Genomic DNA, 144,179 nt, shown 5'->3' with positions numbered 1-144,179 from the left:
TCTCTATAGTTAAGAGTCTGTTTCTTGGTTTGTGTCTCTCTCTCTCTCTTTTTCCCTTTGTTCATTTGTTTTGTTTCTTAAACTCCTCATATGAGTAAAATCATATGATATTTGTCTTTCTGTGACTGACTTATTTTGCTTGGTGTATTACTCTCTAGCTCTACCCATGCCATTGCAAATGGCAAGATTTTGTTCTTTTTGATGGCTGAGTAATATTCCATTATATATAAAAAATATATATATTTCTTTATCCATTCATCAGTCAGTCAGTCAGTGGACATTTGGGCCTGTCTCCATAGTTTGGCTATTATAGACAATATTGCTATAAACATTGGGGTGCATGTATCCCATTGAATTAGTATTTTTTGTGTTCTTTAAGTAAATACCTACTAGTGCAATCACATACCTAGTAGTTCTGTTTTTAACTTTTTGAGAAACCTCCATACTATTTTACAGAGTGGCTGCACCAGTTTGCATTCCCACCAACGACACAAGAGGGTTCCCCTTTCTCCACATCCTTGCCAACACCCATTGTTTCTTGTGTTGTTGATTTTTGCCATTCTTACAGGTGTGAGGTGATGTCTCATTGTAGTTTTGATTTGTATTACCCTTATTATCAGTGACATTGACCATCTTTTCGTGTGTCTGTTAGCCATATAGATGTTTTCTTTGAAAAAAAAAATGTCCATCAACAAAACTAAAAGGCAACCTATGGAATGGGAAAAGATATTTGCAAATGATATATCTAATAAAGGGTTAGTATCCAAAACATAGAAAGAGCTTATAAAACTCAACACCCAAAAACAAATAATCCAATTAAAAAATGGTTAGAAGTCATTCAATGTCTTTTGAAAGGAGACCTCAGTTCCAGTTATAGACAGAAGACTAGCTCCTTGTCCTTGGCCCTCTCCCTAGTGATAACTTGAGTATCCTCACTACACAACAGTTGGCTTCTCCCAGAGCAAATAATCTAAGAGTGAAACAACTATTGCAATGTTTTCTATGACCTGAGCTGGAAGTCACATTTTATCTTTTCTGCAATATCATGTTGGTTACACAGGTAATCTCTAGCTGTGGGAGAGAGAACTACACAGGGGTGATGTGGACTATCCTGAAGGGTATAATACTGAAAAACTTTAATGTTATGTAAGGTTGTGTTAATCACGTGATGATATCTTAGACCCCCATAAATTATTCTAACTGTGGAAGAGAGTTTCCCTGAACATTTTTGCCTTCAAGGAGATTCCAATTTAAAATAAAGGGGAATAATTTTAAACATTATTAAGACTTTTATGTGATATATGCCTATATATGTTTTACATGTTTCACCTTTACAACTGTATTTTAACTTGTGAGTAGTCAGATATTTAAAGAAAAAAACCTATCATAAAGAAAAAAGTAGTAAGAGGATGACATTTTCTTTCAAGTAGCTGTGTGGCCTTGGATCATCTCTGTAGATGATCTTCATTGTTTTTGTATCTCATGAGACTATTGTGAGTATGAAGAAGATTACTGATGATAAGCAGCAATGAAAAGTTAAATGACGATGAAAAGGTAAGATGTTTCCATTAAGTGATTTGCAAACATGCCTCATAACAGTGTTTGAACATTTCTAATTACCTAGCATGCCTTACATACAAATATTAACTAATATTGTACAACGCCAATTACAGGTGACTTACCAAGGCATCTTCTTTTGCTACAGATCAGCTCATCAAGGAGTTAGCTAGATTCACAGTGCCACACGTAGAGACAATATTGATCTTCAGGTATCATTTATCTTTATGCAAGCTCAGTGCAGAAATGCAAGTGACATGGGAATAAAATTGGAAATTTATATAAAAATGCTCATCTGTGTGTCTGTAAGTCACAGTATTTTTTAAAGCCTTAATATTTCATTGATATGAATCTAATTAAGAATGTAAAATAGCAGACAGAAGAAAGCCATAGCGTAATTCCTGGTTCTCAATACAGCAAGTTTTTTATTTTTTTAAAAGTTCAATTTATGAATGCTCTCCCAAGAAAAAATAAAGTTAGTGATTGATAAGTTTTAGGGCATCCACAACTGGCACATATCTCAGAGAACAGGGAAGTACCTTTCAGAAGGAGCTCAAAATAGTGGCGTTTGTTACATACAAAATCTTAGTTGTGTGGACCTCGATTGAATTTGTTTTTCTCTCTAAAATCATGTACTAATTTAGAAGCAAGTTTTGAGTCTACAAATCACCCCTTCCATAAAGTATTTTAAATTTATTTCACGAAGTATATAGTGACCTATCATTAAACATCATTTTTAATGATTTATCACCAGTAACTTAATTTGTTCCTCCTTTAATTATGTTTAGAGCAAAAAGTAAGAAACCACTTGAGTTATACCCTTAATTTGAGTCATTGTGGTTGTAAGCCTCTGAAATTTTGGAAAATTTTTACTATGGAGTTTGTACACTCTAGTTTGCAAATTTAAAGACAAAGTTAATTGAAGCAATGCCATATGCTCAAATTTCAGTGTTTTATTCAAATACTGAAGGTTTCTATTTAAAAAAAAAAAAAAAGACCTGATGTGACTGATGCAGAAATTGCAACACAGATGAGGAATATTATCAACACAGAAATCCAACACATTGGCTTAGAGGCCCCATGATGGGTGACAAGGAAACTGATATTAAACATGGAAAGAAAGCGATTCAGTTTATGCTATGGTGAAATAATTATTAACAAGTCCCCCTTCATAAATTAGAAGGCAGATTATGTTGATGTAGGGGAGGAGGCTGGAAAATAGAATGTTAGTGGCGTGTGCTATGTGTTACGGGGTGGACTCTATAAGACCTTAAAAGAAAGATAATTTCAAGAAGAATAAAACATTTCCAAGTTAAGAGAAGAAAGTGGAGTTAAAAAAACCCAACAATATCCCCATGCCAAACACTGAGCTATAAAATTGAAAATTTTACAAAATTCTGCTTGGAGACAAGAACCAAAACACCGTTTGCCCTTTTATTCATTTTCTTAAACTCTTTGAATGGCGTATAGCCATTTGGACAAAATGGCTCTGGAGAAAGAGAAAAAGGCTATGCCTCTCCCATGAAAGCTTCACAGACCAAAGCACCTGTAATTATTTTCAGAGCTTGAGAGTAAGAGCTGTGGGGATGGTGAAGGAGAGAATGTAGGGAAATAGAACAAATTTAAGAAGTATATCCATAAAAGAACAGAATGTAGCTGTTGGCACATGAAGCTGACTGGAATCAAATAGATGAGAAGCCAAGTGTTTTAGGGAGTCATTCTGCCAAAAGGAGCACCAGCCTAAACTAAAAGATTGTGACTTTCCTGGAAAAAAGCCAGTGTCAGGTCTTCAATTTTTTTACAGGCAGAAACCAGTTCAGTTCTCAAGGAAGATATAGTCCATAATACTCAACTCTTTTATTTAAGAACTCTTTATTTTGGGGCACCTGGGTGGCTCAGTCGGTTGAGCGTCCGGCTTCAGCTCAGGCCATGATCTCACAGTTCATGAGTTCGAGCCTCGCGTCAGGCTCTGTGCTGACAGCTCAGAGCCTGGAGCCTGCTTCAGATTCTGTGTCTCCCTCTCTTTCTGCCCCTCCCCTGCTCATGCTCTGTCTCTCTGCCTCTCCTTCAAAAATAAATAAAAACATTAAAAAAAAGAACTCTTTATTTAAAGAACATAAGAAAGGAAAACCCTCCTGAAACAATGAACTGAGGGCCACTCTTTCTAGGGAACAGAACTGAGCTTCCTCAAAAAAGCACTTCTATTCCCCAAAGTATGAGGCCCTCACCAATGTCTGCCGAAAAGGATATTGGAATTGACATTACTATTACATGTCTCCCACTCTTTTTTCTGTGTGTGAGTGCTTATTGTGACCACCTTGAACCGTTTATCCATTGTAAATTGTGTCTTGGAGATAGATCACTTGTCTTTTTGTTTATTATTCTCAAGAGAATCCTCACAGGGAACTATCCAGAGATTACCATTCATCATCCTTAACAAAGGGATATTAAGAGATCCTGGACATTAAACTTGATGCTATGGCTAGTTGAAACTTTTGGATTGTCTTTCCTGGACAAAAGTGAGAGGGATTTTTGTTTGGAAGTTAGAGTGAACTGAATATCTGGTCAACAAAAGAGGAAACCCTGGTGGTTATTAATACTGCACACAGACACCCTACCTTCCTCACCTCGCCACACAGCAGGATTGAAATTCCAGGCAGTTAAAACTAATCGTTTACAAAGATGCGATCAATTCCCATCTGTGTATACCTGCTTTCAGATTTTTTTTAAATGCTCATATGTAATAATGCTTTCTGTGATAAAGCCTGTTTCTGTGAGTCACCTTTTTACTTTCCTTCAAATGGTGAAAACTTCAGGGTTCATCTGTGACCCTAAACTCAAGCTACCCGCTCTCTGAGTGATCTTTTTTTATTTTGTGGCCTCAGCTATCAACTGCACTTTGGATGAATATTAAATTCCAGTCTAGATTTCTCTACTGAATTTAAAGCTCAAATATCCAATACCTAATAGGTCATTATTGCTACAAATTGAATTGATGGTCTCTATCACTGAAAATATAGTTGTCTTCTTAAATTTATCTTCTCACAGATAGTCACCGAAAGTCAAAAACTATGGAATACTCCTAGATTTTTTCTCTGTATCTAATTGCTTACCAAATCATGCTATTACAGAATATATACTTTAGTATCTATAGATACTTTAGTATCTACAGATACTTTAGTATCTCCAGTTAATGTGTAAAGTATGATGAGTCCCACCCTATTCCAGTTGTACTGTTTGGGTCAATATCACTTTTTAATTTTCATTCTGACGGAACGCATTAAAGCGTTATCTTAAGGGAAAGCCACACCTGCCTTAAACTGAACTGAAGAGATATGTCTTCTTTGTTTCTGCCATTACTTACTTCACTACCTCATGGCCTTGACATCCACTGAAGTCTCAGACCCAAAGAATTCAGAATATTATTTGAGAGAGAAAAGGAGCATCGGTGATTATGATAAAATATAATAATTCTGTAACAGAGGTTTACACCAAGTAATACTGGAAAAAGATATTTGGAAACCACCCCACTTGGGGAAATCAGGAAACCCTTTTAAGACTATTGTATTATGCTACTTTTCATTCATTTTACAGATATTTATGATGTGACTCCTCAATGACAAGTCATTTTTTTTCTTTTTCAGGCAACTCTGCTGTAGACTGGAATATAACTATGGAAAGGATCATACAGCATCCCTTTTGATTTCACTGAAGCAATAGGTGGGAAATAATGGTGTAGGGTACAATGTTGGAAAAAAAAACCACCACCATCATTCTCTAGAAGAGTAACAAGACTGAATTGCAAGGTACCTATTGGAAACTGTGGAACATAAACCTGGAAGCATAAATGTTAGACTAGCTTGTAAAAGACCTTTTATACTTTGCCATACTTTTGGACCTTTCTCCTTGTAACAACAGAAACCCTAGGAAAGACAACCACCTTCCAGAGAAGGTGTTATCTGAGTTGGTAACTGAATCTCCCCTGTGTTCCAACCCTCAGGAGCAAACAAGTGTCTTTGGTTCAGTTTAGATAGCAGTGGCTTTCCCTTAAGATAATATTCTAATGTGAAAATTAAACAGTGAAATTAACCCAAAAACTCAACTAAAATAAGGCAGGAGTCAGACTTTACACAGATCAAATTGTGCCTTAGTCGGGAGTGCTCAGAACATAGAAATAAGTAGAAAATGGGAAGGAATCAAGAGAGTAGAGCAAGAAAACATAACACTGTTTCAATGTTGGATTTTTTTATAGATAGAATAATCCTTTTATAATTTTTTACATGTCAGTTTTCCCAAATGCACATGTATTAATTTTTAATTAGGAGTAATAAAGATACTAATGAATGTGTTAGTGACCCTCAATGGGCTTTCTGGGAAAACAAGATGAAAAATAAATCATTTCTTTGTATTTTACATATCTTAGGAAACAAATAGTCATATTAGAGAAAAATATATGTGCTTGTGGCCTTTAGCCCTCTCTATTGAATCATGAATTACTCACTGGAGCAATACCAGTGGTTGTTCAAATATTCAAATATGATGGGCTATTTGTCATGTTTCACTATTTTTTGTTAAATTAGGAGACTTCTAACAACCAATGGGCAGAGAAAGTTGAAATGAAGAAACAAGCCAAGAAAATGCTAATATTGAATGCTAATATTGAATCCATATGATCTTTTAAAAATTGAAAATGTAAAAAAACATTTCTCTTCAAATCGCTTTTGTTAGGAAAGAAGAAAGAGAAAGAAAGAAAGAAAGAAAGAAAGAAAGAAAAGAAAGCAAGAAAGAAAAAGAAAAGAAAGAAAGAAAAAGAAAAGAAAGAAAGAAAAAGAAAAGAAAAGAAAAGAAGGAGAGGGAGGGAGAAAGGGAGAGATAAAGAGAAAGAGAGAAGAGCTTATAACTATTCAGTAAATATAGTGAGTCTATGCATACACTTTAAATAAATAATCACTATTTTTTGGCAATCATTTTCCTTGTACAGACAAAAGGAAAATTATAAAAGTTTAAATGTACAGATATTTTAAGTCATTCAAATTGGCTGTTTGCTATAACAAAGCCAAGCTACTTGGCTGATTTTTTGATACTTCAATTTTAACTGTATTCCAAAATACAGTTTTTGCAACACAAAAACCTGCACTTGGCTGGTTATAGCAACTTTAATTATAATTGATATTATAATATAATATAATAATGTGAATAGACAAATGAATTGTGATACACCCAGACATTGGAATATTATTCAGTGCTAAAGGTATACAAGCTATCAAGCCATGACAAGACATAGAGAACACCGAAATGCATATTATTATGTGAAAGAAGCTAACCTGAAAATAGTTACATAGTGTATGATTTCAACTATATGACAAAACTATGGACACAGTGAGAGGATACAGGTTGCCAGTATTTGGGAAGGAGGAGGATGGAGAGGAAGAGCACAGGTGATTTGTAGGGTGAAATACTCCATAGGACAACATAATGATGGTCACGTGTCATTATACATTTGTCAAAACCCATTGAAAGTGCAACACGAAAAGTGAGCTGCAATTTAAACTTATGGACTTTGGTGATGATGATATGTCAGTGTAGGTTCCTCAGTTGAAAAAAAAATGTACCATCTGGTGGTGGATAGTGGTGGTGGAGAGGATCTACACATGTGGGGGCAGGGAGTGTATGGGGTATCTTTTCACCCCCCCTCACTTTTGCTGTGAACCTAAAACCTCTTAAAAATAAGTTTTAATTAAAAACCTGTAACTGCATTCGGGCACCTGGGTGGTTCAGTCGGTTAAGCCTCTAACTCTTGGTTTCGGTTCAGGTCATGCTCTCACGGTTCATGGATTCAGCCCCATATTGGGCTCTGTGCTGACAACCGAGTGCCTGCTTGGGCTTCTCTCTCTTCCTCTCTCTCTCTCTCTCTCTCTGCCCCTCCCATGTGTGCTCTTTCTCTCCCCACCCCTCTCTCTCAAAAATAAACTTTAAATTTTTTTAAATAGAAAAATAAAAACATAAAGAGCTTTATATTGAGCTCAAGTACTTTTTCTGAAGTCTTTTAATGCATTCTCATGTTAATAGTACAAATAAAATACTCAACAACATCGCAAAGTCTTTAAATATATTTTAAAATTTTATTTTTTTTGAGGATGAATAAAATTTGGATCACTTCTTATTGAAGATTATTTTATACCCTAGACCTGGAAAAAAGGACAACAGAAAGCAAAATAAAACTTGGGGTATACTTTAATCATACCTGTGATACCTTAATGAATATGAGACAATAGTAAGCTGTAAGTCATAGACCTCCTTGCAAGTACTGCACAGGTCCTTAGCCTCTAGGAGAGCAAAGCAAAATTTAGCACAGTTACAGATTTCAAGCTCAGCATTATGTTTAAGAATTATCCTTTTTGACACTAGGCTGAAGAAACTAGGTAGAGAAAGTCTCCAAGGAACAGCCCTTATTCAGCCTGTGACAAGCAGGGAGAAAAACGTTATATATGTATCTTTGTATTTGCCCACACTTTGTAGTTCAGATCTAATTTTGCCTGATGCGCCCCAAGATGTAAAAGCAAGCAAACAAAATACACACACACACATGCCTGTGCGTGTGCGCGCACGCACACACACACAGACACAAAAATAAGAGAGAAAAGAGCCAAAGGATAGCATATCATGCAATCCTTCATGTGTTTGTTCTTTACGTTCCTTGTTTTCACTTACACCCTGGTGTCTTTTCAATTTTCCAGATAACAAAATAAGGCTTTTAAATTCTTCTTTTGTAAAGTATAAATGTTCTGTTTCTATTGCTTCCTTTTGCCTCTGTCTCAAGAGACAGCCACAGAGATAGAAATATGAGTTTTTCATCTTTGACTCTTCCTTCCTTCCAAAGAAAATGTTCACCAAGAAAACGTAAGATGAAAAATTCTCCTTATCCATAGTAGCACTGAATAATGATCTCCTGCTAACTTACTGTAGAATAATATGCTAAACTTTATTTTATATATCTTTGTAATACATTTATTCATTTATCTTTTATATGTGATGTGTATTTTTAAAATGTGATTAGCAATAATTACTCATATCTAGGTTAATCACAAAAGCAATTATGAAACCAATATTCCTGTGAGCACACACACACACACACACACACATTTGTTTGTTTGGAGCTTCAACTATGAGCACAGTGGCTATCATTCCTGATGACCATGTCTTCCTTCCTTATCTGATTGAAAAGGGAACAGTAAGGATTTGCCTAATTTGTTGGCATCCGTGGCATCCTAGTTGCTAAAGGTGAAAACATTCAGTAAATTCATTATTTTGTTTCTGATTTTTTTTTTTTACTTTTGTTTTTTGTTTCACTGACCATAGTGATTTAATCAAATGAATCTGAAACTCACTGCTTATATCACTAGCATGTTAATCAATAAAATTGGATAACTGATAAAAAACGCCAACAAGTGTTGCCTGCTGCTTCTCACTGAGATATGTGTTGCCGTGTCACGGTAACCTTCATTTCATTGCCTCTTGTTCCTCACTTACTGCAGGACCTAACCTGCTATCTCCAGCATCTGGGGATTTAGAGTTTTAAATTCACTCCTAAGAAAGTACATTTACTTGTCACCTGTTCACAGAGTGCTCTCTCTCATACGTGTGCATCCTCATGGTTTCAGTTTTGTTCGGTTATTATTCTGAGGAGAGGGGAACACTTTCTTTTTCATCTGGTCTGCCCAGGATTCTGAAAGCTATGCTGCTTTCCTCTACACCATTTCTAAATTCCAGTGACAACTGTTTTCTCAGGTCTTACTGGTGGATTCAACTGTGGGCTCAGAGACAAATCTGAGTGCTAGATAAACTATATTGTATTTAAAATTACTCCCTTTTGGGCACCGATGTGGCTCAGTCGGTGGAGAACGTCCACCTCTTGATTTCGGCTCTGATCATGATCTCATAGTTCATGAGATAGAGCCCGCATTGGGCTTTGTGCTGAGTGTGGAAGTTGCTTAAGGGTCTGTCTCTCTCCCTCTGCCCCTCCCCTGCTGCATATGAACTCTCTCTCTCTCTCTCTCTCTCTCTCTCTCAAATGAAATGAAATAAAATAAAACAATATAATAAAATAATTTTTTAAAAAGTAGAAAAAAATAAAAATAAAATAATTACTCCTCTTTGATGAACCTACTTCTGCTATTCTGCTAGGTTTTCTAACTTACCTCTTTCTCTTAGGAAGACTTTTCTTTCAGGGAGAGAAATACCAAAATACTTCTAGTTAGTTTCTTCCATAAATTCTCAAGATATGAATACATACTTTGAATTTGCTTTGGTGGACACAGATGGGATTCTCTACTACATACAGCTGAGGTGTGAGATTTCTTAAATAAGGATGATGGTCATTTTTTCAAATAAATACATGGTAATTTACCCTCTTCACATATGTACTCTTTCCTTTGGGAAATGTAGCCTCCCTCCTGAGTATAACCAGAATTGACTGGTTTTGCCTTATTATGTTCTACCTGCATTTTGTCTTTATTTACATTATCTCACTTATATTTAACTTATTTTCTCTGATAGCATTGTATATAATTTAAAGCTTTAAATATAATCCTAGCAAATAAACAGAAGAATGACGAAACAAAATCCTTAATTAATTTAGATAAGTCACATAATAAATAGCTCAATTTACAAACAGTGTGTTGTTATTAATAAGTAGAATATAATTAAAATGTGGCAATATTATTGCTTGGGATATAAACTTCAATATATAAACATCTCTCATTATATGATTAAGTTTAGCAGCAATGTGTCAGTAAATGTTTAATAACTGAATTTTAACGGGATAAAAAGCCCTGGTTTATAACATTTGCCTATTTCCATGGTGTAAATACTTCCGCAGTGACTAACTTCAAACTTCCAGTAGGAAGCCACTGAACATGAAGTTGGGACAAAATGTACCAAATCAACTCTCTCACCAGCTGGTACAAGCCGGCGTGAGCCTGATGCAGAACACTGTTGTTTGTTTTTTACATATCCTATAATAAGTGTTTGTACAATTTCTGTTTCTAGGCTAATGTCTTTTTAATTTTGAAGTAAAATGCAGTATATTTATGGACTAGTGTTATATAATAGCCTTAAAATGTCAATCATTAGGAGCCTGCAGCTGCAGATAATAACAATCCTCTATCCTGGACATCAAAGATAAATATTTCTGTAAGAATAATAAGGAAAAATAATGGGAAAAAAACCTCTGTGAGTACCATAATGCATATCATGATGGAAACACATGGGCAGGGAGATTCTTTAGAAATCCAAATATTTTTCTTAACACATTTAAGAATGGCCTAGATAAAAATTACATTCCTTGGAAAGAATTTAATACTGAACTCAGTTCACTTTACAAGAAAAAATATTTACACTATGTTTGCTAAAGTATTATAAACTTCATTGCTCATCAAATTCTGGCTTTGACTTTTGAAAAATATACATATTTCAATTTTATGATTCAAGTGCAATCTTTCAAATATTTCTGTCAGAAAATCTATAATATATGAGATAAAACAATAAACTATAAACTTTTGTTTCATAGCCCACTCACACTCGCTTCCCTCAAAGAGTCTATTGTATAAGATATACTTGTATAGGATGTAAGGAATCAAAGAAAGACACCCCCAAAATAATGCTGATTCTGTGGCTCCATGATAGGATCATAGACCCTCAGGCTTAGAAAAGGTCTCAAATTTAATTTATTACATCTCTTCATTCATATTTAAATAAGTTTAACAAAATATCCCTAGTTTAAAACACCTTTGTTGACTGGCAACTTATTCTATCTTCAAATGTCATAAATGTCTCACATACAATAAACAAAATAAGTTTCCACGCATTGTCTTCTTTTTGTTGTTAAGTTTTCCAATGGAGCAACATAAGACAGTGTTCTTCGTCTACATCCTCCAAATACTGACAATTGCTTAATGGTTAGTCTCACCTCATCCATCCAAACCTCTTTCTTCAGCCATTGGTCACAAAAGATAGATTTGTATTCTTTTGATATCCTGATTACTTTTCTCTGAGTACTTTTCAATTTTTCATGTTATTTTTATTTTTACTTTTTAAAGTTTATTTATTTATTTTTGAGAGAAAGAGAGAGCGAGAGCAAGCAGGAAGGGGCAGAGAGAGACGGAGAGAGACAGAATCCCAAGCAGGCTCCACGTTACTGGTGCAGAGCCCAACAGGGTCTCGGACCCATGAACTGTGAGAGCATGACCAGAGCCAAAATAAAGAGTCGGATGCTTAACCAACAGAGCCACCCTGGCCCCCCTTTGGTATTATTTTTAATAACTTATTCCCAGACAGAAAGTAATTTTCCAGATGTAATCCTGCCACTATAGATTTGAAAAGGACATAGATATAGATATAGATATAGATATAGATATAGATGTAGATATTTATTATGACAAGTTCTAGCGATTCTACTTCAGGAAACTAATAGTGTGCAAAGCATATTTTAAGCCCTCATCATTCAAATACACACACAAACAGACACCACATAGAAATTTATATTTGTGTTTCTTTGTGTCTAGGATAGCATGCACACCACACTCTTTTCTCTTGCAATTGAGACTTTCTAACAATAAAAATGGCCATAGTATCAAACCAAAGAGACAGTGGAAACTAGATACAGGAAAAAAAAAAAAAAAGAACAAGAATAAAGGGTTCTTTCCCTTGGATTACTCTGTCTTTTTTCAATAATACTTTCTCAAATCTGAATCTTCCAAGAGCCTTCCAAAGAAGGCCAAACATTTTAAGTGGTTACTATTATACTCATAATTTCCTTTATGCAAGAAAGGAAACAAATTGATGACTTTGCCTCCTCTATCCTAGTTAGCAGTTCTTCTGCTTGCTGCTTATTTGGATATATGAAACTATTTTTGAGGGGCTGTCTGTAGTTAGAGATCGTAAAACAGACGTACACAAAATTCTGGCCATTGGTGTCACAGCATATAATATATTTCAAAAAAACAGAATAATGTTATCACCCTCTTTCCCTCTTTTTCTTCCCTCTCCATGGCTCTGATCCTGAGAGGTCAGCTAGGTGATGTGTGATCAAAGGGGCAAAGTCCTGCTTCTTTCTCTTTCCTGCATTTCTCCCGTGGGATTCTTTACCATTACACCCTTGCTCTCCATATTTCTGTATTCTGTTTTCTCTTTAGCCAAGAGTATATCACCTCTACATATCCAGCTTCAACACAGTTTAAGTCAGACAAATACTATAATATTTCTCTTACGTGTGGGCGTGAGTGTGCTTAAGAAAATATGGCTGTCCCGTTAATAAGGTTATGTGGGAGATAATTTAAGAACCTTTGAAGGTAACAATTGGGAATAACCTATATACTTTCTTCTACTTGACGATTTCTGCTTAATATATGGACAATATAAGGGTGAGTTTTTCAGTAGGTAAATTAATAATACATGGGAGATACCTAAATTGCAGGATTTGCTAATTATTGCTATAAGATCTCAAATTTCCAACACAAATTCCAGTGGCTTTGATTACATTACAAACCCAGGATTTCTTGATTGAAAAGTGACCCTATGTCATTGACCTATTACTTGTAGCTAAAAGAAAGAAGTCATGGACTATAACTTTTCCTTCCACACATCCTGGAAATGTTTGCTTGTTCTTCCTGCCAATTCTCAGACAAAATTTCACCAAAATATTCCTACACGATTTATACCATGATTTTTAAAATCGTACAAGAGTTGACTGTAGTGTTATTCAATATATTGGTGACACTCTATGTAATGATGGAAATAAAGACGTAAAGGTCAAAGTATATTTTGATCTGTGTTTCTGGCACAATTAATAGTGCCAACTTTTTTTAGTTTAAAAACTTTAAATCTAGAATTTTTCTTCATATTCTATTACTCTGTTGCAGTCCTGGTCAGCCAGTTCTCTGGACTGACCCTGGATAGATATCCTTTGAAAACTGGGAGGTTCAAAGAGAGGGTCAAAGACTAGAATTTCAAAAGGACGTCAGAGAAATGGCATGCTTCTAAGTAGTGTTGAATCTCACGCTTGCATTTCTCCCGACCCTTTATGCCAGTTTTTTATTCCTTGACTATTGATCCAGTCTCCTTTCTTTCTTCTCTATTTCTCTTACCTACTATCCAGCCATATTGATTACAAGTGTAAGTTTCAATCCATTTCTTTTCCACATTTCTGGGGTTGACATTTCTCACTGTGTTCCATGTTAAGCTTCCTACTGCCTGTATTTTCTGCCACAGGACACTTCTCTCATCTATACAAAAGCCAGTCATCTGTTCTTATTTAAGGGGACCCAGAAGGGAATACTTGGGAATGACCGCAGAAAGGAGCAGAAAACGTCCTGTGACTATCCTGCATATTGTTGTGACACAGAGTCATAATATACATCTTGCTCATGTTTTGACTTTGTTCATATTTCAACACCTTTACAAAAATGTTAAGATCAATTAAAAGCAAGAGGGAAGAAGTGAGACCATTAGGATAAATCCTATGTGACAGTAATCTTCAACTTTGAATTATTTTATAGGTAAAAATTCAACAACAATCATTGAAAGAATACCTAGAATGTCAGTTGAGTGTTTCACTGTACGTTGTTGTTTGGGGACTTTATATCATTTAATATATATGAGCCTAAATAGCCTTTGGCTAGAAAAGAAATTAAGAGTGAAAAATGGTATTTGTAAACTGAAAAAAAAAAGAATATCCCTTCTTTATTTTCAGGGAAACACTGGGAAAAAATGTGTACTACGGATTACTCTCTGCTTAATATTTTTTTCTAGCATGATCTTTTAGCCTCAGTTATATAATGTGGTAATTTTTGCTAAAGTGATTCAACTGTTGAAATGTGCAGTCTGGGGGCTTATTTGTTTTTCTTTAAACAGCCTTATGTAGGCAATAGAATTACCTTTACCATCTCCTTACTAGTTTGAAACCTTAAAAAAAAAAAAAAAAAGGAAAGGAAAAGAAATTTTAAGCCATAATGGTAAAATGTGGTAAGGAAACCAAAGCAAAAAGCCAAATGAGGTGTAACATGTGCCGAAAATATAATATTCTTTGAGCCAATGCAACTCAAGCAGACCATAATAACCTGTTGGGGTTAGAAAAGTTCATGCCAAAAACGGATGATTTCCCTAGAGCCAATCAAAATGATGGAAACATTGGTGCAAAATCACAGCTGAGCAGGTTTAGTCCTCTCTTCACTAGCTACAGATGGCATGTAATTTAGGAATGCCCATTTGGTGAAATTTACCAGTTCCTCTAGAGATCACACATATGGGTTTGCATTTAAAAAGCAATTGCACCACGAATAGCTTTTTAAACAACAGATGTAAGTATTGACAGTAAAAGGATGTCCAAAAAGCAAAGTATGTCCACATAAGAAAAAAAGAGAGCTTATGTTATACTTTACAGCACTTTAAACTTTAGTTTGGAAAAACTGAAAGTGGCCTTTTAACATAAAAAAAAAAAGCACAGAAAATAATTATGAAATCAATGCATACAATGTTTGCCAAGCCATGAATTAGATAGGAGATTCTGTCTTGACACTATGTTATTTTATGGTGCTTTACTTTTTTTCCTCCTTCATATATTACAATCCACTCTTAAATCCCCAAAGAATGCACAAGTACTTTAGAGGAATTTGAAATCTGAGTCAATCTGAGCTCTCTGCTCTCCCCACACCATTTTATTGTTGCTATTGTATGTTTGTTTGTTCGTTTGCTTGTTTTACAGGAAGTTTACAAAGAATCTGTGAAAACTCATTGTCATTTAAATGAATTCATTTATAATATAAATATAAATGAATTTAAAATAAATGAATGAAAGAACGTGTGTAAGCATACAAGAAGGAGGATATTTGCATTTGCAGATGTGTGCACCAGTTAGTAAAGGATGTTAGTTATAAGTTGTAAGGTTTCCAATTGCTTGTCCTTTATTGCTTCCTTTAAAGAAAGAAATTAATTGTGTGAAATTGCCTTGCTGGTAAAGTGATACCAGATTGCAATAGCAGCATTGACCTAATCTAGCAGTAAAACAGGCAATCACATCCTCAGTGAACACTCATAGAAATATTTGATTTCCGGAGTGTGCAGGACCAAAGTTTCCCTGGAGAAACACTCACATAATTTCCATTCTTGTATTCAAAGGTGGTTCTGTGGTGGATTTCTCCTGTATCCTGCAAGCTTTCTTTGTTTTTATTGAAGGATAAGCCTTTGTACCTCACAGTACAATCCCATATGGAAGGGAGCTATAATTAAAAGGTTAGGTTTGGACATCAGGCTTTTGACACTGATTGTTTCTTGATTGAATAAAATATGATGTTACTCCTTCTCTCATTCTCTCATGCAATGATGCACTGGAATACTAATAGCTATGCAGATGATGACATTAACAGGAAGATTTCATTTTTCGGGCTGCTTCATGACTCGCTTTAGGTGAAAAATTGCAGAAGATTGGATTGGTTTGTTTGGAGGTGCAAAGATGGGCGATTGGTACTATCCCAGCAAGCAAAGGAAAATGAAATTGATTGTACAAAGGAATGAAGGGTTCAGAGTAGTACTCAATTATTTATGACACCCTCAAATGGGTGTAGTGAGGTTGCCGAATGGGTCCATAAAGTACATATGCAAATAAGAGAACTGTCCTCATCATGCCTTCATATTCAACTTCATCTTCAGTAGTGAACACTTACAAAGAAACTACAACATTACCTAAACTCTATTAAATATGCATATTAAATGAATTCAAGTGTTTTCTTATTTTGCGAAACAGAGTATGTTAGAAGTATAAATGCTTGTATATATTATACACATGACCATCAACTAATTATTATATTCCCACAGTGTACTAACTGCTACTGTGTAATTAGATAACAATTCTGATTTTAGAAATTTACAATCTGGAAAAAACAAAGAAACTAAAGGAGACTTTCACTTTAAATTTTTTTAATGTTTATTTATTTTTGGGAGAGAGAGAGACAGAGCATGAGCGAGGGAGGGGCAGAGAGAGAGAGAGAGACAGGATCAGAAGCAGGCTCCAAGCTCTGAGCTGTCTCAGATGCAGGGCTCGAACTAAGGAGCTGTGAGATCATGACCTGGGCCAAAGTCTGGCGCTAAACAGACTGAGCCACCCAGTCGCCCCAGGAGACTTTCACTTTAAATGCAAAATTATCCATTGCTTTCATTAGATGTGAAATAATTTATGCACAATGTCCTGCACAGATGAATGTACATTAAAATCAGTTTTGAAGGAAGAAAGACAAACTGATAATTCAAGGTATATAAAAAGCTCCAAAGGTAAAACACAGCAACTAATGGCCTGAATAATTGGAGAGAGGAAGAATCGAGGGCATAGGTATAATAGAGTTGTTATATTGTGTTGGAAGGGACATTGTGGAATATTTGAAGATCGGATTTTTCCCGTGCTTCTGATTACTCTGGGTTCTATCCATTGCTTAGAGGCAGGCTGTCAAGGTAGACCATATACATTTTCTGACTTTAGACTTAAAAAATTGCACTTCAGATGTAGAAAAAGAGTAGGAAAGAGGCAGAACAAATATTTGCTACCGATCCTCTACCCCTTCTCCCACACACGTAAGACACATCTAGGCCATTTGAAAATCATTTCACATAAAAGAGAATTGGAAGGGAAAGGAAAATCACATAGGCAGGTGCTGGGGAGTGTCCCTGAGAAGAGATCATGTCACCACCCACGCATGGAGAAGGGACACCCATGGCACAGGAGGATACAGTGGGCGCAGCACAGCCTCATGGGATCTCCCTGCTCCTTGATGGGGAACAAGAAGAGCCCTCCCTTTTGTGGCTGAATGTTTCCTAAAGTAGCAGACTGTCCTTTTGGCTGAGATAAGGAAACCATCAAGTGCCCAGACATCTACTCCTCAGGTCAGATACATATCCCAGAATGGAGACCACTTCCTAGAGACAGGCTCAGAAGGTGTGGGGCTGTTGTTGATCAAATTTATCCTGAAACAACTCGAGAAACTCTCAAGCAGTTGAAATTATCCTGAATGAGTGACATTAATGTTGTCATTACCAGATGTAATGGCTAACTATAAAAATTTACTTGAGTTGGAGGGAAAAAAGATTTTTGCACATCTAAGTGCATGAATGGAGAATTTATACATACTGTATACATTAATCAGTAAATGAGGATTTTAAGAAAGAGCTGCGATTCCTATTTAAGATTTTTTGTGGAGATAAAATGTACATAAGACAATTAGTGAGAACGATCGACGGTGGTAGAGAAGTAGGTACTGAAGTGATACAATACACTAGACTGTGGCCACCTGGAGGAGAGAATATTCGTGACTATTGGAGAGGTCACAAATGACTTCCTGGAAATTCTGAAAATATGGATCTAATCTGAGAGACTATTTGAGGACAGAAGAGACAGAAAAAAAAATAACAGAGAAATTAAATTATAATCACCACGAGGAAAAGAGCCCTGCCTTCTCGTTGTAAACCAGAGTACTGTCAATACTCATCTGAGATGTCGTAGACACTCAATATGGAATTATTGATTGATGATAAATATGATCATTTTAAATTTCTAAATACATGAGATTGACCCAGGGTTTCTCAGTGTGTGTGCTATGGACATTTTGGACCAGATAATTATTTGTTGTGTGCAGATGTCCTGGGTATTGTAGCATATTTAGCATTATCTCTGGCTTCTAGCCACGAGATGCAAGTAACAACCCCTTTCCTCACATCACCACAATCCAAAAATGTTATTACCAAGTGTCCCTTGAGATGCAAAATTGTCCCCCATTGAGAACTGCTACATTGGTCTGACCCTGCCCAGACAAGGAAATGAGGAAATGAGGTATGATAAGTAGGGTAACTGAATGTATTTTCATAGATACAGGTTTACATGTTTTATTTGACTGGGTCACTGCTTTGTGTTCTTCATGTTGCACCATACATTGAGTTCATTGTCTCGTTGAACATCGTATTAAGTACCGTATAGTAATTATTTAAGCTCTGAAATAGATATCACTAACTTTATTTTGTAGACAATGAATTGCCAAAAGTCACACAGTTAAGGCTCGAACCCAAATCTTTCTGACTCAAAAGCCATATTCACATTAGTCTATACTATTTTTCCATGGTACTATATGCCTTTGGTATAGTCAGATTCTTAGGTAATATATTTATACACATAAGTATGGACATCTATAGAGAGATAGGTGATACAGACATTCATATATACATACATAAATATATTTGCTCCCCATGTCTTATGACATAGAAAACACTGATTACTTTGAAGAGGAGATTATCTGGAATGAGATGTGTATTTCAATTATTACCTGAGCCGTATTAATCTTGCTTTATTCAATTTGAGTACAGTGTTGACTAACATTTCAATTAGTTCCAGTTTGCTTGATTTCACACCCCATAAAAGTTAATGCTGGCTGTGTCTACACAGGCAAAGTGGAGATGAAGTGATTATTGCAAAATGGTAAGTGGTAAACACACATTCTGTTATTGAAAAAAGGTAGCCTGATAATCCTGAGCTCTTCAGATTTGCTTTCTACATTCCGGACATAATATTAAAAGACAGAGAAATGTTAATGGACCACTTACAAACTTTATTACGTATTATACTTATTTCAGCGAAAGAAAAGAGGATAAACTGAAGAGTATTTCCGATCGTACCTACTTCCCGAGCATGTCCGACCCTACTTTACTACTAATTTTAAAGGACCACCACAGCTCTGAATCTCAATTTCAAATGCAAAATACAGTGATTGCAAGGAATAAAAATTTTTGGAAGTCTCCCCTGAACTGTGAACTCCTGTTTTCCAAAATCTCCATGAAGCAAGATGGCTACCAACTCCTCTGGTTACTTTAGAGACTGCCACCAAGGTCCTCAGGACTCCAAGGTCTGACAGATTTAATCTTCTGATGAGGAGTGACAACAATCTCCTTTTTTGTGTATATGACACACTGGTCCATCACAGTAGAAAGTAGCAAAATGGCACTGGCCATCGCAACTCTCCAACTTGAGTTCAGAGGGCTCAGTTATGCTGCCTGTGGGTTCTTCGCAATTCTCCACTTTTGTTCCTTCAAGCAGAGAATCTGATCGGAATCTGTTCCAAATCCAAACGTGGCCATTTTATTTATCATTTCTCCTTTTTGTGGCCTGTTAGTCTAACCTGGTTATCATAAGGCTAATCCTTTATTGCCTCTCCTTCCATAAAGGTGCTAAAACAGTGGTTCAGAATGTGACGTCCTCAGTTTCACTGGTTAGATTCAAATTGTGCTTTCACCCTTACTATTTATATATCCTTGAGCAAGTTATAGAAGCTCTAAACTATTTTAAAGCTTATTTTATTTGTATCATTTTATTCATTGATGCAGTTAAGGTAATAATCATACATAACTACATAGGAATATTATAAGGAATAAATAGCTGAAAAATTATAAAGCACTTAAAACCGTGCCCAATACACGGTAAACCTTTACTTAGCATTTACTGTTTTATATCATAATATTAGAGAAATAGAATGTTTAGAAAAGAGATGCAGGACAGCTGGAGGGTTAAGAGGACAAACATTCTTATTACAAGAATATTAGGCTTTAAGCACATGCATCCCATGTCTATTCTTCCTATTCTAACAAATATGTTTGTGCAAAACCATTTTATAAACTTTAAATGCTATACAAGTTTATTCAAAAATACCAATTATTTTCAATTCCCTGGAAAGCGTTAACACCTAATGTTCATTTTTAAGTCACCACTTTAGTGGCATAAATAGACCCCCTTCATAGTGTTCCAAATTCCTTTAAAAGATCTATATTTTTTAGGGAAAGTGAATAATATAGGTATTTTGTTAATCATAAACTGTTTTTATTTACCAGGTTGTTGTCTTACTCAATGCACTGTTTAGCTAAGATCCAGTTTTGAAGGAGAAATTACAGCCCTTTTTGCCTTTGTCTGAAAGTTCCCAAGGTTACTGATTTCTATAAAGAAAAAGGAGAGATGTTGTTTATTCATGAAATAAATACAAGAGGAACCTTCATAATGCATGGGAATTCAGGTACTGTGTTGGTAACTCCAAGTCATGGCTCGCTGATATTGTTTGATGACCCTTGTTTCTCATCTCCAGCCTCAATGTCTTCTCTTTTTCCTCCCACTTCAAATCCTAAAATTTTTGAAATAGAAAAAATTTCAAATAATAGTATATGAAACACCACGTCCTTATATTTACTGATTAACATTTTACATTGTTTCACTGATATCTATCTATCTATCTACTATCTATCATCCCTATCTTGAATCTTTCAAAAATAAATTGTCGACATCTTAACATTTAATTCTAAATATACATGAAATCCAAAACATAATCACATTGAATTTGATTATTATGTCTTTTTGGCCTCTCTTTGACAGAAATCCTCACTAAATTTTTTTTTGCAGGGTATTGAATTTTAAAAAGACCAAGCCAGTTACCTTTAAATATCCCACAAGCTGAATTTATCTATTTTTTTTTTTATGGCTTCATTGAATCTGTTTTTATATCCCTGGCATTTTCTGTAAAGTGAGTGTTAGTCTTGAGATCTTATTTTAAATCCAAATAAAGAATTCGGGTAAGAATATATCATACATAATTCTGGACTCTTTATATTATATTTATCAGGAGGCACATGACATCAGATTGTTTCACTAAGTGATGTTAAGTTTGATCACTTCTTTAAGGTTGTGACAAGAAGATCACTATTGAGAAGATATTTTTCTCCTTTGCAAGTAGCAACTAATCTGAAAGATGGCGTTTTTCATTGTAGAAATATATTTTATTTTTATTGTTTAATTTAAAGTTTATATTTATTTTGAGAGACAAGAGAGTGCAAGCACAGGGAGGGGCAGAGAGAGGGAGAATCCCAAGCAGTCTCTGTGTGGTCAGCACAGAGCTCAGTTCAAGGCTCAAACCCACAAAACAGTGAGATCTTGACCTGAGCCAAAATCAAGAGTCAGATGCTTAACCAACTGAGCTACCCAGGTGCCCCATAGAAGTATCTTTTAATGATTCTTGTTTGGATAAATCATTTCATTGAAAATTGTAGAATTCCTTTAATTTTATCATTTCTTCTCTATCTGTTGGTGTTCTTCTGTAGATACATGTTTCCCTGATACCTTGGGGGTAAACTAGTTACTCATTAAAATTAAAAAAAAAATTAAAAAGATGGGAATGGGTAAATGCTTAATTCTTTTAACATAATTACTGATTTTCAAAGCTAGTGTGATAGTTACACCTCTAATAGTAGCTATTTTTTTCTTTCTCTTTTTTTTTTCTTCATATCACTATGGTCTCATGGACTTCATTTACGCAACATGTTACACTAATTACTGGAATCCATGATTCTTTTCAAAAGTTAAATTGTCCTGAAGTTGGTCAAGAGGAACGACTTCACATGGATCTAAATCCTTCATCAAGAAGCCCTGATTCCTTCAGGTAGGAATGGTTTTTTGAAACTAAGATCTAGGATCCAGCGATCGCAGTGCATCAAGTATAGCATAGCATCCAAACTCTTTCAGTTCTTAGAGTTAAGAAAAAAAAAAATTCCATTTGGACTACAGAATTAATGGCTTACATGTTAAAAAAAATAGTAAAAGCATTGGTATTGCATTAAATTTAGTATTAACTTGGTAGAATGGAAATTTTTATGAAACTGAGTTGCCCCATCAAAGAACATGGTATATTCTTTCCAGTTGGTTCAAGTCTTCTTTTATGTCTTTCAAAAGTATTTCTAGTACTCCAAGCATTTTTATATCTTTTAGAAATATTATAAGTATTCCAAGTATTTTTTCCTCCTAGAGTTTTCCTACATTTCTTAGTTTATTTTGAAGTATTCTATCCTTTTTTTTTACATTTACAAATGAGTTCTCCTGTTATGTCTCCCAATTTTCATTTATTTTATGCATATTTACTCAATGATTTTATTTTGTATATTAATTTTGTTTTTGTTTTTGTTTTAATTTTTTAAAAGTTTATTCATTTTTGAAAGACAGAGAGAGACAGAGCACAAATGGGGGGGTGGGGTTGGGGGGATCTGAAGCAGGCTCCAGGCTCTGAGCTGTCAGCACAGAGCCCGACGTGGGGCTCAAACTCACAAACCAGGAGATCATGACCTGAGCCGAAGTTGGACGCTCAACCGATAGAACCACCCAGGCGCCCCCTGTTTTTGTTTTTTTTAATGTTTTCTTTTATCTTTTAGTATCTCTAGGTTAGGTATTATGCCCTCTGCAAACACAAACAATTTACCTTTTCCCTTGTAATTCTTATATGTCTAGATGATTATTTTTATGATTGCATTTGATCATACATCAAATATAATTTTAAGTAGGAATGGACATACCGGGATTCTGTTTTGTTGACTTTAGTAGGAAAACTCCCATGGCTCAATTTTAGATTATTAAGTATTCTCCATCCATCGTATGAACATTTTAAAATTAGGAATGGATACTAAATTTTGTTGAATATATTTGCAGTTTTTAAGGAGTTGATACTGCTTCTTCTCCTGTATCCATTATGAAAGTAGATTATATTGTGAGGTGCCTGGATGGCTCAGTCGGTTAAGTGTCAGACTCTCGATTTTGGCTCAGGTCATGATCTCATGGTCTTGAGATCGAGCCCCGCGTCTGGCTCCATGCTGAGTGTAGAGCCTGCTTGGGGTTCTCTCTCCTCTGCAACTCTCTTGCTTGCATGTGTGTGCACGTGGTCTTTCTCCTAAAATAAATAAGTAAACATTTTAAACAAAAAAAGATTATATTACAGGATCTCCTAATGTTAAATCATCCTCACAATCCTTGAATAAAAACCACTTTAGTGTTTTTTAGTCATTATATCTTATCTTATTGCTTCTCAAGATTTTCTTTGGAATTTCTTTATATGGATATTTATGAGTAAAACTGTAGCCATTTGGGGGTGGGGATTTAGTGATAGGTTTTAATTAGATACTTTTTCAATGTTTCAGAAAATGTTAAATAGCATTCAGAAGTGTAAAGTTTTGTATAATTTAAATAGCAATGGGAAATTCGATGTTATTTTTCCATCTAAATCTGCTGCTATTTGGGGGAGGGTGGCACTCTGATAACATTCTCTACTTCATTATTGAAAATTGGTCTGTTTAAACTGTCTCTACTGGGCTAAATTTAATAATTCAACATGGAATTCAAAAGTAACATGTTGAAAACTCTTACTACCCATGACCTCATCCTGTCTCTTTATTTTCCCCACTGCAGAAAATACAGCAGTCTACTGGTATTCACTAAAAACCTGAAAATTATCTTTGAATCTTTTTGTCTTCTTTGCTTCATGATTTTCTCTTCCTTTCACCCACCTGCCCATCAGTTATATGTTCATAATAGATCTCAAATCTGTCTATGTCTCTCGGTCTATCCAACATTCCTCTAATCTGGGCTATGATCACTTCTCTCATGGATCTCCAGTAGCCTATAGAGCAATGTCTCTATTTATATTCTCAATGCCAAATAAATTATTCACCTCATAAAAGAATGATCTTTTTATAATTTTAATTAAATTAAATTAAAATCATTTTTAAGAATTTGGTCTGGTTACTGTTTCGAAGATTATGTCTTTTATTAGTTGCCTCCTTGCTCACTAACTTCCATTCATTAATTTAATTTGTTTTTTCTAACTTAGCCAATCTTGTTCTCACCTCAAAAGAAACATTCTTGTCCTGGATTATGTCTTAGTTTTTCTTTCTCTTTCCTTTGATTATAGCTCAAATACTGCCTTCTCTGAGAGGCCTGACTTCATCAGTTGTCTAATATAGTAACCCCATCCCCCAAATTATTCTTCATTACATCACCCATATTATTATCTTCATGGCATATATCACCATCTGAAAGTATCTTCACTGTTTACTTGATTATTTTACCTGGGGCATGTTACAATCTAAACTGCATAAAGAAGGGTTTTGTCTGTGTTGTTCACAGTTTTATCCCAGAGACTTAAAACAGTGTCTGACAATTAGGAGGTTTAATGTAAACAGTGATGGAATAAATGCATGACCTTCTGAATGAAGAAATCTCCACAATTGTACAAAGAGTTGAAAAACTGGAATGAGGAAGGGCCAAAACAGGGGCCTACAAGAAACAAAAGTAGAGCACAATTGTTCCTCAGAATTTTCTGCCTAATTAGTATTTTAATTATAGGCAAGTAAACCCTGAGACTCTTTATGAATTATGTCATATTCTCTCTGTGAGTTTGTTTAGTTTTCAAAAATTAAGGAAAATAATATTATTACATAGTGAATCTCAAATATATTGGTTCTGCTTGTTTGTTTTTAGTCCAAATGATGGGCCTGGTGAAATAAAAACAGAGAGTTATTCATGTTGTTCAATATATACATAAATAATTCAAACTCAATATTTTTAAACTAACTCTGTAAAAGAGAAACAAAATTTTAAACATGTAAGACAAAGAGAGAGCAAGGCAACATCTAAAATTCTGTCTCATAATTGAGATCTAAAGGCACCAAGCCAAAAATGGCAAAGGTTATCATTTTGATAGCACACAAATATTTGGTAGAAACCCTCACGCAATGTAACACAATGCACTAGCTTGGTATAAATATTTTTTTTTCCCTAAAATATTCCCTTAGGGACGGCCAGATCTGTTGTTCAAACACTGCCACCCACATCCATATGTATCATCTTTCCTGCCAATGTTTTTCAGTTAGTTTGCTTTGTTTTGTTGTTTTGCTTTTGGCCACCATGTAGACCCTAAACAACCAATGTATGTACATACATATATATCATGAGATATATATGGCACATGTGATAGAACTTCAGAAAACGTATTTGCAATCAAAGTGTATTATCAAATGCTTGCCATACTCAGAACATTTGAATTCATTGCTGGTTACAAAGTTTTTTAGCGATGTGAAATAAGACCTTCTAGAATCTAGATAATTAATACAAATAACACATTTGGAAACATACCAAATTATCACTTCCTTTTGAAGGAAATCACTGATTTTCCTTGGGAAAAATATCTGTCTTCTTGGAATAACTCTTTTACTCTGGTTTTAGCACATTGTTTTTGCAGTTTATTAAAACTCCAAGTGGGAGTCGTACAGATTAGTCTAAATATCTTTTTTGCTTTAACACTGGATTTCTGTTAAAAAAGAACCGATCATTACATTTATTCTTCATCATTTGATTGTGAGGCTGCTGTAAGCCAAAAATAGTCATCACTTGTATAATATATAGTAATTGAGAGCAACAGTAAATTACATTTTAAGGGCTCATCAAGGTGAGAATGAGACACTTCAATGCCACTTCTTGCTGCCTTGTTAGGAACTTTGCCAAAATGGAGAAATTTAAACATTTGTTAAGCAATGCCTTATCTCATTGACCTTTTTCATTTGGGAGGCTATCTTTTCACCTAAACTCATTGCCATGTGGTGGAAATTCCCTGGATGGCTATGATTAGCTTTTTACAAATGAGTTGTGTATAAGGGCATAAACTCTACTTATATTTATAAAATCAATTACTAGTGTTGGACCATGTGTTTCATTATGTTTCTATGGCACATCCTTTTGCCATTTCAAAATCGAATGCATATATTCTGGAGGAAAAAAAAAATGAGGCCCAAGATAAGGAGAACAAAAAGAATTTGGACTAAAAAGTCTTAGGATAATAAATAAGCACAGTAAAAAAATCTTTCTATAGTAGAAGTTTCTCTTAATCAGGGCCCATATGTTCTCTGCGATATGCAGAGTGTCAGAATATTCTCTACCAGAGCTTTCAAAGTGTACGTTTTCATTTCTTAAATCATAAAAATTTTAGTCATTTAGTTAAGACCTATACCACACTATATTGCAGTAAGCTAAAGAGAAATGAATAGAGACAATTAATATGTAAATAAAGCATTCATTACAAAAGACATCAGGGTATGTGTACTAATGAATGTTTTACAATAGTTCTAGAAGAGGAAAGTGGTAGGAGATTTGTGTCATTATAAGATGCACAGTAGTTTAGCAATGCCTAGCTTGAAACCACCTGCAGTCAGTCCCTAAACAGAGCATTGTGTCATATTCTTATTCACGTTTCAAATGGCAGTTTAGTTTCAACAAAACACAATCATTCACCGTCTTAAATTAATTGTGGTTAACTTGAGTTTTATTTGATTTGCACTCCTGTTTGGATATAATTTCTAGATTTCCTCTTTTTTATTCAGTCAAGAACTTTCAACGTATGAAATTCATACTAGTTTTGCGTTGATTCTTGGACACAACTAACTAACGCAATGATGCAAATAATTTGTTGACAACTGACGACTTTTAGGTATGTTCTACTTTAAGGAAGTAGAGATATTGCAAGGAAATATTGAGAAAACTTCCTCTACAATGTACTTGCCAAAAACTCATTCAATAGGCTGGTACGTTTTGACAGCATTCAATCATTATAGTGTAAAGTTTCCTACTGATATAATTTTGTAACCAAGTCACAATCTTTCAGTCATCCTGGTTTCGTATGTACTCCTTCCTTTTCCGAGAATTCCCTTCTTAACCAATTTCTCTATCCCTCCATTTATTTACTGACTTCTACTTAAATTTTAAAACAACTAGGTAGTTACTTTCTGTGGCAACTCTTTCGATGAAGATGTTTGGGAGAATCAACTTGTACATGCCTTGGACACAAAATTAATTCAGATTACGTTTCCCAGTCTGGTCCTCAACTGTCCCAAACCTAACTACTAGTAAACAAATTGGTCCTAAGCGTTGATAATATTGTGGTACACCACTTGCATTACTTGGCATTCACTAGGGAACAAATGGGACAGAGACAGATGATGGAGAGATGATAGATACATAGCTAGCACATGGAATTTACACATAAAATTGAATATCGCACCCCTTCGTACATCATTCAAAATAAAAATATTATGAACACAAAGCGTATTTGTGAGGAGATCCAATAATTATTTTATTCTCCTCGTGATCAATTTGACCCTTTAAAAAATACCAAACATAAAAATCACTTTGAAACTTTACTTTTAAACCCCTTTTTACTGTGTTCTTAACATAATCTAGTTACTGGGAGATCCAGCATCGAATGGACCATTCACACCTTCAACTGATCTCCCAAATGTGGATTCAGTATATTCTCAGGTATTTAATATTAAATTATGAACTGGATGTCAAATTTAGTTATTATTTCCTGAGATCTCTGAAAGATGAAAGAGTGATGAAAACTGAACAGGGATAGTTTCCCGAGAAAAAGCTTAAGCCAAGAAACTGAAATGGGATAAAGAAGACAACAAAAGTCTAACTTTTAATGAGATTATAGTATATGAGCTTTCTAGTAAATGACCCTGACGTTACCAAAGTATTCAGTAGAGTTTATTGGTGATATTTAAATGTGCAATAACACACAGTCTGTTTTTGTCATCATGTAAGGTGTGGGAGCTCTGATAATTACTTGTGACACAACCCCTTCTTCCCCTCTCCCAGGGTTCAGCAAGGGTTTTCGGTTGGCAGAGATAAGAGCGTTGTAAGAATTAAAGGGGAATCTTTCCAGGGGATTAGTTTTCTCAGGTGGTCATTTTTAAATTTTTTAAACTTGAGATTCGCCTTACAGGCATATATACATTGAGGCATTTATTTTTTTAAGAATAATTTGATCTTAAATTAAAAGAACTATTTTTATTGAGTAGAGGTATTATTAAAATATGTGTATCTCTTAAACCTAAATATTTTACATTTTCAGAAGATTTTTTTACACTTGATATCCTTTACAAAGTACTATTGAAAGTGCATGGTTATAGTCATGTTCCGTTTGGATTAAGGAATCTTCCACCAACTTTTCATTTTTATTTCAAGTGAGTCAGATATAAATTGTTTCAATGTGGTCTATTACCAAGATTTCTTCTTGTGGAGTCCTAAGAGTTCAGGTATATCAAAAATAAGAAATTTCTCATGGAAGTTTTGCTGTTTCTGGATAAGACTGTAAGAATATTTTACTTTTCTTTGAAAAACAATGGGATAAGGCATTAGGTTTCAGGATTTCGGGAAAATCAGAAATTAAATTGCTTTTTCCAGATTAGATACTGATATATTTTTTTTAAATAATGCTGACTTTGCCAGTGGAAATTTAACTTGATCCTATGCCTTTGCTTTATTAGGCATTTATTTTTTTAAAAAAATTAATGTTTATTTATTTTTGAGAGAGAGAGAGACAGAGTGCAAGCTGGGGAGAGGCAGAGAGAGAGGGAGACACAGAATCCAAAGCAGGCTCCTGGCTCTGATCTGTCAGCACAGAGCTCAACGCAGAGCTTGAACCCAGGAACTGCCAGATCACGACACAAGCCCAAGTGGGAGGCTCCACTGGCTGAGCCACCCAGGCACCCCTTATTAGGCATTTAAAACTCTTTTAATGAGCTTTGAGAGAAGAGGAAGCTAAACACTTGCGATTTGTTTCTTTGAGTTTTCTCTCCCTTAGCATTATTTGTACCTATTTAAAAATTATCGTATTGACCTCTGAGAAAAGTTACGAAGCTCTTTCTTTAGAGTTATTAAAAAAAAACTAAAGAATGATTCCTTTTTCTTCTATTAAATCGCCTCTTCCTTAAGTGTTTTTACCCTCCCCCTTTTCAATTCAAAGCAAGCCTTTTCAAGTTCCTCTCACATTTGCCACCTCATTCAGTTGTGATCCCCTTGGAATTCTCAGGTGCTAGGTTTCATGGGTCGCAGTATGCTAAGCAAAGCTGAAATCCCGTAGAATCAAATGCTTCACATCGTACTTTCACTGGAACACACCCATAAAATGATTTGGGGCATAATCTGAGAAAAGGTCAATTCATTATTTTGAATCAGAAATAGCTGCAGTGGTGATACATATTTTTTTCTGAAATTTCAATCAAATATTTTCTGCCTGTCGATTTAACAACGACGACGACAACAACCACCACTGCAGAGTTTTTAACAACCATCTGAGTTACATAACAAGCCTCAATCACACCAGGTGGTATTGACTGATGTATTTAATAATGTAATAAAGATGCCAACCATGACAGAATTGGTTAGTTTGATATTAGGGCAAAATGCCATTTCTTCCACAAAGTTGTCTAATAAAAAATATTGCTTACAATGTGATGAGACCTGTCAAGGAAATTTATGGTATGCAAAATTCATAAGCTCTCAAGTATTTCTTTGGAGTTTGGCAGTGCGGGCAGTCTGTAGTGTGCTCTCTGTTTGTGTAAGAAACAAACAAATTGAACGCAGGGTGAGCTGGCTAGTAAGCTGTCCACGTTACAGTTGATTAATTGGAAATATTTCATGTTCTGTATCCATCTTTTATCTAGAATGTTCTTCGTTGGAGAGTTCTATATTTCACATTCAATTTTTATGTTCACTTGCAAGTTTCTCCCATCCCACAATTCAAAGAGAGTCTGTTGAAGGGGAAATTAGAGGCTGTGATTCAGAATTCAGTGAGTCTAGTCTCTGCAGAAACTTGGCAGAGGATAGAATCAGTTCTTGGGATGCCAAATTTAGTGGCCCTGGGCCAGGTGCTAATTTTGAATGCATGGCACACATCACTTTGTGTCTCGATTAAGCCATGTCTGTGAATCCCATGCAAGCCCAGCAACAGATTTTACGCAACGCATGTATTAACGTTCAGCACATCTTAGATTTAATTCTGGCTTTAAACATGTGGCAGAAATGACTTCTTTTACATTATAAATTCCACCTCTTTGAAAACAATTAATAAAGAATGTTAATTGACTTTTTTGTCCACGATTATTTTAAATTTAATAATATCAGTTTTGGTCATTTCTTATAAGGGCGTGTTCAGGAAGAAAAAGCGAATCACACATAAATACAAAAATATGGTAGCAATAGCATAGGATTATCTTCTCTCTCCACTTACTTGCTTCTTCAGTATATATTAGATCACGAATTTGGATTTGTTCGTTAAGCTAATTCAGAAGTCTTAGAGAAGACTAATAAAAATTATGGCGCAAAGAAAACTAAATGTCAATGTATAAAACTAGATTCAAAGCTTTTATTTTATTATCAATATTTTACTTTATTTGAATCACACTGCTATTTTATCACCTGGCTACCTGACCAGAATGTTTCCCTTTGTTTTCTATACAGGGAAGCTAAAATTTTCAGGGTAGGTGAACCTGCAGAAACACCATCCTTTGCATAAAAGTTCGTCTGGTATTGTTCTCCTCTGAAATCATTGTAAGTGTATGTAAATATATATGAGTGCTGTCTATATAACATATACACATATGTATATATGAACATATATGTTATATGTGCAACATTCATATATATGTTTTTAAAATCAAACATTTTCTTTTTTTTTTAATTTTTTAATCTTTATTTATTTAAAATTTTTTTAACGTTTATTTATTTTTGAGACAGAGAGAGACAGAGCATGAACAGGGGAGGGGCAGAGAGAGAGGGAGACACAGAATCTGAAACAGGCTCCAGGCTCTGAGCAGTCAGCACAGAGCCCGACGCGGGGCTCGAACTCACGGACCGTGAAATCATGACCTGGGCTGAAGTCGGATGCACAACCGACCAAGCCACCCAGGAGCCCCTAATCTTTATTTATTTTAAAGAGACAGGTGGGAAGGGGCTGAGAGAGAGAAGGATAGAGACACTGAAGTGGTCTCCCGTCCACATCCATGCTGTTAGCACAGAGCCTGGTGAGGCGCTGGAACTCACAAACCCGGAGATCATGACCTGAGCCAAGCAGATGCTTAACCGACTGAGCCACCCAGGCATCCCAAACATTTTTTTTTTTTTTTACAGTTACTAACGTAGGTGTTTTTTTCATGGGTGTTGGAGCCACTGAGTGATAGAGGATAGATGTGCTGTCTTAATGTGCTGACCTTGAACTGTGCCAACTTGCTCTGTTTTCAGCCCAGATTAAAAAGACCGGGATGAATCAGATACAGCTGGCTCTGTGACGTAGAATAAAACGTAAAGTTCTTGTAAATCTATTGTGTGAGAGATGTACACAAGATGTACACAAGATGTACACATCTATACTAACATATATATATATTTTATGTCACTCAATATATGAAATCCCTACCTTTTGTTCTGGAGTTGGGCAGGGGGGAGGAATCCATTAGTTAAATGACGGATTGTGTTCTTTTTTTTTTCTCTACTGCGTTTGATTTTGTTTCTGTGCTTCTTTTTAGTGTGTTTTATGCAACTCTGCGTCTTTAGTCACCATTGGATACTTAGAAGAGAAAGGAGAGGAAAAGGCAAGGACTAAATTAGAAACTCCTTTTGAATAGTTGGCTTTTATTCTAGCCATCTTCTTCTGAGTCAGAAAGAATGTTACTTTTTTTTTGGAATTAAGAGGAAAAAAAAAGATCTCAATGTAAATTATATCGTTATTTTACAACACGCTTGCATTAGCCTAAGGGAAACACAAATTGAAACAGAAGAAACTTTTGAAGCACAGTATGAAAAAAACAAATCTTATTTTCATCCCACACTGGTTTGACTGGGAGTGGATCTGGTCTAAATTGTGGGTACCATGGTCATATATAATGGAGATGCGATTGGGGCGTCCTGACATCTCTTAATTTATTTATTCTACCAGTGTAATGCTAGCCACCTCCTGTTTTTATTATACCAATTTAATGCCAGCCATTTCCTGTTTTCATTAGACCATTGTAATGCTAGCCTCCCACTGTTCTCATTAGTGCAGGACTGTGTAATGGCAGCCACCTCATGTTTTCATTATAAGAGAGCTGTATGGTGCCAGCTGCCACTTGTTTAACTTTACTGAGAAGCATTTGACCATGGACTACATACTTCTGAAAGCTCATAGCAAACAAGGTAAAGGAGTCCAGGGTTCTGGTGGAGTAGTGGTGAGTGGTTAAGTGGCTTGTTTGCTATTCATGTGAGAGAAATATGGTCGCCTGTAATGGCGGGGAAACTACAATAAACAGGAAACCCTCGAACTGCTTTGTTATTGTTGTTGTGTTTTGTTTTAGAATAATTCGTCTGACAAAGACCTTCAGGAAGATTTTCAGACTCTATTGTGGTTATGCGTGGGTGGATTTATAGTACCAGGAAGAGTCCATTGCAACAATGGGCGGCATTCGTTGAGAGTTTACTATGTGTCCAAAGTGCTTCTAAACTTTCTATGTAACATCTCATTTATTTCTTTACAATTGTCTCATTGATTCCCATTTTACCAATGGAGAAACTGAAATATATAGTGGTTACATAATTCAGGCACAAGCAAATACCCTCTGTAAAGGGCCAGAGAGTAAAGATTTTCTGTTTCGTGGGACATACAGTGTATTCCTAACCACACAACTCTGCTGTTGTACTGCAAAACAGCCATAGACGATACGGAAATGAGTTAGTGTGCCTGGCTTCCAATAAATCTTTATTTACAAAACTAAGCTGGAGGGATGGATTTGGCTCAAAGGCTATTGTTTGCCCACTCCTGATATAAGGTCACATAGCTAGAGTGATGGAAGAGAGTTATGGCTCTAATTGAGGCAGTTCACCTGCTCAGCCTTTGACTTTAACTACCATCCTCTATTCCTTTCTGTACATTTGTAACTGGAAATAGTTCCATTTTCATTCATCTGGGAACCTTTATTATGCAATGATTAAAGTTTTCAAAGAGAAAAACGACTTTGCTTAATTATGTGCTTTAAAATCTTTTTTTTTCTGTTTTATTCTTCATATGTTCATTGTTTTCTCCCTAACGCTTTTATTTATGAAGCACTTAAGGATTCTTCTGAATAATAACATCAATATGAAATTTATTATGGAAAACAAAAGGAGTCTTTTCCTACAGATTAAAAAAATAAGCTATTGAATATATTTTGGCCTACATTTTTCTCTTTATGTAAAAATGTTATGGAATAATTTCTTTTTTAAACCCAGCACTTTGTCACCCTCAGATTGCTGTATTATTAACGTTACCAAATAGGGTAATTGACAGATGTGTATAGTTTGCTGAAATGATTAAAAGCTGTTGAGAATTGTAACCTGTCAGTGTTCCCTGGGAAACAAAGTCCTATCCATCTGTTAGGGGACTCTCTAAATGACTGTAATGAGTCACCTTTAAAATGGCAGCTGTCACCCTAGGATATGAACCTTGAAGCATGAAAAAAAGAATATATTTATATACATAAAGATGCGTGTGCTTCAATGAGGAAAGGAAAATACATTCCCAAATTTCACGCTCTGGATCACAGAAGGGGGTCAGAAGGCAGTGCTTTGTTATATTAGGCTGTGGTGTAAGTTTGCATCCCCTGTGTGTCTGAGGCCAATATAAGTCAAACAACCAGGAGCATTGTCGAAGTTTGGAAAGACATTCCACGTCTGCATGTAACTCCTCACTTGTCTTTAACATTTCTCAAAATGAATATAGCCTCACAATGAACTCTGTATGGTTCAGTGTCACCTGTGGAAATTACCTTTATTGAACTGCAGCGGCAAAGACACAGAGAGAGAAGATTGAAACAGAAAGCCAGTACACTAGCTGTGAGGTTAGAAAATATCAGGATTTCTCATGTCCTCTTCTGGCTGCTGGGTTCAGTGTTGCCAAGTAAGGATGGATGAGTGAGACGGCTCTTATATTCATTCTCTCCTTTAACTGTTTCTATTTTATCTCTTGGTTTTGGTGTTTTATCTAAAATAGGGCAGGTGGAGTTATAACATTTGCTGTGAAATAAAATGCAAATTCCACTATGCAAATAGACCATTAGGAAGTAAATTAGCTTGAACAGTAGTGGTATTTCAGCAATTATATTGCTTTTTAATATGGAGAGATTCCAGCATAAATAAAACACAGCAAGTTTGTATATGAGCTGAGTCGGTGACTGAGTCTCCACTGGAAGGAAGTCTCCTGGGTGGTGGGGGGCGGGGGTGTGGTTGTGGTTTTCTGTTCTGTCTTTCGAGTGGTTTCCAGCACGTTCCCGGTCCGTTGGTAGCGCCAGCATTCACTACAGTGTATAATAACTGTAGTTTTTTTATTTTTAATGTTTATTTATTTATATTGAGGGAGAGAGAGAGGGAGAGGCAGAGAGAGAGAGAGAGAGAGAGAGAGAGAATCCTAAGTAGGCTTTGGGCTGTTAGAGCAGACCTGGATGCAGGGCTCGATCTCACAAACCTTGAGATCATGACCTGAGCTGAAATCAAGAGTTGGACGCTTAACCGACTGAGACACCCAGACGCCCCAATAACCTTATTTTTCAACACACGTAAGGCACATCTAGGCAAGTTATACCAAATAATATCTCAAATGTGGATTGGCTATGGTAATTACTATTTACATTAATTGGCCTGTCAATGTGCAGACTTTCAACTTTGCCACTAGAGTTCCTGTCACCCTTTCAACACATTATCATTATTATTTTTAAACCAGAGTCATTTCAAGTTCAAATTCATAAAATGTGCATTGGAACCGCCCACCTTGCATTACAGATGGGTAAAACAGAATGTGTCAAGAGAAATAAAACTTTTAAGGAACCATTTGCTCTAACCTTCCCCTCACCTCATTTAGAAAGTCAGTCTGACATTTTTTGGCATTCCGCATATTACTTTGAAAGAATTAAAATCAGTATTTATGGTAGGAAGATGCCTAAGAGATCAATAGAGACATTCATTCTACAGCATCCAAGCATATTTATGGTCACCCAGCTTCTAGAGCCCTGCCATCCCTTGATCTGTCACCCCCTACCATCATCACCTTTTCTAGTACCAGGCTCCCCCAAACTCCCAGTGCCGTGATAGAAGATTCTACATACACATTAAGGACAGGTGACTTGAGGCTAGAGGATAAGTTGATCATGCCAATGGACCTGTAAGGCAACAGTAGACTAGACCCTCAAGATGGTCCTAGAGGCAGACTCTTTCTCTCCCTTCCCAGCTAGGGGATTTTGTTTTGCCTGTCCTTCTTAGGAAATCAGCTTCAGGCTGCTTCAGGAGGAGTAAAGTAAACAACTATCCCAAGAAACACCTTGCCTTTCATTCCATGGAAATTCTCCCAATATATGTGTTATTGGTATTGATTAGAATCTGAGATAATTCTTTCATCTGCAAAAAGACACCACCACTGCCACCCTCCAGAGGAGACTAGACCCACAAAAAGTTGAACGTAAGTCCTTATGCTAAGTAATTCAGAAGACTTTCCAGGATTTTCCTTAAAACTATGGGAGAAGACTTGTCAATCCATTTAGTTTTCAGCACCCATTATCCAAAGCCTAATGTTGTTCACTCCTCTTTTCTTAACTGCATCCTTTCTCTCTAAGGCAGGAGTTCTCAACCGGGGCATTACTGTCATTTTTTATGGGGTAAATCTTTGTTGTGGAAGTCTGTAATGTGCAAAACAGGATATTGGTGGCTGGTAAGCAACCATAGCAACCCTACTCCCTTACCTCCTGACAACCCAAACCGTATCTAGATATTGTCAAATGTCCATGGGAGACAAAACTGCCCCCAGTTGGGAAGCACTAATCTAAGTCATGATTTCCTATTTCAGTGTCTAAATAATCAATAATTATAAACTCCTCTACTGATATGCATAGAACATTATGGAAGCAATAAGATAGGATACTTAGATCAGCCCTGGGGGTTCCTGGGACAACAGACATAGACAAAAATTCTTAGGAATAGAATTATTCTGCCTCACAGCATTCATACTGCAGGTAACCAGGAGATGCCTGGAGAATTTAGACATGTGAAAAAACCACTTTTCCGGGGGATGATATCACCCATGTTCTTAATCTTCGTCTTTCTCTTCTGACTCTTTTTGCCTCCCAAACCTTCAAACATGATTACAGATTTCAAAGGAAGAATTATTTCTGGGAAGTTGGAAATATACACATAAATACTCTGCTGAGGGCTTGAAGCTGAGAATTGCAAGATTCAGCAAAGTTGGCATTGCCGCTAAATAGTTGGATGTGCCCCAAGAACAAGGTGCTATTAGGCAGCATCTTATAAAGAATGGATCACCAGGCAGCAGCAAGCTGTCCCAGTGTTATTTTCCTAAATTCGCTTTCTACTTGGCAGGCCTTTCACAGAACTCTCCCAGCTGGTGAACCTAATTCAGGTGGCTTCGGGCCTCTTCTTCCTTGGACTAGGCATTCACATGGCATCTCCTAAACTCAGCATTCACTACAATTCTCAGTGCGACCTAACCCACCTTCCCAACACTTCTAACTTTCTAATCAGAAAATCCAGACTTTATTTATGTGTGTTTTTGCACACACTGCAACGAATGGATTTTCCTGTACACCTCCACTGCCAAAAGCCGTTCCCACCTTAAATGCTCAATTCAGAGTTTGCATTTAAAAAAAATTTTTTTAATGTTTATTTATTTTTGAGAGAGAGAGAGACAGACAGAGTGGAACAGCAGAGAGAGACAGAGTTACAGAATCTGAAGCAAGCCCCAGGCTTTGAGCTGTCAGCAGAGAGCCCCTCACGGGGCTTGAATTCATGAGATCATGACGTGAGCTGAAGTCAGATGTGCAACCAACTGAGCCACCCAGGTGCCCCTTAAATGCTCAATTCAAATGCTGTTCTCTCCAAGAAGCTTCTCTGATTCCTTCCCCTGACCTCACTCGTTTACCAACTAAAATCTGTATTTGTGTAAATATCTTCATTTCCTAGTATATCTTAAATTCCATAGAGGCAGAGACTATCCTTTGTTAGTATCTGTATGCTCGATTGTATTCGAAAACACAATACATGCTCCGCAAATCAGTGTTGAATTGAATTGGGATGTCACATTCTAAGGCGGAAAATCACCAGAGAAGCCACATTTGACCAATTCATTTATTTCCTTTCCTCCTCTTGGACATTGAACAGAAAGTAAATTCTAGTACTTATCCAAAATGAAAGAAATGATGAAATATGTATAATAGTTAAATATCAGAGGTAAGTGGGGAATAAATGCAGATTGAGAAATCATAGGCATATAATCTCAGAGGTAACGGTCTTTTCTTATCTTCAGTCAAAGCCAAACATTTCACATGAGATGTTAAAATGAGGATTTCATAACGTATAGGAATTAATAATAATAGCATAAGATTATTCACTTTCTATCTCTTTGTCAACCTTTCAATGAAATAGCTTGGCAGTCTTGCATAAAGATTTTTAAGTAAGATTCTGCATCCTGTTCATACTTCTGTTATATTTTAGTATGCATTTTGCATTTTGTCAATTTTAACACTCCATGTAGGTTGCATCTAAAAAATATTATCAGTTTTCTTATAGGTTAATAAAAGCAGCTTGGACACATTCTACTTGAAGTAGTTATTGGGGGAGACATCACTACCTCCATAATTGGTCCATAGCCATGGAGATGTATATACATACATTTAATGGAAAATAGATGAAAAAGACTAAATAATAGATTGAGAGAAAATTACGAAGTTATGATGAAAATAAGCGAACGATCACATGTAAGACAGCAGATTAATATTGAATGTTTGATACTACAAATATAGACAAAAATCTAATTTTAAAAAGGAGAGGATGAAAGCTTAACAATCTTATCTCAAAGCAAATTATTACCTTAAAGATGTAGTCTCTCAACTGCAATGCAAGAAAGAATAGTATGAAAATGTGTTTTAATAACGCTAAAGAGGCAATACCGAGATATTCAGCAGATCAATAAAACCAATGAATATTACATCCCATGTATTTGAATTTAGATTTTCAAAACGTAAAATAGCTGATTAGTGGTAAAGAGATGTTAAAATTTATTTCTCTAGGCATGTGGGTGGCTCAGTCGGTTGAGCATCTGACTTCAGCTCAGGTCATGATCTCATGGCTCCTGAGTTTGAGCCCCACATCGGGCTCTCTGCTCTCAACAGTCTGTTTTGGATCTTCTGTCCCTCTCTTTCTCTGCCCTTCCCCTGCTTTCTCTCTCTCAAATAATAAACATTAAAAAATAAAATAAATAAAATAAAAGTTTATTTCTGGACCTCTTGAGAATAAAGCTGGTTTTCTGTAAATTGTAAAGAGAGATATGAAACATTTTGATAAGATAATCCAGGCAGAATCAGAACAACTTCACTTTCGATTAACCAGCCTGAAAATGACTCCTTTAGCAATTGCAATCTCACTTTTTCATCTGGTCATCGAAGAAACCAATGATACAATATTCTATTGAATGCGGATGTGGCAAGTCATAAATAAAAAAAAATACGTGTTCATCGCTTTGCCATACTGTTACCGCTTAAATTCCTTCTCACCTTTGTTTTGTGATACTGGCTTTTTCCATATTCGTGGGTGTTGTATTAGAAATGTCACGTCAAGATTACTAGTTTATGGAATTATTTATAAGAAACCAATAAGTAATCTTATTGGCTTAGCATATACAAAACTTCATGATACAAAGGAATGCAGTAAAGCCTCTATGATTGTTTCTAGGTGAGACTACCAAGTTCGAGAAAAATTAATATTGCAATTTCTCCAGAATATTTTGGAGAACATACCACCAATGTTATGAAACCTTTTTTCAGACAGTAACAAAAACTTGAGAGCAATATTAAGAGAGGCATGATTTCTATGATATCTTTTTGTTTTCTTGGAGACTATAATCCCTACTCCCTACTTTTCAAATTATTTAATACTATTATGAACTATTAACATAGACCCTATCAAAATTATATGACTGCCAATTTAAAGGAGAAGGCATATTGCCGGCATAATTTAATTTTTTCAGACAATAACCTGAAGATACTAAAGAGGAAAGATGTTAGATAGGGCAGGATTGCAGCATGCACAAAATCTGGAACAGCAGAACTGTACTTTTGGTTTCAGTGTGGGTTTAAGCCTCTGAGCGAATTGCCATTGGATAAGTCCTTTTACCATTCTGAGTTACAGAATCCTTAATTCCTTAATGTCCTATAGATTTGTGAAAGTGCTCTGTGAATCGGAAACAGAATTTATCAGTATTAATTCGGGCTTGTGTAATTATTCTTTTATTTGCCTTGCCCGATCCTGTAAACCCTTAGGAAAGCAAGTGTGATTTTCACATAAGTAGTGCTGAATACCAATATTTTAAACAAAATATAGTGACAATCTGTATAAGGTAAACAATGAGAGTTCCAAACTTGGTTTTGTTTGTTTTTAGCAATCTTTGAAAATATTATGAAATAATTTGACTGAGTAACATAACTTCAGGAAGTGGATTTTAAAATATAAGTCATAATCACAATGTAGTTGATAAAAATGCTATAGGTAATGTAATATGTATAAGAAAAAAAAGGGAGCGAATGTTTGAGGAAGGAAAGTTTGAGGGAAACATTCCTCTCAAAGTGAAATCTTTTACTTGTTAGACAAAAAGGGGAATACATATCTTGACCGAATGAGTGAGAAGTCAACTTCTATGATACAAAATTTGTAAAACATCACTGAAATCTTCCCTTTCTTAATTAGTCCTTGTAAGATACTCATTACCACTTAAAGTAGTTTTAATAAATGATGGGTTTTTTTTCAAATCTTATTTATTTATTTTGAGAGAGAGAGAGAGAGCAGAAGGGGCAGAGAGAGAGTGAGAGAGAATCCCAAGCAGCCTCTGCACTCAGCACAGAGCCCAATGTGGGGCTTGAACCCACAAACTACGAGATCATGACCAGAGCCAAAACCAAGAGTAGGATGCTTAACTGTCTGAGCCACCCAGGTGCCCCTAAAGTTACTTTTTGATAACTCTCTGAAGTATTTGATTATTCTCTCTGAAACAGTAGAAGAAGCTGCACCCTCTTTTGAGAATACTGAGAATATAATCCCTAATGTCCAATGGGATATTCAGTACTATTCGTGTCTAAAATTAACAGAAAAGGATTGGTGAACCATGTGCAAGCATCTCCCAAAGCATGTAATAGAGAGTTTGAGGATGGTCCATTAACTCGCTGATCAATTTCTGTGTGCTATATTGATGCTATAGTGACCTTTAAGAATTCATTCTCTTTATATCCTACAAAGCATTGTTCTCAACAATTGTCAAATAATTGTATTTTGTGGGCACATTTATTTTAAAAAGCATAACAGTTTGAGGACTTGATACTTTAGCGGGATGGAAGAAGCCTATAATATGTGCCCCATTCCTGACTCTCTTCTGATTGCAGCATATAGCCAGACAGGATTCTTCATCTGAATGACTCTGGTCCCTCAACCCTGGTTAGATTGGTGAGTCAACTGACAGGTTGCTCTCCGCTCACACTTGAAAGCAATGAACGGCATGGTAGGCGTAGGGATTCTGTTATTCGTTAAAAGAGAAATGATTGTCATTATGAAAAGGTAATGTCAAGGCAACATAAGGTCAATTCCTATGGTAGTCTATGCCACCTAGGCACAAAGTACAAGTACCCTGAAGGCAACATATTGTAATTGGCTTCGTTCTTTGTAACTTAGGGTCCTTGTATAACACTTCAGTGGTGCTCAATGAAAGAAGCAGAGAATTCAACAAATAAATGAGCAAAAGAAAGAATAGGTAAGCCATTCAGTCTATCCCAATAAGCCTAAAACCATAAAGATCTTCTGAGATGTGGACAAGCTGTGCACCCTTCTTGATATGTATTACACTGTCAGAAGAAAATTAAAAGAAAAATCCAATTGGGCAGATTATTGTGTTTTTCTTTTTAATTTAGGAGATGTCATTCACAGAGAATGAGATGGTAGAAATAAGGGATATGTGGAGAAACTAGGGAAAAATGCAAACTACTACATCCAAGTTATAAAGAGCAAGGTGCATTAGAACTTACCCATTTGTTTTAACTCACAAGACTGTGACCCAGGGGCCACTCCTTCGTTTACTGTCTGCTTCTGGGGCATAGTAGCCCAGGGCAGACACACTGTAGGAACTCAGTCGATGTTTGTTGAATGAGTAGAAAGAGAGGCTTCTTATTTTACAATGCCATGGTAAGAATATATTGACTTTAAAATGCTATTTATAAATATGTGTTTTCACCCATCATGTGAGATTATGAGATGGTTTTTAAAAGGGACTTTTTCTGAAATCCTTTCGGTTCTTGCCCCAAATTAATTTCAAACCAACTGTAAAAATTAGAAGCCACAAGCATCTAGGCTATGACTCTGTGGTAACCATCTGACTAGCCAAAGTATCAAAGTTATCTGAAAGACGGTTAACCCATTCCTGTCGAGAACCCAGTGAGATTACTGTCAAAGACATTTTTCAAAAATCTTATTTTACCGGCAAACAGATACCTGGCAAAAACAGTTGTGATACCACAGTTGCTTTCCAAAATAATCACGATCAGTGTCCCTGTGGTACACAGGGTATAACACATCACCTCTGTGTTAATGAATTCAAGGGAAGGCAACACCGCTATTAGTAATAGCTTTTTATTCGGAGTCCTCATTTTCCAGATAGGTCACATTAAACACAGCCATTAAACAATAGCGTTGAGATAAATCCATACAATGTATGCTGCTTTTGTTGTTGTTGTCCTTGTTCACCAATCGCTTGGTGCAGCTAAGAACCTTATGGAGTGATGGGGCTGATGAATGGGAATAGCCAACCTGCAAAACACTGGGGCCAGGAAAGTCAGACTTTAATCAGGTCTCATTCAATTATGTTTCAAATCAACACATCTTGATAGCCAAAACTCTCATTTGAATTAATGCTGTGATAAATGCTGTCTGTTGTCAAAAGAATATAATTAGACAATAATGAGTGGGCATATATTATGCCAGACCTCAGTCTACTTGTTGGCCTCAGCAACTTCTACTCCATTAGGCAACAAACAGCTTTTAACCTGGTTCTAATAAAGCATACTGCCCTATTACTACATGACTTTTTTTCCGGTGTCATTTTTTAAATTGAGCACTGCCTAAATCCTTTAAAGGGAAGTCATGTTTTACAAAATCTCAGGAAAGTGAAACAGAGTCAATTTCCCAACTAGGAATTCAATTAACTCATGGAGTAGTGAGCCAATCTTTGTATATTGACTGCAATAAGGATAAGTATGTAAGGTTAAGAAGTAATATGAAAGCATTCTTTAAAATTGCATGATATGTCTCTTTAATGTTTACTTTGGTATAGGTATAACTAACACTGATTCTCACTACTTTGAACTTTGATGAAAAGATCTTTTATCATTAACATTTAATGAAAAGGTTGTTTCGTTACTGATTTTTTTTTTAGTTCATCGGTAAACAATTTTTAGAACTTTTTGGCTTTCTTACAAAAATTTCTATAAATTCTTAGTCTGTGCTTCACTCCAGTTATTTAAGGACCTAAAAGACAAAGTATTATCAAATTATTCTTTTTGAATGTGTGGGATTTTTTTGAGGGGTTGGTATTTGGAGGATGTGAATTAAGACAAATTTTCCACATTCTGAATTATGCTGAAACCCCTTGAAACATCACTGTTGGATCATGCATCACCCCTTAAAGCAAGTTGCTCTGTAGCGGGGTGATTTTGGCATCTCATTGACTTCCTCGGAAGCGGAGCACCAGAGGTCTGTGATAAAGGCAGCCGCCAGCCAAATGAATAAAGGTGAGATTCCCTCAACTCAACTATAAGAGCTTAGAGTCCTGACTGCTGAAATTACCACCAACTTGTAAATAAATAATCACTACTAAATACAGATAATGTGTTAAACAGCTAACACTAGTAAATCACTGGTGACAGAGAGCCTAAAGGTAAATCCCTCACACATTGGCACAACCAATTCTTAAAATCTTATAGTGTTTTAATGTCTTCAGACATATAATAAATTGAACAACTGGTTACTCAGCGTTAAGAATGTTTTAAAAATAAACCCTACTCTCTTTGTTGATCTCATTTACACACTGCCTTAGATTGAACTACGCGGCTATCTGTCTAGTAAGAGAGAAGCGACACTTGGTAAGACTAAATGGAAATTAGTTTTCCATCAAATTTCAGCTATCAAGCTAAATCAACCTGTAGTCTCCTGGCAAAAAATAACATCATATAACAGAGACAACACATTTCAGATACATAAATTGTCCAAAATATAGAGAGTCGATTAGGTTTCACATGTACAAGATCCCTTCTTTGCTAATTTAAACATTTATGAATAATAAAAACCAAGAGTAGAGCTTTGGAAAGGCTGTTACTAGGAACCAAATCCAGTTCTCGAGAGAATAAGGCTGATGGGAGTTGTCCGCTCTTCCCTTTCACAGCGGCTTTGCAAACGAGGTACAGTTTAAAATCTTGACGGCATTTGACGGAAATATTTTCAGTTGAATTTTTCGAGGTTTAAAATTACAAAACTTAATTCAGTTCATTGTTTGTTTTTGCTTTTGTTTTTGTTTTTAATATAATGGTTTTATGACATTTATGCTGTTTCTACACTGGCTTGGTGGCCAGAAAAGAAGGCACAGAATTCTCCACCAGTTTGCAAATAATGCATTTTTCTGCTCCAGTGCACAAACAGCCTTTATTTAACTCAGCACCACATTTTGTAAGGTATGGGCTGGAAACTGTTTGTCATGAAGCTGTAAAATGCCAAAAATTTTCGACGCTGAAGGAAAATGTCAATCAAGGCATTTTCCCATCTGCTGCTACTTCTGCAAGTGCTAATTTTGTTTTTCCCAATTCCTGAAATTTGAGGTTTCCTAGCCTCATACGGAAGTAAGTTTGAAACTTGCTAAATGTCACAAGAAAAGGTGTAACCAAAGGAAGGAATAGAAGGTGTATTGTTCTCGAAGGACGCCAATAAAAGGAGGCAGAAAAGTACGGAGAAAAAGGAAAAAAAACATTTTGCTAAGACCCAGACCTCTTGGAAAACACTACACAATGCAAGTAACCTTTGCTGGTACCACACATGCATTAAAGCATTTTTCATGGTTTTGAAATATAATGGGAACACACACCTTGAACCACGTAAGATACTTTTGAGAACCAATCAACGTTATGATATCTACATAGGCAGAAGCTGTATGTTACTGGAAAAACGTGAACAAGTTTCAGGTATTGGTACACATGTAATTCTTGTGACTTAGCGTGACTTTAATAAAAGCTTCTACAAGGACTTGCACGTAACCATGACTGACGGATGTATTTTTTGACCTTTCAGTTAGCTCCATCAGCTCACTCAAACACATTTTGAACAGATTATGTACTGTAGTACTTGGTAGACTATACATTAAACAAGAGACTTTGCTCTGAGGCACTGCTTCCCACATTCCATGGGGAAAAGGAAGCAGGAAAAAACAAAACTCATAGAGTTCGACAGCTACCGAGGCAACACTTGCCATTTACAATATAAGCCCAAATATTTTTGCAACACAACTATATATTAATTTAATAAAATACACAATATAGCTCTTATACACTCAACAATTTGGCTCATATGCACTGAATCTGCAATAAATCAATAAAAATATGTCATTTGATGTAAACACATTGAATCTTCTTACATTTGCACATTTAAATGGTCATGTGATTTGTGATGTCTAAGACATTTTCACTTTCCTGAGCTATTTTAGTGTCCAGAAACGAATGAAATATATTGATCGTGTTCATTCCCTCCGAATATTATCATTCAATAGTAACTATTCTTCAGGTCAAATTTAAAACATATCCATCATTATTTATATGTTTGTTGGACACTAAAATGCTGAAGAGGCATTTTAAGCTTTTAAAAAAATTTCTTCTCCTTTAATGACGTGAATTAGTCTATGTGTGTGCAGGACAAAATGGACTATATCTTTTTACATTTAACTTTTATACGACATGAAGTGTCTTACAAATGACCGAGTTTTTTTTTTTTTTAATTTTTTTTGACTGATGATATGGAATGTCCTTTGTGTTTATATGTGTGGCAGGTAACTTTGTACAGAAATGTTTACCACAAATATGTGTTAATGTTTGGGGTAGCTTGGACTACTGCAAGGTCTTTTCGGGACTTTAAGTAGAAGCCTGTGATGACGGCTAGAAATCCACCACAGATCACAAATTATGACCCTGCTTTGTATGGGGTTTATAGGTAAACAGTTAAGTCAGCATAAATCACGGAGGACAGTCTCAGAGTGATCAGAAATACTTCAACTCTCACGCTGCATACCTTCCTAACAGATTGTCAAAAGGTAACTCGCCTCCTCATCCTCCTTTGTCTTCTTTCCTTTTTCTTCTCTCATTTTCTTTTCTCTTTCGGCATCATTAATTCTGTCCTAATATAAGTTTGGTCAAAACAAAACCATTGTTATCTCTGAAAAAGAAACAGCAGTGAAAAGAACATACTTGTGGGCACTTCAGATGTTCACTAAAAGCCTTAAAGCAGCATTGGTCTTTCTTCGTCCCTGTGAAATGGGTTGTCACCAGGAGGGATCATTTTTAAATTAACAGAAGACACAAGAAAATGCCAATGCTTTTTTTTTTTTTTCCCTCACTTTCTCACAGCCACAGGGTCATTTCCCCGGCAGTCCTGCAAAAGCTTATCAATCTCTCTCACGACTTCCTCTGCATCCACCGATTCTCTGCCCAGATCCCTGTTGGGGTGGTCAAGCTGTTCAAGAACAGCACCCATCTCGCTGGAATCCCGGCTGGCTCTAGAATGCACATCTGCAAAGACCCTTGCCATCTGATCGGGAGCCATGAATGGAGGGTCTCTCGGTTGCTTACTGGGTGACAGATACTGACTGTCAGTGGGCAAGTACTGGCTGCTTGCTTCGGCCAGGCCTCCTGGTTTCGCTTCGCAACCATCCAGAGAGCCTTTTGTTGAGGTGCAAGGCTCGATGCATGCCTTCGTTGGGCTGCTTGATGCTGAGGGGACCTCTTGGAGGAGAGGGCTCAGGGCACGTTTGGCTTTTAAATAAGGTTTAACATTGGCAATGAGAATAGTGTGCTCTCGCTTGTCTTTTCCAAATGTACAAAAAGTCTTTTTCCCGGTGGGATTCACAGTTTCGTAAGTCTCAGTCTCAACATTAGCTTCAACTGTGGGTACAAAGAGATTTGTGCGGTAATCTGCATTTTCAGCCTGATTGGCTGCAGGGAACTGTGGCATCCAACACCTGTCAGAATGACCAAGCACTCGGCATTCATCTGTGCAATTAACGCACTCTTCTGGTTCTGCAAAACAAAAGAGAAAACAGCAAATCCAATCATTAGGGTTGCTTTTAAATTTCTACTGAGGCTGCGATCAGCTCTCAGTGGGCTTGTTTGACCTCTGGTCTCTTAATTAAAAAGGAAAAGAAAACAATAATTAAAACATTTCAGGATGGTTGCATAAACCTGCTGGTTGAGACAATGGTTTTATTTAAGTCTATTCTCTAGATATTAATGAATTCCCATAGCCTGGGAAGAAGTAAAAAGTGGCCATTGGAGAATCATTCTCAGTGGAATAGAACATCACTGTAAACTAACCTCCTGGAGATATCAGTTAGTCTTTGTTCTGTATAACCCATCCTGGAGACAGTGAACTTCAAAAAGGATTACCAGGATTAATTTTTCAAATCAAATAATGGGGCAAAAACTAGATCACATACTTCCATAACAAGCCCTAAGCTGCTTTTTTTTTTCATGTTTTATCCCTATTTTGCTTGTAATTGTTATTTTGGTGACAGTCATGAAATAAAAGGTTTCCTTTAAAAGCCTACCTTTCCTACTGAGAGGAGCAAATGGAATTTTCTATCAGAATATGTTATGAATAAACTTGTCAAAAAGTGCACATTCCTATTTTATTAGATATGGGTATGGATCATGCAATCAGTTTTCTTCACTTCAGCTTTTTTTTTTTTTTTTTTTTTGGTGTAAGTAGGTGAAAATGGGTTTAGTCAACAGAGTTCAGATGAATGACAACTCATGATTTCCTGTTTTCCACGATAATGTCTTCCGTGAAAATGTTTGCTTCTCTCTTTTGCCAATAGGCATACAGAGAATCTAAATAAAGCAGTCTTTAATGACCTCTCTTTCAAAGATGCTGAACAGAAAATATGAAAGAAAATTCCTTCATTATGACGATAGCTGCATAATTCCACTGCCCCAATATTTTGAACTATAACTGAACTACCTCTTCCCAGTTGTCACTTTCATCTACAAATGATTGTTTCCCCTTATATTTAATGGTTCTTTTTAAATCAAGGACCTTTTTTTTTTTTTTCCAGGAGAGGATATTTACACTTCATCTCTGTGGGATGGGACTAGAATTCCCCACACATTTAGCAACCCTTGGGGCAGCCATTTAATTGATGTGAGAGGATCTCTACAAATTCATAGTGTCCTGTGCAAGGGAAAAAAGGCCACATGGAAGATACTTAAAATAGAAAGCACCATATTTAATAGCCCTGATACATTTATACAGTTACTGTTCAAAGTCATATGTAAAATCTGAGTTCATATTTAAAACATATAAATAATTCCTTATCCAAAAAAGAAAACATAAACTACAACTTGATTTATCTCAAAAGGTTTTAGGATAAGAGAATTTCTTACGAGATTTATTTTTTTCTCGAAAGAAGTTAGAATAGTGTCTTGACAGAATAAAAATATTGTGGTTTTTCATAACACGTGTCATTCATATTGGTGAAATGTTAAAAATGTATTCAGGTAGCTTGCCTGTATTTTAATTTTGTCGTGTTTTCAAAAATATATTTCCATATGAATGAATGAAATATATTAATTGTATTATGTAATGCAGGCAAGAATAGTGAACTCAAGTACTCACACCTATAGACTCAAATACTATCTGTTTCTTGGAAGATTGTTAGACGGACACAAACAGCAGCAGAAAAATCTAGCATTATAAATTTTTTAGGAAGCCTTCCTGTATGGATTTAAAGTCAAACAGAAATTTGAAAACAAATAGATATTAGAAAATTTTCATATCAGGTATCTGTTTTCTCTACGTATTCTGCATGGGAATCATAAAAATCACCTTTACATCTGTGTCTATTTGTGTTAGAAAGAAAATACGTATGATTTCATTCAACCAATTTTGTCCTCCACAAATATAGTAGAATACTGTCTACTTCATTAGATAATATTTTTGTAGCTTTTAGAGCCATGACTTCTAAAAAATTCATTTACAACCAATGCACTCTCTTCAAAATATGCTAACATAGTTTTATATTCCAATATTGACTGGCCTTCAATTTAAGCAATTTGGATGGCCTAGCACTGAATAAATTCAATATGAATTTAAAAAGGGAGTAAAAGAGATAGAATAATGCAGATGTATGAAAGTATAAATCGACCTTGAATTTGAAACCATCAACATGAAATGATTGTTTGCACTTCACAGCTGAAAAATCTGCAGCTTTTTACTTCACTCCTTCATGTCCCAACCTAAGGAGCAAATTCTAAGTATTGATCATGATACATTATAAGCTGTTCACCTTCTGATTAGACTGTAATTTTGATCACAGTGGTTCCCAGACAGTGAAGAAAATCTAACGGACACTTTTATACAAGCAGCACAAACCATGAGCAAAAAGTGAACTATAATTGCCAAGGGTCAAATAAGAAAGAATTTATGAGAAAGTGAAATTATTTCTGAAGGAACATAAATAAAGAGATGAATAGGTAGGTACAAACAAAGAGACATAGGTAGTATATAACGGATGACCACATAGACATAGAAAGTGGACAAAATGAAAAACAAAGAAGAAAAAAGGAGAGAAGAAGGAAAGAAAGCTAAGTGGAGGGAGAGAGATGGGAGGGAAGAGGAGCTGTACGGGAGGATTCCTGTCATGTATACCTTCTCCTATGTATTTTTAAGATCCCCTCGGTACACTAAGTATTTTTATTATAAAATAATAGTGTGGGGCATTTTCTCAAGACGTAGAGCTACAAAGGTAAATAATGAAACTTCTGCCTGTACCGTAGGGAAAATGGAACCCAGAATAGATATGTCAAATTATATACAACAGAACTGAAAAAGAAGCAAATTATATAGACAGCCACTATTTGCATAGATTAGATATTTGTATCAGAAACCAAACTCAGAGACCCTGGGTAGAAGTAAAAGTAATTGATCCTAGTCCAAGATTCACTTTTTTTCTTTTGGACTAATATGAGATTACAAAGAAATTATTTACCCTCATTTAATGATTTCCTCAATATAACATGATTACCCTTTCACAAATGCACCCTTGGCCAAGAAAGATATCATAATCCAAATGGTGTGCAGATGAGAAACTGACAGATAAGCATGCTTATATTACAAAGAGAAAACTATTCTGAAGTCCAACAGCTGGAACTCTGGGCAATTCTGCCTGCAGGGAAGGTTTACAGTGTCACATTTTTAAAATGTATGATTCCTTGAAGGATCATGTGACAACCTGATAAATTTAAGTACTTGTTTAGTATTAAGAATTATTTTCTATGCTCTTATAGACACATCTGAGTATTACACAAGCTCTCAAAAAGAGGAATCTAAACATAGTCATCTTAATTATTTTAATTTTCCATCTTAATTTATATATTTTTGCAAAAGATATAAAGTCACACAAATGATTATAGTACTTGCAATGCAGCTGCACAACAAACCACACACACACACACACACACACACACACACACGTAGAGATCTTTATCTGTGTGTGTGTGTGTTAAATTTGACCTTTCTCCAGGATATAGTCCAAACAAAATTTTAAAACTGAAATGTATAGCCAATGTATTCCTGAAAATTTACTAGCAGTTATTGCCAGAAGAGAAATACAGATGAAAAAATGAAATGCACAGAAATGTTCTATATTCATAATTTAGGAGATAACATACATACATATAAAACGCATATATATATGTACACATTTTTATATAAAGCATTACATGTATAATGTACATAGGTAGGTATAAATCAATCTCCAATAACATTTTAATCTTTCCCTTTGCCCTACAACTATCGGTGCAAAATCCGTGATTGGATCAACAACTTGACTACCTCTGATTTTAGAACTTTATATAATTCAAATTGATTTAGACATAAAGATGTCTGAAATCTGCATATTCATATTGGCTGACATGTCTGAAAGCTTTCTTTTTAACCTAGACTAAGCAGTTTAATAACTTAATCTTAGCGATAGTAGGCAAGCAACCGTTTGGTGCGAAAATACACCTTCAAAGGAGCTGTCATTGTGGAAGTTACATCCTGCAAGGAAAAAAAAAATTATTTAGGTAAAACATCAAACTACCTGCCCTTAAATTATTGGGTTTTAGCCATCTTCCATAAAGCTTTCCATAACTTCATGTTTACAATGTGATTTAAACATTGTGATGTCACTTTATCAATAGGAGTGCAGAGACATCTCAAGGATAGGTAAAAGGTACCAAACATTACTATGTATAAGATTATAATTTGAAGCCAAAGCACTATTTAAACCAGTAGGAACTAATAAAGATTAAGGGCGCATTTGCTAAACATGATTATGTTGGGAAGAGTCAGGGGAAACAATCCTTGCGTATCATGACTCGGTGGTGTTCATTACTGAGGGAACGTGTCAAGAAGCCAGCCCCCATAAAATTTCCTACTCCGGAGTACATCTACCCCTTTATTCTAGTCTCTCTCACTCTCAGGCCGGAATTTATCACAAACCAGAATCAAGCTTACCTTCCCTGTCTTCAAAGCACTATAGCACACTACCCAAAGAGAGATGCTTGGCAACTGATTTGTAACTACTTAAGGAAATATTAGAAAACATAAAAGGATTTCCTCCCCTCAGTTTCCATGTGACTGCTGCCTCCAGAGCCCAGATACTTGTATGAAAACATGCATATAGTCTCTAGCATAAGAATTTCAGATATGCTACAGATTTAATTTTTTTTTTTAGATTTATTTTTTTATAATGAAGAAATAAAGGTGTCACAGAAATCCGAAAACCAAACTCCACATATCAGGGAGTCAATGAGGAAGTTCTAAAATGCTGTGGCCATGGGGGAAGGGCATGTGAGAGAGAGTTTTCTCTGCTTTTTGACTGTCAATAAAATGGCTTTATTTCTGCTTTGTAAACAGCTTTAAATAGGAATAGCTTTCTTCCCTTAGAGTGGTGGTTTCTAGCAGCATCTTAAAATTAGAGTTGTTTCCAAGTAGACAACTCTATAAATGGAAGTCCATTTTTTATTTGTTCTCGTTTTTCTTTTTTTATTTCTAATTTACCTTCTTTCACCAATGTAAGCTTTCATAACACCTAATTAGCTGTCTGGAAAAGCAGAGAGCAGGGACCCATCTCTATTTATGGCTGGCACTGGTGTTTGGGAGATTAACTCTACGGAATCTAAACTAGGAAGCCATCACAGATTATCTACCAGGAAACAATGACAAACCAAGACCTTTGACTGGCAGTTTCTGTGTATCAGTTTCCTACTGAAAGGTTTTGCTGGTATGAGAACAGCTTGTTTTCGCTGTCTTTTTCTGTTCTTCGGCACACACACTCAATTTCGCACATGCACACACACTTCCTTATGAGTGCAACAAATTCCGATTTAATCCAAATATATTCTAACGTATCAGATAAAAAGTATCAATGCTAAAATAGAAACCTCATCAGAATACAGTCCAACAAATCTGTGATTAAATTTTCCTTTCAGTGAGTTGACATAATTCACAAGATCCTGTGAACTGACACTTTGCTAACATAAACAATTCTTTCTTTTTTTGGCGGTTGATGATTATTCACTTACTTTCCTTTACCATCCTATAAACCCCTTACACTTGTTATCATGATGGGGTGAATCATTCTGTATAAATGGCACCTTATCTATATTCATTCAAATTATTTCCATTTATGATTTCTATGTCTCATTTACTAGCCGATTAATTAAAAATAAACCTTCTGATTTCAGTCTATCTGATTACAAGAGGGGTAAAATTTCACTCTCGATATTATTTCTAGAGACAGTGTTGGAAACTTGTCTCAAAACTTTTTTTTCTGTGTCAGATAAGAAAGAAAAATAATATATTACAATTTTATCACACGCTTTTTTTTTCTGCCAGTGTTCACATGACTGCCAGGCTTAATTTTAGCACAATTTTTTAATAAGGTTGGTACATCCCTTGTGCAGGGAAGACAAGGAAGGAGTTAGGGAAAATGTGGCATCAGAGAACCAACCACTAAGATCACTGAGTGATCTTTCATCTACCGCATTGTATGATCCCCGCATTGTGCACGGGGATCTAATGTTTTACTGATCAAGGAACTAACACACAAATACACCTGTGGGATGTGCTGTTGCTTCTTTTGTTTTTTTTTTTTGTTTGTTTGTTTTTATTTTTTTAACATCTATGTATTATTTTGAGACAGAGAGAGGCAGCTTCTTTTGTTTTGTTAATGTCAACGGGACCATGAATCACGTTATGTACGCTGATATGCTCATTTCGTGAGGATGTCTGTTTACACGTTGGCAGTGACACCATGAATAAACTGCAGGTTACAAGTCCAGAGACTTGCATTGTGTCCTAACAACTGGCCATCAGGAAGCAGAATCTGGGCACACAGTTCACGTAATAAAAACACTGAGAGAGAAACGCATATATTTTTAGGTTGATCCACTGCCAATCAGGCTTCCAGGTTTTACTTCAGTTGTGAAATGCCATTCTAGCTGCTTTTGATAGGTGGAAAGCACATTTTGAAGTGGAAGTTATTATAATACTATCAAATAGTCAAACCATGGCAGCTTTGAAGCAGCAATCCCCCAGCGTGCACCTGCATTGCACAATGCTTCCGAATGTATTGCCACGGTTGCATTCAGACACCAGAAACCACTGGCCTATATCGTAGTCAACCGAATCCAATTGCAGCTGGGTATGTGGAGCACTGGGAGCATTTGCACATACTATTCAGTGCACCTGCATGCCTTCAGGGATGGTTTTTAGTGTTTGTGACCCTTTGGACAAAACAACATGTCTACCAGAGTGAATTTTCTGGCATATATATTGACCACATATAGTAATGCTCTAAGATGAAGAAAACTTAAATCAAACGGAAACTTAAAGAATGAGAGCCAAAGGATATAAGGAAATCTGATATAGAAGTAGCAAGAATATCTTATAAGTGAGAATCTAAACCATGCATTGGGAACCTATAGCACAAATATAATTGTGTCCCATAGTGCACTGCCCTGAGATTAACGTTCATATTTTAGCTGTCCCCCCCTTCCCCAATCTGTAGGTGCAGCCATCATCACCTGGGGCAGCAGCAGATGCTTAAAGTGAAGGCACAGATAAATGGGGCCATCTCTTTCTTTCTTTGCTCCTTTTCTTAATGTTTATTTATTTTTGAGAGAGAGAGAGAGCGCGAGCACAAGTGGGGGAGGGACAGAGAGAGAGGGAGACAGAGGATCCCAAGCAGCCTCTGCACTGACAGCAAAGAGCCCAACGTGGGGCATGAACTCACGAACTGTGAGGTCATGACCTGAGCTGAAGTCCCAAAAGTTTGCACGCTTAACCCACTGAGACACTCAGACGCCCCAGGCCATCTCTTTCTTAACTGGTATGTTGATAAGAACTGGCTCTGAAACTTGATACCATACTAATGAAACAAAGTTTGCATTTTTTTTTTTTTTTTGTGTGTGAGTGAGGGACTCTGACAGAGTCAAGAAAAACAATAGAAAAACTCAAAGAAAAACAATACAACTCAAATGCACCACGAGAGTAATAACAGCTCAAATTCAGTGACAGCATTAGATATGTACAGTTCGGTGGTTAGTTTGAAGAAGCTATACTCAAGAATTCACAAGGTAAGAACGAATCAAACACAAACTTTGTGCTTAGGCATTGGAGGTTTTCAAGCAAAGTCATCTTGAATAGAATGTTGTAGAACAGTAATGTATCAAGTAAAAGTTTGTCATAAACAAACCTATGTGTATCCACTTCTAAAATTCTCCAGTCTGTAAGAATTTATCTCTTCACTAAGGCATTTCTACTCTGACTGGAAACTAGAAACTAGGTTTAAAATCAGCTAGGGCAAATAACTCCTGATCAATTACATTTTGAACTATGTTACATGAGGGTCAAGCAACAGAAATACAGAGAAAAGTGTTGACTACAATATTGTGAAAGACTTTGTACTAGTCATAGTGCTTGATCTAAAATTCAAAGGACGATGAGTTTCAACAAAAAGAGAGCAGGAAGAGGATGATCCAGGTGAAAGGGTTAGAAAGTGAAACAGTAACCACACAGGACTGTGCATTTCACAAGATAGTAAAAGACCACTTTAGAAGTCAAAGGACATATGTGGCGATACCAAAAAATAAATTATTAATGTACAGAACATTGACTAGGATTTAAAAGAGAATAGAAAGGCTCTGAATAATAATAATAAAAAATAATGAAGCAGACAATGAACCCTCAAATTATAGGTATTTGAATGTCCTATGTCTCAGAAGATTTTTAAAATATGTGCTTGATCAAAAAGGTATTAGACAGCACTTATTAACATACAAAACTGAGATGAGCCACAGGGCAAGCAGCATTCAAATCAGCATTATTTCTGGAAACAGATATATAGAGTTTTGGTCCCCACCAGGATATCTCCAGCAGAGCACAATAGGACATGACATGATTCACTGGCGTAGTCATTCAGACCCCATTGTGACCCCATTCTGCTAACATCTCATCCTACTCCTTATAAACTAGAGAAAGTCTTAATGCATGTTGACTCAACTGGTATTTTATATTAATAGGATAAATCCTGTATTTTATAATTCTGCATTAGAAAAATATTTCCTCTTCTTACATCTACTTTATCTGTCTTCACTCTTTCTCTAATTTGCTATTATTATTACCCAACCATAAGATTGCATATGAGCACATCTGAAAGATTAAAGGATTCTTTGAGAACGCCAGAAGAGGAAAGGTTTGGAAGAAAGAAGATATGTTTGGGGTCTAGGAGAGAGGTAATAAATAATTTTACAAGGTAAGGAGAATGGCCACAAATAAGGTAGATGAGGAATCTCAGAAACTTTTCAAAATTGGTTCCGGATATGAAGAATAAATTTCTACAGGAAATTCCTGAAAATGTCCAAAATAAGCATTCCTGTTTAGGATGAAGATAATGCCACATTTTTCCACTGAATTATATATACCAGCATTGCTTCGCAACTCATTATTTTTTAATCCATTTGCCTCAATGAGATCCTTACACACCTTGAGGATCAAGGTACCGATACTGTGTTCCATTCTTTCATTCTTTCATGCTCTATTCCTTGAGTACACAGAACACGTTCAATATCTACACCTGAAAGCTACCATTGATGTAAAAGAAGAGTAAATTAAAAAGGCATCTAATACTATTGGTAATCTACAATAGAAGAGACTATTCCTTATAATTTACTTATTTCAAATCATTCAAACTAGAATTTAAATAAAAAATTGAAACAAACAAACAAACAAAAAACCTCATTCATTTATGAGGTTGTGAGCTTAGCTTTTAGAATGATCCCAGGACCTAAACAATGTTATGCAAAATGGCTCTCTTTCACTGTGAATTATACAGGATTTAAAGTTCCATGAGATCTGGGGCACCTGGCTGGCTCAGTCAGTGGAGAATGTGACTCTTGATCTCAGGGTCATGACTTCAAGCCTCACTTTGGCCCTAGAGCTTACTTTAAAAAAAAAAATGAAGTAACATCATATCTGTCTGTTAGATACCATGCTTATATAAAAATCTAAAGTTCTCTATTTATTAATGATAACCTATAGAGTTCCATATTATTTATTTATTATAATTTAAAATAAGATAAATAAATCTGCCTGGGATATATATGTAAACACAGAGGTCAGAATATTTCCCCTTAGGGTTTTTTTTTAAATCAGTGACACCTTTATTGAAATTAAAGTCTAGATTTAAATAATCACCTCTTTATACTTTTAAATTAAAGAAAACAGCAAGTATCCTGAAAACCCACACCTCAGCATCTATAGGTTTTTTTCCTTCACTCCTGGGTTTCTCCTTTTGTCCTTTTTTGATTCTACTTCATTGTTGTGTCAAACGTGCCAGTTTCTCTGTTTTAGTTTAAGTTAGCTGCGTCTATATCTTGTACTTTATCTGATAGCTATCATCACATGTGAATTCATTCATAAGTCCCTGTAATTTTAGAGTCTTGAAAGGGTTAATGCAACTTCCAAAAAGAACCTGATTTATATACGGCGATAAACCTAGCTCTGGCATGAAATAGTGAAAGACATTTGGTTTACAAGGACAAATTTAAAATTATAACAACTTAAACACTACTCCGAATTTCAGGCCCAAGACTATTTAAATATGCTACTATTCTTCATCTTTAAAGAGGATGTTTTCTTATGCTTTTATTGCCTCTGTTAGCTAACCCCATCTCAGATAATGACACCATTTTTGATGACATGGATGAATACATCCAAAATTCAAGGCATCCTCCCAGCAAAGTGCTAATCCTGTAAGGAAGGTCAATGAAAACATGCCTGTTAAGCTGAACTCCTTGCAAGAAGCAAGGAAGATAGTCTCATGAGCGTTTTTCTCTCAGGCTTGCTATCTGATTTCTATTGGGATATATATCTGTGTACCAGTTCAAATCCCATTGTTCATCTCATTTCTAGCACTTGTTTTCAATTGCTAGAGACAAGTACACAGAGCTGGGTGTCATTTTTAACATTCTCAGAAAACAGAGTTAATTCAGATGCAACTAATCCTCTCTAGCTTATTATTTAGTGATCAACACCTGCCAACAGGATTTGGGAGTCCCAAAAGATAATTTTTTTAAGAAAGATTTTTGTGTTCTCATATTTTCAATAACATTCTAGACTCTGAAAGCTTTTCATAAAATTCATAGGGCTCTACTCTAGAGATAGATCCAAAGTTTCGATTCACTTACCTTAAATTAGTTGGACACGGTTCCAAAAGAGCAGATCAGTTCAGGACTTTTTAAAAACATAATGTTTTTAAAGAAAGATGCAATACAAAATGTATTTATGGACATATATGAATGGGAAATATATATGAAACTATACTTCTCTATAAATGATTCCTCCAAATATTGCTTATATTACAACTTAAAAGTGAACCAAAGGTAAATGTTCTTGATGTGCATGCATACACACACACAAATGATAATAAATATGTATTTTTCACCAAAAATGCCTTCTGTGAAATGAAGTTTGTCTGAAAGTACTATTCAGATTGATAGTAGCCCAAAGGTAACTTTAGATTAATACACCGAGGGGCGCCTGGGTGGCTCAGTTGGATTAGCATCCGACTCTTGGTTTCAGCTCAGGTCATGATCTTGCGGTTAGTGAGCTCAAGTCCCTCGTGCTCCATGCTGACAGTGCAGAGCCTGCTTGGGATTCTCTCTCTCTCTCTCTCTCTCTCTCTCTCTGCCCCACCCCTGCTCATACTCTTTCTCAAAAATAAATAAAATTAAAAAATTAAAAAAAAAGAGTAATATACCAATAGTTTGAACCGAAACAATTTGGCCTTGATTTTATTAAAACAACTCCTACTACCAAGCTGCTCATGTTACCACAATTATTGCTACTATATTATAGATAGTTTTAAAATACATAAAGAGTAGGAAAGGAAAGAGAACTAACAATTTAAATAAAGCCTGTTCTTGGAATTACTTCTCTGAAACCATTCTGTTCTTATTACCTTTAGTGTGCTGTAAGTTTATTGGAAGCTGATGTTTTTTATCCTGTATGATTGGGTCATCCCAAGAATGAAAATTTAAGCAAAATCAATACACTCAATACTATGTTCTAGAGTAAATATACAAAAGTGTTTCTTGTAATGGATTTTACTGGCAATGACAAGCCATTTTTCTGTAACAGCTTTAATATTTTGTAATCATTAAAGCACACTGAAGCAATGGAGAAATTGGGAAAAGAGGTCTGGAAATTCATATATTGTAAGATAGGAGATGTGTCCCTCTATATCACCCTGCTATGTAACCAAACCGAGAGTCAAAAGCTATTGGAGAAGGCTATCCTTGAATCATTTTTATCCTTGAAAGATAAAAATGTATTTTTAAAGGATATGAAGGCTTATCCATCTATAATACAGTATTAACATCAAAAGGTGTCTACAGTGATGTTTTAAATACTTTCTTATCTTGGAGAGTACTTTCTATGATTTAATTGATAATCAGTCATACCTGGAGCAAAGAACAGATGATAAAAGTGAAGTGTAGTCCCCATGAGTAATATTAACGGGGAAATAAATATAAATATATGAAAACTTATTTTATTTTCAGACTTGCAATCTAAATCTAATCTAATTGGAAATTCATATTGATATCACAAGGAGAATTCATTGAATTCACTGAGACAGTCTTTTTTAAATTCAGGCATGTTATATTTGTTCCCCCCCCCCCCAAGAATATGTATGCTCAATTTCAGAAGAAGTGACCCTTTGTGTTGCCAAAGCTATTTTTGAGGAGCTGCCTAACAATTTCCATGGTCATTCCTGAAAAAGGTTATACAGTCGTCCTCCCTTTCCCATACAGATACGGTCCGAGACCCCAGTGGATGCCATGAATAGCACCAAGTCCTATATACACTATGTTATTTCCTATACATTCATACCTACAGTAAAGTTTGTTTTTAAAAAGGTTTATTTTATAAATTAGGTACACTAAGAGATTAACAATATCTAATAGTAATATAATGCAATTGTAACAATATACTGTAATAAAAATTGTATTGTATGTACCCTTCTTACAATAATGTGAAGTGATAGAATACCTATATGATTAGATGAAGTGAGGTGAATGATGTAGGCACTATGACGTGACATAGGCTACTATTGACCATCTGACGAGATGTCAGAGGAGGGTCATCTGTTTCTGGACCATGAGGTTCACTTCAGGTAACTGAAACCATGGAAAATAAAACTGTGGATAAGGGGGACTGCTATAATCTGAACTACTCAGCCTCGTGTTCAAAACCCTCTGTAATCTGCCCCAAATAAATTATTTAGGCAGTTCTGTCATTAAAAAAACAAAAAACAAAAACAACAAACTTAGATTCTAACAAGTAGAATTTGTATACTTTCTGTTCCAGCAAATATTTCCGTAATCTTTAGGAAAATGGTAGCAATCATCTAACTGAACCCTAAAATTCCTTTAGAAGGCTGTAATTATTACCTAGGTCAATTGGAGGAGGTGGAACATGCTAGTGGACATATACTTGGGATCACAATGTGTCTGCTCAAAAGAGAGAACAACTTGAATTTGAGAAAGTGTCACTTTAACCTTAAATTTTTAGGTGACTTGATGGTTATGTTCCTTGATCTAAAATTATCTAATATTAAAACCCAAGGTGCAATGCAAAATGGAATGAAATATAACTATTTGATCTGGCAAATTTCTAATAAAATATGTATTTGTGTTTCTTCATTGAATTGATAAAAAACATGCATGATCACAACATAAAATTACCTAGTTAATTATTATTGTAAATAAGGTCACTGTGGTAAGTATTATTGCAAAATAGAAAATTATTAAGTTAGAAGTACTTGGCAAATGAAACTTCTTATCTATTGGGAATGATGCTTTTACGATTAAAAACATATATATCTGCACATAATTCTGCATAAAATTCAAATATAAATGATTCATTGTAAGATTAACCATTTATTTTAAAAGGTCATAGTCTAACATATATAACTCATTGATCTACTTATTATCCATAAACATAAAGGTTGTATCTATACGAACCATATAGTTGAGAGATAACAGTGATTTCAACAAAAAGCTAAAGTTATTATGATTGTTTTACAACACACACATGCATGAAATGATTATATTACATATAATCATTCTAGTATTTTAAAAATCAAAGAAATATATATGTACAAAAATAAGAAAATATTATATTCAATGAGCTCCAGTAACAGAGTTTTAAATTGAAGACTTTTATTGTAGCATATATGTTGATGGAAAATATTCATAAGCTTCACTATCTTGATATTTTAAGTGAAGGCAATATACGTTTTAAAATGACAGCTTCCAATACATCAGGTAACTATCAACAAAGGAATACAACTAAAAAGGCATGCATTCATTTCCTTATATAAGCACCCTTTGTACACATGATGAAACAATACATTCCCATACCAAATGGAAATGAATGGAAGGAGCCTTGCCTAAGGACAAAAATCCTCTGGAACTATTTAATGGAAATAAAATAAAGACCTAACCCGCCTTACAACAGCTTTTGGGTTTCCTGATGCTCAGTGATAGCTCCCAAAGGGCCCAGTGTTTCAAGTTAATAGACAGTCATGGTGAAGCACAGGTGTGCACATGCACACACATGTACATTCACCAGAAGCATGCATGTGCACATGAGCAGAGTGTCAGTGTCAGATTAAGAGAGAGATTTTTAGGGACACATAAAATAATGTGCAGACATTTACATTCTAAAGGCCAAAATGCTTTTTTTGCTATAAATTTTACCCTTAAATTTAATTCTTACATTGAAGTTGAAAATAAGAATTGATAAATAAAACTCTTTTTCCCCAATCGATTATAATTTAGTAAGTGTGAAATCACAACTATTTAAGGATGACAAGGATGATTTTATATAGATGTGTCAGTATATGTGTATGCACATGCACTCATGCTGTCAAACTTTCCACCTTACTTCCCCAAATTGGAAATAAGTAAAAATTTCCTCACTGCAACACTGTTTGAGGCCTTTTCTTGTATTTTCTCTCCAATTTCCATTCATTTCCATCTAAAAATAATGCAACCTCTTCTCTTTTCTTAGCTTGAGTAAAGCAACACAAATAAATATAACAGTAATAGATTACTGTAACATACATGTGTATTTTTCAACCACAGCGACAACTTGATATATTAATTTTCTCCATTGGCTTGTTTCCCTCGTGTAGAGATTAAACTACCGAGAAACCAATGAAATCTCTCAAAAGCATTCAAATGACTCAGACTTGGACTATATACAACCCAGAGTTAGAAGAATATCATGAAATGAGCTAAAATTTCACCTGAGATATATACTTCTTTCTGTCTTTCACTTAATCCATCCAGTTATTTCAAATTTCAATGTGTTTTCCTAGATTATGTGAGTCACATGTAGAGCATACTTCCAAATTAAAATATATCGACAAAATTTATCGAGTTCAGGGGATTTTAATTTTGAGCTTCACTAGCTGCTGCAATTGACATGAACTTGGTTCCGCCCTGCCTTTAGGAATCTGTATTAGGGTGATGTGTACCGATTTTACAAAGTAATGTGTAAAGAAGCCTTTAATATATTTCCATAAAATAACACATCTAATTTGGAATGTAATTGCCTGTTCAAAGTGAAAGAAGAATTTGTGGACCCAATTTCTCAGGTGAAACAGTTTCTTCTTCAGAATTCAACAGTGATGTACCTTGCTCTATACCAACAACTAACATTCAAGGAAAATAACCAATCCCCTCTCCTATATCAGCCCTCTCTCTATTCCACCAATTTCTTCCTTAGCATTTCCCTAGCACTAACTCTGAAGTGAAATTTGTAAAAGCGGTGATTTTTTACATTAAGCAATTAAGAATTGGACCACTTACACTCATTTAAGAACTATAAATGTGAAAAAAACAAACCCTGATATAAATGAATATGTAGATTCTCTTTTCAACCCTTAACCTTACACAGCTTTCCCTGAAATATTGAAAGTAGCGATGCAAATAAAATAGAATAAATTACTTATTTACTATTCTATTTTCCTTTAAAGGAATAAAGTCTACACATTCCGACTTTATGTGTGGATAGTCTTATGAGTGTCATCATGTAACAAGTAAAATTCGGATCACAGAGAAGAAAGCCAGCAGATGAAGAAATTGCTCACCTGGAGGAAGTAGGTCAACAGACTGAAGTCTAGTTGTGATGGTGTGTAGGGTGAGGATAGCAAAGGAAAGCAAAGTCGGGAATGCTTGAAAAATAAAATATTTTTAGTTAACAAATAGAAAAACCAAATGGGAAAAAAGGGCCAATTGAATCATGAATCCTTCTCTATTGATTGAAATTTTTATATTAAAATCCTTTAGATTGATCAATCCCTGACAGATACGGTCATTTGTATTTCCCCAGGTGCATAAAACTTAGTGTGACTGGAAGAAAATTACTTTGGGGGCGTATTTCCGTTTAGAGGAGATAGAAACAATGCAAAGTAGCTATAAGAATGCCTAGGTCAATGGGAAAAATACTCCTGCGATGATGGATTCATTTATCCTAAATAAAATAAAAAACCTTTCTGTAGTAGTGGGTAGAATATGTAAAAAATCAGGCCACCAAAATCAAAGTTGCAGACTGTCTATTCTTTAATATCCCTAGAGAACAAGGCTCTAATAAAAGTTTTTGCTGCTAGTGAAATTTTGATGTGTATCGTCTGGAGCTTGAAACAACAAACTGTTTGAAACTTAGCTGTTTACTCAATCCCCTAGAAACCGTTGATTGTTAAAAGCGTATTGATTTTAGTAATAAGAAACATATATATTTCTGAAACAATTTCAACTCTTTTTTTATCCAACACATGACAATAAATGTTATTGTTATGAAGAAATGCTGCGTTTTGTTTTTATTTTTGTTTTGCTTTTTAAGCACCTCTAACTTGGGCATATATGGATGTGTATAATTGATCAGTTTCTTAGACAAAAAAAGAATGCTTTGTTTGCATCTAAATGCATAGTGAATATATGAAATCAATTGCTATCTAAAAGTCATGCCAAAAAAAAAAAAAAAAAAAGGCCTGTTGGTGAGTAAAGTAGCTTTATTTTTCAAATAGTCTCATTCTCTTATATTCGACCTTTATTCAACATCTGTTGTTTGCCCCTCCCCTGGAATGTAATTATGCAGGATTCCAATGTAAAACAGGTTGAGTAGTTAATAACAGGCAGCTCAAACATTTTTCCACACTGTTTCCCTGCAGATGTTTACTCTCATTTTTTTTTTTTTTCTTTTCTCCCCTGGCTTTGTGTTTAATTTGTGTATGTTTCTCTTCTATTCTTCAAGTATATTCCCACAACAGATGGAAACACCTGAAAATAAGTCTGCCTCATGCACATGTTTAAATGATGTCTATTGTGATATTAGCACAGAAAAGAGAATAGAGAATATTGGTTTACAGAAAAAAATAATCTGTAAGTCACCTTGTTACTATGTTCAATTTAAAATTCTGAAGAGATGATCTAGTTTTTGCCAAAGACATTTGCCAAAGTTTATAGTCTACAACCTTCATTTGTTCTTATTTTGTTACCAAGTTCATTTGTCTTTTTTGCATTTGGCACAATTCTCTTAAATTTTCAGTCCTACCAGAAATTGCACTTTTTTCTATCCACTGACCATTTTACTATGTAAAAGGCACTCTACATTCCCTTGATAATAATTCAAACTCAGCAATCACTATCTAACATAGTTTAGATATATTCAAAGTATATCATATATTTTTAAATAATATTACCAGAGTCATATAAGGTATAGAATTCTTTTGTTCAGAAAAATATATTTAATTGAAATTGGAGGAAAAGAAAAAAGACAGGTATAGGCTGTGCACTGGGTTGGGTATTGACCCCCATATGTCCACCGGGAACATCAGAATATGACCTTATTTGGAAAGAGGGTCCTTGCAAATCTAATTACTTTAGATGAAGTCATACTGGATTAGAGTGGGCCCTGATCCAATGTATGATGTTCTTGTAAGAAAACTGAGACACAGAGACAGTTGTGTAGAGAAAATGCCATGCGAAGGTGGAAGTAGAGATTGGAGTGTTTTGTCTAGGATTGCTGGCAATGACCAGAAGTAAAGTAGCTAGAGGCAAGGAAAGATCCTCCTCGAGAGCCATTAGAGAGCACATTCCTGCTTATACCTTGATTTTGGACTTCTGGCCTTCAGAACTGGGAGAGAATAAATTCCTGCCATTTTAGGCCACCTAGTATTGCTCTTGTTATGGCAGCCCTCTGATACTGATTTTGGTATCCAGAAGTGATATGCTGTTGGAACAAATATGTAAATATGTGGAAGTGACTGTGGAACTGGGTAATGGGAATAAGCTGGAAGAGTTTTAATATGCATGGTTTTTAAAAGCCTGGATTGCCTTGAAGAGACTATTGGAAGAAATACAGACATTAAAAAACTGAATTTAATGATTCTCCTCTGAGCTCAGTAAGAAGTAAGGCTAACTATAGAGGAAGTTTCTATCATGTTTGAGGATATACGTGTGGCTTTATCCTCAATAGCAGAATGTAGACAGAAATACGAATGTTAAAAGTGCTTCTCGTAAGGTTTCAGGTGGAAATGTTATTGGACACTGGAAGGCAATGCTTGTTATGAAGTGGCAGGAAACTTGGCCAAATTGTTGGGTGAAAAGTAGAACTTGTCCTTGATGAATTTGGATATTTAGCTGAAATGCTTCCCAGCAAAGTGTAGTAGGTGTGAGCTGGTTTCTCCTTTCTGGCTATAGTAAAATGTGAGAGCAAAGAGATCAACTAAGGAATGAACTTTTAAGCAAAAAGAAACCAACAACTGATTTGGAAAATTCACTATCAAATCACATGTTCTGGAAACAAGGACAAAGGTGTGGCTGGACAGTCTTTTGCTGTAGTGATTAGGGTGTTATCTATGACTCTAATCAACCATCATAAGAGAAGTCAGGAGTAGAGATAAGGTTACTGAGGAAAGATCTGTGGAGAACACTGTTGTCTAATTGTGTGGATCCCCTCAACATCCAGAAGACAAAGTTTTTGAGAATTTTACATCACGCTGCTAACGTGGACTGAAAGAGACAGAGATGAGACAAAATGAAGGAAAAATTACTCTGAAGTACAGCCACAGATACAGGGACCAAGAAGGGTGGGTTACTGCCCCAGAGAGTCAAAAAGCTTAAAGGAGTGAGCACACAATTACTTTCAGGCCTTGAAACCTAATGGAATTTGCCCCTATGCGTTGCCAACTTCCTTGACTACTAACCCCTTTGTTCCTTCCATTTTCACCCTCTAAGAATAAGAATGTCTACCCTGTGCTTGTTCCATCATTGTATTTTGGAAACAGGTAATTTCTTTTCTAGTGTGATAGGTCTGTGAAAGAAGAGGAAGGTTGCCTAGGAGGGACCATACCCAGATTCTCCCCTACACCTGATTTAGCTGCTGAGATGTGAGACTTTCTTAGTTGATATTTAGATTTGATTGGGGACTTAGAGTCCTGCTAGAAAGGTTTGAGATGCGTGGATGATAGCGGGAGGAGGTGGATGGATTTTGTAAATGGGATGCATGTGAATTTGGGGGTTCAAAGGATAGACTGGGTTGAATACTGCTCCTTCACAATTCATGTCCTCATGGAAAATCAGAATGTGACCTTATTTTCTTTGCAGACATAGTTACTTAAGATGAAGTCAGGTAAGTTAATATTAGGGTGGGTCTAAATCCCATGACTGCTCTCTTCATAAGAAGAGAAACAAGACACAGCGATGGTCATAGAAAGGAGAATACCATATGGCCATGGAAGCAGAAATGGGAGTGACATGTCTAGAACTGTGGGCAACCACCAAAAGCTAGGAACAGGCAAAGAAGAATCCTCACCTAGAGCTATGACAGCATGGCCCGGCTAATACTTTAATTTTGGACTTCTAGCCTCTAGAACTGTGACAGAATAAATGCCTGTGTTTTTTGAAGCCACCCAATTAGTAGTGTTTTGTTACAGCAGACCTAGGAAACAAATACAGATTGTCAAAACAAACAAACAAACAAACAAAACAAAACAAAACAACAACAAAACCCCCCCAAAACCCAAAAAACTTCAAAATATAAAATACCCAGATGGCAAAAAATTGCTATGGCGAATGACATGGGGCAAATAAAAAGCAGATTCTAGAAGAGTAAAACAAGATAGATATGAATGAATTAAAATGTTGTCTTCTGTATTATGGTTCATAAATAAACTAAATTTGGGGGGCGCCTGGGTGGCTCAGTCGGTTGAGCGTCCGACTTCGGCTCGGGTCACGATCTCGCGGTTCGTGAGCTCGAGCCCCGCGTCGGGCTCTGGGCTGATGGCTCAGAGCCTGGAGCCTGCTTCCGATTCTGTGTCTCCCTCTCTCTCTGACCCTCCCCCGTTCATGCTCTGTCTCTCTCTGTCCCAAAAATAAATAAACGTTAAAAAAAAATTAAAAAAAAAAAAAAACTGAATTTGGTGTAAGAGATGGGTTCATATGCCAGTAAGATTGAGTATAAGACCTAACTGAAATCATCCAAAAAAATATATATGTATGCATGTGTGTGTGTGTAAGATAATTCAATTGTAGCAAGTACTTTGAAATAGAGTATTTTCTTTAAATGCCTGCAAATTAATAGCTCCTTGTGCTTATTTTCTAATTTTCTAAGTTTGCTTAACTACTCTCCTCAGTCTCCATTACTTTGATTTTTATGTCTACTAATCACATCTTCAGTACCATATGTAATGCAAACTTTGCTTAAAATTTCCATCTATACTAGTGAGCTCTTGAACAAAATGTGACTTATAACTTAAACAAAATGCGCATATGTACATATACATGCATAAGTGTTGGATTAACAAAAACAAGATAGTCTCTTATAAGGAGAAAACATCTCCATATATATAAATATGGCTTCAAATACATGCATGTTTTCAGTTAGAAACTTACTCAGCATTACCTGAAGGCATGTATTAATAAATGTTTCCATTTTATGGGAAATGAATGCATAAACATTAAAATAGTCAATTTTTATACTTGTTTTATTTTACTTGATTTTTAATTTAAGTGGAAAAAGTATGGCAGAAATATATTTCCCTTAAGAAACATGATACTAAGGGTGCCTGGGTGGCTCAGTCAGGTGAATGTCTGACTCCTAATTTTGGCTCAGGTCATGATCCCAGGGTTGTGGGATCCAGCCCTAAATCGGGTTCTGTGCTGAGTGTAGACATTGCTTAGGATTCTCTCTCTCTCTCTCTCTCTCTCTCTCTTCAAACACTAAATCTGCAGGTTGCTGGATTTTGGACTTTTTCTCAGCCTCCAGAACTGTAAAAAATAAATTTCTGTTTATAAACATCCAGTCTATCAAAACTTGTTAAAATAGCCCAAAAGGACTAAGGTTTAAGTATTTACAGAGAACAGATCATTTAATATTAATATACTGGGACATAAAGTACAAAAGAAACACAATGTGTGTGTGTGTGTGTGTGTACTAAATTAACTTAAAAAGAAATACTTTTGCTAATGATGCATATAACTATTGTAATATACAGTATATTTTGGTGAAATTTAGTATCACATCATGTTTTTTAATGTTAATTTATTTTTGAGATAGACTGAGAGAGCATGAGCAGGGAGGTGCAGAAAGAGAAGGAGACAGAGAATCCCAAGCAGGTTCTGCACTGTCAGTGCAGAGCCCAATGCCGGATTTGATCCCACAAACTGTGAAATCATGACCTGAGCTGAAACCAACAGTCAAGATGCTTAACTGACTGAGCCAACCAGGCGCCCTCATGAGTCCCATTCTAAAGAGCTCTATCTAGCCTTATGCCCTAGTCTTCTCCCAAAATCATCATACTGAAGAATAGGTTTCAGTCTATGAATTTTGAGAGGAAACAAACATTCAGTCCACAGCAGCACTCCACTGCATGAAGGAAATAAATGCTGTAGGAGGAGAGAAGACTACACGTCAAATAACTCTACGAAAGAAATGCAACCAGATCTCACAACTGGTCTGTTTTGGAAAGACCTAAAAATGAAAAAAAAAAAAAAGTGATATATATCAGTATATGTTAGTTATTGAGTATTCATGTGCTCTTTGCAAGTGCAAAGCCTAAGAATCGATCCGAGTTACGCATCTCTCGAAGTGATTGCATCTAATGGTGTGTAAAAACTGACATTAGTATCTTACACATAAATGCAAGAAATGTATCTCTTGCTGTTTTGTTATACTGTTCACAGTAGAATATTTCTTCCATGTTATTTCAGTTTCTTTAAATGAAAAATCAATGCATGCTTTATTGCAGCATAGAAAATTGCTCCCTGTCACTCTGTTCCAAATAATGTCTTCTAAGTACCGTGCCTCCCTCTTAAGTTTCAGTGGGTTCTTGGTAGGGATTTGAACCACCGAGCTATGCTTTACAATAGCAAAGAGCTATTAAATTAATTTTTCCTTGCTATTTGGCTCTCAATCATTATGCTGACCCAGAAAAAGAATGCAAAATTAAATTTTAAAAACTGATTTATATTATCAGAACTGTAATCAAAAGGAAACAATACTTGATATACTTTGAGTTTTCTACAAAAGTTCAGCTATTATTAGGCTGCTTTAGTGAGCAGATTTTATAATCTGTAATGCTTCCCAAAAAGCCACGAAGGCATTATAGGCCATGTAATCATCATTATCTTTGACGATAGCTACAGAGAAGAGGGAAATCATTTAATCCATGTTACTTTGATGTCAAAACAAAATGGCACACTGACAGGTACAGGCCGGGTTATGATTCAATTTCAGAGATTACAAACCTATGTAGCTGAATTCTTATTCATTTTAGTTTTGATATCAGAGGACAGGTATCTAAGAATATTAAAACATCCAACTATGTCAGAAGAAGATCTTATCTGAAAATTTCTCTGTGAATTTCCTTCATTCAACAATAACAATGGCAGTAAAGAAAAAGATAAGTCAACATTCTTATTGCGACAGAAAGCAAACATCACTAGAGGGCTATGCAGGCAAAAATACTGAGCTTACATATATTCCACAAGTACAAATGAGCTATATTCTGAAAGTTTATTCCTTGTTCTTACTTTGGAATTCAACATGTATTTTATTGCATTAAAAGGCCATAGTAAAATAGATTCTTAGTTTAGTTTACAAAAACCTGCTTAACTTGCAGGGTGGCCAACTATAGTACTAAGAATACTAATTCTGGCTTTATTTTGAAGTCCTAGCAACAAGGAACAATAAAACATAAGAGGAAGTGGAGGAGGAAGGAGCTGGTTCCCTTCAGCCCAGACACGGGAGGGAGTCCGTGAGGATATATGAGTAAGAGTTTGTTTTCTTCCAATCTCCTTTGTTCTCGCTTCTGTGTCTTTCCTCCGTTTAACACTCTTTCTTCCACCCTTCAATTTATTAGATGTCCCTTCTTTTCCTAACTGAGAAATATCACATTGTCTGACTGACTCCCTCAATAAGTTTGCTATGCTCCCAAATTACCTAAAGGCTTTTCTTCCCTCAAGAAAACGCTCTTTCACGCCGAGCAGTTCATATCTGGTGTACGTTGCGCATACAAACATGAAAGCAAGCTGATTAAGTTTATCCAAATTCATGGGACTGAATAAACCCTTAATTCTCTCAAAATTTAGGGGAAAACACTGCACGTCTTTTGAACTTTTTAATGGATTTCTTGGCCAAAGAGTCCATGTCCTTGCAAAACTGGTAACATTTACAAAACTAGGTAACGGTCTCATCTGTGAAAACTGATCAAAGTCAACCGGTGACATATAAACACAATTGGGGCAGCACACACAAATGCGCACGGGCACCTGCGTACACACAGATGCACGCACGCTCGTGCAGAGAGACAGAAAGGCCAGTGTCACATGGAAACTGCCAGCATCCCTAGCCGGCCCTGCTTCTAATAGCTATTTCCTTTTCCCGCTTTCTGAAGGCACAGCCAGCAGCAGGGGTTCAGAATGTGGCAAAGACAATGAGGAAGGGAGAGTGTTCTGCTGTGTATGTGGGTCATTTATAAATCAGACACCGCTTGTCTTGCGACACGCAGCTGCATATCACACTGCAGAGTTCTTTCAGTACTCCAAGGGCGCGGTGCAGGCAATGAGAGGGCAGCCGTGTCCTAGAGCCTTTGACTCTAGCTGTCCGCTCTGGGTGGGCAGTTGAAAATTTCAGTCCTTAAAACTGTACTCCTACAAATGTAAATAATATTTGGCTTACAAATAATAACAATGAAGAAGGCCAGAGATGGAATCTGGCAAACCCCATAGCTGGGTCTGACGTCTCACGCTGTCTGTTCTGGGTCAAACCGCTGAACTTCTGCGTTCCGTCACTTGTCACTTCCTGATCTGCAAAATGGGGCTATCCTCATGGGGCTGTTGTGAAGGTTAAATGAGCACATGCATGCAAAGCACTTAGAACAGTTCACAGAAGCCACTCAGGGAATGCTGCCATTAAGTTGCAATGCCAGGGCAGTGCCGGCAAGTCCAAGAAAGTACAATACAACTTGTTCACAGACTGAGTGTGAATGTGGAGCCTGTTGGAAGAGAAAGCCACTCATCTTGGGACTCAGTGGTTTAGCATTCCCCAACAAAACATGCCATTATTGCTGTTGCTTTTATTTTCAATATGCTCAGTAGAATACTTCTCACCCCAAATTCAAGCATAAAATGAGTAACATACGTATCTTTTAGGGGCGGTATAAATAACACACAGTTGCAGTGAAAAAGTCATAAATATATGTTTCTTTACCTCCAGGGCATCTTTGGAATGAATGAAATCAGAACTCCAGAAACACTGAGGTTCTATCTCTATGCTTGGGTATTTAAGATTCACAAAAATAGACGAGGGACATTTTCCTGAAGGATAAAATGACTAGATGGAAAACAATTTAAATTATTACTTCCGTGTTAAAACAAATATTATAAAACAGCAAAATTATGGGTATTTTACAATTAGAACATGAGAATCCAATAACTCTAGCAGTTGTGAGAAGACTCCTATGTATGTATTTACTGTCTTCTGCCTTTAGGGATACTTTGGTGGAAGAATCTAGAAATGCCAGAAAGGTAAAGGATTTGACTTGGGCCGCACACAAACTAGAAGCAGATTGAAGGTTAGAACTCATGTCCCACATCTACCATACAGGTCTTTTTCCACACTCTACTTCTAGAATTTCTTCAAAAAAATCAGGGAGTCAAAAGAGATAAATACAGTGACAGGTAATTTGGTAAACTGGGAAAAGTGTTGTGCTTTTGTTTTCCTTTGATTTTTTAAATTAAAAATTCTTTTTCCCACCATATCTTAATGGTGGGAGAAAATAATGAGGAAGATTTATTTTTTATTCTTTTTTTTAATATTTTATTTTTAAGTGTTCTGTACATCCATCATGAGGCTCGAACTCACAACCCCAAGATCATGAGTCACATGCTCTAATGCTCTACCAGCTGAGCCAGCCAGGCACACCATTTGGCCTTCTATTCGTTATTTACATGTGGTTTACTAACATTCAAAGACATGATGACTCAAAAAAATACATCTTCTTTTATTCTTAATTAAACATTGTGGAAAGAACCTCATTTTCAGAATTACTTGGTCTGAACTTTTCTAAGTCAATTTCAGGTTTCCATGTATATGACTGTCTGCTCACATATAGAATAATAGCTACATTGATACAGTTATTTTATATTTTTTCCAAAGGTAGTTAGAAAATATCAACATAACTGGAAACAAAAGAAAGCAGTATTTACTCCCACAGTCCCACAATCAGGCCATCTCTTAAATCAAGCATACACTCCAAACTTCTTTCCTTGTAACTATTGCTTATATGCGTACACCGTCTTTGTGTAGTTTAAATCTCAAAGGAAATGTAATTATGTGTGGTAATTTAAGTTTTAGGGATGAGAGGTTTAGAGATCATGCAATAAAATGTCTTTATTTTCCAGGTAAGAAAACTGAAGTTCAGAAGAGCTAGTAGCAAATAAATAAATAAATAAATAACTCTACTGATCCTGAGTACAGTTCTTTTCCCACATTCTATGTATCTATATATTTTTCTTTTTATGTTGCTTTTCTGTAGTAGTCACCCATAAATAAAAGGTGACCACATAACATATTGCCCAAGCAAGGGTATTTTTGAAAGTGATAGGGACCACTATTAATGATTATGTCTGGACAACAGGTGTAGACAGAGATTTTTCCTGAGGAAACCATGACAAATGATAGTCTACCCAGAAAGGTCAAGGTTAGCATCCTAGGATTTGTTTCTAAAAAGGTCATTAAAGAAATAAAAGACATACAGATTTTATTTAAGATCAACAATCTTAACATTATTTTTCTAGAAACTAATATGAATTTTAATCCTTTAAAACTGGAAAACAATGATATATTTATTGACTGGATTAAAAGATGTTTCGTCTATATACGTAGAAGAATGCAGTAGGAAATCTTTACTGCTTTTGTGACAAAAATCGGCACCACCACAAACAAAACTAAGGGAATGTTAGGGAAATCCATACAGAATATTAAGCTAATCAAAAACCTTTAAACCAAATTAAGAGCTATAAAAAGTAGTAATAAAAATATGCTTTGTAAAAAAAGCCTAATAAATATAGCAGCTAGTAAAAAAGCAACATACAAAAATAAAAGAAGAATAAAAAGGCATTAGATCCTTTTTATATAATTGCATTCTACAAGTATATACATTGTCTTGTATATACTTTCATTCTACCCAGCATGAAAATGCAAGTATGTCAAGAGACTGTATGAATTAATCATACAAAACAGAAGGGAGAAATATAATGTGCAAATTTGATGAAGCAAGTCTGGTGGTGCTCACTTGAGTAATCAAAGAATGACAGATCAATAATTAAAATTAGAAAGATAACTGAAAGAATAGTTTCTTTAAAATTCAGGAAATGGATAGAAAGGACACTTGACCTCTTTTTTTAATTTGGGGAAGAAATAAATCAGAGATATGAATTATTTCACACACACACAGACATACACACACAAACTTTAAAAACACAAATCAATGTAACATAACTAAATATAGACTCTCTAATATCTCTTTTGACACAACATCAATGCCTACAAGGGAATGCACACGTTCCAATAATACACGCCGAAACCATTCAGATGTACCATGGCTAGTAATTATCTAGGACACTAAAAGATCCTGGCAAAAGTTAATCTAATAAATCTGTCATTATCTTTAATACTTCAAATCTGTGCCTTGAGCTAAACAGTTGTCAAAACGGAGCTCTGTTTACATAGAACTGAATCCGAGTGGGGAAATAAAGATGTCAAGGATTTTCTATTTTTTTTCCTTTCAGTTGTTGACATGAAATGATTAGCTGGTACATTTTATTCTGACTTTCCTCAAGGTGTCAAAGGTCAGTTTTCCCTCTTATAAATATATGCTACATAACGTGAAGGTGACTGCTCATTTGAGTCCTTCACCTCAGAAAACTGGCTTTGGCAGTGTTTAAGTGTTTAAGGCCATTCCACAAGGCAACATTTCTGATTATTATATCTCTGTGACCTGAATGAATCAGCTTCAGAGTGAGAGACAATGTGTTGGAATATTTTTCTAAAGGGTCACACTATTTAATGATATCTATAAAACAGGTGAATTCATTTCACCACGTAGTACTGAAAATTAGGAATTGCAGTAAATTGTTCAAAACACAACATGGTGCTCTTTGGTGTTTTCAGCTTGCTGTTTCTCTGGAAGATTAAGAGAAAGCAGTATGATATTTATAAAACACCAAACATCAATGTTAGGACTCCGATTTTCCTTCAAAACTGTGACTGTGCATGTAAATGTTCTGTAACGTCAATTTATCTATCAGGTCACTAAGAAAAGTTTGTCCCTAAGAGCATCTCCCAGTAATGGTAATTAAAATAAGCACATGAATGATCATTTGCTATTTAAAAAATAAGCACAACAAACAAATAACTCCAAAACCCCTCTTCTCCTTCTATATGTATCCTTTTATATATTCTTTCCATATATATATATATATATATATACACACACATATATATACATATATATGTGTGTATATATATATACACACACACATATATACATACATATATATAAACACACACACACAAAAGTGCAATATATATAGTATATATATATATATATATATACTATATATATATACACACACACACGCACAAGTGCAATCAATTCAGAACATTTTATAGGTCAATGATGTCACAAAATACATCAGATCAAGATAAAAATCCACCTGCTGAAATCTCTGTGTACACTGTTAACATCAAAATATACATTTTACTGGGGTTCCTGAGAGGCTCAGTCAGTTAAGTGACTGACTCCTGACTTTGGCTCAGGTCATGATCTAGCAGTTGGTGAGTTCAAGTCCCACGTCAGGCTCTGTGCTGACAGTGTGGTGCCTGCTTGGGATTCTCTCTCCTCCCTCTGTCTCTACCTCCCTCCCTGCCCTTCCTCAGTGCCCTCTCTCTCTCTCTCTTTCAAAAACAAAAATAAGCTTTAAATATATATCTATATATACATTTTACTGCTTTATCAAGATTATGGATATTCACTGTCCTAGAATTTAGATGCTCCACTGTTATGACTTGATTATCCATGGAAGAAACTGAAGCATATCTGAAATGCTAATGTGTTTTAATATATTTGAAAGATTGATGGTGAGGTAAGTAGAATTATGATTTATTTGTTTTCATGTAACAAAGATAAATTCATTTAATGTGCAATATGCCAGACTTATAGTCTTGGTTCCATTTTGTTTCCAACTTTCTTGGTAGACTTAAAAAAGCCACTTTTGTTTTGAGCTGTAGGATAAGGATGCTAAACACATAGACTGTGTTTTACTTCATTATTAGTATTCTATGATCTTAAAAAACATTCTAGAATATTCTAGATAGAATATAGAGAATATATAAAGACAGTCGTTTTTATTCAAGAGGTGTGATTTGGTAACAAGTGCTTCACAGTTCACTTTTGGTAGAAATGTGTTTATAATAAACTTAAATAGCAGATAATATGGTAACAGAGCTATTCATGTTAGATATAGGAGACACTTGGCTTCTTAACAACATTTTCCACATTTCGCTTTTTTTGGCAAAATCTTTGCATTTTTTTCTATATGAGTTGTATATAGTATATGTTATATTAACATAAATCAGATGACAGCTTACAAAACTAATTATCTCATCAGGAATAAAGAAAGTCATCTTAGATTTCTAGCATGAAATACTCATGCAAAAATTTGCTAAATTGCTTTTCTCCAACATGGTTACTCTGCATAAAAAGAATTGTATTTTATGAATAAATAGGAAATACTCTGCATAGCCATGAAAGTCTAGAAAGAGTGGGAAAACAACCTGAATTCACAGGTTTTCAGCTTAATGAAAACAAGCTCAATGGAGAGAGGGGTATTTGAAAATATGAGCAGGTGCCTAAATGAACAGAAGATTGCCTTCATAAAAAATGGATCTTCCACTGTAAAAAAAAAAAAACAAAAAAAAGCAGATGATTGCTCTAAAAAAGTAAAGTTTTAATAATGAATAAATAAATAAAGGATAAAAGACCAAAAAAAAAAAATCCCACAAATGATTCCACTTGATGTAAGTATTTCCTAACGATTTAAGTCTACTTTAAAAAAAAATGAGAATTATTTAAAACAAATCAAGTGGGCAATTATCAGTTTGTTGAGAGTATGTCAATCAATTATGGACGTGGGAGGAATTTAAGCAGATGAGAGCACTGCCACCCTTCATATTTGACTCCTTTCTTCTACTAACACACATAAAAACTTCAGCAGTTTCACTGCCATTTAGAAGGAAAATGGTTTTTTCCTCGTTGTGAATTTCAATTTATAATTCTTTTCTAATCTCTATTGTTAATGCTTAAAATGTGTAAAATCTTATACCTTGCTTAAAAAAAGAGAACCACTAACTTCTTTTACCCAATGGAAATGATAAAAATAAATTTAAATCTCACTATTAATGCTTTGAAAAATGTAATATATTTTACTGGATACAGTTTAAGACAGTGCAAAGAACTGATTCTAAGACATTTAAAACAGTCCAATTATTTTCCTTATTTTCTTGTTTGCAAAAAATTATTTCTTTTGTTAAAATAATCTATTTGAAGCAACATTGACATTTTCTAATGATATTCTATTTTAACATGTTCTTCTATTCATATAATATGATATTCTTTCTTAAAGTGTCAGGGCTAAATAAATTAGTTTACGTGAAATTTTAAATCCACTCATAAAAATTAACAAAATAAGAAGGATTTAGCTGTCTAAAACTGAGGATTTAAATAATGTTATACCAGCTGCAGTTTCCTTTTTGTATTCTAGAATGAAATAATATTTTCATAAAATGTTGTCTGTTGAAAGTTAAAAATACCGGTTTAGAAAACCCAGGTAATAGTTACAAATAAATATAATTTTATCAACCATTTCTTCTTATTGCTAATAGAACTGTTACAATATCATATATGTATAGAGTTTACAAACTCTATTCACATATAGCAATACATTTGAATTTCATCTCTAAAGAAGATAGGTCATTGTTAAAGGGTCCCGAATTTCACAATTAAAAGAACAAGTGGCAAAACTAAATCAGAATCTAGGTTTTCTTCCCTCCTATTTACTGCTACATGAAACAACATATCCTGAGGAGACTTAAAGTATAAGAATAATTGCAGAGCTATAATCTCTTTTTTAGTAATGTGGAAATAACATCTAAATTACAGAATTACAGGTTGTTGGGTTTTTTTTTAAATTTTTTTAATGTTTATTTATTTTTGAGACAGGGAGAGACAGAGCACGAACGGGGGAGGGTGAGAGAGAGGGAGACACAGAATCTGAAACAGGCTCCAGGCTCTGAGCTGTCAGCACAGAGCCCGAGGCGGGACTCGAACTCACGGACCGCGAGATCATGACCTGAGCGGAAGTTGGATGTTCAACCAACTGAGCCACCCAGGCGCCCCTGTTTGTTTGTTTTTATCTGTGAGGACATCGATGATATATGTAAAGAGTTCAATACAGAGCAGAGATGTGATAACTGGCAAAGAGGTATTCTACTGTATCGGTCCATAATTCTTAAATTTTGCCCAATTTTCCTATCCAAAATTAACTTTACTTCAGAAAAGCATAGTTTGAGGGAAATGAATGATAATCAGCAGGCCATAACTTAAAAATGGGTTGTTTTTTAGTACAATGTTTGGAGTAAATACAACTCCCCCTTAAAGACATAATTTATCTTTAGAAACCAGTCATTTCCCTTCCTTCTTGCTCTCCCTCTTTCCTCCCTCCTTCCTTCCTTCCCTTTTCCTTCCTTCCTTGCTTTCTTGCTTCCTTCCTTCCTCTTCACCCTTTCTTTCCTTTCCCTTCCTCCTCTTTCTTTTTCTTTCTTTCTTTCTTTCTTTCTTTCTTTCTTTCTTTCTTCTTTCTCATTTGTAATCTTACCTTTATCTTGTATGTTCATTATATGACAAACTTGTTTCTAGCATCATCCCCAAAACAAGTTGTTAAGCTAGCACTGATAGTAAGATGCAACAACTTACAAACTAAACATGATCATGCCCCTTCTTTTTGAGAATTACTTGATTTTTTAAGATGAAATTATCAACGTGCTTGGAGCCATCGTTTTATACCAGATACCCCACAACACAGAAAAGGCAACTCAACGTTCTCTTTTCCATACATGCAATTTTAACTTATTTAGAACAGAAAAACATAGTTAATTTCATTTCTTGCAGGCATTAAGAGACTGCATTAAAAATTATATTCAGTTGGATAATTGAGGCTTTCACTTCCTGGAACAAAAGTGTGTCCTACTTAGCAGGTATGCTGAGCAGCAATCAACTGGTTAATAACATACAAAACGCTAAAGTCTATATAGCACAAAGGCCAATATCTTTCTACTCCTCATCAGGGAATTATAGAAACATTCTGACCCAGCTCTCTGGACACACAGGAGTTGCCATCCTGATTCGGATCCTTGATTAATATACTCTAGAATGATACATCTGGCAATGGCCTACATAGGATCTCTCTGAGGACTAGGGAAAAAATAGACTCTATTAAAATGGAACAATTATACTACCCTATACTGTGACGGTGTTTCAGTTCACAGCAAAACAAAATGAAAACAAAAAGGTTAAAAATTTTTAAATAATCAAATGATGATCTCAGGAGACTTTAGGATAACATAAAAAGAAGATAAAATTTACCTACGTATGGTTTATTTTAGAGACTAAAACTACTGCTTAGCGTGTTTATTCAACAATAAATAAATTCACACAGACTTCATTATGAAGGTTAAAAATTTGCTTCTAACTTCTGAATTAGCTAATGCTTCATGACACTTTTCTTAATACAGCATATTCAGTTCCACAGGACGTACCTGCATGTAAGATGAAGACTGACACCAGGATAGTCCTTCATTCTCCTAGAAACCTTGTCATATTCATCACTTTTTGGACTCTAACAATTGCTTTCTATGATGGTAAGTATGTAAGGCTTGCTGACATAATTTTACAGATAAAAAAAATAGTAGCTATTATACTGTAGGAGTTACATTGTGCTCCACAAATATTGTGGAGAGAACCCTTCTCCAACAGGCATTTTTCTTTTTTCTTTTTTTAATTTTTTTTAACGGTTATTTATTTTTGAGAGACAGAGACAGAGTGCGAGTGGGGGAGGGGCAGAGAGATAGGGAGACACAGCATCCAAAGCAGGCTCCAGGCTCTGAGCTGTCAGCACAGAGCCTGACACGGGGCTCAAACCCACAAACCAGGAGATCATGACCTGAGCTTAAATCGGACTCTTAACCGAATGAGCCACCCAGGAGCCCCTCCAGCAGGCATTATTAACAATGAACACCTTTGGCTGAGAAAATATAACATAAAGAGTCATACACTTTGACTGGTTTACCTAATTCTAGCTTTTACAAAGTTAATAACTGAGTCAAGATTCAACTTTTGAAACATCAAGGCAGGATTGATTTCATTTTCACCTAACTTGACCCAGAAAATAAATACATAAAACTTGACAATGAAATATCCAAGATGTGTTGTTATCAATTATCTGGACCTGATATGCCATTCTTTATGTAGATCGACTAAAAAATATACTTCACTTTATGAAGCTACAGTTTATAAATTGGAAGATTCTTACAAACTACTTTGACTTTAATTGGTCTCTGAAGACAGAGCTTAAATTGATATAAAAGAATATAGAATATGAAACTGTAAAAACAATTTTAATAGGTTTTTAGAATTCCTTCTTAAATCAGGGATTTATAAAACCATGTTCTTCTTTATTTTGCAATATGTATACCATCCAGAGACAATAGAAGATCATAAAATGTGAGAAAAGTAGCATAAAAAGCCTTATAAAATTAAGAAAACAATTATTTGACATATGTGAAGTGCTGTGTAATAATTTAATCCTTCTTATAAAAGATATTTCTGAGTAGTTCAAAATTAAAAATTAAACAATAATCAATGTTAAATTACTTTATCACCACTATACTATTTGAAATAATAAGATCCAAATGATTTTGCACAATTTAATTCACCACTGCCAAATAAAATATATAGGGTCCACCTCTCCTCTGATCAAACCACAATTCCTCTAATAAGGTCAAACTTAAAATACGAAAGAACAATGCACATTTTTTAGTAGGCCTGAATTTGAAACTTAGAGTATTATTTGAGAAAATATATTCTGTGTCCTAAATGCTTGATAGGCTTAATAAAAGTGAACATATCAGGTTCCTGAAAAAAAATTTTTTTTCCTTAAGTGCTATTTTAATTCACAATGCGTTTGTCACATTGAAGCAGAAAAAAGTGTCGATCTGTGTTCGAGTGTTCACTTGCTCCTTACTTAACAGCAAGAGCTTCCCTGGAATTTGAAAATTGTGGAAATACCTTAAAGAGGAAGTACGGACAACAGTCACATCCCTTGAAATGAAGAGTTAGGAGCGATGACCTCCAATCCAAGCTATGTCATGGGTTTCTTTTTGGCTACGGGAAAGCTGAGAAATTCCATTGCCTCTATTTCTTTAACTGAAAAAATCTTTAAACCTCTGAAGAGTTTATTTATTAGAGAAATGGACATGGAATGCTTTGATTATAAAACAAGTTCAAGTAAATATAAAATCAGATATTGTATCATATAAATCATCTTACTGCTGAGTATGAACATTCCTACATACATGTTTGTTTTTCTTAATTGGAATGGTAATTTGGAAAATGAGATTTACTTTTATAAAATGAGCTGGAAAAATTAAACAAGCGCTTTTTTCCTCTCCTTTGAAAGGGGCAGCATGAACAGGAGATAAAGAGAAACAAAGAAACGAGAAAAGTACTAATCTAGAATAAGTGAATGTGAAAATACAAATTAACTTGTGTTCTTCCCTTCTGCTCCAGATTATATTAGTTCGTCCAGCATTGCCACTTTTAGAGCTGCATTCCTATAAGTGGATATGAAATGCATACAGCATTTTAGAATTCCCAGATGTAACTCTTTTATATTAAATAAAATATTTAAATTCCTATAGAAGAAACCAGCTGAACTAGTTTATAGCACATCTTAACTCATTTTAATAAAAGGCTTTCAAAGTTTTATTTCATTGTAAATAAGATTGCCAAATATCAGCCAGGTTAACTTCAAAACATATTAACAATATTACAAAAGTAAAAGTAAACTAATCCAGATAAAATTAAAATTGATAAATGAAGAAAGTAGCTAGTTAAAGTAACAGTCAATCCTTGTATAGAAATGAAAGCTGGCAGTATGCTTCCTGGGCATGGCTGAGAAATGGAGAATTTCTCATTTATTTATCCATAAAATTGCAGACAATTTAATAATAAGCATAGAACTGTTATTCAAAGCATGAAAATGCTAAATATCAATGTCTGGATACCAGAAAATAGAGGATGAAAAGAAATAGTAACAGAAATTTTTATCAGTCTGCACCATGAAATATTATCAAGTTGAAATTATCTTCCCGAATTTTATAGGCCTTTTAACTTCCTGTTCTCACTGGCATTTATTAAACCATAAGTCACCTTAAATTGGTTTACTTGTATTAAAATTTAATAAGCTCCAGTATACATTCAAAATAGAAAGTCATAGTCTGATATGCCTTTAATTTCAAAATAAATACCTTTGTTGGTTGGCATAATATTAAAATGTTCATTGATTTAGGGGAAGGTAAAATATGTAAGGACAATACACTTTCCCTTTGGTAGCAACTAAAATTATTCTAGATAAGCTGTTTTACCTATGAATTAAATTTTAAATGATTTTCTTTCTCATGGATTCTCTTTCAAACTAAACATTTCCAGTTGTAAATACATAAGGGAGATGAGTAAAGTGATTTGTAAAGTTATTAAACTTTTAATTGATATGTGTACACACTACATCTATGAGAAACAAAAATAGCTTGCATTCTTTTTAAAAATTAAAATGCAAATGTTAAAACCTTTAACATTAAAAAATAATCACACAGGAGCCAAGTAGACCAATATTAATTTTTATGTTTCACTTTTGAATCTCTCCATTGTTCTTATATTTCAGTTTTCCTGCACAATCACAGTTTATCTTATTATATTAAAAACTTCTATATAGTAAGAGAACCGCAGGCTGATTTGCCTCAAAGAAAATATTAAAAGTGCCCCTTTCACTCTAAAATATGAGCCATTTTGGATAATAAATCATATGGTCATCCTACTAAATTCTGTAAGTGGTGTTAAGGTGGTTATGAGTCAATGAGTGAATGAAGTTAAAATAAGCGAAATGCTTGTTTCGGTTCTCTATTTTTTTATTTAATAGAATTTTGGCTAACATAATTAAATGTTTATCTATAATTTCTTCATAATCAATTTTGGGAAACACTTTTGACTAATGAATTGGTAAACAGTTACCAAAGAATTAGTAACTTATTATTGAACAAGTGCAATTATTATTTGAACAAGTGCAAATAAAAAAAAAAACTATATTGCAGACATTTTTCAGAAGATATAATTTTTAACTCAAATGCATGTAACTTAAAAGGCTGCAAAGTGATTCTGCCAAAATGTTGATGCTGCATTTAAAAATCACAAGGGATACCATTTTCAAAGGTTATATAGTTATACTGTCAAATGAAGGGCATACAATACAGCTAGTTAGAGTAATGCAATTAGTGAACATGCTGTGGTTAGATTATTTTGAAAATTGTACCTGGCACAAAGTAAAGACTACACAATTTACACATCACACATCATCAAACATAAATGATACTATAAAGGATTTGTAATATGGCTCATGCATTGAATTGTTTCTTTTTTACCCATGAGAATTTTCAGTTTTATTCAGAAGTCATATTCTCTTATCCTAGCTACATACAAAATATATTATTTCACCTACTAAAAATTCATGATTTTGCTCATTTCTGTCTTTTCCATTCAGTTTATGTTGCATAATTTGATAAAACAAGGTATATTTCTGAGTGAGTTATTATAGTAATAATTTTAGGTTTTCTAAACCACTGTATCTAAAACCTGAACTCTCTTACTTTGTTACATGATATCTTTACATTCTAATTGAATAAAAAATCTTTGAGCACAATCTTGTAAAGTCTTTATTGCATTAAACTGATATTATAGTATTTCTTAAAACTATTTGTGAAACATTTTTGCACAAATAATGTCAATAATATAATAAAAACCAAGAATGAATATGGTTAGGGTGCTGGTCTGAAGATTAGAATTATTTTTCATATATGATTTCTGAAACCTAATTAAGTATGAAACATGCAAAACGAATTATATTTCCTTTTTAAGAATATTCCCTTTATGGATAGTTTATGGCTAGTTTTCTATGTGACAAATTTAAGGAATATATAGCCTGTCAATTTTTTAAAATTCCTATGGTATCTGTATGTCTTCTTTGAAAAAAAATGTCTATTTGCAACAACATGGATGGAGCTAGAGAGTATTATGCTAAGCGAAGTAAGTCAGAGAAAGACAAATACCATATGATTTCACTCATATGTGGAATTTAGAAAATAAAACAAATGAGCAAATTGAAAAAAAGAGAGAAACCAAGAAATAGACTCTTTTTAAGTAAGCTCTACACCCAGTGTGGGGCTTGAACTCATGACCCTGAGATCAAGAGTCGCAAGTTCTACCAACTGAGCTAACAAGGCACCCCCCGAGAAACAGACTCCTAACCACAGAGAACAAACTGATGGTTACCAGAGGGGAGGAGGGTATGGGGATGGGCTAAATAGATGATGGGGATTAAGGAGTGCACTTGTGACGAGCACCGGGTATTGTATGAAGAGTTGAATCACTATATTGTACACCTGAAACTAACATTACACTGTATGTTAACTAACTGGAATTTAAATAAAAGCTTCACAAAATAAAATTCTTATGGAAGTTTAGTTTTTATGAGGAACTTTAAAAAAATCCGTGCTCTTTGAAACATTAGTAATTCTGCTTCTAGGATAAATTCTTAGAGAAATAATAAGATATATTATTGTAAATTTAAAAGTACATTATTTGTAAGAGGAATTAAAATAGCCCATTATTTAGAAAAGTAATTTTGAAGTGTATGTATATGTGTATTATAATTAATTTTCCCCGAATAGAGGCGTGCTTCAATAAAGAATCGCTCAACCACAGTTTTGAATACTGAGTTGAATGCAACTAATGGTTTTGAAGATTTAGGGATCAGGGATTTGCTCAAGATATAATGCTAAGTGTCAAGGGAAATGCACAAATTATATATTTGGGACGAATCCAATTGAGATACATATGTGTGTATACACACATGTAGGTACACACACACATACACACACAATACATTCAAAGACACTAAAGAAACACAAATATGTTTACAAAGGTTGTCTTCAGGGAAGTTTGATTATAATTTAGAATTCCCACAAAGTTGTATATTTTAATGTAAGAGATCCCAATTTAAATGATTCTTTGAATAAACAGACCATAAGCATCATCAGTAAGATAATTAACTAGAAATTGTGTCCTTTCCATTTTCTATGACTACATGGTGCTATTCTATTTATCTACCCCTTCTCTCTTCCTTAACGCCTCCTTCTACCTCAAACTCACTTCCAATCTTGACTTTGTGCTTTTTATTCAATATGCCAGATAAGCAAGGACTGTACTGGTGGTTCACTGCTTACAACTCTCTTCCCCATAGAGCAATCAGTCTGTACTTCCTCACTACCTTCATGGCTCTCCTCCCTCATGACTTTTATATGTTGACTAGAATGTGTATTCTTGACGAATGCTCCTGTCTTCCCTTTCTACAATATATCTGGCTTAGTGTAGATATTTCATGAAAAATTATTAAGTGAATGAACGTTACTGCCCAGAAATATTATTAATTATTAATAGATCATCATCATCATCCTTATTATTAGCCACAACAGGACTGCTGATAATTTGGGACTTCACAAATGAATTCTCTTTCAATGAAATCTTAGTTATTGATATTACATATATAGAATGAATCATATTTCTATACTGAGAAAATAATTGATGGAATTTGAATAGAGGCTACAAAATCAATCTTACAATGTCGAAACTTTTCAGTCTATCTATCTATCTATCTATCATCTATATATCTTATCTCTACAGCATTATAAAGTGCTAAGGCATGTTAGAGATAATCTAGTTTGGTCCTTTCATATACAGGTAAGGTATTAAAAACACCCACCAAGTTAAAGTCATAGTAAAAGACAAAGTATGCAACTAGTATTATTACTGAGCCAATACCACAAATGAATGTACTAATTCCAGATCTAACATTCATTACAATGATATAAAAAAATTTCAAGTCTTCTGTGTATTTGATGCTACATTAAAGCAACTGTATATAATATATAGCATTTCTACAAATATTCATGCAACCATGGCTGAAACTTAAATGTCAGTAGGCGTTTGTGAAAAATCAAAAACAAAAACAAATCTTGTATTAAAGGGAGAGATCAGCTTCAGATATAATAATCACTAACCTTGCTTTTTTCTGACCAAAAAATAAAACACAATAAAAACTGTATTAGTATGTGCTGATTAGTATAAAATAGAAACTGTGTTATACTTGCTATACAGAAGCCCAATTTTTCATATAGAATGTTTAAATGCAGTATCTAACGATCCAAAGAGAAAAGCCTATGACCTCTAAAGACATCAGAGAAAATGGATTGGAGATACAGGGATTATTGTATTCAGCTTTTTTCAGCAGAGAAAAAATTTCCAAAGATGTTTGTACCTCATTGCAGTAAGAGTAATCTCAATGAACGGTCACCCTCTCCACGCCTTATCCTGACCAAAATACTCTCACAGGATTCCAACCATGCTGAAAATATTGTACCTCCTGGGAAAAAATAAATCTATCATGTTCCAGGACTTCACTCCCCTAAGGAAGCTTCCTCCTCCTGTCAGCCTTAGACAACAATGACAGTGGAATATGAGAGAACAGTTCATCGCAGGAGAGTTTGTGGTATCTGTCCTGGAGTCTGACAAAAATTCCAATATCATTTTCTGGTATCCATGGTCAACTTGGTGGTCAAATATATATACATCTTTATTTTAATCACAAAAATATAGACCACACTTTACTGAATCCAATGAAAGCACTGTACGGATCAACAATAAATGTGAGTTCCCTCTCCCTGACCCAGAGAACTATTTCAAACTATTCTTTTGATGATGCAATGTTAGATTTTTTTTTAATGAAAAAATGGTTTCTTTAATAAGAATGACCCTAAAGAGCCGGTCACAAGTATAAAATGAAAATTTGAGTCCAATTGAGATTGTGTTTAATCTAATAGTTATTTCTAATTTAAACACTTCAAATTGCCTATAAAAAACATTCTTAGGAACCTCCATTGACTTCCAGGGTAACTGTTCCACACAATGGGAACAAATTCAGTTCTCTTTCTCTCATTACTAGTGTTTTGTGGGTCACTTTCAAATTTGATAATTTCAACCATTTACCCTTCTTTAAAAGTTTCAGAAGTAATTTATTTTGCACTTGTGAGATATGGAACATAAAATTACTTTAATAATCAAGAGTAGAAATGTAAATGAGAATAAAATAAAAGTTAACTACCTAAAATTTCATTTTATCAAGTGAATTTGGAATTGTAGCCATGTGCCATTTTTAGACTTCTATTAAAACCATTAATTAATATTCTGAATACATATTAGAGATTACTGATTAAGTGATAGCCTGGCAGCTAGAAATTTTCCCATTTTACTCCTGATTCTTAGTTTGTGCATTGAGTATGACTCACTGGGCACTTAATTTCAAATAAGAATACAATCATCATAACAAAAATTGTGAAACAGACCACAGTGACATTCTAGGCTCAAAAATTCCAAACATTCCTTGTTCACTATTCAAAGAGGATTCAAATTATTTAAACACAGGACATTCCTGGAAGAAATGATTAAACTTTCATTAAGCTTTCAAACTCAAATGTATCTTCTTTTACCCTGCCTAATACCATCAACAACCAGTTTCTAAGTCTAAAATTATGTTACTTTCCTATCCTATATCCAGTTTATTATGCTATAAATCTCTTTTCTGAATCACCCACATTGCATTTCTCTGATAGACTTCATATCCAATAAATTGCCAAATACTGTTACTTTATTTGTACTGTGTCAAACCTGTGTGTTTCCATTCACACCGACCACCATCCTTTCTGGTCTTTACCACTTTGTATGAAAGTTAGTGAACCAGATTGGTCTCCTTGAAGCCACCTTTCCCTCTCTACAATCTGTGCTGTCACACAGAAAGTTTCCCTAAGTAGGTGTATTACTTTGGTTATGCTCCTACGCACACATTTTTAACGGTTTCTACTGATCGTTAAAAATGCCCAATTTTTATGTTAACATCAAATGATCTGCACAATTTTGTCTCATTTTTTTCTACTACATTTAATAATGTTTTAGATCAACTTTTAAATTTTAGAATAATTTTGTTTTTTTAATGTTTATTTAGAGAGAGCATGCACGGTATGCATGTGCAAGTGGGGGAGGGGTGGAGACAGAGAGAGAGAGAGAGAGAGACAGACAGACAGAATCCCAAGCAGGCTCCGTGCTGTCAGAGTAGAGCCCGAGGCAGAGCTTGAACTCACGAACCATGAGTTCATGACCTGAGCTAAAAAATCGAGAGTTGGACACTTAACTATCTGAGCCATTCAGGTGCCTGAGAATAATTTTAAATTTACAGAAAAATTGATACTACAGAGAGCTCCATGAATCTCACACCCAACTGGCCCTATCGTTAACATCTAATATTCATATAGTACATTTGTCACAATTAATGAACCATTACTTATACATTATTGTTAACTAAAGTTCATGCTATATTCAAATATCCTGAGTTTTCACTGTATGTCCTTATTCTGTTCAAGAATTCCATGCAGGATATAGTTCATCAATAATTTTATCTATAGGAGAGGGATGAAAATTCCATCCTACAACTTTCACAGCTGCAGATAAGATAAATTTTACTCCACCCCAATTTTTAAAGTCAACTCTCATGTATATGCTGATTTCACATGGTAGATCTAAGGTGTGTTTTTCAGACTGACATGCTTCAATAACAAAAAATCAAAATGGATGTTGTTCCAAGAGGTTTGAATGATACAAATACTTACTGGGGTAAACTACTAGAGATCAGGACTTACATTTATTTTGTGCATAATTTTACTCCTTAGTGCCTTATACAGTGTCTGGCACAAGTAAATGCTGAGTCATCTATTGCAACTATATTTGAGAAAATAAAAGAGAATGTGTGTCAATGCGAAACATCAGTAATACTTTATACATCAGTATAATTATTACTAAGCAGATTTTTTACCTTTTGCAATATTTTTAACAGATATTGCACATTAAGAGCACAAACATAATTATAAGGGGATACTTATAGTATCAAGGGAACAAACTACTTTTAGTCTCCCTCAAATAAATTAGAAGCAAATTATAGATAACATACTAATTTCTATCATATCTATTCATCATTGAAGGTTTCAATAAGGATTTTTATGGTGATATACTATTGGCTCAATTTGAATTTTAGTTGTCTTTGAATCAAACAAAAATAGAAATCTGACTTCTTTTTAAAGTAATTTATGATGCAGATAGGTTCCCCCAGAGAGAATTAATGACTATGTTGTATTATTAAAGTGAATTTGAGCAGTTTAACATCATTGAACTGATATCAGAGAAAGACTATTTACATCCGAAGAAAATGATAGAATATCACTCAAACATTGATGGTGTTAATAAATGTATCAGAGTGTTTAAATGAGCTGATGGCATGTAAGTAATACATATACTGAAATGAATGTACGTATTTATATTTATAACACCATGGTTCCAAAAGACAGGTTAGACAAAATGTGTAACCTCTACTGATAAAACATTATTACTTATAACCTAAAACAAGTAATTTTCCTCATAGCTTTTACAAAGCTGTTTCTTTCACTTCTGAACAACTGTTCAACTGTTTCGTTTTCAACATTCAAAAAATTTAAAAAAAGTTTTTTTAATGTTTTATTTATTTTTGAGAGAGAGACAGAACATGAGCAGGGGAGGGGCAGAAAGAGAGGGAGACACAGAATCTGAAGCAGGCTCCAGGCTCTGAGCTGTCAACACAGAGCCCGATGAGGGGCTCGAACTCACAAACCGCTAGATCATGACCTGAGCCGAAGTCAGATGCCTAACCAACGGAGCCACCCAGGAGCCCCAACATTCAAAAAAATTTTAAATGACGTTTAATAAAATACTGTCATGTGAACATGGAAATAATTAAACTGTTAATGGGTATTGAATACTCTTGTGCTAATAAATCTGTGTGAAAATGCATTATTATGTATTATTTAAACATTTTGTAATTTCAAGGACAAGTGTTTAGTAACCTGGTAGAATTTCCAGGCAACGTTACAATACACGTCAGAAGTTAGTGATATTCTGATGGATGTACTCTAAGTGTAATTAAATACATATTTTAATGTTTTTGCCATTCAAATTTTGGAGATAAATGTATGTATATATGTAAACTCATATATGTTTTCATACATATATGTATGGGCATAAAACAGAAAATAAGTTTAGTAATCACATAGAAAGTAAAAGTTGGGGTACCTTGGTGGCTCAGTTGGTTGAGCAACCAACTCTTGATTTTGGCTCAGGTCATGATCCCAGGTTTGTGGGATCAAGCCCCACATCAGCCTCTGTGCTGAGCATGGAGTCTGCTTAAGATTCTCTGTCTCTGTCTCTGTCTCAGTCTCTCTCTCTCCCTCTGCCCATCCCCCACGCATGCATGTGCACTCACACGTGCACCCCCTCTCTTTCTCTCAAATAAAACAATTTTTTAAAGAAAATCAAAATTAAATTTAATTAAAACAAATCTAGAGGGAAATGTATTTTATAAATTCTGGAGTTTGGTGTAGCCTAGGCTTTTAACATTTTCAGTGTTTTATAGAAGGAAAGAAGGAGTAGAAACAGTATTGGTATCCTCAGTAAAATGCAAGGAAGAAATCTGGAAAAGCCTGGCCTCTAGAGAGTTGTTTCTCTAATTTTTAATATTTGAAATATATATTCTTTTTAAAGTATAAACTCAAGAGGATTTCACATCATGCTGTGAAGAGGTACACTTACCCTTCTCTTTCAAAACTCTTCTATATTTGAGTACCTTACTACTCTTCTTTTTCCTAGTGTTGTCTGTTATTCCTTCTGACAAATCTTTCATTTTCACCACTCTGCTTTCACTCTAAATAGACTTATCTAATTATTGATGGTTTTTAAATCAGTTACATGGATATGGAAAACTTTATCAGTATTTCATACAAAGAAATGAACACCACTTTTCTGTGTATTCAAATATAATGATTTCTTTGCAAATATAGCTTCTCAGCCTAGTAGTAAGAAGGATCACTTCTGAGCTTTGTGGAATCTTTACCTGCCTCATCTAAGGTTCAAGATAAGCTTTCATTTTCCTAAGTTGTCTCCTGTGTTTCATAGTGGCAATTTGCTTTACTTTTTTCCTGAATATGTCGGTTTATCCACTCACTCAAATTTTTATATACACTTTATAGTCCAATATTAATAATGGACACTCAAAAGATAACCCAAATGTATCCATCTTTCCCTCAACATTATAGAATGATCTGAAAATCTGCAGTCAGTGCTCGCTTCGGCAGCACATATACTAAAATTGAAAATCTGCAGTCAGATATTTCAAGTAGAATATCATATATTTCAAATAAATTGTACTTACTTGTTGCATTATCCTGTGTTTCTTTTACTCATTCCTATTGCACCATTTGCTTTCTCTTAGCCAGCCAATACTATTCAATAACCCAACAATATTGTTACAACCTGATAGAAGTTTCTAATTTTGAAAACTTGATGGCCCTTTCTTACTCTCTACCAAGATATTAAGGCTTTTAGTCTCCAAATATTGGCACCCCCAAGACTCTCTCTTATTTTCAATATCACCTAGACTAGTGAGAACTTCATTACTTCTCACATGGGCAATTGCCACCGTGAGATGATGAACAGACCCATGATAACCAAAATTTTGGTTCAGCCATATGAAAGCTTGAGGACCTTAGGTTGGTTATCTCCTCTATTCAAAATGGAAATGGCAATTATATCTTATTAAATTATCTTATAACTACCTTATAAAATTATTCAAAATTGTGTATGGTAGATGAGATAATTTAAGTAAATGTACATAATTCTGTTCTTTGAAGTCATTAAATGTTTGTTTGATCTGTTTCTAACTGTAACAAAATTGGCTCTTTTAAAGATTAATTCAATATCATATCATTTACCAGATCAAGATCTTTTAATATTTATCCTGTGACTTCAAGTTCTTTAAGATCTTCTTCGTGATCTGTATTTTTAATCTTTGATAACTTTTTGTTTTCTTTTTCTTTTTTCTTTCTTTCCTTTTCTTTTTTTTTCTTTCTTTCTTTTTTTTTTTTTTTTTTTTTTTTGGTAAATAAATACTGGGAATATATTGAGAATACAGGGAGTGTAAGAGAAGTATCTCCTTCACAACATGTCGCTTGCAGACTACTGGGGGAGACAAATTAGTGCAAAAAAGTTCTATTCACCAGGAGCCTTTTTCCTGAAATAGGGAAGAAGACACTGAAAGAATACCTCCCTGGCTGGGGTACAGTAAACTTGCAGGAGACTGGCACAAGGGCAAGGCTTATAGACCAAGGTTAAAAGTGCAGATCACCCCCCTCCCCCCAGAACTCTGTGAAAATCACTGAATGTTTATACTTGGAGGAGTGAAATGATCAAATTTATCTCTCAAGGGGATCACTGTTCTGCTAATGGATGGTAGTTAACTAACAGGGCATTGAGGGAAGCAGGTGGGCACCTGCCTAGGAGGTGTTCTGAGAAAGGGAGGCAGCCTGGACAGGGGAAATAAACTGGAACTAAGTGAACTGAAGACATTTCAAGATGAATTGGGTCATGTAACAACAGGACTTAATAACACATACTGTGATGCTGAAGAGATAGAAAAGGAGTTCCTTTGCTGGTTTCTGATTAGAGTGACTAGGTAGGTAGATGGTGATGCCACTTACTGGGATGAGAATACAGCTGGCTGGGAAGAGCTTGTGAAAGTAGAGAGAAAATATTGGCAGGGTTGAGATGGAGGGGGAACCGAGGTAAATGAAATTTTCAAGCTTTTTTGCTGTGTTTTAATTGTGCAAAACCTTTGCTCAAATACCTAGAGAACTGTGAAATGTCTTAAGAATACATATGGACTACAATGTCTTACAAATTGTAGATCATCAGTAAAGTAGGATTAAATTTGTTTATATCACTTCAATATCTCTGAGCAGTCTATCATAGTTCTAAAAGTGACACTGATACTATTGCTTAATTCATACAACATCACTGGATTGGGATTTATTCGTTGCACATGATTATTGAAGACTGTAAATAAGCAGAAGGGACAAGAGTGCAAACAGCACAGACATGACATCAGACAGACAACTGCTACACAGTTAAGGGTCTCATCTGTGGGCAAGATCCTTCAGTTTTCTGATGCACGGGGTTTTCATTTATTACAGGAGATAACAGTATCTCACTGGCTTGCCATTAGGACAAATTTATTTAAAAGTGCTTGGTGCAGGGTCCCCTGGGTGGCTCAGTTTGTTAAGCTTGGTTTCATCTCAGGTCATAATCTCACAGATCATGAGTTCAAGCCCCGCATCAGGCTCTGTGCTGAAGGTGCAGAGCCTGCTTGGGATTCTCTCTCTTTTCCTCTCTTTCAAAATAAATACATAAATTAAAAACACAAAAGTGTTTGGGGCAGTGCTTGTCACGTAATAGATGTTCAGTAAATGTGTGGTTTTTTTTAAATTCCTTATTACTAGTAGCTGATCTTTTGTTATCTGAATAAATTCACACAGTTTGTCAAGTATCTATGATCTTTTAATGGCTTCACTATGATTTATATTTAAGATAGGGTTGCTAGCTCCGCTGTAAAATGAAAGGGAAAGGAAAAAAATCAACTTTGCTTATTAACAAATATAAATAGTAGTACTTTGAATTGAGTAATGTGTCTTTTGAATTAATTGTATTTAATGCTCAGAATGATTTCAACAAAATTTCTTGGGTATATGCAATTAAAGTGCATGACATGTTATATAAAAATGAAAGAAATATTAAACATACTTCTCCCTTTTTGAGTTTTGGTGATGGATTGGTTTGGCCATTGTTTTTTTTTTTTTTTCATTCTCAACTCTCCCCTGGTCTATTATTAATTGATCACTCTAAAAGAAAAATGTAGCCAGGTAACGCCACTCAAAAGAGTTTTCAATTGCCTGTAGAATATGGTTCAAAGTCGTTAGTATGGAATTCGAGGTTTTTCATAATCTGACCCTAACCCATTCATCTGGTTCAATTTGTCTCCATTATAATTCTATATCCCATATTCAAATACAAATATTTCTACTTTTTTTTTTTTGCCATTCTTGTATTATACTGTTCGGTTGCCACATCTCTAAATCTTTGATCATGTATTATCCCAGTTTCAAATATTTAATTCACCCTGTATCTTACAGTCTTAGTCCACTTTCAAGTCCAACATTTAAATGCTCTAAGATTACTCTTTAGCTTCCTAAAGTAAATATTTATCACATTAAAACTATTACAGGGAAGGGGCGCCTGGGTGGCGCAGTCGGTTAAGCGTCCGACTTCAGCCAGGTCACGATCTCGCGGTCCGTGAGTTTGAGCCCCGCGTCAGGCTCTGGGCTGATGGCTCGGAGCCTGTTTCCGATTCTGTGTCTCCCTCTCTCTCTGCCCCTCCCCCGTTCATGCTCTGTCTCTCTCTGTCCCGAAAATAAATAAAAAACGTTGAAAAAAAAATTTAAAAAAAAAAACTATTACAGGGATGATAGACTATTTTTTTTCTACATTTGATGCAAGACCCCAACTACATATTTCTATAATGATTTAATAGAAGACAGAATTAAATAATTTCTTATGGTGGTACATAATAATTTTTTCATTATGTTACCACTTGAATCATCATCAGTATAACTGGTTGTCAAGAATTTAAGGAAGCAAAGCCCTGACATGCAAATTAAGTACAAGTCTATATAATTCCTTGCCCATAATTTTGAAACCCAAAAATATTTCAGATCTGGAAATTATTTTATTACTCATCTAGTGGTAAAAAATGACTTGAACTAACATAAGCTATTTATAGTATTCATTTAGTCCATTTACTGCAAATATTCAGGTTTTTTTCTACAAAATTTAATGTGTTTGGTTGTGTGTATTGCCAGATTCCAGTGAGGATTTTATATAATATATGATATACATATTATATCACCTTTGTAAAATCTGAAAAATCCTTAATTCTGGAAAACATCTTGTTCTAACAATTATAAGCATACATATCAAAACATCAACTTTCAAAAATTTATTCAAGCTATGAAATTGGAAAGTACCAGGGGAGCAAATTTGAATGTTAATATATTTGGTTAAATATAAATATATATATATATATATATATATATATATATATATATTTAGTTTGGTATATAACTTGTTCCTATTTCTTTTTTTTAACAAATATAAATATAAAATAACAGCCATCCATATTTGTTTTTGACAGATGTGCACTTTGGAGTAGAATATTTTGGTGATTTCATGATGTCCCTGGTTTTTCACAAATCTGAGGTCATTTATATACTCTAAAGGCTTATGTGAAATAATGAGATTGATGTCTTTTGCCTTGCACTTTATAGAGAAGATTGGACCCACCTATAATGAACTCCCTATAAGTATTTTCCTTTCACCTTTACATTGATCTTTTTAATTTATTTCTCCTTTCTTTCCTTTACAGAAAATGAGTTGATCTTTACTTTAAGGCTAGCATCTCCATTACACTCCCATGCATATCCTCTATCCAGTCCTGTCCTTCAATATTTCCTTCTAATTGGATCCTCTGCCTCAGTATATTAATAATTAGTTATCTTAAATGATTAAAGCATTTTCCATTCATAATACCATCTTCCTTAGTTGCTATTTTCCCTGTCTTTCCCTTATTCCATTATTCGCCAGTCTTGAAATAAGAGAAATTGCTACCTCCAATTCCTGACCTTACTTCATAGTCTATCTTTCTGAAATCCCTTTTCTTTTTTCATTACTCCATTATAATTACTCTCTTGAAAATCAAGAGTGGTCTGTCAGTTATCAGATTGTATAGCTGTTCCTTGAGCCTCATTTTCTTGGATTTCTCTAAAGAATCAAAATGTTTGTTCTTATCCATCTCTGGCTACCATGACTCTATGGCTTTCCTACTTCTTCCCTTCCTTACTGATCACCTTTTTTCTGTTTTCTTCAGCATCTTTTCCTTCTGTCCCTTCTCTGGACACATTGAACTATTCATTATCCCCCAAATATTAAATCCACTTTCCATATCCCATGATTGTATTTATGTATTTGTTGTGCTTCTATCTCTCAAAGTAAAAACCTTGTTCATCCCTTAAGTCTTAGCTAAAATTTCATCTCTAGTATGAAGTCTTCATTGAATAATTATCAATATTCTATCCTCTTTTTGAAACTCTCAGACCCTTTCATTTACACCTAATCAATAGCACATTATTTTCTACATTTTATTATATTTAGTACATGTTTCACTTCCTTTACTAGACTACCAGTTCTGTGAAAATGGATTTTGTGAGTCTTGAGAGAGTTCACTTGACTATTTCATCATCATTTGAATGTAAGCTCAGTGTGAATGAATGTTTTGCTTACTATTCAATCCTCAACACCTGGGGGAGCGCTTGGCACATACCAGAAACCCAAGGAATATTTGTTGAGTAAATATACAACATAGTAATTAAGATAGTGCCATATATACAATGATACTATAGAAAGTGTTACTGAATTACATTAAAAATTCAGAATGTTTGATTCCAAGTGAATGTTCCTTCTTTCAAAGCAAGTGAGCTCCAGAAGTTATACATTTATCCCAGTAGTGCCAGGTCACCTGTTTGGGATTTTACTCTGAGCTTGTTTGTTCACTCATAAAACAACTTTCTCAGTATCATCCTGTTTTTAACAGAAACAGTATTATCTAACTTTACTTAATGTATTGATTTAATTTGGCTCTCAATGATATTTGGTTGGAAATGAAGTCTAAAAACTCTAGGTTTTAGTCATAAAACTCATCCATGACGTCTCCAGATTTTGGATTGTCACAAACATACTGAACATGTTTCTTGGCAGGTGGAACCATTATTGAACTTTCTCCCTTCCCAACTTCTAAATGCTGCAGGATTCTGTCCTGGATCCTTTTTTCCCAATAATCCTGGATTCTAGTCTCCTGGATTCTTTTCTCCCAATGACGTATTTCATCAATGTACATACTTCACTCATGATCCTATGTCCATAGGATTGTCCAAGTTTATACCTCCAAACTTCTATTCTGATTGCCAAATTATATTTTCCAGTTGCCTGTTCTGATATTCACCTTAAACTCTTTTTTACTTCCCAAATATTTTCCCAGTGGTGACCTCACCCTGTCTTTTCCACTTTAGTAAACTGAACTTAGTCACCCAAGTCATGATTCTCAGACTCATTATGATACCACGTTCTACACTGCCTCTCTATTTTCTAAAAATTCTCTGGTTAGCTGAAGTTTTTTTTGTTTCATTTCTGTTTAGTCCTAGCATCTTTTTTTTTTTCTATCATCTTTAAATGGTGAAGTTTTTTTAGTAAGTTGATTTCAGCATACAAATCAGTATTGTTAATTTAGAGAAAATGCTGAAACTTTCAAATATTTGTGTGTTATTTAATATATATGGTATAAATTACACAAAAAGAGACTTAAATAATTCAAGGTATAGTCCATTTATTTGGGTATTAAATGATTTTTTTTCCTTTAGGAACCATTATCTCAAAATCAATTTCAAGTGAATAATAAGCAATTTTTTTATAATCATAAAAGTACTGTCATATTCTAAAAAGTTTTTAATCGTTCACTTAATTCCATTCCTGCTACCTCTTTACTACTCTGGGTCTCATTTTCCTTGTCTTACATTACTTCCTCAGCTTCCTAAGTGTATCCCTGTCTCCCCAGGCATTGACAGAAAATAATGTCTCTAAAATGAGACTTTGGGAGGGCTTGGGTGGCTCAGTCGGTTGGGCCTCTGACTTTTGATTTTGGCTCAGGTCATAATCTCAGGGTCATGGATTGAGCCCCACATCCAGCTCTGTGCAGAGCATGGAGCCTGCTTCTTTCTCTCTCTTCCTCTGCCCCTGTTTCCTGCTCGTGCTCTCTCTATTTCTAAAGAAATAAAAAAATAATATAAAAATAAAATGAGACTTTGCACTGTTGCCACCTGAACCCCCAATGGCTCCCTGTCAGTTGTCCCATCACTGGGGTTCTCACAACCTCTCGGTCTCATTTGCCCCATTTTTCATCTCACACCTCCCTACTCACATGCATCCAACAGCAACTTGCCATACATTACTCCATCTGTGTTTCTTAGAGTGCCCTCTTATCCTCCCTCCCCAAACAGGTAAACATTTTCTGAATGAACCAGTCAACTCAAATGTCTCCTTCCCCAGGAGTTTTCTTTGATCCCCTTAAATCTCAGCTGGGTTTTCTTTCTCATGACTCCATGCATACTCAGGGCATGGCTTACTACACCAACCCCAGAGCTTATACGTCCAATTCTCTCACTAGAGTGTGAGCTCCTGCAGAACCCAGCCTGTGCATTAGTTCGTCTTTGCATCCCTGGCACAGTTGTTCATTAAAAGAAAAAAAAATAAGTGATTACATAAATCTCTCCTTGGAACCATCATCCCTCGGTGCACTGAGACAATATCAGGGACTCACAATTACAAGTGTAGATATTGTGCCTAGATGAGAAATATATACGTCCTTATGCTTGGTGACAAATAACACAATAGTGTCACTGTCTACATCTGGTATGATACATCTTTTTGACTTTTTGGAGCTTCTATTCAATACATTTATTCAATGTATATATAATATATATTTATATACTTATATGTTAAATATTTACTCAATATACATGAAAGAATCGAGAATTAAGCTCTCAGCATAACTGCTTACATCTTCAGATTTATAAAAAAATGAAGTGTTTTGACAAACCTGAAGTACCTGCTTGGAGACGCTGAAGTCTCTCTATCATGAATTACAGGAATGGCATGAAGGATACAAAGAACTCAAGACCAGCAAACGATAAACCTAGAACTAGCACTATCTCTGCCTCTAACTTTAAGACTCATTGAATCTGTTTTCTTACTTATAAAACAGGGGAATTATGCTTCAAGGATTCAAGGAATCTTCCTACCCTAACGTTTCCTCATATGGTTTTCAAAAGAACGGAGAACCTGCAATACTAGAACATGGGTTTAAAGTGAAATAATGGAAAATTTCTTGAAGAAGCTTAAGACCTATCAACATTAGTTTGTCACAATTCTTAATTAACAGATGAACTAATAACCATGCTTGATTGTCATAGTTTATCGTTTATGTCATACTCTTATTTTCATAGAAATGTACATAATATTAATATAGAATTTTATTTGTAAAAATGAAAAAAAAGTCCTTATTAAAAACCACACAAAAACCAAAATCCTCTAGTTGTATCCCAGTGTTTGAAAGAAACAATAATTCTAAGGCTGGGAAGGGTTCCCCTGCCCCAAGGCAAAATGAGATTCTAAAAGTTTGGGAACTACTGTCCCAACATTCCCCATTTGGAGTGTTTTAGCAAAAGTCATTACTAAAAGCAAGATAACCTAAAAATCACATTGAATCTATAGTAAATCATGCAACACTTGTTAGGGAGGCTTTATGATGAGAACAAATGTGAGGGTGATAAAATCTCTCTATTTTCATGATACCAGCTGCTGGATTCTAGAAACAGATGTTTGCACACGAGAAAGAGATGTCATTGAAACTTTTAAAGTTAGGTGAACTATGGGACATTTGCAAAGTTTGGTAATCAAAAATGAACTTAAGCTGCTCATAGTTTGGGGAATATTTTATCCAGTAAAATCTAAAGCCAGATGAATTCTGAAAGTCCTAAGACAGCACAAGAGGGGGAAAAAGTTGACATTAAGGTGCTCTTAAATGCAGCCGAATACAAACTTAGATGGCTTGATATAATAAGAACTCTTGGCAAATAATACAATTTCTTAAATGCCACACATTTGAATCATAAAAGCAGCAGTGCCTTTAAAAATTCGTAAGTGATTTCTTCCTGGTATTAAATAGTCAACTGTTCCTTTTGCTTTCCCCACTCCCCATCCCTCTACATGGCAGTGATTTTCCATTTCCTTCATAAGACAAATTGATATTAATACGTTTACAGCAGCATTTCTTTTTAAAAGTATTTTCAGAGATTGTGAGGATGGACGTCGTCATCACCTCTGTGTCCTTACTTGTGTAGAAGCAATTTGCTGATGCGTGTTATGGGAAGGTCTGGGAAGAGACATTGACTGATTGGAAGGGTCACAGCTGCAGTAACCATAGGTGCAGAATAGAAAGCAGAACGGAAGCTTGAGAATATAAAAGTACTATCCAAGTACGGTCCTATTGCTGGTCAGTTCTAGGGGCAATTGCAAAGTAGGTCAAGTTTGCGTTCAGTGTCCTAATCCTTTCTCAATAACTCCCTTCCAAACCCTGTATGTATGGCTCCACCCCTACTCTGGTGGACAAGAGCTTCACCTTGTGTTCTCCCATTTCCCTATTATTTCTTCCTTAAGTTGTTCCTCCATGGTAAAGTATAGGTTGTAGAAACCTTAAACTGTTTCCTTTCCAAACATAATTAGAAATATGGTGAAATTGCAGTCATTATGCAGTAAATTAGGGAGGGCGATGTTGAAAGAGTAGGGTTCAGAGCCTCGCCAAACTCTGAAATCACATAAAAAATACTGCAGTCTTTAAACTAGCTTAATCCTGTTTTAAATATGGGGCCCACAAGCAAAATTCAAACAATGACTTGAAAAAAACAAAACAAACAAACAAAAAAATCCATTAGCTTTAGTTTTTGTAGTTTTCCAGAATGTCCTCTGGGAAGAGGGAAGGCAACCCTTAAGAATGTAATTTAGTTTTAAAACTGAATTCACTGGAGCAAACCTAGCTTATTTTGTATTTCTATTATTCTCAATTTTCTATTGATTTTATTTTTATTAGATTTTAATCAGGGATTCTATTCTGAAATGTTTTGAACCCAGAATGTAATTTAAGAAGTCAGATTTTCTAGCAGAAGAGAGAGGACAGAGGAGGCACAGAATTGAATAGGAAAAAAAAAAAAAAAGAAAGAAAGAAAGAAAGAAATTATAAGGCAATTAAATAAAAGGAGAAATGAGAAAGAACTTGAATGAAGCAACTTCTAAGGATCAGAAAAGTCCTGGAATCCAGTTACAGAGGAAGGGATGGACAGTTGGCCACCTAACAGGGCATTAGCTTCCCTCACAGTGATGCTTCTACTGCTGTCCCTAGCAAAGGTTGTCAACACAGGGTGCAATGCTATTCCACTAGCTTCTGGCTTAAATTCACGAACTTGGTTTCAGTCAACTATAAAGATTGCAGAAGACTGATTACCCTTGAAAACTTGAGAACAGTCACTGAGTTATCAATAAAGAGCTCAAAGAAATCACCAGACAGCATTTATGAAAACTGCACATTTATTATTTGGGAATCAAGAGAGACTACTGAATTTTAGGGAAAGTTTACTAAATGTTGTTAAAGAAGAAAGAGTTATTGCTCACAATCAAAATACTTTACCAGACTGCTGTAATGGACAGATAACTCCAAAGTACAGATGTTTTCTGAAAGAAGTCAAAGTGGATTGCTTTATCTACCTACCTATCTACCTAGGTAGATACCTACCTACCTACCTACCTATAATATTGGACAAAGGGAGTATGGAGAAAATCTAAGTGACAAATAGACTGGCAGGGCACAAAGATGCAATCAAATAGAAAGAAACTAAGTACATTCTTTGAGAATTTGTTTTAGTCCCACTGAGAGAAACTAAAACCACCTCTTTCTATTAGAGGATTTAACATAAAATCCTTAAGGCTATTCCCCAGCTGTCGTGCTATCCAGCATGCCTTCAATTAACTACTGAACTCTTTCAAATATTTTTGCTAAAATAATGAGCAACACATACTACTGGTGTGTATTTGGGACGACTAAACCGATGGTAGCAATAAACATAATTATCAGGAATAGAACAAATGGAAAAAGTCTGCACAAAAGAGAAGAAAAAGTAATATTTGAACTAATAATAGAAGATCTCAAAGGCCTAAATCATTTGCAAAGGAAAACCATTATTAGTAGAAAGTTCCATTGAAAATGTGAAGATTATTTTTGGAATTAATTCTAATTTCTAAGCTAAAGAAATATTTTGAGTTAGAAATAGAACATCATTTTTCTTACTAGAGAAAATTTAAACAAGGAAAGAAATCAAATAAGCTAATACAAAAACTATAAAATATGTTATTGATTATTTTAACTGAAATGTGTTAAGGCACTACTACAAATTTTTAGAAAGAAAAAAAGACTCATAAATGGATTTCTTTCTGTTTAGTGTTTGGTTTCTTTCTCCTAAGAGAAAATTTACTTTTGATTCTTAGGAGATTTCTGAAGGTATTAAAGATTAGGGTTTAATATTTGAAATCTGACATGAGATAATTGCTTAAATACGGCTGTCATCATCTTTCATCTGTAAAGAAAATTATTCTTTATGGGTGTGCATTGAATTAATTTGGCTTTGCTTCTCTTGACGCTTTTCAAATAAATTAACAGAGTACATTGACCAAGACAATGGCTGATGGCTTCTTCAAACATTTTAAAATTATTTCTGAGTAAACTGTTCATTATGTGAATAGTATAAAGCATTGGGTAAGAGGGCGGGCTCTGAAGGCATGTCATTTTATTTCTAATGTTGACTTCACTGCTTATAACTGCAGAACACTGACAACATTTCTTAATATCTGTTAAATGTGAGAGTAGCAGTACTTCCTTATCTATAAATGCAATGAAAACTAAATAGGATAATAAGTTTTAAGTACTGCATAATTCATTCAATGCATATGAGCTATTCTTATATTCTCCCATAAGGTTTGCATACATGAACTCAGGTTTTAACTTATTCTTCAATGTTTATTTGATATCTAGTCATAGCAGTGAATCAGAATGTCTGAGCAAATTCTCCCATTTGGAGACAAAGTTGTGTAGAAAAGACACAAGTTTTAGCTATATCTAGATGTAGCATAAAATTCCAACCTGCTGAGCAGATTAATATATTTTCTATACGTTCAGTTTTCTTGTAAGTGAGACAAAAATGATTAAGCATTTTAGAGTTTTCAGGTTAAATAAGATAACAATGAAATGGAGCTAACACAGTTTATAGTAAATGGTAAGAACTCAGTAAATGCTAGTCTCCTTCTCTGAATCTATACAGGTAGATAGATAAGTATAAACATGGATAGATGGAAGAAAGAAAGAAAGAAAGAAAGAAAGAAAGAAAGAAGAAAAAGAATGGAAGGAAGGAAGGAAGAAAGGAAGGAAGGAAGGAAAGAATGAAAGGAGGGAGGAAGGGAGGAAGGAAGGAGGGAGGAAGGAAGGCAAAAAGGAAGGAAAGAAGAAAACAAAAAAGATGATATAGATGATGGAAAGAAATCGGGAGACTGAAGGTGAAAAATGGAAACAGATGAGAGAGACAGAGAGGGAGAGCTTCCCCATCTCTACTAGTTACATACAGTTTCTTGAAGGCAAGCTCTAAGTCAAATTTATTTTTGGTGTTCCTGAAGAAACTAACTTTCCTCAAGTATTGAAAGGATTTAATAGATATTTATTAAATACATGAACTAATACATTAATCAGTCAATCAGTCACTGAAATACTATTTTATCTAATCCTCCAAAATCATGTTTTAAAGTAGAGGTCCATATTTCTTCTATAATTCATAGATTCATAATAACTTTCCCATATTTATTAAGAAAGATGTGTGGAAACTACTTGTTTTCCAGGACACATTTGTATTAGCATTCTCACTCTTACACTAGCAATTATTTTATGTAGAATGTTATTTACAATATATACCAAATATATGCTCTTCTAAGAATGGCCTACTTTTTTAAGGTATTATCTTCTAATATCAAAATTGAAAAAACAGATTTTCAGTATAAAATACATCTTTAGGCATAAATAAAACCACTTCCATTTTCTATAGGGGCCTTTGCTCTTTCCCATCAAATATATTGCTCAGTTGGATAAAAATAATTTAAAGAGTTAATGTGAACAGCATATAAACTTTTCTTTGATTAACAAAGTTTCTCATGAAATATGATAATAAATGCAAACTCTTTACTTACTCTATGCAGCTTTGCAAAAAGTAGCCAATGTATTATCCATCAATCACTTTATTACACACAAAGATGAGTCTATGTTAGGTTCTGTATTCACATATCAAGATGCAACAACCCACTATTTAAAATTTGTCTAAAAAATTCACATATTATAATATGACATAGTTAAAACCCATCAAGTTCATTTAAGTCACTTTAAGTAAACATTCAAATTTGTAGGAACTATGAATATTCTATAAATATTCAATTCAATATTCAATTGTAATTAAATTGAATTACAATTCAATTACTATAAAACACAGTATTGCATTGTTGGACAAAAAGTTGCTATGGTGTATATGGCAGTTATGACTTATTAAAAAAAGGCTTTTTTGGAGGCCAATCTTAAAATAAATTCAGCATGTTGTATTCAGTGCAGAAATATAAATTATATTTTATTGTACATATGTATTTATTTCTGTATCACATATATATTATTATGAACCTATGTATTTATTTCTGTATTGAATTCACATATGTGTGAATGTGTTTGTATTAAAATGAATTTTAATTTTAGATTAGAGAAATTAATAATATCTATTGACACATATGTAATACGTCAGGCTTCACTACAGGCAAAAGGTTACTTTCTATGAATTGACAATCAATAAGTGAATTAGAAGAATAAATGACTATGTTCACAAAGTTTAAATGTAGTTTCTCCCTAAAAAACTGAAATAATAAATATTAGATATATTTAAATACTATTATACTTTGAAAACTAGTATTAACTAACATAATACGTACTTGCAATTCTGAAACCCGAATTATACAACAGTTTTCTTCATTTTTTATAATTAGACATAAAAACCTATTCACATTGCCTAAGTCTTATATGTCAGAGTAGCTTAATTCTCTGGGTGAATCATTAGCAAATATTTCATTGTGCTTGAAACAATAAAAGCATCAAAACTAATAAAAAGGCATATCAAATGGATAAATTGAAGATAGGCTTTTAGAAAACATTTGTATTATTAGGAAGTATTTCTTTTTTATCTCTATCAGGGTAAACAAGTACATATTTATTTGACACCCATGCACATTTAGATGTAAATGAAAAAAAGGAGCCAAAATTTTGGCTTGCTGTCATTTAACTCTTGAAAAACTACTTTGAGGCTAAAATGCACGTTAAAAATAAACAAACTCTGCTAAGAGCTATACAATTCCAACCAGGTTTTCATTTTACCTAAACGTGGTGAATTTACTAAATTTGATCTTGTAAGTTAGTATATTAGAATGTGCATATCTAGCCAACATATGCCCTGCTTTCCTTGCTAATGAAACACAAAATGGGAAAGGTTGGGGAATGTCTGTAAAGCTAAGAACAATCTGGTGACTTTGGTCAAGTTTGTCATTTTAAGATGGATACAGACTAATATCCATGGCCTTCCTTTTTCTGTTGTTCCTGAGGTGTTGAATAGTTGCTTTCTGTCTGGGACAAGCTCGGGATCTGCTGTTTCTTTGATATATTATCAATGGTCCGTTCCACCGTGATAATCTGAGACTCTAGTACTAATAGGTTTATAATGATTGCTTAAGCTTTACACGTCGTAAGCATTGGAAGGCTTCACTCACCTTGTTCAAGTGGTTGGCTTTTAGTTGAAGTAGTTTTCATCTTGAGTGCCTCCCTAACAGACATGTCACAGCAGGAGCCTTTGTTAGTGTCTTGGTCACTGTCAGCCTGATCACTGTCCCCGTGCCCACTGTCTCTCAGGCTGGCTCTTTCTGGGTCCTTAAACGTGGAGCTACTGAAATACATATAAAGAAAAAGAAGAGAGAGTGTTGTCTCTACGAGTTTGAATCTGAAGTGTAGTCTCTTGCAAAGCAATTTTGACACGAATGCAAATGGGGAAGCCGAGAAAGTTATTTAATAGGCCTTACCTTTGAACAAACTGCTGCCTGCTGCCCATGTAATTGGGCTCTGCGGGAAAATTGTCTGTCTGCGAAAGAGAAGGAAAAAAATACGTATAGTTGTACACTGGACAAATCTCCTGCAGAGCAACAAGATTTCCTAGTGGAAAAATGATTAATAATTCAAAAATTCCCTTAATCTTCAGATTTGTAAATTTTAATTAAATTGGAAATTGCTGACATGTAATTATGTACTCAGAACAATTAAATGATTCCGGTCCACAAATTACCTGTTAAAGTAAACAATGAGCCTGTCATAACTGGTATTCTCTGTTCCTACCAGGATGGATAACACTGTCTGCGTTGTTTCATTACCTAGATATTAAGATTGAACACTTGTGGGAGGAGTGAAAAAATGACCTAATTTCTCCATATTAAAAGTGTGAATTATTTAATAATACTCATTTTTAAACATAATTGCATCATCTGCTGGGATTCTACGCCCTCCATGTAGCATCACTTAAAGTCATCCACTCCTCAATTAAGAGATGCAGGGCCTTTCCTTCAAATTTTGCCAATAACAATTACAAGCATGGAACATATGGTTGAACTCCTCTCTATAATTCATTCTCATCTACATTCCTATCATGGCATTGAACTCAAACTATACAGTGGAAAGGGGTATTACCGCTGGTTATCGAAAACAAAGTGAAATAAAAATAAGAAATAAAATGTCACTTAAAATATTGAGAGTAAAGACGTTGAGAAACCAGGCTTGTTTTTGTGGTTGTTTTTACTGCTTCCAAACTGATGTGGAGGTCTGCCAAAAAGAACTGAATTCTCCTTGTATCATGGAACAGAGTCTTTTGGGAGAAAGAGACTAGATCTTTCATAGATCTCCCTATACTGTACATTCATACACATCACTTCTTCTTGCAGCTGACTCAGTGACAAAGGTTCTCCTGTTTTCAGCATCACTTCATATCACACCATTGTGCCCTGAAGCAGCTATGGATTCATACAAGATCATCCAGCATGTAAGTATCAGTGACACAGGAGCATGCGATTCATGAAGAAGAGGGCTCAAGGTAAGGCTTAACGTAGTGCAATATGTGTTTCCGTATAAATAAAGCTAAATTAAACTAACAGTACTCTTTTTTCTTCCCATGAAATAATTTTAATTATGTGGCTTTTGGGAACTATTTATTATTGGGGGGAAAGGACATGTTAAGAGTAATAGCTTAAAATACTAAGTTTCACTGTCTGTTAAAAGCTTGGGGACAGGAAATAGCCTCATAAATTTCTGAATCTATAATCTTTTGTCGGTGCTCAAATGACCTTTATCAAAATGCAAAGATGAAGGTAAACAAGGTCAATGCATTTCTCACTTCTAATCTGCTTTAACTAGCATTTGGTAGCAGACATTTTTCATTAACATGTTTTATTAGTGTTTAGGTTCTGTGAAGCACCTTAATTTTTGTTTCCATAATGGCAAACTATCAGTTTTTAAGGGTGACAATCTTCTAGTAAAAATAATAGCGGAAAACAACACTGGGGCAAAAATGTTTGCAACAGAATTTTGCTAATTTTTAAAACTATAGTTATTTAGAAACTCCACATTTTAGCTTAATAAAATCAAGTTCCTCTTTTGAATTGGTCAAAAACATGTATGCAACCTATTATTGTTGTCGGTTACAGACTAGGCCATGAGTATCTTAGAACACTTCGGAAAAACAGAATCCTGAGTATTACGGAGAGAGTAAAATATAAAATCAAAGTAGAAACTCTAGTTAGAAAACATAAGTGCTATTGTAAGTAACTTTGTGATTGTAATGGCTTTAGTTAGGTGGAGCATCACAAGATAGGATCCCTATTCAGTTAAACACAGGGAAACAGACAAGGAAACTTTCCTTCCATTGTTCTACTAGGGAGAGTATCTAAAAGTGTTTGCCTATTGTTAAAGTTCTAAACAGCTCTGATAAAATAAAAGACTTGAACTAAGAAATAGAATACGTTTTCCCACCGAATGAAGAGCTATTTTTAAATTATGTGTGTGTGCACGTGCACATGTGCATATGTATGTTTGTACGATGTCTGTTTGCATGGATGCATCAGAGTGTTTGATGACCACTGAGCGATGGTGTTGCTACCAAATGTTATTTTGATGAAAATCGAAAAACGAGAGGAAGTCATAAGAGAAGGGATTTTAGAAGGGGAAGAAAGAGGAGAAAAATATAATTACAGAGAAAGGCAAGAGAAAAGTAGAGAGGAGAAAGAGAGAAACAAAAAGACACATATACGCAGGAGGAGGAATGACATGGAGAGAGGTAAAAAGGAATGTAAAAAAGAAAGAGAAAGAAAGGAAGAAAGAAAGAAAGAAAGAAAGAAAGATTGGTTTATCGTTATAGAATTTCACAAAATACAATTGTTAAAAATCTGCAGCTTAATCAGTAGCAGAGTATCAGAAGTTTACTAATAGTGCCTGCATTTATCCATTAAATACGTAGAAGCCTGAAAGATTGTGTGTGTGTTTATGATTACCATAATGAAATAGCCATTTGGCCTTTAACAAACATATAACTAACTCACTATAAAAACCACACTGGTTTTAATATAGAAAATAACATTTTCATTATCCAGGCTCCAAGGGTGTCAGAAAACTCATTTAAAATAATCTGAATATAAAATAACTGTATTTGCATAGGAAAATGAAAATAGACCCAAAACAAAAGCCATATGTACCACAGCATCATTTAATTTAGAAATGGAAGGGTTTTAAGATATTTCCCGATAATGTACTCTAAAAAATTCGTTCTACCTTGCATATCTATAAATCTTAACTTTCAAGTCTAAGAAGAAGGTAAAACTTGAGGTCAGACACTTGTAGTTTTTTAGGACTCATCAGAGTTATTAAACATGAATATTTATATCTTTGAAAATTGTATCCTCTTCCATACAAACTAATCATAAACACTAATGTTTTCCCTTCAAATTCAACTGGAACGCAGTGACTTTTAACTATTACTTTTAAACATATAATTCGTTTATTATTTTGTAAAAGTATTCGGAATTGGTGGGTAGTTACAGAAACTTCCAAGATAGACACTTTAAAAACTTTAGAATGTGATCATCTTTTTAATCTAGTTCAGTCTGGAATACAAAGACAGAAGTTTGGCCATTTTTTACTGATTATCTGCTCATAAGAAAACAGATCTGAACTATCTTATAAAACTGAGTCCATTCTCCTAGTTTCATTTTTTTGTTCATTTCTTGTTTTTTTGTTTGATGAAAACTTAGTATTCATTACTTTCCTTTGTACTGAAAACACAAATAAGCAAGTAATCAATTAAACTAACATACAAAGTGGATAAGTCTGCATGATATGAAGGGTTTCTTTGATTACTTGCCTTTATGCATTTCTCCAGGAGTACTCAGCAAATTGTAGTCACTTTATAAATGACATTCAAAGTCAGAATTTTTATCAGGAGTACTCAATAATAAGCTATTTCTCAGGTATATCTGAAGATATATTTACATACTCTACAATTTGCTTCTTCTGTTATAACTCTAGAAAACAAATCATGATTTAAAAAAGCATCTATGAGAAAGACCAAAAGAAGGCACCTACTGAAACTAAACCACGTTGGCTCAAATTGGGTAACTTCTTTATTTGTTGAAGTAGATTAATTTGATATGACCACTTACATATGCCTAAAGAAGTTGAATTGAAAGTGGATAGTAAAAGGAGTCAAATAGATTATTTTTTACTAGTAAATAGTAAAAATAGCAATTCTTAAAATGTATCAAGCATTTGACATAAGTCAACATCTATGAATGATAAAAATTCTCAGCAAAGGCAGAAAGAGAGGGAAACTTCTTCAACTGTATAAAGAGCATCTACCAAAAAACAAACAAACAAACAAACAAAAAACATGTATAACTAATATTATATTTACCAGTGAAAGACTGAAAGTTTTCACTCTTGCTTTCACCACTTTTATTCACCATTGTGCTAAAAGACCCATTAAGTTCAACAAGGCAAGAAAAATAAATAAAAGATAAATTAAAAAGGAAGGGGAAATTTCTCAGTTACTATACTTGCAGATAATATTACTGTTTAGGCAGGAAATAAAAAGGAATTAAAAAAAAACAAATTGGAAACAAAACTTCTTAGAACCAATAAATAAGGTTGCCGTATTCAAGGTCATCACACAAAAATCAATTATATTTCAATATTCTAGCAACGAACTATTGAAAACCAAACTTTCAAAAGCAATCCATTTATCATAGTTCCCTACGAATCAAATGCTTAGAAAAAAATATTTTCAATAACAAGTACAGAATCTGTGCCCTGAAAATTACAAAAGTTGATGAAATAAATCAAAGAAGATCTAAATAAATGAAGAAATATATTGCATTTATGGAGTGGAAGACTCAGCAAGGTAAAGCTGTCAATGTTCCTCAAATAATCTATACATGTAATATAACAACATTCAGATTTACAGCATGATTCCCTGTAAATACAGACAAGGATTCTAAAATTCATAATGGAAAGCAAAGTGACTATAATAGCCAAAAAAAAATTTGAAAAAGAAGAATAAAGTTGAGGGAATCACACTATCTATTTTAAGAGTTATTATGAAGCTGCACTAATCAAGACAGTGTAGTACTGTAGACAGAAAAGACACATAGATCAATAGAACAGAGAAGACTGTCCATAAGTAGCCCACAGAAATACGGCCAATTGATTTTTGACACAGTTTCAAAAGGCAATTCGATAGATAATTCAATAGAAATGAACCTTAAACTACACCTCTCTCCCTCTCTTTCTGTGTGTGTGTGTGTGTGTGTGTGTGTGTGTGTGTGTGTTATACATATGTATGGATGTATACATATATATAATGTATGTATGTATCAAATGTATGTATCAAAATGGACCACACCTCTAAATATAAATGTAAACCTGTACATTTAAGAAAACCTAGCAGAAAACCTTTGTGACTTGGCAATATGCAGAGTTCTTAGACATGATACCAAAAGCATAATCCATAGCCAAAAAAAAAAAAAAAAAAAATCCAGACTGATGCAGCCATTTGGGATTTACTTTAAAGCAATGTAAACTATGTTCACACAAAGATTTGAAAGATTTGTACATAAGTATTTACAGGAGCCCTCTTTGTCAAAACTGGAATCAGCCCATATATCTTTCAATAGGTGAATAGATAAACAGACTGTGGTACATGCATACATTGGACAACTATTTAGCAATAAAAAAAAAACAAAAAAAAAAAAACTAGTGACGCAACAACTTAGATGCACCTCGAAAGCATTTTGGTGATTGAAGGAAGCCACTCATAGAAAATTTCACCCTGTATAATTTCATTTATAAAACTTTTCAAAAAACCAAAAACTATGATGACATAGAACAGATCAGTGAATGGCAAGTTTTAAAACTGCCTAGGGAGATACAGCATGAAGATTTTCAACTCCTGAACTGTTTACTAGCCTGATTGTGGTGGTGGTTTCATGAAGCTTTTATATGTACATGATTAAAAATACATGGAACTCTACATTCAAAAAAAGTTCATTACTATATGCTGAAAAAGGTAATTCGAAAATTAAATCTAAGGTGATATCTGCCTGTCATATATGCTGAAGATCCTTCTGCCTCACAGAGAATTATAAAACTATAAGCTCTTTTACTAAGTTTCTTCAATAAGGAGTGTTTCTGAACTTTTAAAAAATTATACAAAGCCAACTTATAAAACCTATGTAGAAATTCCGTATTCATTTGGACAGACTACGAATGGATTCAGGATATAAAGATCTATTCAGCCACACTAGCAAACGCAAGCAACAGCTCTGTAAGACAGTCACCTTAATATGAATTATTTAGCTAAATTTTCATTTCTTTCAAAGATGTTTTCCTTGTGTGCAGTTCCTGTTTACCCAACCATAACATAAATACTTCAAACGAAGTTTGCAGACACAATTTATTGCAAAGGGATGGCTTTTCTTTCTGTAAAAATAGGTCCCACACCCAACCTGGAGCTTGAACTCATGACCTTGAGGTCAAGAGTTGCATGCTTTACCGAATAAGCCAGCTAGACTCCCCAACAAAGGAATGGCTTTTTATTTCAATGCAGGAAACAAACAAGGCTATATTGCGAAGAACAGGGATCCATCCTCAGAAACGGTGAGTTGTTTTTGTTTTTGTTTTTAAGAAAATACCTTGTGTATTGATTCTACATTTGGGAGTGAACAGAATATATTTGTAAAGAGTGTAAACACATTGAATATGAAATGATTAGCATCTAAGATATACCAAAGTGTATTAAAATACCTTCAAAATAGTTTTACAACTTTGGTGGTAAAATTAGGATATACTATTTAAAAGATGTTGTTTTATACTTTATATAAGATAATATATGAAAATTTCTTAGTTATCTAATACAATTCCATTATAACTTTTACATTTTTTTAAGTCCTGCATGCAGCACTGTAATACTCATGAAATAATGATAACTGGAGGAAAGTCTGAGCAATTTTAAAACAATATTTGGATTTCTAGGAAATGAGACAACTATGGATAAGAAAATTAAAGACATCATCATTTTGAATCTCATTTGTAATTAATTTCTAAGAAAGAAAACATCAGAAAACTATTTTCAAAGGTATCCCTGCAAAAGGAAGAGAAAAAAAAAAATAATTCAATCATTAAGAAAGTGGATTGTATGGTTTAGTCTTTCTCATCACAGATGCTATTCAGTAAATTCTGGAATTCAATCTGTGATTAATCCAATCACTATGTGATAAATATGTCCACAATACCTTGGTGCTAATTTGCCAGTGTTCTCTTATATTTCCCATTACAGACTCATGGGGCAGTCAGGAAATTTCCTATGGAGAGAACAATTTTTGACAAAACAAACAGCTCTCGCATTTCCAGAATCATTGGTGTGGAAATGTAGGAGGCAGTGCTTTATAAACTGCTGGCATCCTTGCTATTCTTTTACCTTTCTATGTCTGTTTCTTTACCAGAAAGGAGACCTTTGAGACAGAGGCTCAGTGGGTAAATTCATTCCACAAACATACGTTTAGCTCAGACCTGAGGCAATATAAAAATTCCAGCAGTCAACAATATAAAATTCACAATTGCTGAGACCCAATCAAGAATTATAAGGTCTGCAACAAGTTAAGAAAATATAACCCACGGCTGGGAGAAAAATCAATCGATGAAAACAGATCCTGGCATGAAAGAGATGATGGAATTAACCAACAAGAATCTTAAATATTAGAATATTAAAAATATGGTCAAGAACGTAAAAGCCTGGCTTTGAGAGCAAGTGCCTTCTTAAAATTTGAGCCCTAAGTACCTCCCTTGTATCATTTTCATCTTGGGCACGAAGGAGAGAAGTAGATGATATAGAAAAGACCCAAATGGAACTTCTAAAAATGAAAACTACAACATTTGAAATTAAAAATACACTGAATAGGACTGACAGCAGATTAGACACTGAGAGGGAAAAGACGCAGCATTTTGTACCAGGTTCTAAAAGCGTATTTGCCTCAGTGTCTTGATAAATTTGTAATATATTTATGTCGAATACAAGAAGACTCTCCCAAAGGTTGCGATACAAATATGAAGAAAGGTTTCATTCTAGAGGTATTGACTTAGCATAGGAATTATTAAAGAGAAATGAAAGTATGTCTTTGACATACTTCGACTCTTTAAAGTCATTATTTTGAGAAAACTGGCTTCTCACACACGAATTTGGGGTTGGATGTGTAGTTATGGTGTTAAATCATATCATTACAGCTTCAGCTATACTAAGATGATCAGTGTTTTCCTCATCCAGGGGCACAGGGGAGTGGAATTTTGAAAATTCTTTTGAATTACGGACATAAGGTTGACTGCACATATTGATGCCATTGGGGTGAAAACAAAGCCAAACAAGTTGAACTTTTCCCTTAATTCAAAGGCACTGCTTTTCACATTGATAGTAAGCATTCTCTTTGCAGCAGACTGAACACAAGGGAGTGTTAAGAGGTGAATAATTCACTTTAAGCCTTTTCATACCGACATCGCTTCTGATAGCTTTGCCTTCAACAGAATATATGGTGTGGTTCTTTCTACATTGCTGAAGTAGGCAACAGCACTTTAAGCCACCACTTATAAAGTTATCTGACAGCACCTATGGCTTTGGAATTTTCAAAGTGCATGAGGTATGGCAATAACTGTATTTATCAATGATTTTCAAAATAATACATTTTATACAAGTATAGTGTGGTCGACATTTGTGTTTTGCTACTAAAGGCATAATAAAAACATGAGAAATTCTTACCACATTTAGCAAAAGCTAGCATTACTTTAAATTAGAAATGAGAGAGCAAGAACAGCCACATCCTGTAAGCAAGCATTTTAAGTCTACAGCTCAATTAGGATGACTTAGATGATTTTGTTCTGAAAGTAATGAGTCTGTATATTAAAACCTTTTGCAAATGTTAACTCTTTCATAAACAACACTGATAATTTTAATAATAACTTGTATGCTGGAGTTTAGTCATTTAATTTATGAATTTTAAAGAAAATCAGCTTTGAGAAGAAAGAAGAATGTTGAAATAATCAAAAGGTAAGAGGAGTGCTGTTTGTTATCTAGAAAAGCACACAAAGTAGAGAATGCTGTGCATTCTCTTTTTTATTTTTGCTGAAGTTTGGAGTCCATAGGCCACCAAGGTGCCCCTGAATGCTAGATGTGCTTTCTCTCTGGCAATGGCATAGAGTTATGCCATAAGTTGATGTCTTAGGGAAAAAAATTCAAACTTTGAGTGGCTGACTTTAATACCTGCAATTAGTCTATTCTCTTTAGTAAGGTCAGTCTCTATCTCAACCCTAGCTTATACCCAGTCTTTTTGTTTTCTTCCAGTGGTGGTAGTGGTGGGGAGAGTTGGGAGTTCTATTCTTTTCTGTTTGGTTGTTTGTTTGTTTGGTTGGTTGGTTGGTCGGTTGGTTGGTTTTGGCTATCTCTCAGCCAGATATATTGTCTTAGAAGATTCTTCTCTGCTTTCCTCCTATGGTGCTCTTTTTCTCTATCAAGAATATGGAAGATTTATCCCACCAGAGGGAATACCTACAACTGGATTCTCTGCCATCAGGCCTCCAAACTAAGAACCCAAAGGTAAATGTAGCCAGTGAAAATTCATTAGAAGTCTGAACTTCTAGAACTCCGACATATGAAGAGAAAGAAAAGGGAGGGAGACAAATTGGTGACTCACCATTTTATTTATGTCACTGTGAATGCAAGATACATTTCTTAAACTCTTATTTCATTAATGTTAAAAACTTGCTAATAAGTGAAAGAAAAATTTGATAAATTAATTTATTTAGATTCAAGTCAGTTTTCAGTCTAATTTATTTAGCTAATATGGACATGTTTTGAAACTATACTGCACTGAATCTAAATTTATGGAAACAGTCATTGTGTACCTTCTATGTTAGGAGGCTTGGAGTATGCTGTTCCATTTTAGTATCCACACAACAGTATTATTGATATTTATTATTCATTCTCCTTAATTGCCCTAGGACACATACTAATGTTACTGTCTACATTTTTTTAACAGAGAAATGACATTTAAGAGAAATGACAGCTAACTAACTTTCATAAAGTTACCCTTCATATACCCAATTCACTGCAGAACAACGTACTTGCCGGGAACCACCAGGACCAGTCAGTATCTGTGCTACCTCTCTGGCAAATAGAGAAAAATCAGGATCCATCCCAACATTTTCAGAACTAAGTTAATGAGAAATGAATGTAACTTGACTTGAAATGCTTTTAAAAATTACGTTACACACCAAGCAAAAATAGTACTACCATCCCCCGTACTAATAAGACAACTCACTGAAAGAGTATGCACGTTTACCTTTCCATACTTGCACATTAAATTATTTGAATATGCTGAGCATTGCATATAACTCCAATAACTAGATTTTCTTCCTTTGGCCAGTAACATAAAAAGGTAATAATGGCCGTGTATTATCAAACAGTCTAATGCAAGCAGTAGGCTTAACTGTATGATTACTTACCATCATGACAGTCATATAAATTGTCAAAATAGGCACTTCTGAACACTTACCTTTTAAAGTGCAAAAGAAATTCAAAGTATTACATGTAGCCAATCATTACAGAAAATTCCCCAAAAATAACTAATTTAAAAGATATAAATAACTAATTTAAGTAACTAATTTAAAAACCAAACTGTCACATATCATCAGTTTGTTTTTTTTTTCCAAAATACACTAAAGTTTAAAACATTACAGATACAATGATTTTGGTACACACAGTTCACCAGTCTTCCTCCTCCAAATAACATTGTTGATCAGAAGATAAAGTCTATTATTATTCAAATAATCAGTTAAATTTTGCAAATGAAAGAAAAAAAAAATATCAGCAAGATCAGGTTCCTGTCTGATTTTGCATCTGCCTTTCAACTCATCACCTGTATAGGTGCATTCCAGTTCCTAATAGTAAAAAAAAAAAAAAAAAAAAAAAAAAAAAAAAGAAGGAATTCAAGGTGAAATTGAAGGATTAAATACCTTTCTTACTTTTTCCTTCCTCTAAAATTTAAATTTTTTTTAATGTTTATTTTTGAGAGAGACAGAGACAGGATGCGAGTGGGTTAGGGGCAGAGAGAGAGAGAGGGAGACACAGAATCCGAAGCAGGCTCCAGGCTCTGTGCTGTCAGCACAGAGCCCAACGTGGGGCTCAAACTCATGAACTGTGAGATCATGCCCTGAGCCGAAGTCGGACGCTCGACTGACTGAGCCACCCAGGTGCCCCTCCTCTAGCACATTAATAAAGAATTTTTAACTCTTTATAAAAGGACGTTTTTTTTTTTTCAAATTTATTTACTTTTGAGAGAGAGAGAGTGCGCACAAGCAGTGGAGGGGCAAAAAGAGAGGCAGAACACAAGCAGGGGAGGGGCAGAGAGAGAGAGGGAGACACAGAATCCAAAATAGGCTCCAGGCCCTGAACTGTCAGCACAGAGCCCAACGCAGGGCTCTAATTCACAAACTGTGAGATCATGACCTGAGCCAAAGTCTGATGTAATCAACTGAGCCACCCAGGTACCCTGAGAATTTTTAACTTTATGAGCAACAATTCATGCAAACAGCCAACCAATCAATTTATTTTATAATAATTAGTAAATAATTATTTATTTTAAATAATTACTTTGGGGGAATTTTGTGGTCCTGGTCTTTTGCATGGGTTTCAAAGATAAGTTACTAACCCCTTCCAAAACAACAAAAAATATATACAAATTTAAATTTTCAGGGGCACCTGGGTGTCTCAGTTAAGTGTCTGACTCTTGATTTCGACTCAGGTCATGATCTCATGATTTAGGAAACTGAGACCTGTGTCAACAGGAGCCTGCTTGGGATTCTCTCAGTCTCTCTCTCTCTCTCCTTCTCTCTCTCAAAATAAATAAATAAACTTTAAATTTTCCAGAAAAAAATATCCATTGTAATGAAAAACAAAATGAGTAATGTAAGAGTACAATTACAAAAACTTAGGAGATAATATACAGGGAATTTGGAAGATCTGCCCTGAGATATGACTTTAACAAAGTAAAGGCATTCCTAAGTTTGAAGAAGAAATTAATTATTAATCAAATTTATGAGTATTAGATTACTAGAATATTTATCATTTTTCCCTCTGAAATACAGGAATAAGTATCACATTCAAAATGTATGATTCAATGGAAAGAGTCTATTTTAGGTTGGTATTCATACCTGAAATTAAAATAAAGCTAAGTGTCTTTACTAATGCTAACAGATTTTTAATTAAACATTAGCACAAAATGAAATGAAATATCTCTAGTCTTTATCAGACTGACACTTAATACCTAATTCAAGTATCCCCAGCTTTCTTTGCTTGGACACTTCAGTGCTAAGAATTTTTCTCCTCTGGAAAAAGCAGCGGGCTTACCCAGACAATCATTTCATGAGATAATAGGCCTGCATTCTTCCATATCTAGTTTGAAACAACAGACAAATATCTTGATCTTGTTAGAGGTTATTTGTAATTTACATGGTACAGGTTTTTCGGGTTTTTTTTTTTTTTTATAAATACACAAACGGAAAGAAATTAAGAAATGTTAACAGTTAATCATACCTTACAAAAATGGTGTAAGGCCCACTATCTGTTTTTGAAAATCAAGTTTTATTGGAACTCAGCTATGCCCTTTCATTTACATGTTGTCAATGGCTGTTTTCATGCTTCAATGGCAGAGATGAATAGTTTTGATGGAAACTACATGGCCCACAAACCCTAAATATTTACTATCTGATCCTTAATAGGAAAAGTTGCAGGCTCTTGGCTTAGAAAAACTAAGTCTCACCTCTTAATGTTATAATTAAAATTTTTAGTTTACTCACTCCTGTAGATAAAATACTAATGAGGCATTTTCACATATACACTATGTTTAATTAGGTCATAGTTTAAAAAAACAAGAAAACACACAAGTTATTTTCATCTTCTGTGGGACACAGACTTCTCTCCCAGAGTATCCATTTGGAAATTGCCTGATTGAAAAATTGTTCATATTTTTTAAGTGGATTTCAGTGTTAGGTGATTTGCAGCATGTTTATATTCAATTCCAAACTACTTAAAATGGTGCAAACAGTACCATCATGGGAACACCTGAAAACAAAATGTACTTAGGCACATTAAGTTTCCTGAAGTGTATTACAAGTTCCTCTAGAGTGTACTTAGAATAAGAGTAAGTAACCTGTTCTTTCCCAGAGAAAAGAACTCTTCCGTTCTTGGTCCTTTGTCTCCTGTGCTTCCTTACATATTTTACAGGGTGATTTTGTCAGTGTTTCTCAACCTCTCCAAATCTAAACTTCCTTTCAACTTCACCAAGTGGAACCATTATAATTATTTCTATTTTATGGGTGGAAAAACTGAGGCCTATGGAATTCATGAAAGGCTAGTTGGAGGTCCCTTTATGAGTAAGTAATAGGAATAAGTTTCTTTTGACTCAAAATCTCACACTCTTTCAAATAAAATCCTGCAAGTCCTGTATGACCCATCTCCCTTTTGTGAGTATTGTGCTTTGCTTTCTAGACTATTTATCACTGTCTGATGTATTTTACAGATTTATTACTTTCATTCTAATAATGCTTGTTAATCAATGCTCCCTACAGAGTTCTGATACCAGGTCACACCCCCCCGCCTTCCCGAATGGCTTTGTTCCTGCAATTGTTCAGCTCTGAATCATAATAAACACAGAGGAAAGCAATGAGGTCTACTGGACAGCTTTGGTTCAAATACAAGAATCAAAGCCAGTTCTATGATCAAATCTGAGAATCTGAGAATCTGCTTCTGGAGTCTCCAAAATCTGGAAATATTTTCACTCTATAAGACCAACTTACAGAACCTCTTGAAACTACTTGCTGGCTATCAATTTGAAAGATCTTGTGGCAATGTGTCCTACGTACATAGGTCCCAGCAGAGATGTGAGGCTTAATATATGAAGGCCTTAAAGAATTCTTTTCCAAATTGACCTGCCTTCTAGGAACTAAGTTTCACTACTCAAAGTAGCAATTATTCATGCTGTAGGATGTTTTCATACTCCATCAATACCTGCATAGGAATGCAGGCCAAACATGATATCCCAACTGGTATAGAAACAAAAACCCTAAACTCTGAGTCACATGACATTAATTTTCTATTTCTTGCTAGCTGTATATATGTGAGTAATATTTCTGTGCTTCAATTTTCTCACATGAAAAGAAGTGTAAATGAAATCAGATGTTATCATATGTCTCTAACTCTCTCGTATTCATTGCTCTACAACAGTTCTTTTGTGAAAACTTCTCTTCAGTTTCTACCTGGGGTGAGCTTTACTTACCACAAGTTCTTTCTGCATGAAAAGCACTGTTCTGAAAGAAGACTTAACATCTTTCCACTTCAGAGTTCACTTTCGTGGTTTAAGAAGTTTAAAATATCTGCAAATTATTTTTTTTGCAAGACAGTCTATCAAAAATTGATCACTTTTTAAAATGTCTATTTAGCATTTAAAACAAGGGTGCCTCGGTGGCTCAGTCAGTTAGGTGTCTGACTCTTGATTTCAGCTCAGATCATGATCTCACAGTTCGTGAGTTCAAGCCCCAAATCAGACTCCATGCTGTTAGTGCGGAGCCTGGTTGGGATTCGCTCTCTCTCCCTCTCTTTCTGCCTCTCCCCTACTCTCTTTCTGTCTCAAAATAAATAAATAACCTTTAAGAAAAAAAGCATTTAGAACAAAGTAACCAATCCTGGTTTAAAGAGTTATAAACTGAAATTTGGAATAAAATAAATTAGCATTCAGGGCGCCTGGGTGGCTCAGTCTGTTAAGAGTCCGACTTCGGCTCAGGTCATGTTCTCACGGTCCGTGAATTTGAGCCCCACGTGAGGCTCTGTGCTGACCTTTGGGAGCCTGAAGCCTGCTTCGGATTCTGTGTCTGACCCTCCCCCATTCATGCTCTGTCTCTCTCTGTCTCAAAATAAATAAAAAACGTTAAAAAATAAAAATAAATATTAAGTATTAAATATTAAATAAATATTTAATATTAAATATTAAAAAAATAAAAATAAATAAATTAGCATTCTAATAAAATTACTTTTTTTATAATCGTAAGTATTCTGGTTTAAAATTGTACTCTTGCATAATTGCTAACATGAAATATTATTTTTATGGAGAATATGTCTGCATATCAGTTACCTGCTTCCATGTGTTACATCATTTGCTGTTAACAATAATAATTGTATGTGTTAATATTCATTCAAAATTTAGTATTGATCATATCCTTTATATGCATAATCATATTTCATCTTTAATTCTTATGACAATTTTATGAGGAACAAATATTATTTCACCTAATAAGAAACCAGAAAAAAAAAAATAAAGGTTAAGCATCTTACTCTGGACAGAAAAGCTAATTTTTTTTTTTTTTTTTTTTAGACCAAGAACCTTGGGAATTGAATCTCAGTGTAAAGACTCAAACCATCAATCAGGGAGGAACTGACTAAATGAATTATCCATTAATTGGCCCAGAATTCCATTATTGTTCAGATAATATGAAACCACATTGTTGACATGGAATAGTGTCTATGTATGAGACATTTATATTTTTAGGCAAAATCTAGTCGTGTGTCCTGCATGTGTTTGCACATTACAGCATGGGAAGATAGACAGGTTTATAATCCCTTATTCAAAATCCTTGCACTCAGACATGTTTTGTAATCCTTAAGTCTTCCATATCTCAGAATGACATTTTGTTCTACATGTCATGTATGGCCCATCCCAGCAGAGACTGATACAATACCTCAAATTTAAACATATTAGTATTTCTTCAGTTAAAAAAAAAAATGTTGATATTAACACTAAGTGGGACAAGTAAAGATTAAAAATAATCTTAAATCAGTTCAGATCTAAGTTCTTTGGATTTTTATTTAGAGAAGGGATTATGGGTCTGAACAACAAAAGATTAGCAATAACTACCTCTGAGTACTAAATTATAAGCAATTATAACTTTTTAAATGCAACTTTCTCTATTTTCAGTCCACAAACATGTAATGAGTTCTTACTATACACCAGGTGCTGTTTTAGGTATGGTTTTTTAGTGGAAGTTTTGCAGTAAAAATTCCTCTTAAAATTAGGAAAAAAATATAGTCATTTAAGTTTGGGAAAAACCAGAAAGAGAGAAACTCAAAGACACACATACTGGACCGAAAACCTGAAGTTATTTTAAATGCAAAAACATGGATCTTCTTGCATAGAAGAGTTTTGGAATAGTTGCAGTTATTCCTGAGAGTAAAATCTCTTCTAGGGAAACTATTGACTTGGTAAAAATCAAATAGGAAAGGAGTAAGTGGCCCTGCAGTCAAATGTAGCCAATTCATCCCTGGAGGCTGACTACAAACTCCCAGTTCAATGTTAGAGTAGTTGAAATCCAAAAGGCAATACACTAGTGGTGCCTGGCTCTCAACTACACAGGTCCAGAGGCACAGTCTCATTGGAGTAGCTTCATCTTTAGGATATCTGTCACGGAGCCAAAAATTCAAGGGCCCCCAAATCTCATATATTTACATTTCAATTGTCCTTGAAAAACTATTCTTTAAGGGTCACTTAATCCTAGGTTTAAAGAAATATTATGTCTTCTTCTTTTACGTGCACTAGACATATTATGTATAAATATGAAACACAAAGTAGATAATTTGTCCCCCAAAGAAGTGAAAAAGTGGAAGAATTCTTCTCTTTGCTGAGGGCCTGCATTCTCCTTCCTTCTTCTGAAAATGGAATCAGGCTGTCATACATAGTTTGAAAAATAGGTTTTTCCTGTCTCTGAAGGAGCATGAGTTTATTCAAGCAGAGTGAGGTAGTTTATAAAAGCTATACACTTAATGTAAAAAAGACAAAGTATAAAACTCTTCCTGTAGTCTAATTTGATTTAAGTTTCCTGATACCTCTTTTCTTGAGAGGACAGAACATAACAATATGAAATGGTGCACCTACTAGCACTGTGCATAAATAGCTCAAGCTGAATGTGTAACAATAAGGTCTCCGTCTATTATTGCAGAACCAATAAATAAGCATAATGAAAATCATGACATACTATTCCATTACTCTGTGTTGCCTCTATTCATTAAAAAAAAGATGAGCGCATTTAAAATAATTTCACACGTCAAATGACAGTAAGCCTTCCAATCGAGATGATGTTGAAGGGAATATTTGTAAAGGGCAGATGCACGGTCTTATGTGGCTTATATCAACATTACAATAGAAGCATGAAGAATCTGATAAATAACTACTTCATCCCAAATGATAGTAGCATAGTAGCCCAGTTACATCATTCGCCTGCGCTACGTGTGTTCTGTTATTATGAAGTCAATAAAAAACACATTAAAAAGCTTTAGAACAGACTTCCCTGTCAATTAGCCCTTGGATGGATTCTACTTTTTCTGTTTCTCTGTTGATTTAATATACTAGATCATATTAGCAGCATTGGCTTGTAAACAAGGAAGATCTGAATCCTATTAATGGAGATAACGCTGCCAGAATAATCAGCTTCATACTTAACAAGTTTCCAAGTATTTGGAAAAGCTGTGAAATGGGATTATAAGGTTAATCTGTGTACATCTGGCTTGCCACCATATAAATATTTCAGAAACTTGATCTCATAGGCTGAAGAAACACCTGTCTAATCATGACTCTTTTCCAAGTTACATGAACTTCAGCGAGCAGAGCAGTACACAAATGCTGACAAGAAATGATGGTCAATTTACATAATGTATCTCTCGTGTTATGCATATAATTTTATCATGTAACTCTTCTGAATGAGGACGTAGGCAATATTCGGGGAAGATTCTGTGCTGTCATACTTATGTTGCCAAGAGGGAGTGAGGGGGAGGAAAATTTTTTTAAATTCAGGATAACCACCTGAAATACTATATATTGCTTTTTTTTTAATACCATGGTATGTAATTTTAGCATAATTGGATGTTGTAAGTAGAAATGTAGTATAATATGGACCCAGAGAATAATTAATGAGAAGCAGGAGTTCGTGCATAAAATAACAGTAAAAAGTTCAGCAGTCCCTCTAGTTAATTGAAACCTTAATGAATTTAAACATCAGTTATTTTAACTAGATCCAGGATTAAATAACTATGCTGACTCTTTGTCATATATACACCAGCACATTAAGCCTGATTTTATTTTTTCTAAATATTGTTCAAAAACATAATTGGGTTAAAAATGTACCGAATATGGCTCTTATCAAATTAACTTCAAATGTCCAACTTGAAAACATAGATTTTGAAACTGTGGTCCAAAATGGCAGCTAAAGGTCAATGAATCGAATTTCCAATTATATTTCCTGGGAGCAGATGGGTGCAATGAAACCTAATGATTGAATTTTAAATGCTTTCTTGCACCTTTTATCTGTTTCCCAACATGTTGATTCTACCTTAATGCTCTAACAAGATAATAGGTTTATTACAATTAACCAACTGAAATGATATCTCCATTTTCCAATTATTCATATCATATTACCTGGGGATATTGAATCAGAGCTCCTTTCCTCTCCCCCCCCAGTGCCTTTCCATCACAATCCTACACTTACACCAAACAAAATCCAAACTCTAATATCATTAAATAACAGATGTGTCCTGGAGATTTGATTTCTCCAGTTAAATGATAAGTACTTAAAATGAAGCCCAAGTCCACTGAGGCTCAATGGGAAATTTGTAATGAAAATAATTATAAGGTATTTGTTGGATAAGATTAACTATAAATTTATTTTCCTTATGCTATAAACAGATACATTAGTCTATTTCTCTGACCTGCATAAGCATAAATAAATATAGAGGAAGTTTTATCAAGAGGACAAAAAATGAAATGGTCTAAGTGTACCTGCCTGGCTCAGTTGGTAAAGCATTCAACTCTTGATATTGGGGTCATGAGTTCAAGTCCTAAGTCAGGCAGAGAGTTTACTTAAAAAAAAAAAAAATGAAATGTTCTGTTTTCAGGAATTGTAGATGGAGGATTTTATCTCTACTATATCTCAATAGAGCACATTTTTGCATGAAGAACAAAAAGAAGGAATTATGGAAAGGTTTATTTAATTACTTTTATAAAAAAGAAAACCAATATTTCATCTTTTTAAAATATTTTTTCATGTTTATTTATTTATTTTGTGTGTGTGAGAGAGAGAGATCGAGAGTGAACGGGGAGGAGAGAGAGAAAGGGAGAGAAAGAATTCCAAGCAGGCTCCGTGCTTCCAGCAAAGACCAACATGGGGCTCGAATCCACAAACCATGAGATCACGACCTGAGCTGAAATCAAGAGTCCAGTGCTCCACCCACTGAGCCACCCAGGTGCCCCCAATATTTTATGTTTTTAAATCTAGAACAAAGGAGGGGGGCCTGGGTATCTCAGTCGGTTGGGCGTCCGACTTCAGCCCAGGTCACAATCTCGCAGTTCACAATTTCAAGCCCAGCATTGGGCTCTGTGCTGACCACTCAGATCCTGGAGCCTGCTTCAGATTCTGTGCCTCCCTCTCTCTCTGTGCCTCCCCAACTCATGCTCTATCTCTCAAAAATAAATAAAAACATTTATAAAAAAGAAATCTAGAAGAAAGGGAATCCAAGAAGCTTTTTATTTTAACTAACCAACAAAAGTTTCTCATTTATTAAATGCATTTTAATAATGTTAAACATAATATTGTTGAATCCAACCCATTTTAATCCAACCTATTCCTATATTGCTCCACTATAGGAATCAACTCTAGGCACCTCAGGTCTGAATATATATATCTGAGTTCTTTAAAAATATTTACATTCGATGTAAATATACAAGGTTCCTAAGGTATCCCTGTAAAAATATATTTTCGGAATGGATATCACAGAAAAGAGACCAGATGGCAAGAATAAGAAGAAAAGAATCAGAACAAGTCATGTGAGTAAGGCATATGTAACAATTCCTTTTCTTTTGTTTCAAATTATATGTTTTGATGATACTTTCCAAATATTCAAACAACTTTTTGGAATTTTTAAACAAATGATATATGTTTTCAGATCATATGGTTTCATGTGAAGACTAACATAAATGCATGAAACCTGGTAAACCTGTAGGACATTCCCATTTTACCAGTATTGTTTAGAAGTCACATTTCTAGTAGATTTCTAAACTGTATTCCTTAAAAGAAAGCATGTGTGATAGTTCAAGAAAAAATACAAAGAAATGAGTAAAATTCAGAGAGATTATGGAACATTACAGGCCCAGTTTCCCATTTACTGATCTGCTCCTGGTTCTCAGACTTCTCTTAGTAACAGGACAGCAAGACCCAGACTGGCATCCGGTCAGGAGAAAGCAGCACCCACTGTCGCTACGCCTTCTTTCCCCAACATGCCAAATATTCCAGAGTAAATTTACAGATGGGCTCAAACTATAATGTTTGGGTAATTGTAGATATAAATGTCCCCTTTGAAAACTTATTATTCGTTGGTGTATCTTATATGGTATTTAACACTATAATCTCTCAGAAAGTTTTCTCCTCTTTTCGAATGGTAATTGACAATGAATCCTAAACTTTTTAAATGTCATTTCTCTGCTCCTTCCTATTATTTTTTTCTTTAATTTTGTATCCCAACTATCTGGCTAGTGGAGATAATTAAATTTTTAATACGGCTTGAAAGCTCATTCTGCTTGAAGGCTTTATTCTATCAAACCTTCTTATTGTTTGATAAAGATTTTGCAGTTAAAGTTTAAAATTCAGATAAAATAGTAAATAAGTCCTAAAACAGCTTAAAAGTAGTAAATTATTTTAATTAAGAGCTTTTTAATTATTTTTTAATTGAATTGATGATTATGTATTGAACAGCTCTGCAGGTTACATATTTTAAATAACTATAATGAAATGGGTAGCATACTGTTTACATGAATGCTTAGCTTATGCTTCCTCAATATATGCATAAAAATTTCATACCACCTACATGAAATAGATTCTGAGATTTTGAGAAAAGTTTTGTAGTTGGGTTATTATTATTATTATACACATTGATAATTGCCCATGGTGATTTTCTTTTTGCAATATCAGATGGCAACTGGTTGGTACCAAAGTGATTAAATCATAAAATTATATATTAACAAATACAAATAAATGTAATCCCCACATTACTATTTATGGCTTATAATTTCATTTCATTAAAAATGTCATATAGAAAAAAGGATCACATTAGTTACTTAATAATTTGCTAGAGCTGTGTGATTCTTAAAGCCTTAACAAAGAGACATAATATTTGAATTGTGTGGTTTTAATACTGTATAAAGCACTTCAAGGAATAAGACAAAAGATAAAAGATATGCTCTTACCAACAGCATTTGTTCTTGATATACAGTATACATCTATATACTATATATCTATATACTGTATACTATATACTGTATATATGTATATCTATATACTATAAATATCTATATACTGTATATCATATACTGTATATCAAGAACAAATATATTAATGCACTTATATATACACATATATATGTGTGTGTTATATATATATTTCTAGAGAGAGAGAGAGATACAAACAAATTCAGAACTTATGTCACTATCAATAGAATTGTATAGGAATTTTCATTATAGTTATTACAAAGGTAAAAATTATACATAAAATTATCAAAACATGCCACCTTCAAATAAATTGTTTACCAGCATGTTTATATGAATAATATCTTCAGCTTTGGCCTCCCTCATTTCTAGGTTTGAATCTAAACTCCAGCTCATGACTGATTAATGATTATAGGATTACCAAGAATCCGTATTTTTTGAGTGCTTTCTATGTATTACAAACCATCTTAGGTTCTCCCGACTACAGAAACAAGCAAACGTATATGGTCTCTGTCTTCCAATATTCTTCTATTTAAGTTGCTTTGTGATAAATTAGCTTTGCTAAGAGAGACTTATAACACTGAACCAGAGTTTTAAAACTGTTTAGACTTACTAATATTCATCATTTTGTGTGTAGATCAATTAGATCTTTATAGAAACAAAGTTTACATAGCACAACCAAAGAAGGAATGAATGAAAATAGGTAGGGTGTTAAATCTGTTAGTCTTCCAGTTTCTCTTATGCATTAAGTAGCTTTAGGATCAAGCATAGAAGAAAAATATTTTCGTTGACTTCTGCTGATTACACAGCATTTTATAGTTCAGAGAAGGTGCTTTTCTTTTTACCTCCCGACCTGTCCTGCTTTCTCCGACACTGCCAAATGGTCTTACTACCATTTACTTCAAACTTAACCAGCCAACAGAGGAGTGTGATGGGAAATATTTTCTACCCCTTCGCTAAAACGTTACATGTCAACTTTTCACCTAAGGCAAAATTTAATGGCTGACTTGTGGATCTTTATTTCTAGAGATTTACTATGGAAACACTGACATAACCTTTAACCAGAGCAAACAGAGCCGCTCTAATAAGCAGGTAACACCAAACCTAAAAATGCAGGAAGAACAGAAAGATCCTGGCAGGAATTAATCTGCCATTTTCACACATCTGCCCGAGGGAGGTATTGTAATTGCAAAAATTTACTCTAAGACTGCTGAGACTCATAGTAATTATGTTTCTTTCTTTTTTTTAATAGAAATAGCCACAGGTGGTAACAAATTGGGTTTTGAGATGGGGAACTAGGCATGCATTCTAACCCAAATTACTATGTAATTGTCTTGATTATAAAAAAAAAATCGTAAAAAGTCTATTGCTCAAAATCAGAAAAAAAAAATTCTTAAATGCATTCACTGTCTTTTAGTTCTTTTAGTTTCTCTCCACTTAGGCATATAGCCTCATTTGTTGTTACTGGCACATCTGATCAGGGCCACACTGTAGAATAGGCTTTTGCCAACAACCCTTATAAATTCCTCCGACTGGGATTTAATAGGATAGTTCACTTATTTCCTGTCTTATTATCATCTAGAGATAAATACTAGCTTTCCTAGAAGGTCAGGATCTGGAAACGTAGCTAATAATTACAATTATCAATGCATCTGCCAATACTAAAAGTGCAAAGTTATAGACTTTTTATTTCAATCTATGTGTTGTATTAAAATGCTATTTTTCATACACACAGGCACACACGCACACACACACACACACACACACACTCGATAATCTTCTTACTCTACAACAATTCATGCATTAGTACCAACATATTATCATTGTTTTTTTTTTTAAATTGCAAACAAGGCATACCGTGCCAAGTAAGAGTCAATTGTCAAGTGTATCGCCAAACTTTCTTAATCAGAAAATTCTTATTAAATCAACTACGATTAAAATAAGAGATTAGGCACTGGCTTAAAACAAAACACAAATTCATTAATGTGACAGCAGGTCACACAAAGCTTAAAATAATAATAAAAATAAAGCAATCAAGTATCTTGCCTTGAAATTATATAAATTATAGATTTTATAGAAATTATATAAATTCTATGTAACCTTTAATTCTATTTTAATGATAATGATAATAAAGATAAATGATTGATTTCTTGTTTATTTTTCATGACTTATAGATCCTCTTATTCACCTTCTTAATGCAATAAGTTGATTCGGGATAAACTACTTTAAAATAGATACAAAACTGCAAAAGTGAAATAGAAAGCAAGACTTTGTGCCCCAAGAAGACACCACAATAGAATTCACCAATATTTAGACAATATCCTGGATTTTGCTGAGGAACCATGGAAATCAAATTATTTTTAAGGTTGTTTGGAAAGTTTCTACGACAAATATTTCCATAAAGATGTATCATTAAGTAATAATCAGGCTTGAGCTGGAAAATATCCCCTTTTGGAGCTAACTCCCTTTTTCCTCCAAACACTAAAAGAAAAAATGTTTTTTTCTTAGTAAATTTTGCTGAGATTTTAAGTATGTTATGTCTCAAACATTCTATTTCCTTATCGTGATCTCATCTACTGAAATGGAGATATTGGCAAAAAGCACATGCTGGCCACTTTACACTCTGGTAACATAATGCTTCGCATGGTAATCATAGGTGAATTTCTTGTATAAGTATCAGTTTTGCATATGGAATTGCTCTGGTGAAATAGCAAAAAAATCTATTGAATGTTCAATCACAAAACAATCTCAGTATACTCTGATAAAATATGCTGTGTGAAAAATAAAATAAACAGCTTTAAGCAAGGCATTTATACTGGGGTCGGTGAATTGAAAAGTAACATATCTTGAGGGCAAAAACTATCATTTCAAAACTGATGCAAGTGTTCATACTGCAAATAAATATTTAAGAATTTATCTAAGACATTGATAGTGTAAAATTGGGCTATAGAAATAAGAAAGACATTTAAACCACTGTGACCATTTCTGCCTACAATAAAATACCTGTTGCATTTCTGCTTTATAAAAGTAAGCCACTGGAATTTAGGAAATATGTGTACATTTCAACTTGGGTTTTATTGAATGTGAGGGCATGGAAAGTCTAGGTATAATTGTAATCTAATCATTGCTCAGCAATATTAAAGATTCAGGAAGAAATACTGGAAAGAGGTATACCAATTGATGACTTATGTGTAAATCACATTTTTTAAAAGTCATCGCCAAGAAGAAAGAATATATCTTTCTGAAGAAAATATATCTAAAGAACCATACTTGTTAGAAAGAACTTATTTAAGGATACTAGGGTGGCTCAGTTGGTTAAGCATCTGACTCTTGACTTTGGCTCAGGTCATGATCTTATGGTTGGGTTCATGATACTGAACCCTGCATTGGGCTCCATGCTGACAGCACAGGGCCTGCTTGAGATTCTCTCTCTCTCCCTCTCTTTCTACCCCTCCCCCACTCGTTCTCTCTCTCTCTCTCTCTCTCTCTCTCAAAATAAATAAATAAAAACTTTTTAAAAAGTCACATTGTAAGTTTAATCTGTTATTTAATATATATATATATATATATGAACTTTTCTGACTATAAACTCATTATCTACAGTATGTATTAATATAATTTACAAACATGTAACCGATGTCTCTTAAAAACAGTATATATTTACAAAACACAAAGGCATAGCTTTGAAAACTTTAAATAGAGTTTTAATGCTCTCACTATCAAATTCTACAAAGGCTGCTTTTAGCTGATAAAGAGAGTAAATAAGAAATTGTCCTTTATATAGTCCCTTTAATGTGTTCCACTAATTAAAAATCAATCAGAAACATTACTTGTTTAAAAAATATTAAACATTGTTCATACAGGCTTACATGATTACTTTTATCTGCATCTTGCTCATTTTGCATCTAACATAACTATGGTTCTTGACTATATTATTGAACAGAAATATAAAGAAAAGAATACAAGTGTTTAAATATTTCAAAATGGCTTAAAAATGCATTTTAATACCATTAAATTATTTTAATATATTCTATTCCTCTAATCAAACCAAAGTCTATTTATGTAGATTAGCTACATCTAAAGTCTCATTTATCCAACCTGTATTTATCCTTTGATCACAAAGCTTGTTAACTTAAATGGTCTTTTATTGTTATGATTCATTTTCCCATAATTATGCTGTTTAACTGCCTTATTTTTTGAATAAATATATGCAAACGCGCCAATCATATTCAGCACAGTTATGCTAGATGTTCAATGAACTGTAAGAGCCATTTCACTACAATAAAACTGCCTGGAATAGATCCAGGGGAAGGCCGACAAATACTAGTAATCAGAATGTCAGTAGGACCAGAACAGATAGAAGTGTGTCACATGTATATCAATAGATTCTCTCAAACACTATCTGAAACCAATTTTACAGTCTATCGCTGGAAGAACTTTGTGCATACAAGTGAAAGAGGCCACCCACACAGTCACAGTTTTGCATCTGTATTTTTGTCCTTTTTTTTCCTTTACCTTAAAAATACTGAACTTGTACTTCTGCAGTAGCAAGGAAGCACAAGCAAACTTCTGCTTAGTCACAGCAGGGAAAGTTGATGTCATTAAGGACTTCTTTATTATAGATAATTTATTTCAGGAGACCAAAGGATAGCAATATATCACTGTCAAAGCTAGTGGTGAAAGCTATGACTAACTGTAAAATACCGTGTGCCACTGAAGGAAATTCTTGTCAACGTCTCCTTTACTAAAATAGGTTGACAATAGATTAGTGTAGGTCTGATGAACTTTGAAAGTGTTTTGTAGGTGGGTGGCAGAAGTCACAGTGTCTTCAAATTGATGGGTAAAATGAACTTCACGCCATTCTCTGACAAGTATGCAGTCATTGGTTAAAGGAATTCGGTACAAAAAAATAAATAACTAAAACCTTCCCTAATGACTTTGCTAAAATATGACTTTAAGATAATTCCCTGTGGGATTTATTAAACAGAAGTATCACTGAGGGGAATACATTATGGAGCAATGACTAATATCATAATTAGCAGGTGCATTTGTAAGAATTTACCCATTATTGAGTGTATTGCAAGACACCTCAGCATAAGGGGGTTAAGTTTTACTTCCTAACTGGCATGAACCCATTTAAGTGGCTTCATCTTCCTCCTGTGGTTGTTTCATTATCAGAGCTCAAGGTGTATATTCTCACAATGCCTCCAGCCATCCCACTATCGTCCTGGAAGACTCAGAACCTAGATGAATTTTTTTTCTCTTAATCTACATAAACTCCAACCTATTGTCCATGGAAGACCAGTAGTTCCTCAACTTCTCCTCTGTTCTAGAATGCCTGGCTCTAATGAACTTCAAAATGTTTGAAGTTTGAAAACGGTACAATCAAGTTTACATATATTTCCAAAGAAAAAATAAAGGTTGGTGCTCATCCTTAAAAAGAGGAGAGCTGCCTTTGAATTAAAAAATATATATAAAATGGGCTAATATTTGTGCTTGAGTATTTATATATATTATTTGGGAAATATAAAGACATATATACATGGATACACATAAATTTTGCCAAGAAGTTTTATTGTTCACATTTTCATAAATATAGCCAGAGCCAACCTTCACTGTAATAAGTACATGTAAACCTTTATTACTCTTAACATAAAATAGTTTCTTAATTTATACCTTTTATTTTTATAGATATATTTCTATTGCATTGTATTACATGAGCAGCACTAACTAAGTGCTGCTTAATAAGTAAAAAAACTTGAAACCTGACAGTGGTAGTGAAACATAAGAAAATATAAATATTATATTTGTAAATAGTATTAAATAATTATCTGGAGATTTTCAAAGTTTTTTTTATTTTAAAATATGTATATTTCTTAAGTCCCTTAGGAGAGATATTTGAGATTATTTAAAGGGTAACCAATTTATTTTAACCACATATATACATCTATATGCACTGTAAAATGCGAATAATGTATAACTTCAACTTTATTAAGAAAAGTTTCTAGAAATTACCTTCGTATTTATTTATTTTAATTTTTTTATGTGGCTTGAACAGTGTAGTCATAGGTGACAATGTTTTAAAAACTGGAAATTTTTTTGTGTGTGACTAAAAAATATGATCAAGCAATTGAGATTGGAATTTTAGGACATACTCTTTTATGCTCTGATAACTTTCATGATCACACACAGCCTTAAATAATATTAAGATGCCAAGAATAAAATTCAAAAATCTTCCATGTAGGCTTGAATATGATAATATTTATTGAAATTATAAAACTCACTCACAGAACTTAAGTAAAATTATAAACTCACTCATACACTCAATTATCTTACTCCTACATTTTAAAAAGACTGATGAATAATCATCTCAGTGTAAAAATGATGAAGTATTTTACGTGGCTGGAATTTTGGAAATTTTATTGAAAACTAAAAACTAATGGATGAAGAAGTTATTACCCATGAGTAGTTATATCAACCAACAGTAAAACTAAGATTATCAGGTTCCTAGCTCATATAGTTAAAAAACTTTTGTGTTTTCATTTATTATAAAATAAAGAAATGTACTCAAATTTACCATGGAGCTGAGATTTTCATGGGTGCACACAAAACTTACATGAAAACTAACAATATATTAAAAATGATAAAAATAATTTGAATTTTAAACTCTTCTGCAAAGAAACTCAAATCGCCTTGGTGGCTGATTTTTTTAATCAAGTATTTTATTTTTGTACTTTATACTATTTCAATATATGGTAGCATAGAAAAAATGTTTTATGATTGTGTACTCATGTTAATTTAAAGTAGAAATTTAAAGCTATCATCTATAAATTACAAAAAGAAAGACAAGTGGACAAGATACTCTTGGAGACATGCAGTAGGACAGAGACATCCCCTTCCTATCCAGCCCACCATTACCCTTATAAATAGAGATGTATATAATGTTTATGGAAATGAATGCATGTAACTAATCAAACTGTGTCCTCTTAGAACAACACTGCGGACAAATATCCTCAGAATTTTAAATGAAGAAAGAAATTGCTCACACTTTTCATGTTTGTTATTGAAATCACTGACATACTAGAATATGAAATTTTAGGATCATGGTCTTGGGAGCTCACTGGAGTTCCTATAGTCAAGAATCTCTTGTATTAGAGAAGTGGGACTAAAGGCAGACAACGGATAATGTTGCTAGTAAAGATATACTTTTTCTTTCACCTTTCATTCTAAAATACTGAGTTTATTGTCTATGCTTTGCTACTTTAGTCCTGGATGCTGCAATCTCATTTTTATATATTTGGATTGACTATATTCGCCATGTGTTTAATTCCTTTTTATTGAAAAGGCCATGCATATATATCAAAAGGATTTTCTCTTTCTAGCACAAAGAGCCTAAGGTCAATCCTAATGTGAATCTTTTGAAATTGAACTGTAAAACATCACGTGAGAATGTAGAATGTATTATTTTTTAAAATGTATTTTAGCAGATCTTATTCTGCTGGCTCAATATATTTTCTTTGAGATCATATTGAAATGCTTTCAGTAGTGCCATAGAAAAATCTGAAAACACAGATGTTCAAACAAAACTGGAAATTCTCCCAATAGTGAAGAAATCCCCAGTCTCTTCTCAGCCAGGCCTTCTTTGAAAACACCTGTTGAGAAGTTACCCTGAGACTGAACAAATAATTCTTGATAAGCCTCGATATGTAGTTACTCGTGACAATTAGCAATGATCTCTACTTGATTTTAGATTCTCATATTAACATATGAAATAATTCACATGGAAATTACTCCTATGAAAAGCACATTTATAAATTTGTATAACAATCTATTTGCCTTACCTCCCACAAAATCTGTGCTATTTTTCGAAATCTGTGTTATAGCTTTAAAATGAGTAAAATATTTCATTACAAGAATGTTGTATTATGATTCACATTATTGAGGCTATTTTAATCTCTAGTCTGTTATTTAAAACTTCATAGACTGACTTTACTTCACCTGAAAAACTTGGAGAAAACCTGAAATAAAACCCCTTTTCACAAACCACTGTTTCTACATATGGTTACATGTGTAACCAGCTTACCGGATTGTTTTGCATTCATTTTTAATAAAAATACTCTCATGCTCAAGAACCTACAGATCTCATCCTTAAAATTTTAGACCCTGAGACTCACACAATATCATTCGATACTTAAATGAATCTTAATTTAAGCTGTAATATGAGTCTTTTACATCTTGAAATATTTAAATTTCGTAACGCCCATCTTTACCAGTGTATTGCAAAACAATTACAAAATACTGTCATTCCATCAATGAAAATACCCGGCGTGCCTTCTAAACAGCACGAAATTGCTGGGAAGTAAAGGTAAACGAGACCTAGCAGCTGTTCGTCCCAGTACACTCTGTGGATTAAAATACTACCTTCAGAAATACGCGTGAGATTAGCAGTGTGCTTCCTTAGCAGGCTGTGTTAAATGCACACACTAATAAATACACTCTGAAACAAGATTATGGATACCTGAACACTTCAATTTAAGCATGTCACTTCAGCACAAAGTGTTTGCAGTGCACTAGTTTAAAAAGAAAGAAAAAAAGGAGGGTCACTATAGTTAATTTACTCTGTTCTCTATAATAGGCATTGAGGAAAGCCTGATATATTTAGGAGGAAGTTAACATATTAGGAACTTACAAAGCGTTCTTTATAAGACTGTAAAAACTCAGCAGAAAAAAAGAGAAAGAGAGACTGCCTGTTTTAACAGTTTATAGCAAGGATATTTCTAGGGCGGAAACAATATGGGAAATCGAGTCACCTTGGAAAAAAATGTCAAGAACTTAAAACTGAAACTTTTTCTGGGTTTTCATGGCATGGACTAAAATTCTAGAAAAAGGGAATGGCAAGAAGTGTGCCCTTTGTTTTACTTTTAAATTATCTGTCTCTTTCCCTGCATGTACGAGATTTTCTTTGGCTTAAGTTTTACTGCTAGTAGGAATCATCACCATCATCCATTCCTCAAGCAATGAACATCTTAAAGAACAGCATGGTGTAAATACAGTATAGGCATCCCTGTTCTTCAAAACCTTCTGGATACTTCCATCCAAATTCATTTCTCACTAATCTGACCAAGGAATCAGGCTTGCTGATAATTCTACTGTACCAACTTCATTGTTACTGGAACCTAAATAAGAATTCAACTACCAGCACCTGGAATGGAAGATTAAGCATTAACCCTCTGTGATAACTTTACAATTGTCAATGACAAGAATATAAGGTATATAACGTGTGTATACATAAAATGATTGCAGAGGATGTATGACTATATATTTTAACATACCTCCCTAAGGAGATTATCATAAATAAGTTTTACACAGTCACGGGAGACTTTCATAGAAACCACAATATTTTCCAAGGGGGATATTTTTCGTTCAGTCTTATATAGACATCAAAAAATCATAATAAATGGTATATAGTAGACACTGTAAAAAGTGGGATTTAATACTACAATCAATACTTTAGTATTCAGTAGCATCGATTACAAGAGTCTGCTTTACAAGGACATTAACTATCATAAGAAAATATGTTTTGCCAACTTTTAGCATTTGTCACACTTATCATGTTAGAAAAGATAAGGTTGTGATATTTTACTATTCATTTTAGTAATAAAAACATTACTGAGTCAAGTGTCATTAAAGGGTATTTGCTTTTCAAAGCATAAAATTATGAACAAATTAACTTCATTTGCCCCAAACTAATCTTCCTCCCAAAGTGTCACTTTTAGTTAAACTCAATTTTGAATTTCAAGTAGTGCCCATCCAGAGTAATTTGTGGCAACATGCGTTTATAATAAGCAAGAATTAAGTTTTTCCTGTGACACAACTTAATAGTTGATAAAAGAAGTTAGGCAAAGTATAGTTACCTGCTATTGTTAGAATCTATGATGGGTCCGTCATTTAGGGTTTTGAAAAAATACATCAGTAACTTTGGATTATACAATCTAAAATATATTAAAGATCACTTAAAAATACTGAAAATACACAGTATGCAGACTACATGTATTTTTGGTGCATCAAGTGCCTTTAATGCCAACTTTGCCTCCTGTTTTCAACCGTGTAAAATGAGTCTGTGACTCTTGGGTATACTCTGTTGCTTTCTCAATGAAATAGATCGGGAAAACTCCAGGACAAAATAATTATAAACTTTTCATCGACAGTTACTGGTCATGATCCAGAGCCTACCTCAACTCGAATTTTTGACAGAGCTTCAGAGCAAAATTGGCATATTAAAAGTTTAAAGCACACTAAGGCGTCAGGCTGCAGTTTCCGCTGAAGAAAAAAGTATGACTCATGTTCTTTAAAACACTTTTTAATATGTAAAACTGACTTTTGGGGGGGGGGAGGAGTGAAAACTTAGCTCAGATTCAGGCTCTGGAATTCTGAGCAGTTGCTATTTTGTACTTGAAGAAGAAGTTAACTTCTGAATATTGGAGCGTACATTCTCTCATTGTTGGTGTCCGATTTTTAAATAGAATTCAAAAGCAAATTTCACTAAAACATGTTTTTTTTTTTTTTTTACTCTAGGAAGCCTTTGTTACTGAGAGAAATGTAGAGCAGCGAATAAAAAATAAACTCTAAATCCTGAACACTGCTAACATTTTTAAACCTATAAAAATAATCTTTAAAATACAACCGAAGTAAGACATTCACATCTTTGAGATTTTAAACTAGGAACATGGGAGGGGCTATGTACAGGGGATGTCGTGCACGGAGTGGCAAAAGCGGGAAGCATCTTCATTTAAAAATTTCCCCCTCACTGCTGCTGGCAGTGCGGCTTGTCCTGTTCCAAAGGTTTCAGGACAGCTCCAAAATCAGCAATAAAGTCAAGTCCGAGTTATGCTAACAGCCTCTTACCTGAATTATGGACATCCGAGTGGCAGGGGTCTCGCTTGCATTAGTTCCTTGTCCCGTGAAGCTGGTGTGGCAGCCCGCGTGCCCCTGAGGAACAGTCAGGTTGTTGGAGGCCGGTTTGAGATACATCACCTCCGACCGGGGCGAGCTGAGGGGCAGGCGGGTCTGGTAGTCGAAGTACATAGGGGAGGTGGCCAGGGAGGGGCTGCTCACCACGTTCATGACGTTCATGGCGTTCCTCTCTTCCACCTCGCTCTGCACCAGCATGATATCATTTTTGTTGATCTTTTTCTTCTTGCCCTTGCCCCCGCCCAGCTGCGGGTGGCTGTACTCGGCGATACGGCAGTTGTAAGTGCGAATCTCCTTGTTCTCGCGCTTGCACTTGACGGCAATGGTGATCATGGCCGCTAGGAGAATGATGGAGATAGTGCTTAGAGTCACGATGAGCGGCAGCGACATGTCCCAGTGGTGCTGCTCGCCGTTGACCCGAGGAACCCCTTCGGGCAAGGAGCCGCTCACCGAGCGGATGATAAGCTTGGCCACCGCGGACAGGGTGGGCTTCCCGTGGTCCGTCACCTTCACTACCAGCTCCACCACTGGCGTCACGTCCTCCCAGAAGGGGTGCAGCGTGCGGATCTCGCCGCTGGAGGGATCGATTTCAAACAGGTGGTCGTCGTTACCATCTACGATCTCGTAGGTGAGGCGCCCACTCTCGCCGAAGTCGCTGTCAAGGGCGCGCACGGTGCTCACCAGGTAGCCCAGGCCGGCGTTGCGCGGCACCTGCAGCTCAGCGGTGTCGTTCTGCAGCGTGGGCAGCACGATCACCGGCGCGTTGTCGTTCACGTCTAGCACGGTCACCCTCACCGTTGCGTTGCTCTCCAAGTGCGCGGGCGCCCCCGAGTCCTTCGCGAGCACCTTGAACTCAAAAGCCTTGGTCTGCTCGTAGTTAAAAGAGCGCAGGGCGTAGATGGCCCCGTTGGTGGGGTTCACAGACACATAGGTGTAGATGGACACGTCGCCGATGTGCGAGGGCAGGATGGAGTAGGACACTGTGCCGTTTTGGCCCAGGTCGGGGTCCTGCGCGAGCACTGAGCCCAGGTACTCTCCTGGGATGTTGTTTTCGTGCACCTGCAGCACATACAGTCCCTTGGTGAAACGAGGAGGGTTGTCGTTCTCGTCCAGAATCTTGACAGCAAACGACTTGGTGGAGTTGAGTGGAGGCGAGCCCCCGTCCCGCGCCACGATTGTCACGTTGTACTCGTCCTGTGTCTCGCGGTCCAGCGGGCGGTCGGTCACCACCGTGTAGAAGTTGTCGTAGTTCTCCTCAAGCTTGAAGGGCACCGAACCTCCGGGCCCGCCCAAGCCGCCGCCGCCGCCCGTCCCGCCTCCGCCCAGTACCCTGCACTGCAGCTGCCCGTTCTTGCCCGAGTCCCGGTCAGTGACCCGCACTAGGGCGATGACGGTGCCGGGCGGGGCGGCCTCGCTCAGCGCCCCCTGGCGCACGGAGACGAAACCGATGGACGGCGCGTTGTCATTGCGGTCGATGAGCTTGACAGTGACCTTGCAGTGGGCTGGGATGGGGTTGGGCCCCAAGTCTCGGGCCTGCACGTCGATCTCCAGCATCCCATTCTCCTCATAGTCCAGGTTGCCCTTGACACGGATCAGGCCGGTCTTAGGATCGATGGAGAAAAGCTCTCTCACGCGGTCAGGCACATAACTGCTGAAGGAGTAGAGCACTTCGCCATTGGGACCCTCGTCGGCGTCGGTGGCGTTCAGATCAATGACCACGGTGCCCAGCGGGGCATTCTCTGGCAGCTCCACCAGGTAGGAAGGCGCCTCGAAGACCGGGCTGTTGTCGTTAGAGTCGATCACCTTCACGTTGATTTGCACGGTGGCGGATCTCGGCGGCTCGCCGCCGTCCAGGGCGGTCAGCACAAGCGTGTGGTGGTTCTGCTGCTCGCGGTCCAGCGCCTTCTGGATAACCAGCTCAGGGAACTTGGTACCGTCGCCGCGGGACTTGACGTCCAGCGCGAAGAGCCCGTGGTCGTCGCGCGTGAGCAGATAGGTGCGGAGCCCGTTCTCGCCGGCGTCGGGGTCATGTGCACTGGTGAGAGGGAAGCGGGTGCCGGGGGCAGCGTTCTCCGAGATGTCCATCTCGATCTGGTCCGAGGGGAAGGAGGGGGCATTGTCGTTGATGTCCTTGATCTCCACCTTGATCATGCAGATCTCCTTGTCGTTGGCGAACACCTCGAGGGACAGCTGGCACTTGGCATTGTGGCGGCACAGGGACTCACGGTCGATGCGCTGCTTGGTGTAGAGGAGCCCGCTGTCAGCGTCCACGTCCAGCAGGTGCGGCGCTGAGTTCTCCAGCACCCGGTAGCTACCCGACTTGCTTCGCCCGCCGCCGCCAACGCCGCCGCCGCCGCCGCCGCCGCCGCCGCCGCGCTCTGCGGGCGGAAGCCCTGGCTGCAGTCGAGCATCCTTGCCGATGTTGCCGATCACCGTGCCGGCCCCTTGCTCCTCCGGCACCGAGTAGTTGAGGTTTTTGAGCGTCAGGGCAGGGGCCCACAGGAGGAAACAGCAACAGATGGAAAGGTACATCCCAGACCGGTGGGGTGGGGGCAGGAGCAGCCGAACTGGAGGGGCGAGCGAGTGGGTGCGCGCCAGCCTGGGGCTCCGGCGCGGCGTGCGCGCGCGACACGAGCCACAAGTCTGTGGGTCCTTCCTTCCCTCTGCTCCGGGGCTGCGGCACCGGGCGGTCTCCTTATTCCGTTCAAGTTCCCCGAACCTGTTGATCTACAGCATCCGCACCGGGCGAGAAGCGGCGGCGCAGCCAAGCTGCAGGGGCGCGGAGCAAGGCGGCGGCTCCCTGCGGCTGGGGGGCGAGCCCGGGGCTTTGTCTGTTCCGCCGGGACTTGGGGCCACTCGAAGTTGAGCGATGAGGCCGGCGATAAGACGGAAATCGCGTTTAGAAGGGGTGGTCGAGAATCCTTAGCTTTTGCTGGCTCCCGCCAGGGCGCTGCAAATCCACTCCCGCGGCAGCCGCCGGAATACTCTTCACCTCGGGTGGGGGAGGCAGCGGGGAGGTGTGTCTTCAGGCAGATGGGAAAGTGAAATCCTTACTTGTTTCTCGTCTCCTGTGATGAAACTGGTGGGGACGCGGAGCCACGGAGACAGAGTCAGATAGATTTTGAAGCTTCGCCGGAGCCCTGGGAAATGTCTGCTGGCTTCGCGGGCTGTTGGGTTTTCAGGCAGTGTTTTGCTGCATTTAGAGATCTAATCTTGCATTGCTGGCGGAGGCAGAGGCGGCGGCGGACTGCATCTCCCAGCCAAGCGTATTTTCTCTCTCTCTCTCTCTCTCTCTCTCTCTCTCTCTCTCTCTCTCTCTCTGTCTCCTTTCCGAGCAGCCGAAGGGAGGGGAGGAAATGCAGCGCAAAGAACTAGTGTCCCGATTTGTAGTTTCCTCCCTCCACCACGCTCCTCCCTCTCTTCCTCGGAAAAGGCTCTCCCCGGAAAGCCACAGCCTGATCGGCGTTTGTGGTGTGAGTCCGTTGGGAGGGGGGTGGGGGGCGGATATATAGCTCTATCTCCGCCTCTGTTCGTGGAACACACACTCTGTGGTTTCTCTACGCCGAGCCAGGAGCCGCCGCTACCATCCCATTCTCTCCCCGAGAGCGAGGACTTGTCTCGACGCAGTTTAATTCCAGTTTGCTTTTCTTCCCAGGCGAGAGGAAATCAACAGGCAACTCATGGTTGGATGTGCCGATCTGGAGGGGGAGGGGGAGGCGGAATAAAAAGGAAGGGGGAGCCACCCTCCCAGGGCTCGCACACACACTCTCCCTGTCTCTCTCGCTAGAAGGGAAACAGTCTCTGCATTCACAGGGCTGGGCTGTCAAGTGCCTCTCTTTTCTTTCTATTCAGCATCTCCTTCCAATGGCCCTGCCTCCCAGTCCTCTTCATCTAGAAAGGAAAACCTTGGCAAGGAATAAAAGTGGTGGATATTCGAAGCGAATAAAGTGCGGGTTTTTTTTTTTTTTCCTTCCCGTCAATTTTTTTTTTTTTTTTTTTTTTTTTTTTTTTTTTTTAATAGTAGGAGTGGGCTGGATGAAAGAGCCACATCAAGGTTTGGCGTGATGCGTTCTGCAGTCTCGCTGTCACAGTCTCTCTGGGCGGCTCGAGGAGGGCAGGGAGGGGGCGAGGCGCTGCGGCCGCGGCGGTCCAGCCAGGGGCGCCCACCGCCTCCCCCGAGAGCTCCCTCTCTGCGAGGGGATGTTAGGCACGGGTCTGTCTACACATCATCTCGGGTTCTCGAGGCGCCTCGACGCACGGGAATGACACATCCAGAAATGCAGGTGTTGCGATCTGCCCGATGAGTCACAAGCAGTGGAACGAATCGTATTCACTCTCGCCTCATGGTCCTCCCTTCACAGACATTAGTTGCGGCTTCTTCCTCCCGCTTTCTCTGACTCACTCTATGGAAAGAAAAGCCAGATCCACGTTTTGGAGGAAAAGAAAAAAAAAAAAAAAAGCGAGAGAGAAGGGAGGGAGGGAAGGAGGAAGGTGTAGCTGAATCCAGCAGCACTTTTACTCTACCTCTTTCTGCCGGGGTCCGAGGCTCTGGAAAACAAGACGTCTGTTTTGCTAGGTGTATTTACTTATTTATTAAAAAAAAAAAAAAAAAAAGAAACAAAAAACCTTTCCTTTTGGTTAGGCGTGAGGAACCCCCAAATCTTTCAGAGTCTTAGGGGGGAAAAAAAAAGAAAAAAAAATCAGGATTCCAGGGACTGTTCACAGCTTAGCCCCGCATCATAGTTCACGGTTTTCCTCTCAATGTTCTCTATTCACAAAGTCCAGCACCGGTGTGCATAGTTAATTGTGCAGTCCGTTGTGGAGGGCTTTTTTTTTTTTTTTTTTTTTCCTCCTTTTCTGTCACGGGTGGTCTCGTTTAATCTGGTGCCTGTCAGGATCAGCTCATAGCCTGCGAAAGACGTGCGGGTTTCAAAGCAAATAAATCCATTTCCGCAAGCAAGGCATCGGAGGAAATGAAAGGTGAAAATTCAACAGTTGGAGTAGCGTCTCCCCAGCCGCCCTCCGCCGCTGCCGCATCCGCCGGGCTCGCAGTCCCAGCTCTCTCCCCAGCGCCTCTTGCTGACTGACTCTATTCACCTCACGCCGCCGCTTAAACATTGATACTGATTCCCTGCCAGCCAATCAGCGTGAGGAACAAGGCCCTGCCTCCTCGGCCCACGCCCAATAGAAGGCGGAGAAGAGACAGGCGGGGGCGGAGCCAGGAGCCCCAGCTCTTCAGAGTCATTGATTAGATCAGTTAGATGGGAGACCAGCTGGGCTACCCGAGCCCAGCGCTCCGTCTCGGCAGCGGCGTCCAGGGCCTCGCCGCCGGGTCTCCCGAGCCCGTAACTACTGGGAGAAGCTCTTCCACCGTCTTCCTTTAGGAGAAGGCGAATTAAAAGAAAAAAAGTTTGACAGCGATTTATTTATTTATTTATTTATTTTTTGTTTGTTTTTTGTTCCATGTACACAGGAACCGGAATCGCAGCGTGCTTGCAGAATAAGGTAGCTGCGGTCTTCCTGATGGGTTTCTGTACACACACTCTCTCTCACACACACACACACACACACACACACACACACCGGTACCAAACACACACCTATGCCAAGAGGTGCAGATCTGACTGCGTGTGGATCCTTCTGATTGCAAGTGCAGAGGGGTGTGTGTGTGTGTGTGTGTGTGTGTGTGTGTGTGTGTGGTGTGTGTGTGTGTGTGTGTGTGTGTGTGTGCGTGTTTCTGGGGTGTGTGACGTGTACTTAAGCGAGTGTGTGTGAATGCGAGGGCGCTCGCGCTCCCGCTTCTGCAGGAGCTGGTGCACACACACGGGGAGCAACAGCAATCAATATGTAACTTTCTTTATCCTCAGAGAAAAATCAGCTGTCCCCAGGCACCCATGCAAGGAAAGTCACTTGATTATGAAAGTGTTTCAGAAGAAAAGCAAAAGCCCAGTGAAAGAGAGGCCGTGTCTCCCCAGAGGAAAAAACTCCTCTCCTCTCCTTTAAGGAGAAAGGCTCACTGTCAATTCAAGCTTTGTAGTTTGTTAAAGCTTAAGTCTGACTAAATAATACTTAGGACTCTACCTTTTTCTGTCTCCTGCAGCTCAGTCCAGATTTAAAGTAAAGGGGACATTTCCCCCCCCCCCCCCACAATACTTTCCCTGTTTTGTTACTCCATCTTGTTATTGAAGTTCTATATGGCAATCTGAATTTCATCTCAATACAAAATAAATGTTGATAACCACATTTGCTAAAGCTCCAATGCATGAAAGCTGAACCATAAGACAGATCAGTGGGAGATCCGTTAAGATTCATGTTTAGTAAGTAACACTACCACCACCACTATCACCATCGCGCGCGCGCGCACACACACACACACACACACACACATACACAGAGGCTCCTGATTCATTTACTTCATCAACTTCAGTTTCCAATCTCAGAGGTTCTTTCTTCCCAAACTATTAGCATAAATATCCACAAGTGAAGACTGGTTTGCTCGCGATCCTGTGGTTCTGGGAAAGAGTTAAGAAGGAAAAAGAAAATGGAAGTATTGAAATAGAAAAGGTGAGTGTTTTGATTGCTAGAGTATTGATCGCAATTCATAAATACTAAAGTTAAGTTGCCATTTATAAATTGTGAATGACTAACGTACAAGTCTGTTACATGAATCATTCAGGATTCAAAGAAAATCAAATCCAGACAATTACAGAAAGTTCTGGTGATTGTTGTTGGGATAATTGCTTCAAGATTCAAGTAAAGGAGCTATTTATTTCCTGGAGGATTCGATGAAATAACCTATAGTCTGAGTTTATAATCTAATCTGAATCCAAAATTCATCACTCCCTTAAAGAGATGATCTTTAACAATTTAATAATTTGAAGAGGAGCTATTTACAGCCAGACCTTCAAATCCTAAAGTGTCTTTGTATTTTCTAAATAGGTAGCTTGTGCATGTGCTTTTGCTAGGGAAACTAAAGCTTTGTAGAAATCTGGGTTGTTTTGCTGAGTGGGTATCTAACCATGGTGCTTTGTGGAACTTCACCTTTACATCTCTTTGGGCTTTGTACCTCTGTCCCAAAACATGTATCTTGACAGCTAAGGCTTTGATGCTTTAAAAGCAGCAGTTAACTTAAATAAAGAGTAGTAATTACACACTCACTTATTAATCATTACTTTTTTTTTAATATGACAAATCTATGGCTATTTTGCATCATATACTAATTCA

At 35.5% G+C, this 144,179-nt stretch overlaps 1 protein-coding gene across 1 annotated transcript; it reads right to left on the bottom strand.

Moving 5' to 3' along the window:
• Positions 1–41,940: 41,940 nt before the first annotated feature.
• PCDH17 (protocadherin 17) lies at positions 41,941–140,917 on the bottom strand. Its single transcript, XM_049647033.1, has 4 exons — positions 136,890–140,917; positions 105,078–105,136; positions 104,772–104,944; positions 41,941–46,653 (listed from the first exon to the last, which is right to left on the bottom strand). The coding sequence occupies exons 1-4, from the start codon at positions 139,485–139,487 to the stop codon at positions 45,971–45,973; spliced, it is 3,513 nt and encodes a 1,170-aa protein (XP_049502990.1). The 5' UTR covers positions 139,488–140,917; the 3' UTR covers positions 41,941–45,970.
• Between the last annotated feature and the right edge of the window lie 3,262 nt (positions 140,918–144,179).

The sequence above is a fragment of the Panthera uncia genome, assembly GCF_023721935.1.
Source record: "Panthera uncia isolate 11264 chromosome A1 unlocalized genomic scaffold, Puncia_PCG_1.0 HiC_scaffold_16, whole genome shotgun sequence".
Taxonomy (NCBI): domain Eukaryota; kingdom Metazoa; phylum Chordata; class Mammalia; order Carnivora; family Felidae; genus Panthera; species Panthera uncia.
This window is presented reverse-complemented; position numbering and strand designations above follow the sequence as displayed.

Coding starts and splice junctions, on each gene's coding strand:
- PCDH17 (XM_049647033.1), bottom strand. CDS start 139,487: ATGTACCTTTCCATCTGTTGCTGTTTCCTCCTGTGGGCCCCTGCCCTG. Junction 104,945..105,077: donor AGGCAGCAGTTTGTTCAAAG/GTAAGGCCTATT, acceptor TATGTATTTCAG/TAGCTCCACGTTTAAGGACC. Junction 46,654..104,771: donor AAGCCAACCACTTGAACAAG/GTGAGTGAAGCC, acceptor TTTGTTTTGCAG/AACCAGAAGAGTGCGTTAAT.